Raw genomic sequence first — 144,179 nt, 5'->3', positions numbered from 1 at the left:
TAATTTAGAATAGAAATCAGTTACCATCTTCGGGACATGGTTTGTACACAATCAAGGTTGGTAGAAGCCTCTAAAAGCTCAGGCTCTATTTTTAAGATCTTGAAAATTTATATTTCAAGCAATTTTTTTCAGAGGTTCTTTAGGAGTTTTTCTTTTCAGATTCCTCGAGGAAAAACTTCAGAAATTCTGATACTGTTTTGATTCATATTACGGACACTTAAGGCCTCAGTGAAGCATAACTCATCATAAAGCATATAAAATGGATCATTCTGTATGATTCCTATGTGTTATCGAAACTTTAAAATACTTAACTTTCGAGCGATGACTGAATATTTTGATTCCGTCACATGAATAATTTTAAATGAATAGAAGTATGTGGACATTTCATGATTCTTATTCCGGACGCTCCCTTAGTTTTGCTTCATTTTCCGTACATTTTTATTCGAATTCCGGACAGCTAATGAAAATCATAATCAGAAAAGTCAAATCATCAAGCGAAATCGTCGAATCACCTAAGAAACGTCTTAGGCAGTTGGGCATTATAAATTTTCATATGTATCTATGGAAAGCATTTTCCATTTATTAAAACAAGCCTCAATAATAAGACCATTCGAGCATCATGTTTCCCTTACAAAGCAGAGTGTTCGAAATTTGAAGCTGTCCGTAATATGAATCAAAACTGTAGTGTATTTTACAAAGATCTCTTCAGGTATACTGTCAATGCTGGTAGCGAGTCACTTTTTAGTGACTTGGTCACTTTTTTTTAAGCCAGTCACTTTAAAGTCTCTTTCTTGAAGCCATTCCAACTGAAGTCACTTTTTTCGTTAAAAAGTCACTTTTTTTAACTATTTTGAGCTAAATTATCGAGAGAAAATTACGAAGAGGCCTTGTTTCAATTTACTTTAAGTTTAAATTTAACTTAATGTCTGTATGAAAACTCATGTTCATGTTTTTTTTGTGAAAAAAGTTTATCTCTCATAGAGTTCCACCTAATTTGTAATAGTATCTAAGTTATTATTAGTATGTTGTAAGTTCATGCATAGATATCTACGTAAAATATTTACTAAAACGAGCCTCGAAAGTAAGAACATTTGCGCGGCAAAAATTGAAACATTTCCTGTGAAATGTTTCCCATACAAAGTTATTATTATTATTATCTTTATTATCGAGACTTACAGCCTGTGGCTGGTTCGTCTCCATCCATACAAAGTTGAGTGTCCGGAATTTGAAGCTGTCCGTAATATTAATCAAAACGGTAGTGGATTAATACGTTATACAGAAATGCTTTATAGAATTTATCGTTTTCGTTGAATCGCCCATTAAATCATGCATGGTTTCTTTAAAGAAATGTGGGGAGTCGGATATTGGTTGATGGCCAAAAATTACATTTTCCTTTATCTTGACCTAGTTACACTAATAGAAAGTATCCTTCTGTGAATATTATATTTGATCCAACTTCTCTATACGCTATAATTAGGGTAAAAGCACCGGTTTTGGCCAGCCTAAGAGAAAATGTCAATAAAAACTGAATGGGAAGCCGTATTTATACAACAAATATGTCAAATGCAAGCTTTCAATCCATATTATATGTGTAAAATATCAAAACTGAGCCAAAACCATTTTTTCGCTTTGAAAATTCCGTTGGTCAATATAAGCCAACGGAACCAGTTTCGGCCAGAGATTTAACTTCGGTTCCTAAATTGGCCAATTGCATTGATTTCTCATGAGAGTGGCCAAATTAGGAGTGCACTGGCCAAATTAGGTGTATGGGAGTTAAAATTATAAGGAAAATTAATTGTTTTTCTTATGTTTTGAATCAATTTGGACAAGTAAATGAAAGTAGCTCTATCATATGAATGTGATCTACTGGACACAAAAGATTTCATGCTGATTGGCTATGTAAAACGGTGTATAAACCACTATGGCTACAACTGGCGTATGGCCAAAAACGGTGCTTCTACCCTATTATCGGCTTGAAGTAATGAATTAAATTTTAGCGGTTTTCAATATATCATTTTTTGGGAGTTTAAAAAAAATGCCACATGTATACCAAATTCCTTTTAAAATTTAAATTACAAAATAAAATACTTTGGTGATATAAAAGACACAAGCAGTGATCTTCTTCAAAGCATCTTTCTAAAACTTGGAAACGGTTGGAAATTTACCAAAAAAGGATTATTTTCGTAAATGCTAACTTTGTCTGTTTGAAATTGTTGGCAATATCTTGAAATTTTGGAAGAACAATAAAAAATTCCAAATTTGGTAGTCAACTAGACCTAGAAGTCACTATTTAGTCACTTATTTTTCAAATCTAGTCATTAAAAGAATTGTTTTCGTCACTACTTTTTGCTACCAGTCCTGGGTATACTTCTGGAATCTACTTCAGAAATTTCTCCATTGATTCCAATACGAAGTCTCCCAAAAACCTTCCAGCATTGTTTCAAAGGATGGTTAGAGGAATTGCCTCGTAATTTGCTTTTCGAAATACATGAGCATTATGAAACTTTTCTGGACCATTATGATTTCTCCAGTTGTAACTAGAGGAGATCTTCCTGAACTTCCTACAGGAGTTATTGAAAAAAAAAATCATTCTACTGTTCATTTGCATTTGAGGATTTTTCGATGAATTCGTACGAGAATTTCTATGCCAGTTTCTCCAGCTTGCCACTCAGGATTTTGGTGGATTTCCTTAAGGGTTCACCCACATTTACCCTAGAAAGTGCTTCAAAAATACGCCAGGGATTATCTGAGGAAATATATTTAATACTCCTGAAGAGTATATTTAATACTCCAGGAATTCCTCTTTTAATTTACTTGGAATTCTTCATGAAGCTCCTCTCTAAAAACTTCCTTATGCGAAATTACTCCTGCAGTTCTTCCTTACGATTTCTCGTGTATTTTTCGAGTAAAATCTTCATGGCTTCGTCTAAGTCCTTCAAGACTTCCTCAAGAGTCCAATAGTTCTTTCAGAGCACTTTGTGAATGTTCATCATGGTTTACTTTCAAACTTTATCAAGTTTCATCAGACAATTATTTGGGAGTTTGGGAACGTTTGAAATATTTCCCGAAATTTTGAAAAAAATAATAAAATATTTCTTTTTTCTGGAGATATTAGTGGAAAAATGTCTTAGGAAATTATTTGAAGACACATTTGGAAACTCTTGAGAAAATGATAACTAAATCATTGTAAACATCCCTGAAGTACTCATGATTTTCTTGAAAAATTTCTGGAAGGTTTTTTGAAGGAATTCATGTTGGAATGAATCTCTGAGGTTACTTTTATGGTTACCCTAAGGAGAATTCTACGTTGAATTTCTTAAGGTATAATATTTTTCAGGAAGTTCGTGAAAATCACAAAACGAACTCCTAATAAAATCATTGGAGTACATTTTGTAATTAGTTGAAGCAAACTTTGGGCAAATTTATTAATTTAAGGCTTTACTTCCATCAATAATTTCAAAATCAAACAAAACACAAAATTTAGGAAGTGTCAACCTTTCGATAGAACTCCCAATTAAAGTTGTATATGAATCATTACCTGACATTTTTTTTTCATTAAACGACTACAACAACATTATCAACATATCTTCATAAGTTCCATCATATTAGTCACAATTTTCTAAAAACTATTTGGTCATCGTTTATTTCAACAGTTGTTTTCATATGAGCACTCGCATTTAGACGGTGTTCACATTATTTTTTAAGGGGCCCCTTAATCGAACACCGCACCGGGCCCCAAAAACCCTAGCTACGCCACTGGTCCCCGGCTCGTATACTCCTCTTCACGTTCCACAGAATCGAGGGTTTCCGTTCGTTCCAGGCAAGGTCGCCTTGCCTCACAAGTTGATCGACAGCAGGAAGTGTCGTGCCTGTGAGCTCCTCCAAACGATCCGAAACGCGCCAGGTGCTGGAACAGCCATTTCAACGAGTTCCTGACGACCTTGGGTTTCGTGCGATCGAAGCACGATTATTGCTTGTACGTTCGGGCTTGCGGAGATGCCACTGTGTACCTGGTGGTATACGTTGATGACCTTCTGATCGCCGCTGTGGATGAGGCCGACATCGAACGTGTAAAGGCCACCCTAATGCAGAAACTTGAGATGACGGACATGAAGGAGCTGCACCATTTCCTTGGAACCAAGATCCACAGGGATTTGGATCGTGGCCTGATGAGACTATCCCAGACAAGCCAAATCGAGAAGATAATTGCTCGTTTTGCAATGCAAAACTGCAATCCTGTCAAGACGCCCGCCGAACCAAGACTGCAGTTGAAGCGAGAAACCGGAAAATGTGAGAACCCCTACCGCGAGCTCATCGGTAGTCTCATGTACGTCATGATGGGTTCTCGACCAGTCCTGTGTTTCATTGTTGGATACTTGGCGAGGTTCCAGGATGCTGCTGGTGAAGAACATTGGAAGCATACCAAACGCGTCCTACGATACTAGCAAGCAACGAAGAAGTTAGGATTAGTTTAAAGAAGCAAGCCGAAGGAACCAACTATAGCTGCTTACGTGGACTCCGACTTCGCAAGCGTCGAATGCGACCGGAAATGAGTTTCCGGATTTCTACTGAAGGAGCACGGAAACACTGTTACCTGGTCATCAAAGAAGCAGTCGACTGTGGCGATGTCGTCTATCGAAGCCGAGTACGTTGCCATGAGTTCCTGCGTGAACGAAACGATTTGGCTAACCGGATTAATGGCCGATCTTCAACATGATGCCCTACTGTTTCCGGTACCACTCTATGAAGACAACCAAGGAGCGATTTCAATGGCAGAACGAGAGGAAACGAGGAGAGTCAAACACATTGATGTGAAGTTTCATTTCATACGAAATGCAGTTGCCGATGGGAAGATCAAGCTGATTTACATTCCGAACCAGAAGCAACAAGCAGACATTCTCACGAAGTCCTTGCCCTCTCCAACGTTTATAGCTTCCAGAAGTAAATTAGTGTTAGAAGGAAACCACTGAGAGGGGGTGTTGAAATCAAAGCAACTCAGCAATATTTGAATTTCACGTTGTATACAGTTAGTTTCCCTGTTGCTATGTAAAACAACTGCATAGCAACCATTGTAATATAAATATCTCCCTGTCACCAGAACCAGATTCAGTTACCAATAAACCACCAGTTTGTTAGTACTACCACGTGTTTCTCTTTAGATATTGATATTGATATTGATATTGATATTGATATTGATATTGATATTGATATTGATATTGATATTGATATTGATATTGATATTGATATTGATATTGATATTGATATTGATATTGATATTGATATTGATATTGATATTGATATTGATATTGATATTGATATTGATATTCGTTGAGCTATGAGTATGATAAGGCAACAGAAATGCAACTATGACGAGAATTGCATTTGAATAATCAATTAGTTCTACCTCAATTTTAATGCACCATTGTGCACAATTTTCAACTGACCTTGCTCTTCTGTTTCTTTTTTCGGGGACACCATAATTTGAGCGAACCCATAAATATTCATTGCAGCAAAACGTAGCAAACGTAGACGGATTCAAATCAAAAATATTTTCCGGATTTTACTATTTGCATCCATTGAAATAAGTGATTCGTTTTGAATTTGATGTCGAATAGTTATGAAATTGTTCCCAAGGATATATTGACTCATTCTGTTTCTACCAATCCTTGCTGCAGAAACTTACTAAACATACATCGATCGCTATCCGTCCGCATTGGTCACATCTTCATCTGTATCATTGCATATAGTGTGTATGCAACCTGAAATGGAAGACAATTTTCCGAACGGATTACTTCTTCCGTTCCAACTGCACAAACCACGTCCTAAGTTTCGTCCATTGGACTGGCTGGCTACACGCTTGTTATTTCAATTAGAAGCAGAAGCAAAGTTTGATCAGGCGAACTTGTTTTAGTTAGCCTTTCGGATGACTTTGTCCAACTTTTCCCCAGAACCGTATCCTTTGACAATGAAGTTTTGGAGATTTCAGTTATGGATTTTGTTTGCAACTTGTCGGGTTGATTCCGGGAGGAATTGATTTTATGTTTGTGCGAAATTGGATTCCTCAATTTTGGGAATTAAATCCGTCACTCTGTGAACCAATAGTCTGTTGTCAAAGAGATATTGATACTCCGAGAAAGAACAGACGTGATAACAATAGTTTCGAGACAGATTCAAATAAAACTGCAGCAAAAGCATAGTTCATAAAGAATTTCAAAGACTTCAATAAGCACTTACCTACTGTCAAATAAAACTACGTGCATGTATTTCACAGTTGTAAAGCGTTACCATGGAAACCGAAGGCACCTGCGACGAGCAACGAAAACCGGATGTAATTCGAAATTGAAAGATGCTTGGCACAAGCATCAAGGCACACTTGGATGCAGATGGGTCCTCCGTTGCAGCGAGAAAGCTTTTCTGGCGTTGAGATAGAAACGAATGGTGACATAATTTTCTCCAGTCTATCTGATGAATGGCTTTTGACGTTTGCCACTGCTGTTCACGATTTATGGATGAAAGGATGCTTTTTGTGCAGAATATGTATTTATGTTTTGTAAATGCTAAATTGGAAAATTGTTGATAAATATTTTCATGGTTAGTACACCAAGAAGTTCTCAATAAATTTGAATGATTCTTCAGTTCTGTGAATCAATTTTAATTCGAATCTGTTCCATTGCACATTTCTGAGTTAAAATGTATGCACTTACATGCAACAAACTACATTTTGTGCTGCATTACGCAAACATTTGTTTTGCCAGTTGTCTTTGCGGTCCAACCGGAGAAGAGTGCCAAATGGACAAAGTCAACTTACTCACATCCATGTGCGACCAACTGCACAAAGAAGTTCTAGGTATAGTTGGGAAGAGGCAGCGAAGAGCTTTCTTTGTGTGGACAGTTCAGTAAGGAAAGTTATGGTCGGAGGCAAAGTGTGAAATTATGATCATCGTAAAGCTGAAACATTGAGAAGAAAATGGAGCATATAAGATAGAGAAGTTACTGGGGAGTTGAGCCTGTTGAAAGTTTCCCGGTTTATTGGACAGACGACAGTAGTTTGAGAAATAAACAACTTAAAAGTTGTTTTCCAATGCTCATCTGGTTGAACAAAGTGAAGTTGGAAGCTGAAGGGATTAAAGGTTCTGAATTTCAAACAACATAAAATTAATAAATAAATAACTCCTTTTGGGGTGGAATTGAGAACTGCTTAGTAAGTAAATGCCCAATCCCGATAGAATACTCCATTATATTTCTAGCCATACTTATTCCATCTTCATATAAGTAAACTTCCAGAAAATCCCACGACAAACAGCCTAGTTGCACGAACCCACCTTGTCTAGTGGTATTGTTTGCAAACCATTAATTTTCCGCCACAGAGAGGATACCGGAAGCGGTACAATATTGCCGTGGAAAATTGTTCTTCCGATGGGACCGAAACGAAATTATGAACAATATTTGAGCTCAGCAGAGAAGGATATTTGAGCATCGCAGACAGGATATGCTGTTTGATCAAAATGTTCAAAACGTTCCCGAAATTTATATAACATACCAGTTGTCCCGGCAAACGTTGCATTGCCAAGCAGCAGGCTCACAAAATATCAAATCACGACTAGTTTGCTTTTTACGATTAATTTTAACCGATGTTTTAACTCACAAACACGTTGTGTCTCTTATTGAATCCAACAGTTAAGGAACGACGTCAATTCCTTAACCCGTTTTCAAGCTATTTCGTGACTTCCCAAGTAACAATTAGTAACAATTTCGATTCTAACTGGCATTATTTATTTTTATGATAGTTTTATCGTGGATTTGTATATTCTTCTAGGTTTTATAATGATTTTTACCCAGTAGAAATGATCTTGAACCGTTTTTGGTTTTAAATACTTCTTCAAGAACACTTCGGATGCATCACATAAAACTTCATTTTCAATAAAAACAAGTAACCTTGGCAACAGTTTTATGAAACTCTTGTACTTATCTGTAAGAACTCGCTCAAGCGAGAGTAAGAACTCTTGGCCGAGAACATCATAAATTTCTCCCCCATCAATCAACGCACTAATATGTACATTATTGATTGTAGTATTATGAATCCTATCGTTTACGAAGGGCCTTGCGTGGATTTTCGATCTGTTCTTCACGGAAGTCGTTGTTGAACTCACGGCGTACAACTTACTAATAACGCAAACAACCAGTTTCAATGGTCTAATAAAGAGAAGCTTAAAGCATATAATATAGGTCATATAAATGCTACAGTAGAGTGATGCAAATTTTGAAATTTTTGCTCCCCTATGCTTAAACGATTTATATTATGATAAATAGCATCCTCCCAAAGTTTGAAATGATTCGGAAGAAATTTGACTGTGCACAAGCCATTTGAAGTTAATATGGATATTACTATGGAAAACGCCAACTTTTTGTGTTCACGCCTCTATTTCTTCGACATACTATTTTATGGAAAAGTGAACAACCTCTGCTCATGTGAAATCTTTTCAGCTACAACTTTGCTGAAGACCACATTTTGATAGGACTTAAGGATAAATTGCTATTCCTAATCATAAACTAGGTTTGCATTTTGCGGTTAGAGGACTGAACACAAAAGGTTGGTCTTTTCCATAGTAATTGCCATAGAAACTTCAAATGGCCTGTGCACAACCAAATTTCTTCCAAATCACTTAAAATTTTGGGGAAATGATTTTCATCATAATTGACACCGTTTAAGCATAGGGGAGCAAAAACTTCAAAATTTGCATCAGTCTAATGCTACAGTCTGTGAAAAGTGCAGTTTGTCAGATACTAATGAACATCGTATCAAACAATGCCCCAAAGCCAAAATGATCTGGGATTGGTGTACGAATATAATTAGGCAAAAACATGAAAATTAACGTAAATGATATAGAGGATATTCTCCAATTTAGAATTCATCCATCCTCAAAGCAGTTGAAAGCTGCATTGTGGTTGACTGCTAAAGCAATTTCCTTCAATTTGAGGGCACGTGAACCATCATTGTTAATTTTTAAAAAGGAAATAATCGAAATGATTTTGAAACCGAATTTGGAAATTATTTAAATATTTGTCATTTGTTAAAATATGTGTTTTGTCATTTATTAAAATATGTAACACGAACTAATTTTGTAATAAAAAAAAAGTGGTCTTCCTACTCTTGGCCATGATATAGGAGCGGAACTGGACCACTGGACACCTCCTTGCAAGGTGGACTTCTGAATGTGGTTAAATGTCCGATTGCTTTTCCTGCTCAACATCTGGACCTTATTAAGAAGATATCCACAGCTGGAAATACTTACCTTTAGTCGTTTTGTAGCTTTAAATTTCATGCCATAGCAAAATCTAGCATGCATATTTTTCCCCAAAACAAAAAGTGGAAATAAACAAACGTCAAAATGTGCTTCTCTTGAATAAAACGAACGAATCTTATAACGTTCTTCAGAAAGATCAGTTTGTCTTCATCAAGATCGCCTTAAGCCTAAGAACTCTAAAGTGATATTTGTTACGCTTGTTCGAGTTCAGCAAAATTTATCATGGTTCTATAATGGTGTTGAGTAAAACTACCACCATGATTGTAATTATCGATGCTTTGGCAAGGGAGCCATGATGGGAGAATCCATGTATGCTGGATTGTTCAACATTTTCGGGCACCAAATTGATGAAATTGTTTTTCTGAAAATGCAATATTGTTGAGGCGCATTGTGCGTTTCGGGTGTTTCATGAATGAAATTCACGATGCAATAAGCGTGGCGACCGAAAACACAGGTAGGTATCGGAAATAAAACGAAAAGTTATCATTACAGATGTTTTAATTTGCATTTTGTTTTATTATTGATTGATAATTTTATGAAGAAGTATTTATAAATTCGTTAGCCAAACCAACATGATAAACATATTGTGAGTTTAACTTGTCTTGAGAACTACTTGTGGAAGGTTTATGGAAGTGTTGAGGATTGTCATAAGTGATGATTACAAGTTTTAGGAGATACTTGACAGTTGCTCTCCAACACCGTCTCTAGTATGGGCCACTTTAGTCTTATGAGAGGTTTATCATTAGGTTAGTGTAGGTTTGTAGAATTACTGGTTTTATTTCTAGTTTTATAGAATTGGTGCATAAAATTAACTTTGCTACTTGGGTATACAAACACCATTCCATTACAATTCATCATAATGCAGCCATTCCATGAAAAACCGATCTAGTGGGTCACCGAATTCCGTGAAAATGTGCTATTTAGTTCCATATCTGAAATAAAGTTACACGTGTTTTTGGATTTTTTGAATAGGGTGACTATTTCCGAAATAGGGTGACCTGAAAAATCGCGACTTTGTGAAATTGTTATTTAAAAAAAAAATAACTTTCGAACCGCTTGACCGATTTTCACTTTTCTTTTACGAAATGAAATGAAACGGAAATATTTTGACATTTCAAGAAAAATATAAAATTTCCAAATTAATAACTGACGGTGCTCATGCAGTCCTTGTCCCGTTCGCCATTTCTAGGTTTAGCGAAGCGATTCGCGAGGAATCTTAAAAACTCCAACCTCGCGACAGGTCGGTGTACTCTTGCGGAAAGGATTCTTGTTGTGCTAGGCGAACTTGTAATCGATGAGTCTCGTCGCGTGCTTGCGATGATCACAATTCACACTCCTTGCATTGAAGCAGAACCGTCTCAGGAAAGTTAAAAGTTCTACAAACTCTGTCATGCAATTCTACAGGCTCCAGAGATACACCAGTCCAACGTGGAATCCTTATTCCGCCCAAGCCGATCATATTTCTGCGATTTCTGCGATCATTCTGTCCCAGCTACATCCCCGCTTCTAGAGCTCTTGAACGAACAACTTTGCTTAGACGATGACTGGGCCGATCATTCCCAAGGGATCGTATACACGGGGGATATCGAACAGAACTGTCCGCTTGATTACTGCATCTGATTCATTCCACTTCAGAGTGCGGAAGCGATAGACATCTGATTGTGGTTCCTACTGTGGGCCTAGTGTCTTCACAGTAGAATCGTTTGAATCCAGTATGAGAATGGTCCGATCGTCATGTAGATGCTCCGGAACGTGCCGCATAATTTCTTCAAATCCATCATTTCTTCGTCGAACTGTTTGCCTTCATCAATCTCGTCCACGCCGGACAGCATATCGTCGACGTAGAAGTCTTCTTTTAGCACGGCGGCTGCCATGGGATGGGACTCCTCTCCTTCTTCCGCCAATTGTTTCAGGCGCTGTATGTGAAAATTGTTAACTCAAACGTTTGAATTTCTTCGTCGCTGCTACCTCTCCTTACGATCCTCTGGAGCTTTCGATCATGTTAGGAAACTGCAATCATGCGATACATCTTCGCAATATCTTCAACGACAGCATAGCGATGGAGACGGAATCGATGAATAATATTGATCAACTCGTCTTGTGGGTCCCATCAACGCATCGTTCAAAGAAACTCCTGTTGAGGTTTTGCAGGAGCTAAAGTTTGGTTGTTGTGCTCTCCGGTTTCAAGACAGCGTAATGAGACATATAGTATGAAACTCCCACACAGTCCTCGATTGCTTCTACCATGTGTCCCCTGTCCAGATATTCTTGGATTAACTTTGGTGCTGCAGTTTGGGGTCCGCTGACAATATTCGCTTCAAACTATTCAACCGTCTGATCGAAGCAGACCTTGATTCACCCAATTTTTCGATGAGGAAATCCTTATTCGGCAGAGAAACCAAGTAGAACTTCAACTTCCTCTCATCACGATCTTTGTTGTAAGCTACAAACTTCTCAACGATTGTCACTTGCTGGAACAAGCGTTCACGCTTCAACAAAGCATGCAAATCACTAGCCATCACTGCACTGGTCAAATCAAATTCAATCGCTGAGCACGAATTACTATCACCGGCACACTTTCACTGAGACCGATTTACTCGATGTTCCACGATCGCGTTCAAAACAGACATATTTAGAACTGTACAACTCAACGACAGCAGCGAGGGGAGATCAACCACAAAAAAAAAAACAACCAACAGACCCTAGCAGAACTTCGAGACCAACAGAAAGCGGGCACAACTTATGCACCTTGCCATAGGAAAAAACGGAATCGTTTCGGATACCGTAGAAATCAGGATCAATCTCACCCCGTACGAATCACCTATATTCCGACAATAAATTAATACTACGCGGTAATTGAAAACAATTTTATTGCGGACTGAACCGACGAGGCGTAGGGTAACGGTCGTATTTTGGACCTAGTAAGGAAGTGATTTTAGTTTTTTTGTCCCAATTAATTAACTGCACAGCGTAACCAAGTCAAAGAACATGCCAACATGTAGAGAAAAACTTCCTCTTCGAGATAAAAATGCCCATAGGTCATGTAGGATCCAAAAAACGTCGAAAATAATTGAATTGTGAAGCATTGATTTTCATTATTTTGACACACCAATACATTTCGGACCCTCAAAGTATATATTTTGGACACCCAGCATTTTTTATCGATTGGCGAAAAAGTCCACGATACTGGTTGTATGATTGCTTGCCCATAGTCTAATCAATCGATTGACAATGGAAAATCAAAGAAATTCTACGCTTTTAGTTCAGAAATTTGAAAAAAGTTTTTGTTTACATTTGAAAAATTTCTGTCGGCTTCAATTTCTGTGTATAACGTGTTGTAATGGTAGCATGGGTGAACTGATTAAACTAAATTAATTTCAGAAAAAATGAACACATTTCCTATGTACAAACGGTTGATGCAAATGCGGAATGGGCATGCGAATTGAGTTGGACTTTCGATTTAAACTGGAAAATTTGCAGGAAAATGGCCCAGGGGGTCCAAAATATATTGGTTACCCTATATCTTCAAAGTTTGCTACCTATCCGAAAGAGGTACAGTTTAACCCTCTAATACCCAAATTTTTATTTTCGATCTAAATATCATTTTTAGTTATCTAAAATCGTTCTAAACACGTTTTGGGCAATGATTTATTTTTATTCGCAAATCTATGGATTTCGGTTTTTGATTTTTATAATTTTTATTTTTGAACATCCCTACCGTTTTCCATTTTTTCTTGAAGCCTCTTCTAGTTACTGATTTTTGGCAATAATAAAAATTCAAACTTTTACGCTTATTTTAAAAATATTAAATTTTTAATATTTTTCTGAAAATATTTTTATTTTCCGTGTATTTACCGGAAAAACAGGTTTATAATTATTTGACTACCACCAAGCTCTTTTTTTGTGATAGGTTGATCGTAGAAAAATATAAAAGGTACGATTTTTATATCACACGTTAAATGGACCCCGGGTATTTGTAGGTTATATAAGAATACAATTTTTCAAACAATTTTCAAAAATACAAAAAAGTTTCAAAAGTCATAAAAAACCTTTCTTATATGCGTGTTATGAGTCATGGTTCTAGCCAAAAATAAAATCATTTTGATTTCCGAACTACGAAAAAATACACAAAATTCCAAAGTGTACCCCGTCTAAAGGCGGGGTTGGGTATTAGAGGGTTAACCGTGTGATAAACGGGAATCGTTAGAGTTTCAAGCTATGAAACAATTTTAGATCTTCTAGCCATGTCTCTCACGTTAAAACCTCGCTTGACCATCAAACCAATAATCAATAACAAACATCCATGGTCAAACTCACGCTAGATACAACAAGGTAGGCTATTCCATCAAAACATGTGTCGTCATTCCTACCGTCAAGCATGAGGCCTTGAGGATAGTAAAGGAAAGCAGGCCTTGCTTTCTTTTGCACTCGTTCGAGTTTGCGATAGGAATGACGTCTCTGCCAAATGTCATTTTTCGGAGTATAATACCTTGCTTCTTTTTACCGTGGTCAAACTTATTTGCGGTATACTGAATAGAACCTGAACTGAACTTGAACAAAACCTGAACTGAACCTGAACTCGAATTGTAATTGATAAATGTATCCAGCACAGGGATTGAATCCTGAGAAAATCGAGAGAATCTCTCACGTATCGCTCTCTGTTACTATCATAACATGCTGCACATTATGAGAGACTGTTTATCGTATACTGCTACAACTTTGATCAGATTGGGGGGATAGTAGTGCATGATAAAACCTCTCTAAACATGCTCCAAGCCTGGGGAACACTATTGCTTTTGGAAGTTCGTGGATTGTTTATCGTGCCATTAAAGAAAAACACATTACCCCCAACAGTAAACAAGCGAGAAAATAGTAGGGGTCTATTTTATAAGTCGAGTCGATCAAAATGACTCGACTGGAGTCACTGTCGACCGAAAAATTTGCTCGACTCAGCTCTGTCACTCGAGTTTTTCGACAGTTGTCACTCTATGTGACTGGATTACTATGGGAGTCGACGGATGACATCTGAAATATGCATGCTTGCTTTGATCGACAATGAATACAGACGAGTCACATGAATCTGCTCGATTTACAAAATAGGCCCCGTAGTTTACGGATCAAGCTGCAGAATGATGATTTTTACAGCACAAGTCGTAAATTTATCCTACGAGGCTTGCCGAGTAGGATAATTACGACGAGTGCTGTAAAAATCGAGTTCTGCAACGAGTTACGTACAACAATTTTTGCAATTCTGGAATAGACCGCTTGAGGGTATCAGGAAATATATCAGAAGTCATTAACTTCAGTGCAGGAAATTATGCCGATTCATGACAGATTGACGTGATGAAAAACAGCCTATTACGATGAGAATTTGCAAAAATGGATTTCATCATCGCTCTCTCTTTGAGGCTCTCGCTCGCTGCTTCCATTTATCAGACTTGTTACACCTCGCAATACAATGACGATCGTGGACCGCAACAGATGGGATGTTTTTCTTTGCTTGCTTCGATCGTGCTTCATACTCAAATGAGAGCGAATTCTGCAATGCCTGATCCAGCAGTATCAGCGTGAATCTCAAATATTTGAAAATTTTAAAAAATTTTACTGAAACAGTTGTTTTAAAATGCAACTGTACATTCAAATAATTGTATTTAAAAAGCGGAACGAACAAAAACTTCTTCACGTTTAGTATTAAATAACATTAAATATTTAGACATGGTGTTGCGACAAATATGCAAGAAAAATACTTGCTACGAATAAAAATAATGCTAACTAGAGCAAAAAAAAAAAACATATCAAAACAACTTCAAAAACGTCGATTTGATGTTCCGATTAGATGAACCCCATATTGGGACGTGTTTTTGCTTCACGCTTGATTACCGATATTGACACGAAGCGTGTAAGTGTTTTCCAAACGATTAACCTGTCTCCGCCGGAACGGTAAATTGTTTTGCCATAAAAATGTGTTTATTTAGGACCAATGAATATCCTCAGATTGAAAGGTGTGAAATAAAAACTTCTACACTATAACAATTGTATGCTGAAGTGCCAAGACTGAACTTATCACGCTCGATATATGAGCGATACTTCTAGATTATTTACACTTCTTGTATAAAACTTGAATGTATTGATATGTAGTGAATACGCATAATGTTACAATGGAAAATGCATGCTAAATGTAATCACACATTCCACTAGCGTCTTTAAGACATCATAATTCTTCATCACTTCTCAAATGATCCACGATGTCATATTGTACTCATTTAATAAAAGTTACGTAGAGATAAAAGTTCAAAGTTCTACCCGACCAGAACCACATAACAAGATTATAACATATTCCTATCAGCAGCAGTTAAAAATAACAGAATTTGATAAAATTTTGTTATTAGGATGGCTTTGTTCTCAACTTGTTATATTTTTGGTTACACATTTATAACAACATTTGTTATATTTTTGGGATCGCATTTGTAGATGTGTTGCAAATGACATCTGATGTCATGAAAAATAACATAATTTGCAATAATTTTGTTATTTTGTAACACCCTCGCAACACATTCTGTAATAATTTTGTTATAATTATAATAGGATTTGTTATACTTTAGTTTTGTTTTATGCAAATTTTGTTAGAATTTTTGTTATTTTAACTACTAACGGTACATGTTTTATAACAACTGGTGATATAAAAAAATCATATCAGGGGAACACATTCTGCTATAATCTTGTTTCTTCCATCTGGTCGGGTATGTATACTTTGCTTCATTCAAAGGAAAAACAACACACTTGAAAAGATTGTTTTCGCAGAAAGCTTCAAAGAATCCGAACTACTAGCATAGTTCTGTTGTAAACCAGCACGAAGAAATCGATGCTTAATGTTTCATAGGAAAACTGTGCGAAACCACACTTCAAGAAAAAGAAACTCCTACACAGCCTGCTGCTGCTTCATGATGCAATTTCCTGGCGACAGCCAGACGCCCCCTACTTATATTTGCTCTCCAGCTCCTCCAATGGAAAGTGTGTGCCAAGCGATTCTGGGAAAGGATAATATAGTTATCTGTTGATCGAAGCACCCTTCAAAGAAAACGTGCCTCGTTGTCCCATCGAATGACTGTGGCGCCATCACACGTAGCATCATCCAAGCAGGCCTCGCAGTCCGTTCCGTTCGGTATTAGTTGTTGTTATGGCTTCTTATCTTGTTATGAAGTCGTGCTTGCTTCGATTACCATGTTAACCCTCTGATGCCTATCCTCCGCCTGGTTTTCATTTTGCAAGATGTATGTCGTTACATTTCCGCCAGGAAAGGCGTCTTTAAATTTCTAGCTGGATACTGTTTTGATCAGCATAAAGTTTTTTTAATCACCATCAGAATTCATTCCTTTAAATTTTTGGGATTTTCCTGAGGTGAACAATGTCTTGACCTCAATACGTTTTTAATAATAGTAGGGGAACTTACGTATTATCGGCCGATTTGTTCTCTTCGTCATGGGGGGTTTTTATCGATCAAAACTTCTGAAATTCGGCAGTAAGATGCACTTATATGGTGAAAGTATTGGTACATAATTTGAGCCCAATATGTTTTAGAAAACCACCCAAGACGAAGAGAACAAAGCTGCCGAAAATACAACAAGTCACCCTAGTTCCCAAAAATCAATAACCCCAATCAACCGTGACACTCTGTTCAATATCAGCCGAGCAAAATGATTATTTCGATAAGCTCATAAATATTCAACACACAACTCAATCGCTGGACATTAGAGTGATGCAAATTTTGAAATGTTTGCTCCCCTATGCTTAAACGATTTTAATTATGGTAAATAGCATCCTCCCAAAGTTTAAAGTGATCCGGAAGAAATTTGACTGTGCACACGCCATTTGAAGTTTATATGGAGATTACTATGGAAAACGCCAATCTTTTGTGTTCAGCCCTCTAACACGTCATCATAATATTTTAGGTAAAAGTGAACACACTCATCTTATGTGAAAACTTCCCAGCTACAACTTTGTCAAAGACCACTTTTTGATTGGACCTCACGATAAATTGTTATTCTTCATCATAAAGTTGGTTTGCATGTAGCATGCTTCACCAACTGTTCGGCAGGCAACAGCGGTGCTCCTGGCAGGAAGCATAGATCAAAGTAATCCAGGCTACTATGTTCTACAGCAAAAAAGCAGTGTTGCTCTGAAAGTAATTGAATGATCATCTCAGCACGATTTGGACTTTGTTATCAATAATAACAAATAATCCTTACGTCCCATCGAAATATGGTCTTCGGCAAAGTTGTAGCTGGGAAGTTTTCACATAATATGAGTGTGTTCACTTTTACCTAAAATATTATGATGACGTGTTAGAGGGCTGAACACAAAAGATTGGCGTTTTCCATAGTAATCTCCATATAAACTTCAAATAGCGTGTGCACAACCAAATTTCTTCCGAATCACTTCAAATTTTGGGAGGATCATTTTAATCATAATTGACATCGTTTAAGCATAGGGGAACAAAAACTTCAAAATTTGCATCAGTCTACTGGACATCCTTGGTGGTCATTTCAGCAAAGCCCCCGAAGGCAGAAACAATGGAATTTTCTCAAGTTCTTGTTCATATTTATACTTGTGCCCTCGAGCTGACAACCATGGCTCATCGCAGTAGGCCAAAGAAAAAATACAAACTTCCTCTATAACTAGCTCTGACCAAAGTTTGTCTCTCACATTTCACTCGCTGGCCGCTCCACAGTGACGCGTCTTTGTACAACGATTGGACAAAACCACAAATTTTGTTCCAAATCGGTTCTATCATCGATCGTATATCATAGCTGTACAAGTCAATGATTGCTACTCAATGAATAATCGAAGCTGATATAAATTGCACTTCGATGCAAATGCATTAGGGATGAGACCTTCCGCTTATTCTCGTCAGTCAAATAAAAAGTGTTGAGAAGTGATTTTGAGAACATTAGTTTTACCCACCCAATCGCCACTGTGCGGCACACTGGTGGCTGCCAGGGGTGTCGAAGAAAGTGATAAGGAGCAGTTTCTGAACGAGGGCAAAATATGGATAAACAATTTCTGTTGGGGAAACTAGTGCTGCGAAAGTTTCTGAACTGGTTTCCCCATGATGGGCTCGGAGAAGCACATCGCCATGGGTATTATTAAACTTCTGCAATGTTTTGAGCCTTCTTTGCTCTGCGGACATCGACACTCAATCTTGTGCATTTTGGCCACATACAATGGGAAGGGATTTCCTTTTTTTAATATTGAGGATGTGAGCCGACTGTGGTTACAAAGAAAAAGGATACTGACGCCGAATAACTTGGGATGAAAAGATGGAAGTTTGATATAAGTTTTTTTTTTGGCTCATGTTGTTGAAAATACTTTTTGATCTAGTTTGTTTCAGTTGGATCATGGATGTGTGCCTTTTGAAGGCATTTATTCAGCAATACTGTAAAAAGTACGACTGATACAGAAATAAAAACAGAATGGATATCAAAAATGACAAAATAAGGAACTTGGAAAACCAAATCAGTGTATGAAGGTAAGAAATGATGTTTGAAAAATATGTAATTCCTAAGACATCGTGAAATATGGTTCTCAGGTTCTAGTTATTGGAAGTAACATATGTTCAAAAAAAAATTATAAGGTGTTCCCATTTTGATTTCTGTAGTTTCCAGAGGCCTTCAAAGGATTCCAAGCTCTTCCAAGTGATTTACAAAGAGTTTCCAACAAGTTATCATGAACACTCAAAGGGTTTTAAAAACTACAGTTAACTCTCCCTTACTCGATATTCCGTATCTCGATATCAAGTTAGAGAACCATAGTAAAATTGATTTTCATGGCTAACTCGATGGTCCCTTGGAACGCAGTTGCACTGCTTTTGTGGTCTGTAACTCGATACCTCCCTAACTCGATGGTCCCTTCAATGACTGTATCAATATTAGATGTACTTTAAGGATGTCAGAAATTTCTAAATAGTATCCCAGTGATTTCAGAGGGTCACGGTAATACACAATGCTCATAAGTGTCAAGGAAATTACTGCTCTGTTGTTCGCTTAGGATTTTCAAGATACCCAAAATGGTCTAGGGGGTTTATATAGCTTTGAACGAGCTTTCCGAAGATTTCTAATGCGTTCTCAGGCGTACTTAAGAGATATTCTTAGATTTGCAAAAGTTTCCAATTGATTCTCAATGCTTTTACTGAGTTCTCATATCTATTAAGAAAAACTTGAATTATTAGCTCATCAAGAGGAAGTAAATCGTCTAACTCAATTGTCAATTTTCAATGAGGATTAGTTGACCAAACTTATGTTTTATTCAGAAGTATTCGAGGAATACTCAATAAGTTACCATGTGTTCGTAAGAAGTTTTCAATGATACCAGTGTGCTTCACAGAAGTTTTGAGGGCGTAACAGACGTAACTTTATGCTTACCAGAGGTTTACTAGCGGTTCTTAATGATTCCAGAGGTTTCCACGAGTTTATCAAGAATTACCAGAGTATCCAGAAATTTGGAAGGAATCCAAGGATTCTCGAAGCAAGCACAATTTAATCCAAAGCTTTCCAAATGATTCTCAATGACAAGCAAAGCTTTTAAATGAGAACTCATGAAGTTCCTAAGAGATTTACAGATTCCAAAAATTTAGTTAGAGGTTATTGGAAAGTATGTTTAAGCTGTTCTCGAAGGTGATCCCTATGTTCTTTTAGATGGGGTAGAAGCGCCGGTTTTGACCATACGCCAGTCATGGCTATAGTGGATTATTCTCCGTTTTACATAGCCTATCAGCTTGTAACCTTTTGTGTTCGGTAGATCACATTCACAAGATAAAGTTGCATTAATTTACTCGTCCGAATTGATTCAAAACATATGAAAAATAATTCATTTTCCTTATAAGTTGAACTCCCATACACCTAATATGGCCAGGGTGCTCCTAATTTGGCCACTCTCATCTATATAAATAAAAATGGAATGGTGTTTGTATGTCACGAAATGGCTTACGAACGGGTCAACGGATTTGAATTATTCTTTCTCAGTTTTGTTCGTCAGGGGTTCCGACGTGTTCGTGTGTATATAAATCTCAGGATATTCACCGGGAAAGTTGAAAAAACGAGCGCGAACGAAACTGTCATTTTATATGGGATCAACAGCGTTTTTCAACAGCCTACTTGATGGCAAGACAAAGTTTGCCGGGACCACTAGTAAGAAATAAAAGTGATTGGCCAATTTAGGAACCGAAGCTAAATCTCTAGCTGAAACTGGTTCTGGTGGCCTATATTATTCAACATGATTTTCAAAGCAAAAAGTTGGTGTCAGCATAGTTCCGATATTTTTCATAGATAATATGGATTGAAAGCTTGCGTTTGACGTGTTTGTAGTATGAATAAGACTTCTTTTAAAGTTTTTAATTACATTTTCTTTTAAGATGGCCTATACTCTAATAGTTCTTAGGATATCAAAGTGGTTATCAAGATTTTCTTTGGGAGTTCAAGGATTTATCAGCGGATGCCAACGTATTTCATGGAATTGCTGATGGACCTGGATTACTTCGAATATTATTTAAGCATAATAAAAGCTTCTTAAATGGAAGTTCATAGATCAGAATAATTTGCATTATCTAGAAGCCCACAATATTCGCTGAGATATATAACAAGAAAGTACAGTCGAGTCGAGTCTAGTACACGACACTGAAGACGGCCTTACAGTTGAGGTCGAAATACGCGTATCTGTCAAAGGATACAAACTCTAGTGGAATTAAATGGTATAGTACTAAATTCGTTTTTTTTTATCTACTTTTAAGAAAGAACAGCCTTTGATTAAAAGAAGGAAAAAACACAGACATTCATCAGCTATTCAAAAAATAGTAAACAACTATTCGAAAAAGTAGTAAATGATCAAATGTTATTACGGCCTGACGACCCTTTCAGCCGAACGACGCTTTCGACCTAACGACATTCAGCCTAACTGCATTTGGCTTAACGACCTGCACCCCTAAGAAATCCTTTGTATGCTTCACGCTATATCTAAACCAACAGATTATGCCAATTAAATGTATCTCGGATTTTTTCCCGCTAGAGTTCAGTAATTAGGATATATCTTCATAATCGGAAGGTTTTAAAACATTCCATCTGAGAAATTTTGATTTTTTTTCCACTTTTTAGCTATTTTTCCATAAAGCCTATGAAAATTACGTTTTCCTAAACATTTCAGCCCATACAAAATGTATGGGAAAAATTTCACCTATAGAATATTTTGAAACCTTCCTGTGGTGGGTTCCGTCTGCACTTCTTGACATCTCGACCGAATTACTTCACTTCTCAGAACAGCGCCTACTCGGTTGATTCTAATCTACCACATCTCCCTTTGTTCAAAATCAAAATGCTTCTGATCATAATAATTCAAAATGGCTCAGAACAATTCCCGAATATCATTCCTTGTTGAGCTACCGTGCGAGACAGTCGATATTTCTCGTGTGCCCGGGTTCACACCCGTTTTTCCCGAATATTTGGTTGTTCGAGGCTTAGTGCCAAGTGTGTGTATTGAAGTTAAGAGCCTAAGTTCGGCTTGGATGCGGAACACTTTCGGCGAAGCCATTGTGTTGCCGTTAAATCGAGTTTTGCGCAAAACTGTTGAACGTTTTCGCCAACGCGTGGATTTTTCCGATCACGTGCATCGTCGAGAGCAGCCCGCACCCCGTCCCGTGTGCTACCTGTGTGCAGTGCAGTGTGATCATCGGCTATAGTGTGTGTATAGCGTAAGAGCTGAGAGAGTGAGAGACCAACCACACATCCACAAGTACCAGCGAGCGGCCTGTTCTTTTCGGATCACGTGTACCGAGCCCGTACCTCGGACCGTCGGTTAATGAAGATCGAGAGAGCTCTCCTCGGTGGATTATTGATTTCGCTAAGAAAGTTTGTCCGGATTCCGTTCCTGTTGATCGCGTGCGACGAGATATTCCGGTGGATAGGGACGCCATGGATAGACCATTTTCGATGGTTGAATTCTCATTTGCTCTCCTTTCATGTAACAATTCCGCTCCAGGAATGGATCGAATCAAGTTCAATTTGCTTAAGGGTCTACCTGACGTCGCAAAGAGGTGCCTATTGAACTTGTTTAATCACTTTCTGGAGTTTAACATTGTTCCGGATGACTGGAGGCAGGTGAGAGTAATAGCCATCCAAAAACCCGGGAAACCCGCATCGAACTATAATTCGTACCGTCCAATTGCGATGATGTCGTGTATTCGCAAGTTGTTGGAGAAGATGATTCTCTTTCGACTAGATAAATGGGTTGAATCAAATGGCATGCTGTAAGATACGCAGTTTGGTTTTCGCAGAGCTAAAGGAACGAACGACTGTCTTGCGCTGCTTTCTTCAGAAATTCAATTTGCGTTTGCCCAAAAGGAACAGATGGGTTCAGTGTTTTTGGATATTAAGGGTGCTTTTGACTCAGTTTGTGTTGATGTTCTTTCAGACAAACTCCACGCAAGTGGCCTTTCATCAATTTTGAACAATTTTTTGTACAATTTGTTGTCCGAGAAGCATATGAGTTTTACTCATGGCAACTTGTCAGTTTCACGAATTAGCTACATGGGTCTACCACAGGGCTCATGTCTGAGTCCCCTTCTTTATAAATTTTATGTGAGACATTGATGACTGTCTCATGGAAAATTGCTCGTTAAGACAGCTTGCAGACGACTGTGTTGTTTCTATCACAGGACCAACAGCAGCCGAACTACAAGGACCCTTACAAGATACACTAGGCAATTTGTCTACTTGGGCCTTAAAGCTGGGTATCGAATTCTCTGCGGAGAAAACGGTTGTCTTTTCGAAGAAACACAAACCTGCCAAGTTTCCGCTTACACTCATAGGTAAAACAATCACTCATAGCATGTCTTCTAAATATCTCGGGGTCTGGTTCGACGCCAAATGCACCTGGGGGAAACACATTGCGTATCTGACACAGAAATGCCAAAAACGAATCAACTTCATGCGAACTATAACCGGAACATGGTGGGGAGCCCATCCGGAAGATCTGATCAAGCTGTACCAAACGACCATCTTGTCGGTCTTGGAGTACGGTAACTTTTGTTTTCAATCCACGGCGAAAACACATATGCTAAAGATACAGCGGATTCAGTACCATTGTCTTCGCATCGCGCTAGGTTGCATGAACTCGACTCGCACAATGAGTTTAGAGGTACTTGCAGGAGTACAGCCCCTGACAGATCGTTTCGCGGAGTTAACACTCAGGTTCCTCATCCGTTGTGAGGTTCTCAATCCATTGCTTATTGAAAACCACGAAAAGCTGCTTGAACATAACCCTCAAACTCGTTTCATGAGTGTGTACTACTGGTACATGACGCTGGAGGTTAGACCATCTTCGGTTGACACCAATCGTGATAACTTCCTAGACTTCGACTGTTCCTCTGTAGTATTTGATTTGTCCATGAAGCAAGATATCCATGGTATACCAGATCACTTTCGTTCAAAGTTTATTATATTATTAGCTCTCTGGAGTCTGTTCGGTCAATGAAGCCGGTGAAGCACTCAGCGTACTTCCTGAATAAAATACGCCAAGCATTGAGTGCTTTGTCAAATCGCTCTTACACTATTACCCTAGCTTGGGTCCCTTCCCATTGCTCCATTCCGGGCAATGAGAAAGCGGACTCTCTGGCTAAGGTAGGCGCTAAAGAAGGCGATGTTTACGAGCGTCAAATCGCCTTCGATGAATTTTTTGCATTGGCCCGTCGGGAGACCTTGATCAGCTGGCAACAGAAATGGAGAGACGAAGAAATGGGTAGATGGCTGCATCCCATATTTCCACAGGTGTCGAAAAAAAACATGGTTTAAGGGGTTGGGCATGAGCCGTGATTTCATTCGTGTCATGTGTCGGCTTATGTCCAATCACTATTCGTTAAGCGCGCATACCCACCGTATTCGGCTCTCAGAAAGCAATCTCTGTATTTGCGGCGTGGCTTACCAGGATATCGAACATGTTGTGTGGGGATGCAGTGAACATCGTGGCATCAGATCTGAATTGACTGAAACTCTCCGGATCCGAGGAAAACAGCAGAAACCTGTCAGGGAAGTGTTGGCGGGCCTTGATTTAGAATATATGAATTTTATCTATCTGTTTTTGAAGCGTATCAATGTCCGAGTTTGATTGTCGTTCGTTCCCTGTCTTTCTTTTTCCCCTTCAAATTGTCCTCTTCTCGTCGTGTCTCCCATAAATCGTTTTTGTTTAGATTCGTTACAGATCTGGACATCCTGTCCCTTCAAGCTTCATCAGAAAAGTAGTCTAAGTAGCTTAAGATATCCCGAAAAATCCTTTCCTTTCCTGATGTACAAATGTATTCCCTAACCTTCCCAAACTAACCTCCCCAAACTAACATAGTTTTTAAAATAAATACAAATTTCAAAATGTATATAATGTAAACAAAAAGAAAAGATTTCGGCTCTGTTATGCCATACGGCGCCCGAGCCTACCAAATAAACGAGATAAGTAAAAAAAAAATCCCGAATATTCCGTACAAATTTCTACTGCAATCGCTCATCAAATCTCAATTACTATCGGTATTATTCCTACCAAAATGATGTAAATCTTTGACTTGTACAGTTTGCTGAAAATGGTACGATGATGCTCCATTATATACCATTTCATCCTTTGTCATCTGGAAATTTGACCCTTGACCATGATCAAAAATTAATGTCGTTAATTAGCCTTTAGACCCAGAAAATCAATAATTAAATGTGCCTTCTCTGGTTCAATGCGTGATTAGCACGTTGTCCATTCAGGTCTTCCTTCATTTAATCGTGAGAATCATCTTTCATTTTGCCTTCACCTAGCCAACACGTTATTAGCGTGTTGCTAGTTAAGGATTTTGATTCTGACTTGCTTTCTCCGAATCAACGCCTCTTCACGTTGTCCGTTAAGGACTTTAACTAATAATGCCTTCTACGAGCCAACGCGTTTTTCGTTAAGGACTTTGATATCATATGCCTTTTCCGAACCAACACGTTGCCAGCGTGTTGCTCGTTAAGGTATTTGACTCCTGATTGCCTTCTCCAGACCAACGCACTTCCACGTTGTCCGTTAAGGCCTTTAAATTATTCTTACCTTCTTCGAGCCAACGCGTTGGCGCACGTTGCTCGTCAGGACTTTTATAATACGTACCTTCTCCGAATCAACGCAACTCAACGTTGTCCGTTAAGGTCTTTGACTTATTATTGCCTTCTTCGAGCTAACGCGTTGACGCGCGTTGCTCGTCAGGACTTTGACAATAAGTGCTTTCTTCGGACCAACGCATCTCTACGTTGTCCGACTTTTACTTGTTCAGGGATTTCTCTCATCTCTTCAGAGAACTCAAAAGTACTCTCTGCTTTTGTTATCCATCTTCACTTCATGTGACTCAGCCGGATATGCTAGAACTTCAGCTATACTAGATTTCATAAATGGCTTCTCAACTTCTCAGAAATGCTTCAAGATTTTCTTCAGCAACTTATCTCAGTAATTTGACAATAGGGGGCCATGGTAGATCAGACATATCCTGGTACAACCGGGAAGTCTAGAACAGTTAAAGAGTTAACAAGAGTATCTAGAGAGACAAAGTACATACTCCAAATATACTTAACTTTGTGTATGAAAACCCTTCGCAAGGATTGAGATATCGTCGCTGTTCAACAACGATGCGCGCTTGAATACGTCGATCACGATCCTTGGCTACTCGGTGAAAAGTTCTTCGGAAATAGTGCTTTTCATTGTGGCTGAATTATCGTTCACCCTTTCATTCGTTGGATAAATGATGTTTGACAGATTGCAGAACTCTTTTTAAGGCATTCTAGATTTTGCTTTACTATATTATATGCCATAAAATTTTGGGCAACTGCGAGGGACATTGAGGTCTTTATTTTGTCTTTGTTTGAATCTTAGGAAATCTTCATAATCTTACCTAAATCCTTTGGAAACCTCTATTGAGAACTTTTTTTTTCATTTCTTGGACTTCTGGGAACTTCATTAAATTCTCTGAGAATCTCGTTGTTTTCTCAGAGGGTTGAAAAAATGCGTCGACATTAAAAATATCGAACTATTCAAAGCTTATTTTTAGTAATGACAAGGATATATAGCTATGTATTATAAAATTATATTAAACCATATCCTGGTTAATGCCGACACTTGAAGTGACGAATCAATCGTTTGTTTGAAAAATACGAAAACTGGCTTTGATCATAAATGGTTTTTAAAAAAAATCATACAAAAAAAACTTTCGTATTTTCTTCGCTAGTTTTGAAAAAGTTTCAATAACAAAGCTTAACATTCACAGTTTTTATTTTCTTTTGTTCTTAAAAAAAAGTTTCAATAATTTGTTCATTTTTCACGTCAACTTTTGGAATTTTTATAATGGTGTAAATATTGTAAACTTAGGAGGAAGTGAATACCTCTTAAAATAGTTGTCTCATCAAGAAATGCAGGCAATTAAAGGTTAAATTGCTTATACTATATTTTCACATCTGGCTTACCTAAGTTACCTCAAGGATGTCAAAAATCTTTGTTTGTGGATGACACAGGCCTCTCCGCCAAAGGATGAAGCCTGCGTGTCATCTGTAGTAGATTGCAAACAAGTTTGGATATTTTTTCTTCATACTTGCAAAAAATGGAAGATTTCTTCTAATGCTTCCAAAACTCAACTAATAATCAGGGTTGGGAAAAATTCTGAAATTCACTCTATAGTAGCCAAACAAGGCAAATCACAGTCAGTGAAACTCACGCTTATCGCTGCTGTAGGCAAAAAGCCTTGAAAATAGCAAAACACCTGTTGCTTAGGGCAACCCAAAATTACTGTAGAAAAATGTTCTATTTCCCGCTGCATTTCCCGCATTTAGAGCCTTCAATGACACTAACGATTAAGGAAATTCATGCACCCAACATAGGCTACTTGGTAAGATTTACGTTTTTGATTTACTGTACTGGGAAGAGCCACGTGACTTTCTCGAAATTCTAGCATACTACTACAGTGATACCTCTATGAGTCGATGTTCCATGACTCGATATCGACTCATAGAACCATACTAAAAACATAAATCATAAATTTGGTGAGCTCGTTTTATGCTTTAATTTAAAATGTACAATATATTATGGAACATATTCTTATCATGACTACGGTGGGAATGTTACTTAAATGAATTGATTTAACAAAATATGAACTGTTCGTCACTGTCAGTATCGACACAAGCTTTTGTATGTAAGCTTAAAAAAACACTTTAACCAATGTTGCTGAACAACGATCGGAAACGCGAGGCACGATGAATTTTCGTAGGCATCAAAACAGAATCTGCGAATAAACACAAACAACCGTTCGGGCGCTTCGTTCGTTCGTGTTTCATTTTCGGATCGCTGTTTCTCCCGACGCTATCATCGGGTGATTTTCCATCGCTTGGTAATGTGAACGGTACGATCCACGCCGCCTGCTCTTCGCGAAGAACAGAAAAATATTCATTTCGATCATCTTCATGTGGGCTTGCAACAATCACGCTAAACTTGCTCCGCTCAAAAATGAGTGCCGAGCGCACAAAATTGGCCTCTTTTCGTGCAGCACAGATTCTGTGCAAAGGGGCTGTACACAGTTTTGTGCAAACGGTGGTAAACAAAACTGAATGAGTGAATTGCGCACAGAGGAGGAACGCTTGGAATGCGGAATTCGTTTCCATTTTTGTTTTGCTTCTGAAAACATTAAAAAAAAAACATTCCAATTTTAAAGATTTTCAGAGATTTTTTCATTTTCAATAGCCGAAGCGGAAGCAAATGGGGAAAAAACTTTCGCATTTGCGACCACCTTCCGGCTTTTCGCTTGAAAACATCTCAGAAAACTCCCCATCTTACCAACGGCCAACTGTTTGCTGCCACGCGGGATATCATTGACAGTTCCCTTTCCATCGGTCTCGGACAGCCGAAGGCGAAAACGTCGTCAACTCACAGAATTAGTGCGACCTACTCAGAATTTTCACTCCGTCAGCCAGTTCTGCATTGGTTGCCTCATTCACATGCGCTGCGTGGAGCTGGCTTAGCGTGGAGTGTTTGCTTGACTTTACGAGAAGAAGCAACCTTGCAATGAATCACGAGAATGAACAGCACGTGGATAAATGAATCCTACGAGGGGAGAGGCTTCGCGAACCACTTATCGGTGTGTTCATTTTGCTTCTTCGACGTTGCATCCGTTCGCTTTTTGCGATGCTCTTCGTGACGCAAAAATGAAAAAGGAATTTTGGCGAATGTTGGATCGCGAAGATGCGTCGATCATTGTTCACGAAGAAGATCCATCGCAACCCTGACTTTAACCTTAAACCTTTCCTTAACCTAAACCTTGAACCACTAACATTCCTTCCTTCCCCGGTGACCGTTAGGACATGGCCGGCGTCGATATTGTCTTTTTAATGTTTAATGTTCTCTAAAGTGTACTTTGAAGATGCAATACTACTCCCACGCTACTTCTCATGATTCCTTGTGCAACTTCGATTATTCTGGTCAATAACGTAGTTGCAACTACTGATTGTACGGTCTTTCATGCTTATGCTGCTTTAGGGGATTTTTTTTTTTATTATCGTACAAATTGGGCCGAAGGGTCTCAGATTTTCATGAAACTTTTTCCACAGGCAGGGCTCATGGATATATAAATAAAAAAAATTGAGAAAAATTCAGGGTCGCCTATTTTTCCGGAAAACTCAGGTGGAATTTTTTTGTTTTCCCTTGACACTACTTATTTTGAAAAATCATAACTCAAGAACGAAGCATCGTAGAAACAAAGTTTTTATATGAAAATTTAAGCAAATTTTCTCAAAAATCCAAAAAAAATATGAACTGGAAAAAGTTTTCCACAAAATTTTCCACCGTTGGGGAAGTACGTAAAGATAAGCCAGAAAAACTATACCCGAACTCGTGGAAAATTTTCAAAAAAATATTTTCGAGAAGGTAATTTTATAAGCTTTAATCACTAAAATTTTTAGAATGCTCTTTTTTTTTCGTTTTTGAGTTATGGCCAATTTTGTGAAAAATGTCCAGATGTGCCATATAAGACTTTTCTTTGAAAAATCATAACTCAAGAACGAAACATTGTAGAAACAAAGTTTTTATATGAAAATTTAAGCAAGTTTTCACAAAAATCCAAAAAAAAATATGAACTGGAAAAAGTTTTCCATAAAGTTTTCCACCGTTGGGAAAATTCGTAAAGAAAAGCCGGAAAAACATGCCCGAACTCGTGGAAAATTTTCAAAAAAATATTTTTGAGAAGGTAATTTTATAAGCTTTAATCACTGAAATTTTTGGAATGCACTTTTTTTTCGTTTTTGAGTTATGGCCAATTTTGTGAAAAATGTCCAGATGTGCCATATACCATAATTTCCCAAACTGTGGGTCGCGACCCCCTTGGGGGTCGTGAGGTGATCTTTGGTGGGTCGTGAGAAATTATCAAATTTCATATGTCCTCCAGCTTTTTGATTGTCTCTTCGATTTTCAACAATAGATTTTTACAAGTTCTTTACTACTCTCTCATTTATTAAATTTAACAAATTGATTTATCTATTGATTAGGCACTAGGTATGTTGCCACTAACAGCCACTCTACCGTACAACGGAATTAAAAGCTGAAACATCGATTAAAAGACGATTTCCAGGAAATTTGAGAAAAGTTGATCGTCATCATTTGAATCGCTAGCTGTATATTATTTTGCTGAATTTCATTGAGACGAATCTTTTAGAACTTCACTCGATGACAGGACTGAATTTCTGCCATGCTTATGCTTTAATAAGCATACAATTTACTGAATTTCTCAGTTCGTCAAAATGTAGAAAAATATTCCCGAAACTAGCGATTATTAAAATAGTTTTCAGGGTAAAGAGCTGCTTTTTTGCCAGGTAAAAAAGGTGAATATGTAAACTTTTACCGTGATAAATTATTTGTCCAGTAATACTAGCTGCTTTTATGCTCCTTTATTATTTTTTTTTCTTTTTTTAAATAAATGACCGGTCATCTTATTGAGGCATCATGATATATTGTTTGACTTTCAAATTTGAAAACGTCACCCCGTTCAGAAAACTTTGAATAGAGAAAAAAAAAACAATTATTTCAGTGAGAACATCCAGAATTTAACATATTAACTGTAGCTTTGTTTTTATGTTTTTTTAATAATCACTTAATTTGTAAAATACTGTCGAACAGCACGGTGACAGCACCAATCTTTACCAATTACCAATCTTTTGTTCAACATTTTGAGTGGCTCTGGCATGCTCCTTTTACCAACATTTTTTTTGCAAACCACCATCATGGATTGGAAGTTGGCTCTAGGGCAGTGATTCCCAAAGTGGGCGAATTCGCCCCCCTGGGGGCGATTTTCGGGTCCAGGGGGGCGAAAATTTGTAAAACTGAATTTGGGGGGCGAAAACGCATAGAAAGGGGGCGAAAGTACTAGTAATGAGATTGAAAAATCATGCAAATTATAGGAGACTTCACTATCTTTTCCCTATTTGTTTGTACTGTTAAATATACTCATGTTTGAATTCTATTACAAAAAACTTTATGAATGTCAAAAGCAAAAGGTTTGTATTTTTGAAACTTGAATGAGACTCTGAAATTTTATCAAAAGATAACGTAAATTTGAATAGTTTTTAGTCACAGATATCATTGGAAGTATTTTTAAAGTGAAACATTTGTTGGAGCTGTTAGATTATTTGGAACTTATTTCAATTTGGTAATATTTGGTAACTTTTTTGTATGAATACTTAAAATAAGGCAGCTTAAGTTTTTATTGGTGGAATCCGGCTTTTCACCAAAACAATGAACATTATTCATTTTGGAATTGTGGTTACACGTGGTCTAATCAATTTTGATGATACCAACTTTTTTAAAACTTGTGTCAAATTTGACTGACAAAAATCGGGTGCTAGAGATATAATCACTAAGTGTCAAAAACAGAAAACTCCAAAATTAGGCAGATAGAAATTTTGTTTTCCTTTTATGTTACACACCAACCAACTCCTATTTATGACATTAATCATGAAAATGAAAAGATCAATTCATTATGTGTTTGACTGGCATAAGTTATTTAAAGTTTTTAAATCACCAAGCCCGATAAAACAACGATTAAAAATGGTGCAAAAACGCTATTTGTTCATGACTTTCTTCCCAAGAATTTAAAATGAAATCTCGTTGAATTAGTTTTTCCTTTAATTTTTAGTTCCTTATTTCTTTTTAACACGTTGCGGAAATCTGTAATGTGATTGATATGCGGATACGATTCGTTACGGGACAATTTTATTTAGTGATTTTCCTAATCTAAGATCAATGGACAATACGTTGATAAATAACATCAAATTCATTTTGACAAAAATGCATCGGACTCATTTGCGTTTCACGGCCAAATTACTACACTAGTAAACCTAATAAATTGACCAATTTCAAAAATTCAACTCAGGATGGTATTTTATACAAATATTCATTTAGGGGGGCGATTTTGAAATTTGTTGGCCTCAAGGGGGCGAAAGTCAAAAAAGTTTGGGAAACACTGCTCTAGGGTAACATACCTGCTTTTTGATCGAAATGACGAGAGTTCATTCCCTGGTGTTACCATTTTCTAGTTTTCTTTTTAATTTTGTTCAACAGATAATTCGATGTTTTCTTCCAAAATGATCAACTACTGCGATTACGGTCCAATTTTACACAAAATCTGAGAAAAAAATGACCCAAGTAACCACTTGCCTGCTAGTTCGTCTTTTTGAGCTTATATGGCTTTTAAATTTTCTAATGTAGGTACTGTAATCTCTATAATAGCACTATTTTAGCATGCAGAGCAAATTGAAGCACTAGTTAGTTACTTGGGTGATAATCTACAAAATTCATTATTGATGTCCTCCTTCCTTGGCCGAGTGGTTAGCGTCCGCGGCTACAAAGCAAAGCTATGCTGAAGGTTTCTGGGTCCGAATCCCGGTCAGTCCAGGATCTTTTCGTAATAGAAATTTCCTTTACTCCGCTGGGAATAGAGGATCATTGTACCTGTCACATGATATACGAATCATAAAAACACTAAGCTGAGAAGCAGGATCTGTCCTAGTGAGAACATAGCCAAGAAGAAGAAGAAGAAGATTTACTCTTAGTGGGTCACGAGGAAGACGCTTAACGTCAAGGTGGGTCGCGCACTCGAAAAGTTTGGGAACCTATGCCATATACGACTTTTCTTTGAAAAATCATAACTCAAGAACGTAACATTGTAGAAACAAAGTTTTTATATGAAAATTTAAGCAAATTTTCTCAGAAATCAAAAAAAAAAATATGAGCTGGAAAAAGTTTTCCACAAAATTTTCCACCGTTAGGGAAATTCATAATGAAAAGCTGGAAAATCTATGCCCAAACTCGCGGAAAATGTTTATTAAAATATGTTTGAGAATGAAACTTTATAAACTTCAATTCTAGTAACTTTTAGGATGTACTTTTTTTGATCCTGAGTTATGGTCAATTTTGTAAAAAATGCAAGGATTTGCCATACATGCCTTTTCGTTTAAAAATCATGACTCAAGACTCATCATGACTTGTCGAACCGGTGTTCACGCAAATTTTCATCTTTTCCGTAATCCACCGAACTCCATTCGAATGAAGCTTGCTGATGAGGCCTTGGCTGATCGATCGTAGATTTGTCCTTACTGATTTGTGGCCGTCCAGTCCGAAGGGGTTACAGAATAAAGAATTGTATTCGTAATTTTAAACTTTGTCCATTTCAACAGCTTCGGGAAAACTTTTTTCACTTTCCAAAAATTAATAACGAGGAATATACAGTGATAGACAACACTTGCACTTTTTCACTGCACTTTGTTAGTTTTTGGTAAACTTATGATTCTCAAGCCATTTCAACGCTTTAAACTTGAATTGGTAAATACCTATTTGTCATATTGTCTACCCATTTATTTAACTGTCAAGTTCGTAGTTACCTAACAGGAAAAAATTGTCTACATTCTGATTGAAGAAAACTTTGTTTCTATGTAGTTTCGTTCTTAAGAAATTTTGTTTATGAACTTATAAATTTGTAAATATATGGTTCAAACAGCTCATCCTAGCAATATCTGATCATGTTTTAGGAACGAAAAATGAGCGTATTGGAAAATATTGTAGGATTGGATCTTATTGATCGCTCTTTTCAAATATACTTTGTTTGAAAGCTGGAATAGCTAATCGGGTTTTCATTATTTGTTTTCATAAACAGTGAAAAATGTCCTGGGAAAGTGATTCCATTTTAAACATTTCATATTTTTGAGATAATTTGAATCCGGTTCGACAAGTCATAATGAGTCTTGAGTCATGATTTTTAAACGAAAAGGCATGTCTGGCAAATCTTTGCATTTTTTACAAAATTGACCATAGATCAGGAACTAAAGAAGTGTAGAACTAGCCCTCGTGCGTTAAAATACACTCAAATAAAGATTTAAAAAAAAAAAAAAAAGGAACTAAAGAAAAGTACATCCTAAAAGTTACCAGAATTGAAGTTTATAAAGTTTCTTTCTTAAAAATATTTTATTAAAAAATTTCCGCGAGTTCGGGCATAGATTTTCCAGCTTTTCTTTATGAATTTTCCCAACGGTGAAAATTTTTGTGGAAAACTTTTTCCAGTTCATATTTTTTTTTGATTTCTGAGAAAATTTGCTTAAATTTTCATAAAAAACATTGTTTCTACAATGTTACGTTCTTGAGTTATGATTTTTCAAAGAAAAGTCGTATATGGCACATCTGCACATTTTTCACAAAATTGGCCATAACTCAAAAACGAAAAAAAGTGCATTCCAAAAATTTCAGTGATTAAAGCTTATAAAATTACCTTCTCGAAAATATTTTTTTGAAAATTTTCCACGAGTTCGGGCATAGTTTTTCCGGCTTTTCTTTACAAATTTTCCCAACGGTGGAAAATTTTGTCGAAAACTTTTTCCAGTTCATATTTTTTTTTGGATTTTTGAGAAAATTTGCTTAAATTTTCATATAAAAACTTTGTTTCTACGATGTTTCGTTCTTGAGTTATGATTTTTCAAAGTAAGTAGTGACAAGGGAAAACAAAAAATTTCCACCAGAGTTTTCCGGAAAAATAGGCGACCCTGAATTTTTCTCAATTTTTTTATTCATATATCCATGAGCCCTGCCTGTGGAAAAAGTTTCATGAAAATCTGAGACCCTTCGGCCCAAACCCGTACGGTAATAAAAAAAATCCCCTTTAGCAACCCCCAATTTTTATTATATGTTCAATACCAAATCGACAACTCATCTACTTCTTCTATTGTTTTTATTTTCAAAACAAAATAGCACGTAAACAAATCCTGATGAAGTTTTTTCCAAAACAAGTAGCACCATAATTTAAAGCCCACCGGAACCATTTCTCTCTTTAAGATTGAATAACTTCAAATAATTTCTAATACCTTGTTCATAATGTGTAGTTTTTAAATTATTTTTCATTTGATGAAATATTTTCAACAAAATAATGTCGACAAGAACAGAACGAATGGAATCCTTTGCTCATCTTTATAAGGATCAAATATTACCTAAGTCAGACTGAATACTGGTCAAAAGCTTTTCAAATAATCCCAAGTGACTATGTAACCGTTCGTTAAATATAAGGTACAGTGGGGTAAGTGGATCAGTGGGGTACAGGGTGTGCGCAAATTATCCGAACAGCAAAATATTGGAAAGATGACCTCGCACTGAAAACAATAAAAAATCAATGTCCATGTACCTTTTATAATATATGTATATGTTAACACAAAATACAACTTAAAAAAATTTCGAAATAATTGCTTGTTACTGAGATAGGCAAATTTAAATTTTTCGGAGACCTTTTTCCTGAGGGCCGCTAGTCATTCTGGAGATGTGTTATCCCTAAAACCTAAAAGAAATGAATCCAAATGTCCTTTTATTATTTGAAGTAATCTACAGGTAAGTGGCTTCGAGTTAGACTGAAAATAGAAAATTGTACGGTTCAAATCCAGTGAGTTGTATGGACATTTCTCTTCCGTCATAAAACTCGGAAAACAGCTCCCTTTAAGACACCTCAATACATTTGGGTTGGTTGTACAATTATTTGAAATTGGAAATGTGTCGAACTTACTTCTTAAGAAAATAATAAGCCAATGTTTAAAACCATGCAAGAATATTGAATTTATTATGCTTGATTGTATAGAGCCATGTCTTCAAAGTTTGTACGGATAATTTGCGGACACCCTGTAAGTGGATCATTCGTCAATATTAAGCATAAATACTTGAATATGTTGAATGTTTTCGCACCATTGCTTCGTTTTAGGTTATATTCTTACGCCCACACTGATACTATTGCAAAACTGGTACTGCAAGTACACTAACACAAGCAAACATGTTTGCTGCAAAAAATAATTAATTTGAAAATTGTTTTCCATCAATCAAAAATCCATTAGTTTTTTCGACACGTAATAATTTTAAAATTTACACGAAACTTTTCGTGGTTCATCTAAGCTAAGTTGTAGAAGAGCAAAATATACAAATTTTCCACTTGAAAGCATATAATCGTATTAAAATGTAACATTACTAGCACTAATAACAAGAATGAGAGTAATAGCATTCGTACTACATATACATAATTACACCACATTTGTTTTGAGAACAGATGTTTGTTATTGGTGATTCACTTACCCCACCATGGTGGGGCAAGTTGATCATTTGGCGCAAATTTTCAATCCCTTCATAGTCAATACACAACAATCAGAAAAATCGAAATAAATGACGATTTGAAGAATATTAGTCCCTCATTTGTTATCCACAGAAAAAAGATTAAATTACATTTTTCACGTTAGCTGTACATAACAATGAAGTTGACTATTGAATTTCCTGTATCAACTTACCCCACGGTATCTTAACTAGAGATTATAAGCAAGCTCGGTGGCTTAAGCGCCACTCTCAATGAGAGACCACCAGTCGTGTTCAGATTTGCCCGACGAAAATGAGCTAATAAAATGGAACGAAACGTAATGTAAGTTAGCGAGTAGTTTTATTTATTTAAAGCATAAATAAACGTACCGTTATGGAAAAAGTGACTAACCTTTGTTCAAAACATTGTTTATTATAGAATCGTTTCACCATTCATTCGGGTTGGACAAAGAAAACCGTACGGAATGGAAAAACCGCAAACATGGCCATGTATATAAAGCTGCTCACGTACCTGCGCAGGCTTTTGCATTGATTCGATGCAGGTTCGTTGACGGATACGAAATGTGGCGACGATCGACGTCGGCGAAAGATGAAAGAAACACACAAAACGTTAAACTCAACTTATACCAGAAACTCACTCATTAACTTTTACCTTTAATTTCAAAATTACTTCACACCGAATTTCAACCTAAACTTTAACTTCGATTTAACTAAACGTATCAGAACACTCGACTCGCGCACTTGTGGTATGGTTACAATTAAACTACACACAAAAGATTCTGAAAAGCTACCATGCGCTTTCCAGAGGTTGGTTTTAATGCTATTCCAATAGATTTCAAGCAAGCTTTCAAGTGTTACATGGGATCCCATTAAAGGTTTTTAAAGGTATTCGAGGATACTTTAAGGTGAAGATGAATCGAAGCCGGTTCTCGAGAATTGTGCTTTTCAAAATTTGAAGTTTGGCTTCGTTTTATCTTCACCTTAAAGAAACAAAAGTGATTCCATGTACGCATGGATTCGCATTCCAGGTTACGAAGGAATTTGAAAAAGTTTCAAAATACAGTTAGATATTTCAAGAGCTTTCGAAGTTGTAAAGTATTTCAAATGCTTATCATATTCTTGTACTGGGTTAAGCTAAGTATGCTGTTTCGCTCAAGAAATTCCTTGATTGAAAGGGACAAGAAATTTCCTACAGAGAGCCCCCTTTGAAGTGACATTTCTTCTCAACCGCGTACTGCGATCAGAAAAATGTTATTTTCTTGACCATTTCTTGGGAGAAATTTTCCACGCATCGAGATAGGCAATTCCTTTTCTTGTCAGTAGCAAACCGGCCTTTAGGGGAAAAATATTTCAAGGATTTCTATCCATAAGAGAATTCTAAGAGATTTTTTTAAACATTGTATAAGCTTCAAAAGCTGTTGAAAACTACATAGAAACTTCTTAAAACATATTAATAATCCATGGAACTAGTTGTGAACATCTGAAGAAAATTGAAGATGTTTATTGGGGCTGTACATTTGTCAAACTAAATCTAACTCGTGTTTACCTGGGTGTTGCGGACAGACTCGATATGCTTGTCAAGCGGGAGCCTGATTGTCGGAGCCAAACATTTGAAATCGAGGTTATGTTTGTTTCGGATGAATTACTAAGGAGAGTCAAGGAGTATTGCATTCAATCAAAATCAAAAACCAAAATAGATTTTTTTGTGTTGTCATTTCTTACAAGTACCAAAAGTAAAAATTATTTTTACTCAATTTTATTGATTTATAATTCATGTTTATTATGTTCGACATCATACACTTCGGCTGACGAATTTGGATTTGCGTGGTTTCATCGAATCATAATGCTCCAAAGATTCATGTTCAGTGGTATCATTACTCCGAACAAAAAAAGATGAGCAACTCTGATCCAATGTCTTCGTTTTTGTCTAGTTATTATCATAATAATCCATCGGGAACGATAGAAACTCAAACAATCCTTCCTGTTGTTCCTTCGGTAACCTTTAATCGAGCATCGTGTTGTAATCGATAAGTTAGTTAAGGGAAAAATAGAATAGTTAGACAATAATCAACCTCCCGAAGACTTTCGTATGAACATATCCATATTTCATATGGGGCCGATCGAGTCCAAATGTAAACAAACTTTGAGAAAGTCATGGGTGTTCGAACACATTCAAGCTCTCCAGAGAGAGATCGGAGAGCAAAATTTCGGGAGCAGAGATCTTTGAATGGCGTTTGAGGGACTAATACGACAAACACAATTCGTCACAAGAAACATATTTCAAGATTTGCTTGAAAATAAAATGAGGTTCAGTTCGCAGTACCCAGGTGTTTACTATTTTTGTAAATAACGTGCAAAAACGTAAGAAAATGCTGTAGCTCATTATAAGACAGAAAAAAAGCTATTTTAATGATTTACGAGTTTTGAAAAAAAGTTGAATACTGTTTGTGTTCTACTCTGGGAATTTGTTCAATTGGGTTCTATTTTAAGGAATTTATTTTACAAATTCTTCGTGTTAAGTAAGTCTGTGTATCACTTAACTGTGTTACTTCTTCTGGTAGTATTGTTGTTGAATTATAAAGAACAGAGTTTTTTTTATATATTTTTCTATTTGACGAAATATTTACACTATTTCACTGTTGAAAGAATCAAAATTATTGGAATAGTTCACTCATCAAATATTACCCAGTTCAGTTTTTTTTTATTATTGGTGCCCGCCACTATCCCACACACCAAAAAGCTCACGTGTAGCTTCCTGGTTGTGGATGCAACTATCTCAGCTCACTCTGTGCAGCACGTCAGTTTGACTGAATACAGACCAAATAATTTTCAATAAGGTTCCAAGTGACTAAACTACACAGCATATTGTAGTGATTTCCTTTGGCATTCATATTCTTCCCACTAAAAAGTAAGCCACCTGCTTCAGAACTAACAATAATTCACCGTAACTCGTTTGCTTTAACACACCAAACGCACTCAATTTTCCATAGCCTGCTAAGCATAACGATAAACACCCAATCGGTCGGGGTACTCATCGCCGCCGCACACCGCAATCAAAGGAACGTAATGGAAAGCGAAACCATGAATCATGAACCTTCTCCTCAGCGTGCTGCGATGAAAATCGTTTTCGCCATGGGTAACAGCAAGCACGGCACACTGCGACGGAATAGTCCTGCAGTATCGGTTGGGGTTTCGTTCGGTTCGGTTCGCAGTAGGAAAAGTTGGAAAAGCTAGTTGTTTTCCACTCCTGGGCAAGGAGTATACAAGTGAACGCGCGGGAAATTGTTGCTGTTAAGGTGATACTGAATAAATAAGAATTCCATTAATTCGCACGACGATAGTTGCAGTTTCACGGCGTCTGATGAGGATTTGAATAATACAAATTTGGAATGTGGATGATAACAGCAGGATTAGTGATATAATAATAGTGTATGCAGCTTTGTAATCCAATTAAGTGAAATTTTCCGAGGCAATTGCCGGCAAGAAGCAAATTAGTGTTGCTATAATACAGAAGTGGAGTACGTGCATCCATAACAAGGCAAAAAGCCGTTTTTGTGTAACGTGGAAATAACGCAGCTGGAAAATAGTGCTTCAATGAGTATAATTCAATAGTGTTCTTCCCGAGTAAGCAGTGTTACGGTTCGACCTAGAGGATTATCCATGGCCAACTTGAGGATTACCACGACCCGGATGCATTTTGGATTAAATTTCATCATACTGATTATCGGTGAGTGTCTCGACGACTGAAATTCATGTGCAATGCGAATGCAGGTGCGTGTATTGACCTGACCTCGGTGAAGAACATGCCGACAATCGGGAAAAGTCTCCCTCCGCCTCTCTAATTGGATTTGAATGGCTCGTTCGTAACGAAGAACAACAAAAACCGGACGGACGGAAAACCGACAAAAAAAAAGTGTGACAAAAATAAAATCAGGCAGGAAACTCCGCAACCCGATCCGTCTCAAGGTCGCATAATTTCCATTTGAAGCGTGTTTTGTGTCGAGCCTGAAGAATTTCTCAGTGCAATGCGATGATCGACCTCTCTTCGGTATGGGGGAAAATGTGACAATCTTCTTTTTGTGTCTTTGGCGGCTGTCGCTGAAAATGCAAGATTTATGGGCGCCTTCTTGGATGTGCACTTGCTGTGTGGCACGCGAGACCGGATGGGATGAGCACCTTTCGCACAAAGCATTGGGAGACAGATGGAAGAAGACGGCAAAGCAGGGATTAATTCCACATAAAACTTAACGCCGGAGGTCATTCTGTGTTTCGAGTGGAAAAAAGATGATTGATCGTAATTTGATGTGAAAAAGTACGCGTCGTTCGTTTCGTGTCGTTGATGTGTCTGAAAAAAAGAAAATTCAAACAGCTATGATAGTGGAAAATATAGAATTAGTACTGTTAATAAATCTTCGAGCTGTTTAGTAGAATACCTATAAGTAGATGAAAAAACCGAATTTAGTACTATACCATTTAATTCCACTAGAGTTTGTATCCTTTGACAGATACGCGTATTTCGACCTCAACTGTAAGGCCGTCTTCAGTGTCGTGTACTAGACTCGACTCGGAAGTCGATACGCGTATCTGTCAAAGGATACAAACTCTAGTGGAATTAAATGGTATAGTACTAAATTCGTTTTTTTTTAGTACTGTTAATTTACTAGTTGAGCAATGAATCCGTTTATCATCAGTTTCAACCATAAATCTTGAATAATACAATCTTTTTATGGAATTTAAATAGGATAGGTGTACCAGTTATGGCCATAGTGGCTCCCTATTTCACCATACGTGTTCACTTGATTTTTTTCACATTTTGAAAAGTTTTGTGTGTTTTAGCAGTAAGATAAAGGATGTATCTAGATGTAAAAACATTCAAAAATATAAAAAAAATGTAAAAGTTATCGAAATTTCACATATGGTCAAATAGGGAACCACTATGGCCATAACTGGTACACTTTCCCTAAGTAAACTTGATTTAACTGTAATAACGAAAAAAATAACTGTATGGCATGGGTTGTAAGGATTTTAAAAATACTTTATCCTAGTTCTTCATAGAATCTCCCAATCCATTTCCGCTCCGAAAATGATAAAAGAAGTTCAAATTGCTGTCATTCTGGTCATTTATGACCGATTGGCTTTATTGTAGCTCGAATGGAATCATATAGATATTTAGGTTTTGGATAGTCAAGAATTTTACTGAAAAGTCCACCGGTGTGGAGTCATTATAGTAGATCACTGGCTGACGAATTACATTGAAACCTCCATGAGCCGATATTGAAGGGACCATCGACTCATGGAAATTTCGAGCCATGGAACAGCAATCCTTTGGAAAGCTGCTTCTAGGGACCATCATAGTAACCATGAAATTTTGTTTTTAGTATGGTTCCATGAGTCGATATCGAGTCATGGAACATCGACTCATGGAGGTATCACTGTATAACTATTGACAGAAACCTAAATTTTGGGACCAGTGCAAATAGGACTCTAAATCCTCAAAAAAAAAACGCCAGAGTTTCTTCAAGAATTCCTCTCGATATATTTCCTAGGACGCTTTTAGAGATTTCTCCGGAGATTATATCAAAAAGGCCTGCAAGATGCTTTCCATGGTGTCTCCTGGGACTAGCAGTAGGGCCAGAGGTTTCTCCAGGCAGAACTTTTGTTCGCCACCAGATGTTCTAGACCGGTTCCGTAAGAGCTCCAGAAATAACTTCAGCGATTCGTTCAGGAGTTTGGTCAGAAGTTCCTCAAGGGATTCCTCCTAGGACTATTCTAGAATTTTGGCAGAGATATTTATTCTGGGATTCTTCTGGCGATTTCTCCAGGAGTTTCTTCCGGAATGCCTTATATGGTGGTCAGAAAATGTCTACATGACACCCAACCGGAACCGATTCCGGAAAACTCCGACCAAATTTGGCCATATATAATTGAAGGTCTCTCTTAAATCGCAATGAAACCCCATGAAATTTGAACCGTCGCACAGTGAGAAAATCGGGCTCCAAAACGCGACTAAATGCAATATCTCAGCTGGGTAACGGTTCCAGGAAATGATTTTGACCATTCTAGATCGGAAAAAGGCTGCTGAATCGATTGGTGGCGGTCCTATTGACCGGAGACTTCGCCCTGGCCACCTAGAGCCCTGGAATCATCCTGAGTTCCTTACAGTAAGTAGAATTAATGGAACTGAAATAAACTGTCATGATTACGTTTTGCTGCGAAACCACACACGAAAATATTCTTACATGGGGAATTGAGTGAAATGAATGATTGACCATTATGGCCATTTTATGGTTCCGGAGCAAACCCGGAACATCCGTAAAATTGGCAATATTAAAAAAAAATATATTCTGATAGTTCCTTTGTCTCTTGTTTGTTAGAAATAAGTACTCTTTCTACAGAAATTCCTTAAGAAGTTCCTTCAGGAATTACTCCAAGAGTACCTTCAGGAACCTTTCCAGGAGTATCTCCAGGAATTCATCACGGATTTCCTTCAGTTATACCTTCAGGAGTTCCTCCAAGAATTCCTGAAAGAGTTTCTTCTTAGATTAGTCCAGGAGTTCGTCCAGGTATTCATCCAGGAATTCCTCCAAATATACTTCCAGAAGTTCCTTCAGGAATTCCTCAAGGTGATCTTCCAGGAAATCCTCCAGGGTTTCATCAATTCCTCCAGGAATTCATCCATGATTTCCTTCAATATTTTTTCCAGGAGTTCCTTCAAGATTTACTCCAGGAAATCTTTCAGGAAATCTTCGATGATTAACTTCATGACATCCTACACGTATTCCATCAGGGAGTTCCTTCAGGAATTCCTCCAAGACTTCCTGTAGGAAACCCTTCGGGAATTCCTCCAGGAATTCTTCAGGATTTTTTCCAGCAGTTCTTTCAGGAATTCCGTCTGGAGGTTGTTCGGAAATTCCTCCAGGAGTTTCTCCAGATATTCCTCCAAATTTTACTCCAAATATTCCTGCAGGAGTTTCTTCGGGAATACCTTTAGGGTTATTTTCAGGAATTCCTCCCGTAGTAGCTTCAGGAATTTCTACTGGAGTTTCTTCAGGTATTTCTCAGGAATTTCTGCAGGGGTTCTTTCAGGAATTTTTCCAGGAGTTCCTTTAGGAATTGTTCTAGAAGTTCCTTCAGGAATTCCTACAAGAGTTTCACTAGGAAACCCTTATAGAATTCCTCCAGGAGTTTCTTCAGGATAATCCTTCAGGAGCTCCTTTAGGATAATCCTTCAGGAATTTCTTTAAGAGTGCATTCAGAAATTCCTCCACGAGATTTCTACAGGGTTTCAGGAGTTCCTTCAGGAACTTTACCAAGAGTTCTTTAAGGAATTCTTCCAGGTGTTCCTCCGGTAATACGTCCAAGAGTTCCTTAAGGAATTCCTCCAGGAGTTCAAATAAAAAATATATATATATATATATCCTTCAGGAATTATTCCAAGAGTTCTTTCAGGAATTCATCTAGTCCCTCAAGAAATTCCCTCAGAAGTTCCTTCAGGTTTTTTTTTTTTCTAGAGTTCCTTCTGGAGTTTCCTCCAGGAGTATCTTCATGATTTTGTCCAGGAATTCCTGCAGTAATACCTCCAGAAATTCTTTGAAGAATTTCTCTAGGAGTTCCTTCAGTAATTCCTTCTGGAGTTCGTTCAGGAATTCCTCCAGGAGGCGCTTCGGAAATTCCTCCAGGAGCTCCTCCAAGTATTCTTTTGAATCTTATTCCAAATATTCCTCCAGGAGTTCCTTCGGGAATTCCTTCAGAGTTATTTTCCTCCAGGATTTTCTTCGGGAATTACTCCAAAAGTCCCTTAGGAAATTCTTCCAAGAGCTTCTCCAGCGATTCCTCCAAGCGTTTCACGAGAGATTCTTAAAGGAGTTCCGCTAGAGATCCCTCTTCCAGGAATTCTTCCTTGAATCCCTTAAAGGATTTCTTCAAGTTCCTCCAGAGATTTTACTTTATGGATTTCTCCAGTTGTTTTTCTAGGAGTTCCTTCAGGGATTCTCCTGAAGTTTCTTCAGGAATTATTCCAGGAGTTCTTTCAAAGATTTCTCTTAGCATTCTTCCTGAACTATCAGATTTTTTATTTTCCAATATGGAATATATACGGTTGTTCCGGGTTAGTTTAGGAATCATAAAATGATTATAATGGTCAAACATTCATATAACATAATTCGACATTTAAGAATACTTAATTAAAACTAACATGGAACATACAAACTATCAGAACATTTTTTTTTTTCAATTTTACGGATGTTCCGGGTTAATTACGGAACCATAAGATGGTCAAAGTGATCAAATATTCATATCACTAAATCCAATATGTTAAAATACTTAATTTTAATCAACAAGGAACATATGAATAATCTTTTTTTTTTCAATATGGAAAATTTTACAGATGTTCCGGGATAGTTCCGGAACAATAAAATGGCCGTAATGGTCAAACATTCAGATTACTAAATACGAATTGTAAGAGTACTTCTTTCTAACAAACAAGCGACAAAGGAACTATCAGAGATTTTTTTTCAGTATTTCCATTTTTTCGGATGTTCCGGGTTAGTTCCGAAACCATAAAATGGCCGTAATGGGAAACATTCAAATTATTAAATACGAATTGTAAGAGTACTTATTTCTAACAAACCAGAGACAAAGGAACTATCAGAATATTTTTTTTTAATATTGCCAATTTTACGGATGTTCCGGGTTTGCTCCGGAACCATAAAATGGCCATAACGGTCAATCATTCATTTCACTAAATCCCCCATGTAAGAATATTTTCGTGTGCGGCTTCGCAGCAAAACGTAATCATGACAGTTTATTTCAGTTCCATTAATTCTACTTGCTGTAAGGAACTCAGGATGATTCCAGGGCTCTAGGTGGCCAGGGCGAAGTCTCCGGTCAATGGGACCACCACCAATCGATTCAGCAGCCTTTTTTTCGATCTAGAATGGCCAAAATCATTTCCTGGAACCGTTACCCAGCTGAGATATTGCATTTAGTCGCGTTTTGGAGCCCGATTTTCTCACTGTGCGTCGTACCATACATGCATATGAACTGCTGGAAATGATACGTGCCAGCTCCTTCTGAAACATGTTCCAGATGCTCTCGTGCCCACAATAGACATACTCACAAAAAATGTCCATAATTTTTTTCTAGGGTTCCATTTCTTTTAAATAAAGCTAAGAGAAGGAAAAACGGATTTTTGAGAGATTTTCATTTCAATTCTAAAATTAAAAAATGACTCCAGAAATATTTTGGGGTTATGTTTGGGAAATACTATGCCAAACGAATGTCTAGGTCGAAAAATAACAGATGCTGTTTTCGGTCTTATTTTTTAGTGACTGTTCACTTTAAAAATGGAATGCAATATAATGGATTACTTATTTTGACCAACTTATGGAGTCAAAAAGATGCAAGCTGTGAAATAAGTGACAACCTTAGCAAAATTAAATGAGAACAGGTCGTTTGTCCGAGTACATGCAGGACGAAAAGTTATAAAATACGAAAGGGCCGTCAGATTGGTCAGACGGCTAGAAGAGGAACAGGCTAAAAATTCAAATGTCTTTTTACATAGAGCAGAATGTCATTAATGAGTGAAAAAGTGGTTAGGCCGAAAAGCTCATTAGGCTAAGAGAGTAATTGGGTTTACTAAAAGTGGAATCGAAGAACTATTTTTAATTCAAAAACTTTATTTCTAGTGGTTATTGACTTTGCTTGACTTTCGTGAAGGACCCTCGATAACGGGCCAAATGTTTACTTTGCGAATGGTCTTAGATAAATTTCGAGAGTATGACTGGAATAATGAATGTGAACGAAGTGTTGATCGTATAGAGAAATGGTACCATGATAACACGTTTTTTTTTACTTTTCGGATGATTTCAGCCTTATTGAAATCGTTGGCAAGGCAGCCTCCGTGTCTCTGAAGAGACGAGGATAGGGACTGTCCATAAACCACACCCAAACCACACAAAAGAAATTGCTGGCCGTGTACAAGGTCGTGGGATTAAGTTACAATAAAGAGCGATTGAACGTAAACAAAACAGCTATCGTTAAAACCTTCAATTCCCAAATCATTTGTGTGCTAAATTTATGAATTTTGCTTATAATCTATCCCAATTATTATACCTATTGTTAAAATATTTGGCACCTATGCTATCTGAATATGAACACTATTGAAAAACATGTGGAGCAATGCTACATGAACTATGAATTAAGGTGAAACTTGTTCTTAACTATTTTATGCTAGCTTACAGTAAAATATTGCATTCTAGTTGGAATTTTGAATCAAACTAAACTAATATTCTTTATTTAAACTTATCATACGGTGAGAACATGCAACTAATGAGTCCTTACATACTCAACAAACCAGATAGCCGTAGCGGTAAACGCGCAGCTATTCAGCAAGACCAAGCTGAGGGTCGTGGGTTTGAATCCCACCGGTCGAGAATCTTTTCGGGTTGGAAATTTTCTCGATTCTCAGGGCATAGAGTATCTTCGTACCTGCCACACGATATACGCATGCAAAAATGGTCATTGGCATAGTAAGCTCTCAGTTAATAACTGTGGAAGTGCTCATAAGAACACTAAGCTGAGAAGCAGGCTCTGTCCCAGTGGGGACGTAACGCCAGAAAGAAGATACTCAACAAACATGTTAAATTAGTAGGTGTGCAGAAGAAACAAGCGGGTTAACAGAACTTCATCCACCTATCCACCTGTGGTAAGAAAATTGCGCTAGTGTAACATATTAAAGTCTTAGAATACATTATCAACTAGGTAGTGATACACAGAAAAATTCGTAGTGTCTCGATCTTAAACATTAAATAGTTGGCGATAACGAAACACCAAATGGGATTCCATATATTAGCATAAATTCAAGCACTATAACTACAGTCGACTCTCCACATCTCGAAGCTCTACATCTCGATATCTTTCCCTATGTCGATGATTCCTTCGGTCCCTTCAATCTGCATACGATTTATCTCTACATATCTCGATATCCTCCTTATCTCGATATCTCCATATCTCGATGCGTTCCTGTTGATTTTTTGTTCCCAATTTTAACTCCATATGTCGATATGAACATTATCAACGGTTACTAGACTAGATTTAAGTGATTTAGAAAAAATAGGAAACTCGAAATGAAGTTTGTTTTTTTTTTTATCATTTTCCTAGTAACGGAGTGGTTTTCAATCTAGTGTTCGTTAAATCAATTTTCTTTGTCTCGATCTCTCCCTATCTCGATGGTCCCTTCGATATCGACATGTGGAGAGGCGACAGTAACTTGAATCGTAAATTCACAGGAAATTTATAATCGTTTTCTTACCCTCAATGGAATAAAGCTAACAAAATCTACCAGTCCAGTTTATCTCCCAACAAGCATAACTGTCCCATATGGATTTTCTAACCACCTTTTTTCATCGCAATATTTATGTTCGAGTGGATATAAAATTTAAAACACTTGTTTTGTAAGTGTTGTGGAAAAACGTGAAGTACCATATTGAAAGATGAAGGCATAATAGCCTCTATATCAAATTCCAACCAAAATAACAATTGCAAAACGTGAATTACTTCGAGCTTTTGATTTTCTGTTGATCGATAGGGGAAAGCCACCAATTTTTGACCGACAAGAAATCTGTGCCAATTTTCGGATTTCCATACAAAGTAGGCCAAGATCGTATGAATGGGTAGAAAATTACTTCTAGATAAAAAATTGGTTCTCTTCCTCTAGAAGCATATTGTGCGATGATGCTAAATGAATATTCCAAGCAGTAACGTACTAGACAATTATGAAATTGTTTGTTGTTTTCTCAATGCCTACTGTTTTAATATGGGAAATTTATCATCAATTATTTTGCGAAGATATAAATGAAGTTGTGTTTTGAGCCATGTTAATCAAACATTCATGAATATTATTGGTACAAATTTGAGAAAATATGTTGTAAAAATTGAACAGGGTCAAAATTGAATGATTCATCTTTATAAATAACAACGGAATGGTTCTTGTATGTCACGTAATGGCTTGAGAACGGATTGACGGATTTTTACAAATCGTACACTGTAACATTCGTCTATGACTCCAACTTGGTTGTGCGTACAAAAAACTTAGGCAATTCTCCGGAATAGTCAGAAAAACGAAAAGAAAAGCAATATGTAATTTTGTATGGTAGATAATATGGAATTTTTCAACAGCCTACTTGATGGCAAGCTAAAGTTGGCCGGGTCCACTAGTTTATATTAAAAACTTTTATCAAAACAATGACCAATGCAGGCCCACAAAAATATTGATGATTGTAAGACTGATAACTTTGTTGAATATACAAAACATGGTAATAAATCTTCGAGCTGTTTAGTGGAATGGGTCGATATTGAAGGGACCATCGACAGAGCAGCTTCCTACCACTTGGCATTGTATAGTACACTTTTTTTTTTGATAAATTGATCAAAACCAAAATGACCGCCAAAGACATTTTATAAGGAGAATGTCGGTCCCCCAAGGACCATCGGAATATCTTCAAAACTAGATCACCTTGATTAATATCGACACGGATTCTTAAACTAGGAGAGTTTTCTGAGATCTTGTGAAAAAATGGTGCAAAAAAATCAATAAACAAAAAAGTTATCGCGATTTGAATATTTTTCTAGCGATAAGAAATTGAAGCTGCCGATAGAGGGGTTAATACCCTGATATGGTTTGAACTGAACAATATATATTTTTCCGATTCCGTTGCAAACCAGTCAACTTTTCATGGATAAGTAGTGCATCTTAATAGCCTGCTTTTCCTACCAAAAAAACAATGCTTAAAAGAGCTACTTTTCAGTACTGTTTGGGAGGCGTCAGCCAAATATCCCAGTCTATTCTGCCATAGCATCTGATTTTATATGTGATGTGCGAACCAGATACAAGACGGGTGATATTGTCGGCGCGATAAAAAGTTAGAATAAATTTCTCGCCGATGTTAGATTTTTCTCAGTATCTATGCGAGATACCTAACTTTGGAAGGGGTGTATTCGATTCGCATCCAGTTGCGCTCTAATACGCCATACTTCCGAAACAGGGTAACAGAAAAATCAATTTTAGGCAAACTGCATTTCCAGACCGATCTGACAATACTTGTTTGGTAACGGATCGTCCAGCATTTGTAGAGGTGGCGGCAGAACCCGCTACTGTACGCACCTATTCTTTCCTGCAATTGGGAATATGGGTCTGTATGATGTGAACGAGAAAATTTGTGATATTCGTAGATACTACTGTGTCGCAACCTACGCGTGCTGGAAATATCATCATTTTGCAGCTTGTTGCATAAATAACTATTTTTATCCCCTTCAAAATCTTCATATGTTTAAGCGACGTGGCCACGCGTGGTGATATGGAAGAAGAAACAAATATTTATGTGTTTCAGTCTTATCCTTATCTTCCAATCAATCTGTTAAAGATTACTACAGGTTTTTCTTCAGTGTTTTTGCTGTAAAGTATACTTATGACTTGTTTTAGGAACTATTTTGATGATTCCTCGACCTGTTGTACTGAACAATCCCCAAAGACAGTTCTATGAAATTTATTGTTTATAGAATTTCCTTCAGGTTTTATTTTTAAATCATCCAACAATACCTACCAAAAATAATCCAAATTTAATTTCGCGTGACCTTAAATAATTCATCAGGATTCTTAAAAAAATTCTACTGGTAATTTATATGAAATTAAGCCATGGATTTTAAAAACATTTTTTGTCAAACGTATCTAAAGATTCATTCAAAGTTTCTTTAAAACAACGAGATTTGTTTTATTCAAATTCGCTTATGAATTTTCAGTCATTTTTGCAGAAATTATAACTGGATTTTTTCAGAAACAACATTACCAACAAATCCAGGGAACTTTTTCCAGTGCTTTCATGTTGTAACTCTTAAGAATATTTTAAGCTGCCACCAGTTAATTCTCTATAAATTTATAAAAACAAAATGCTGTGGACGTAAAACCACTATAATATAGCAAGTAATAATCTATCTGACGCGCGTTTCTATATGGACGTCAATTCATTAAGAGATTTGAAAAATATCACAGAGGTTCCTAAAATTTCTACTCTGAATTTTTCAAGGTTTGTTGCCTACAAGAATCGTTCTAGGAATTTATTATAAACTTATTTCAAATATGCTCCATGAGATTTATCTGAGGATTTTTTTCTGGTATTCATCTTAAAAATTTGCCAGAATTCTTCAGATGATTGGAAATTCTTTTGAATTCGTCATTCATTTTTCCAAACAATTTCTCGCGAAACTCGTTTGTGATTCTATCAGTTTTTTCAGCATTCTTCTTGCATTCACTCTTGAAAAAAAAATATGCTAAGACTTCAGCTGCAAAGAGTTTCAAACAAAATTCAAAAATTAAAGGAATTTCGACAGTTACAGAATTTCTAGAGTTGCGCTTGAAAATAATCTGTGCAAATAATTTCGCTGAGAATCCATCATAAAATAACATCAATAATAATGCATCAAAACCCACAACAAAGAAATTTTCAGTAATATGCGCAATAGTAGAATTTCTGGAATAAGTCCAGTTATTTCCCTCTGAATTGTTCCATGATGTTTTAACAAGTCTTCAAAGAGCTTACCCAAGAATAACCGTAGGCATACTACTAAATACTGTACAGCACACAGACATTTATCCAAGAATATCATTAAGGGTCCTTTTAAACAGAAACATATAGAAACTTCTGAAGCAATCGTTTCATATATATTTTTTTGGATTCCACAAGACGTAGCAACAAAAACTATTTCCTGGCCGAAATCCTGATTTTTTTACCTTTTAATCACGTTTTTGTAAAAATGTTGACGGTAAGTGTGAGTTCAGTAATTAAAGACATATTTTGGAAACCTTGTTTTCAGGGGGCCCCCAAATTCACCTCCGCTCCGGGCCCCCAAAACTCTAGCTACGCCACTGTCCAAATCTCTATGATTACAAGTCCAATCTCTCTCTAGCGCATTCATGAAGTAATGATTCACACTTACTTTGTGGGTATTTTTCCATTTTTTTTAAATTTTGTATACTGCATCACTCTGTTTTTTCTCACATGCATCTTTCTGCTGAGTTTCAGACAATATTTAATAGCAAAACAAAAACAGTAACGTCAAGGTTGATGAATGTTTTTAGAGAAATTTCAAAATATTTCCGAATAATCCGAGATGAAATTTTGATATACGTTTTGTAAGATTTTTTCTCAAATCGTTCATGGAATAAACAAATAGATAGCCAATTATGATGTTGTAAAAATGTGTCATTCCACCAGTAAATTTTAAATGACAGGAATTTCACGCAGATGTAAGGAAATTCACTATCCCGTGAAAAAATGATTATCTTAATTTATTATATCGAGTTGGCCGATTTTGTGATGGTCTCAATATTAAAAAAGGTAATGGTTTGTAAACAACTTATTGACTGATGTTTTTTTGAACATAAGCTCTAAGCATTGGTTAATACGGCTAGTTAATCTCAATAAGATACTAAAATGGTAGATATATTCATTCGATTCAAAACTAAGAAATTTGAAATTAGTTTTAAGGTATAATCTCAACAACCTCCTGTAGCTGGGCCTTTACGGGTTTAACGGAGTTTCATTGAAAGTTTATTAAGGTTATTAAGGCTAATAAGTTCTAAAATGCGTTTAACGATATAATGGTAACAACAGCTTGTGGTAAGTGAAAAACCTAAAAATGTTACTTGTGCTGAGAATCTTTGTAAATTGGATACTATATTATTCATAGGTTCATTGAACAAATGTGCAGAGTTATGAGTATTTGTAGAAAAAAGAAATATTATGTGGTAGATAATGTCTCAACGTTATTTTATGGCGGTTTCAAACCTCATTTGAATCGATCGTACGGTAGTAGGAAAAAGTAGGAGACAGCGAGGATATGCCTGACTCTTAGGGCTTGACTATAGAGTCTACTAAAACGAAATACATGATCAAAGGTAGAGATTTGGATAGGATTAATAGTGGACGGATTCCATGTCAAATCGGTCAGTCACAGAACTCAACCATTTTCGATTTGGATTAAATTTTGCCAATATTTTTGGTATGGTAGAATAAGTGTTTTCCATAGAAAAATTGATCATTTTGCCTATCAATTATTGCATGCAACTTATTTGAAAAGTTCTAACTCCGAAACTGTTGATTTTAGAGAAAAATGTTATATGAAGAAGTTGTAGCGAACCGTTTGGAGTATAAGAAAAAAATATTTTATATATTTCCATAGAAAAATCAAAAATAAAATTTAAATTTTAAATTGCACAAAAACCCCATTTTTAATATTTTTTAAATTTTCACCATAGAGTCTGATTAGTAAAAAGATGTTTCGGACAAAGTTTTATGATGGAGAAATTTTTATTAAAAAGTTTTTCTAAGAACAACTTTTGGCCGATTTTCAAAATTTTGATATTTTGTCAAACGTATTAATTCTGATGATACAGTAAGCATCTTGAAATGATTCTAAGCCATAATGTTTATATGAATAATTTCTCTAGAAGTAGCCATTTTCGAATTATATCGAGTTGAATGCCAAAAATATTGATTAATTTATTAAAATAGGCCATTTTCATAAGTATGATGATTAAGATGAAGCGGTAAGCGACCGAATCTGTGTGTTGAGAATGAGGGGCAAGTTCTTCAACTACAGCCTGATCAGCATATATGCGCCAACGAACGATAAGCCCGATGACATGAAGGATGAGTTCTATGAGAGCCTGGATAAGGCCTACGGAGGGTGCCCAAAACAAGTCGTCAAGATAGTCATCGGCGACGCAAATGCGCAGATCAGGAAAGAAGATTTCTTCCGACACGTCATTGGAACAAAAAGCCTTCATTCCGTTACCAATGATAATGGCCTGCGACTAGTAACCTTCGCTGCTACTAGAGGAATGGCAATCAGTAGTACCTACTTCGCACGATAGAATATCCGCAAACACACCTGGCGACACTCAAGTGGCGATGCCTGCTCCCAAATAGACCACGTGCTGGTTGATGGGCGACGTTTCTCAGTTGTCATGGATGTCAGAACCTTCCGAGGCCCTAATATCGACTCGGATCATTATCTTGTTGTAGCTAAAATTCGGGCGCGGTTCTCCAGCGTCCCGAGTTCCACAACAAACAGAACGCTGCGCTTCAATATACAACGCTGTCGACTGATAGGGTAGCTGCGCAATACCGTCAGCAACTAGACGAGCAGTTGGGAAGAATCAACGTTGCTGGAGACGTCGACAGCCTGTGGGACCCTATCCACGAAGCTGTGACAACAACGGCGCGGGAAGTGATCGACACTGGTCAACGACGAAGACGAAACGGCTGGTTCGATGAAGAGTGCCAGAGGGTGACAGACATGAAGAATGCCGCCAGAAGCCGTATGCTTGTGGCCGGTACCCGACAGAACAGAGAGCGGTACAGGGCAGCGAGAGCCGAAGAAAAGCAAACCTACCGCATAAAGAAAGGCGGCACGAAGAAAGTGTGGTAGCTGACGCTCAAGAAAGCATGAACCGGAATGATATGCGGAGATTCTATGCAACCAGTTCCCGCCATGTGCAATGATCGAGAAGGGAATTTGCTGACCGATAAAACGGCGGTGGCTGCCAGGTGGAAGGAGCACTTTCAGCAATTGTTGAACGATGAAAATGGAAATGTAGCGAGGACCAGGATGAACATAGATGATGACGATCAAGCTGTGGACCCACCAACCATAGGAGAGGTTAAAAAGGCTATTAGCGAGCTGAAGAACTGTAAGGCTGCTGGGAAGAACGAGATCCCGGTCGAGCTTCTCAAGCACGGAAGCGAGCAGCTTTACCAGTCGATCCACCGACTACTTCTGAAGGTATGGGAGGACGAAGAATTGCCCGCCGGCTGGTTGGATGGCCTCATCCGCCCTATCTACAAGAAAGGGCACAGACTGGAGTATGCCAATTACAGAGGAATTACCCTGCTGAATTCGGCGTACCAAATTCTGTCGTGCATCCTGTTTAACAGACTGAGACCGCTAGAGGAGTCCTTCGTCGGCGAATACCAAGCTGGTTTTCGTGAGGGCCGTTCGACAACGGACCAGATGTTTAGCTTGCGAATGATCCTTGACAAATTCCGGGAGTATAACTTGCAGACTCACCATCTGTTTATTGATTTCAAGGCGGCGTACGACTCAGTGAAAAGAAATAAACTTTGCCAGATAATGTCTGAAAATGGTTTTCCGGCGAAACTAATTAGGCTGATACGTGCTACGCTGGATGGTTCGAAATCAAGTGTTCGGATCGCAGACGAGGTGTCAACCTCGTTCGTGACGTTAGACGGATTGAAGCAGGGAGACGCACTTTCAAATTCACTGTTCAACATTGCACTCGAGGGTGCTATTAGGAGATCTGGTGTGCAGAGAAATGGCACTATTATCACAAGGTCGCACATGCTCCTTGGTTTTGCGGACGATATAGATCAAATTGGAATCGATCGCAGGTCAGTGGAAGAGGCCTTCGTGCCTCTGAAGAGGGAGACAGCGAGGATAGGCCTGACCATTAATTCTACCAAAACGACGTATATGGTTACAGGTAGAGATAGAGTCAGGCATGGTGGTGTAAGTGCTGAGGTAGTGTTTGATGGGGATGTGTTTGAAGTTGTTGAAGAATTTGTTTACCTTGGAACACTTGTGACATGTGACAACGACGTTTCCCGTGTAGTGAAAAGACGTCCCAAGTAACATTTTTAGTTTTTTCATTTACTACAAGCTGTTGTTACCACCATATCGTTAAAACTCTTTTTAGAACTTATTAGTCTTAATACCCTTAATAAAACTCTGATAAAACTTCGTTAAGCTCGAAAAGGCCCACACTACAGGATTTCAAAACTTCTTAGTTTTGTATCGTATGAATACATCTATCCTTGTAGTATACTTCAAAACATTCATAAGAGCTATTGTATAGCCTTATTGAGCTCATCTAGCGGTATTGAATCTTTTACGATATCCTAATACACGAAATAAAACCAATGTTAAGAACTTATGATTGAGCAAACATCAACCAAAAAGTTGTTTATAAACCATAAACTTTTTTAATATTGAAACCATCATGATGTCTGCCGACTCATTATAATCAATTAAAAAAATCTTTTTTTGCATGGCAGAAAACTTCCTTACGATCGCGTGAAATTCCTGCCAATAAAAATTTACTGGTGAAATGACATAAAATTTTTCGATTTACAGTAACGCGCCACAATTACGAAATCAAAATTCACTAACTCCATTCCATTTTCAGAATGATTTCATGCTCATCTCAATCATATATCGAAATTTCCCCCGCATATTGTAATTATCAACCCGAAACAGCGACAATAAAAATGGATCCCATCCAGTTAAATCTTGCTGGTCTTATCTGGGATAGATTAAGATCAATTGGTGGTTATTTTGAGCAATGTAATCATTCATAAGCGCTTTTGATCTTAAGGATCCATGCGCAAAATCCTTCACTGGCTAAAATATTCTTAAATTATACTATTTGTTCTGCACAAAGATAAATAGGTTTTTTAAGAGCCTTGGCTTGAACCTAATGTACTCAGGAAAGCTAGTGCTGTCAAAAAGGTAAACAAATCAGAAGATTCGATTTTGTGATGCAATTAAATTTACAAAATTCGTGCCGTTATGTATCTTACTACGTGTTTATTGGAATGCATTGTTATGATAAAGCTAGTCGTGGGTGATCAATTGTACTTATGCAGAAAACGGTAAGTAATAAGTGCCTAAAAATGAAAGTTTTTTCGTGTAGCTCAGCTGTTGTGTGCAGCATAGTTGTCCCAGTGGAACGGGAAGTTAAGGCAAGCATGAGAAAATATGCTATATACGGTAGTCAGATAATTCTACGAGAGGAATATTTGCCATTTCTATGTTTGCGTTCTGATTAACTCATAATTATCATAACACTACATGATTATCATTATCAACATAATGATATTGATAACACGCTGACTGCATTCCAATAACATGCATCAGACAGTTAAGATTTAAGAAGGCTTTAACATGGCTTAGTGCAGTCTTAGAAGTTTTATCTATGCCTTTACAAGACAAGCAAGATGGGGTTTTAAGTATAGGTTTTAATAGACACTACGCAGCTCCTTCAAAATACAATTAATTATCAACAAATGTGGCCAGCGAACAAGTTTTAACGGGAGCTCTTATAGATATCTACAAGGTATTTTAAAGTGGGTTTTACTGAAAAGAACGTTTAGCACTTTGCAATGCTTTATTAAATCTGTTAGGAATGAATACATCTCTAATAAAACCTTCATAAATAACATCTAAGATCAAAAAGCACTGAAATTGTTACTTGGGGTGTTACGGCTGCAAATAGGGCCTTTTACGGACTACGAAACCAGCTTAGGTCCCGCAGCTTGCAAACGGAAACAAAATTCGCCCTGTATAAAACATTGATTCTTCCGGTGGCTCTCTACGGGCTCTAAGCGTGGACGTTGGAAGAGTCAGACCGGAAAGCTCTCGATGTTTTCGAGCGTAAAATGCTGCGGACAATACTCGGTGGGAAACTCAAAAATGGTGTGTGGCGCAGACGCATGAATCACGAGTTGTATCAAGTGTACAAAGATGCGAATATTATCAATCGTGTAAAATACGGCAGACTTCAGTGGGCTGGTCACTTAGTGCGAATGTCGGAAGAAAGAATTGCGAAAATAATATTCAGCAGAGAACCAGGTAGAGGTCGGCGGCTTCGGGGAAGACCACGAATACGCTGGCTGTACGCAGTGGAAGAGGACCTGGCGACCCTAAACGTTCGGGGCAACTGGAGAAGTTTCGCCCAAGACCGACGAAGATGGAGCTCTACAATACGCCCGGCAATGGCGTGACGCTACGCTGTAGCCATCAAGGTATCAAGGTAGGTATTTTTAAAAAGACTGCTCGATCTTTATCATAAAAGCAGTCAATTTCGGCCTAACGGCATTCGGCCTAACGACCTGAACTCAGTTTTAACAATTATTTTTATATAATTTCTTTCCATTTTTCATTTACTTTTGCGAACCCATAAGGTTAGTTGCTGGAGTAGGCTTATAGGGTGGCAGATCCTATTGGCGGCAGTGGGGTTTTATAAAAGCTACTGAGCCCATATTTGCTTTACATTGTTTCAGACAGTTCGGTCAAAAAAAACCCCACATGCCAAATTAAATCATGGAAGTGCCCAAGTAGCACCCTATATGGCAAAAATCTCCCTATGGACCAATGCACGAGTTCACTATTTGACGTTTGAGCGGTGCCGTGTTATTTATGTAGCCATGGTAACGAGTGAATTCGGCACCGCTCAAACGTCAAATTAGTGAACTCGCGCATTGGTCCATTGACGATAAACATGCCTCTCAAATAGGCCTGCTTGGATTGAATGGTATATCCCAACTCCGTTACACAGCACAAAAAGGTTAAGAAAGGTTCATCAGCATTATCTTGATTCTTATTCTTTGCTTCATGTTGCTTGAGTCTAAGCAGTTAACTTCTGACCCCACTGCTGTGTCCTCTACAGTTACTCTCTTACTGACTGCACTAAGGAAATGCCTCAATCCAACAATCCGTTTTTCCTTCCACTTCGGCCGCAAACCGCACACAACTCTTAGCCTATCGCTAGGTCCAATCTGCGTCACATTTTAGCGATTCAACGTAGTGGAAATTTCTTCTTGTCGTTTCCATCTTCACTGAGCAGAAGAAAAATGCCCTCCTAAAGTATGTCGACGTCTCTTAAATCGCTGGCAATTAAAATCCACTGACCGGAAAAGTGAAAAACGGCAAAGCTCTACGACTACCCTTTCGTTGCAACACCGCAGCTGCACTAGAATGGTTGGTTTCCCCTTTGCGGTATGGATGAAGTGCAGTGCTCTCTGTGGTAGGGATATAAGCTCGTTTTTAATAACTCGAGCACTTTTCCACTCCGCTCTCTGGCGCAGTAAGGATTGTAATAAACCGTGCGCGTTGGTAAACTGGAGCTTAAAATCGCGTCGAGTGCAGTATTCAGGGAATTCAAGTGACTGCGGTTGGTCCTTGCGAATGATGAAGGAGTGATGAAAAGCAAACATGGCACTGACGATTTATAAAACGTTTATTCTTGAAATGGGAAATTCGTGCAATCTTGCCTCTGGGTTAAATTAAATTCGTTTTATCACTGGCACTATGTCTGTTTGTGTTGAGTTAGCTCCATCTGATAATGTGAATATTTGTACCGTAAGCCGAGGGCAGATGGATCACTGGGGCGAGTTTGACCAGTTCAGAAATGCATTATGATACTTTTCAAAGAAGCTGAGCTTATCAATTGTATCACAGTCATGTTCAGCCAGCATGGCTCAAAAATTGGTTACCGTAAAACGGGTAACACAGTGGACATCGAATATAAACATAAAATTCTTTTTTTGTCCTAATATTATCTCTACACACTTAAAATAAATCGCAGTATCCTGCGAAGTAAATCACCGAATTTGTACTGTAAACAATAAAAGTACAGATTTTCCTGTGAAATCTATATTTTACCGACAAAATCCGTGAAATAAGCTATTTTATCGGAGAAAATCGGTGAAACAAACCATTTTACTGTAACCCTGTGAAATACTAACTAACAGTTCGGTGAAAGCATTAATTTCACCGAACTTCTGTGAAATCGTGAGACTGCCGTTCTGGCAGGCATGAGCTACATTTTATTTCAGTTTTTTCACCCCACCAACACGCAGTGAAAGCTGGCTTAGTAGTAGCAAGCTTGCTTCCTGATCGGTAGGTCAGGAGTTCGATTCCCGGTCGAACCATTTTCTTGTTTTTCTTTATGATTTTGTTCATTGATTTAACAGATTGTTCACCAAAATTTTACCGTAATCCGAATTTATTTTTATTCATTTTTTTTAAGTGTGTGTGGAATATAGAATCCACTGCGTTGGGAAGTGATAATAGGATTGATCACAGCAAGCGGTTTAATACGTTCAAATGTGATGCACACTGTCATGTTGGCGATATTGGTTTCCCTTAGTAACACGCTCCTGTCACTTGCATACTATATGCATGCATGCTCTGCCTCACTTGAGAACTGACACTTGTCTTGGTAAGTTGTGTGAGCATCGCGTGGAGGGTGATTCCTTTCCCAGTGATTATCGAAAATCCACAGTGTGTACCAAAACAAACAACTTTGCTGAACATTTTGATAATCTACCATTCTGTCAAAAGTGCTTGACGCGATCGGACGGGTCCTCGCTATCGTCCCAAACAGTTATTGCTTCTGACTACCTATCGTTATAACTTTGCTTTGTTTGGTGCTCCGCCACCTGGAAATTTTAATTTGTGCAGTAGTGAGAGTGTTTGATAGTGTTATATAGAGAAGATCATTGGTGCTTCTATTGGTGTGAAACAAAGGGATTCAATCCTTATATCAAACGTGAGATGAGCCACAAAAAGCCTCTGGATGACCCAGCTGGAACTAAATTACCAGGTTGGATGTGATCTTAAAATGAATCTTAGAAATTTATTGATGATACACCTGTCGAGGTTGTTTTTCATCCAACTCTAAACGTGTCTTGTGGTGTTGTCTACGACCATGAAACGATTAATTTCGCAGGAGAGCTCCTCCTTGAAGAATGTCGGTTCGATCGAAAGCGGGGACTGAGTTTTAATAGCACGTTTATTTCAATCTGCTGAACGTTTTAAACGTCGTACTATCTGAACGGTTTATGAACGGCTTTAAAGCTAGAATAATAGTGGTTTTAGAATTCATGGAGATATGATGTGACTAAGTTTGATACTCACAATTCAGTTTGCTCTTAATGTTCTGGGATCATACCCGACTGGTACTTTTAAAACCTACTGCTAAACGAAAACCCAGTAAATAAAGGAACCAACTTTGTACTAGTTTGAATAATTACCACTGTAGACAACCGTACTAACTGTGCATGACATTCGAACAAACTTCTTTAGTAAGTAACACTGAGAAAGCTGACTTCAAATTCAATCCTGATGAAACACGGTGAACCGCCGTATCTCATTTGTGGAGATTTCAACTCCGCTCACGAGGCTGGGGTAGTTCTAGGTCTACATCGAGAAGACGTTCCCTGCTCAATTGGATCGTCGACAACAATATGCTAGTTTTTAACGATGGATCCCCTACATTCGTCAGTGGCTCACACGGAACATTCACTGCTATTAATGCTACGATCGCATCGAACTGCCTTGCTCCCAGACAGAAAAGCTATTATATGGTGGAATAATGAAGTTATTGATGCTGTTAAGAAAAGAAGGAAAGCTTTGAGAAAACTGAAAAAACTTCCCGTTGAGAATCCGGAAAGGTCTCGTGCATCTAGAGAATTTCAATTGGTAAGAGCTTTGGCGAGGAAAACAATTAATGAATCCAATGCAGACGTTTTTGTGAAAGCTTTACACCAAACACAAACATAAAACTAATGTAGGAAAACTACGGAAGATTGTGTGGTACAATCAAAAGTAGCGATGTCAGTTTGATTATTGATGGTGAACATATAGCAGATCCTAACAATGTCGCGAATATCCTCGCTGACAAATTTGAAGAAAATAGTGCTGATTGATCTGAAATCGATTCTATATCAAGTAATGATGATTATGACGATAATTACTCAGAAGAGACCCACTCACTCCGGTCAACTAACCCAGATTCTCCATTAGATGAGGATTTTTCTATATCGGAGCTTATGGATGCTTTAAAAGCTGCTAAGGGACAACCCGTTGGAGACGACTTGGATTGGTTATCCCATGATCAACAACCTATCAATGAATGCTAAGTTTGCACTTTGTGAGATACCCTATTATGTGAGGTAATATGCTATAAAATGTATCCCTTGGTTTGATGTCAATTGACGTACATTCAGCCGAGCAGGTATGCACTGTTGACATGCACATGCAACGTTTTCTGCACCCCATTCAACATGCGTTTCGTTCTGGTAAAGGTACTGGAACCTATTTTGTACAATTTAGAGAAATAATTGATAATGCCATCCGAAATGATCAGCATTGTGATGTTGCCATTATGGACATCAAAAAGGCGTATGATCAGGCATGGTGTCCACACATAATGAGGAACATCAGAGGCTTAAATGTCGGAACAAAATTGAAAGCTTGAATACAGAGTTTCTTGAATGAACGAGAGTTTCAGGTAACAATTAGAGATCACCAGAGCTCAGTTCGGATGCAAACCAATGGTGTCCCGCTAGGCTCTGTGTTGGCCGTAACTCTCTTCTTGATTGCTATTTATGGTGTTTTTAACAAAGTTCCAAAAAACGTGTTTTGTTTAATGTATGCCGATGACATTGTATTGATCTCCGTTGGTAAATCTCACCGATCGGCAAGACGTAGAAAAGCTGTTGCTATTGAAAATGTGAGCAGAAGGCTTCACAAAGTGCGCTTTTCTCTATTTGCAGAAAAATCTAAAATGAATAATATTTGTCATCGGCGTCATCGATGGAAAGGTCAACGGAAACCAGTCAATATTAACGGAATCAATATTCCGGATGTGAAAGTAGCAAAGATTCTTGGAGTTACGATAGATAGCAGCTGGAAATTTCAAAAACATTTCCGTGAAACCCTCCATAACATGAAAAATCGTGTAAATCTTCTTAGACCAATTAGCATCAGGGCTAATCGTACAATACCACTTAAGATGGGCGAAAAGATCGGAGCCGTTCAAAAGATCCGGATCATTCAAAAGAACGAGTGATCCGTAACTTTCTTTTGACGAGAGTCGGTTCATTTGATCAGCATGCATCAGATAAAAAGTGATTCGGAAAAAGAACGAACCGATTTTTTACCCTATTCTCCTTCGTTCGTTTCTCGGCTTTATTGTAACTCTTGCCACGTGCCTTGCTTTGCGCGTCACGCTACACAAAGCAAGGCAAGTTTTCTGCCGCACCGTGCTCTCTGCGCTCTCAGCTTAGACAGACAAATTCGCCTCGCCCTCTTGCACACATAAAGATGTAAGGTAAAGAGAAGAAGATAATGGAAAGCACATTTTTTGCTTCTTCCTTTTGGTTCGGGCAAGGTGCGTTCAATTCTCAACTCTGGCTACAGAGTACATTGCACACATCTTGGGTTTGGGTAGGGGAAATCGGCCAAGTGTATCGGGAGTTTCTGGGGAATAATGTACGAAGAATGAGAGAAAGAAAGATACGAAAGGAATGTCGCATGTCGCGCAACAGGGAGTGAATCGCTCTTTTTTTCCGTTCGCTCTTCTTTTGCGAGCCGCTGAGTCACTGAACCGTTCCAAAGATCCGGAACATTAAAATCCGTTTTGCCCATCTCTAAATACCACTATTACAATCTGAAGCCAAAGAAGTATTTACGGCGATGACTGGCTCGAATACACCGGATATTGAGAAACTGCTATGGGTTGGCTGCCGTTCGTGGATCGAACCTGTTCCAACTATTGACTGGTCTGTACGAAATATAACTGACAAATCTGAAACACCAACCTCTAACCAAATGAAAACTTTATCATAATCGAACAAAAATACAAAGATCATCTTAAACTGTACTCGGACGGATCGAAAGTGGAGGGATTAGTAGGAATAGGAGTAGTAGGCCCCAACACAACAGGAAGTAATCAACTTCCACATGCATGCAGTGCACACTGGGCCAGGAGCAGAATTTAGCCAGACAAAACCACTAGCGCTTTAGGAGTGCATTTTTTCGGGTTAGTGTCAAAGGATACTTATCTTGAGTTAATGTGTTATTCAATTTGATGATAAAAGTTAGTTGGAAATGCTGCCGCATAGGTGGCGCAGTGATGCAATCTTTTTTTTTTGCGTCCTAGAGCTTTCGCTTCTTCAGCAATGTTTTAGAACGTGTTCGACATGTTTTCGAGTTAGTTTTCGAAAACACCAGAGTTCTAGGACTTCAAATAACAAAGTTATGGTAAAGAATGTGTAATTTACTTAAATTTTACTTTTTTTCTACTTTTTACGTCAAAATCGTAAAAAAAAAACATTTTAAAAACCATGTTTCGCTTAATTTTGATAACAAGCATGTACTGTATGAAAAAATCTTACTTCTATATAAATTTTTGAACTAATGAACAAATTATTGTTAAAATATCATAATTTTTAACATAACATTACTCAAAAAGTTGCAATTTTTTGCTAAAATTTACCAATGTTCTAAAATACGCTATCTTTCATATACCGAATGTCAAAGTTTGCGTTTCTCTTTCATATAAATAGAATGGAAAGGAGATATATAGCGTATTTCGGAACAATGATAATTTTTTGCAGAACTTGTCATCTTTTTGAGTAATTGTATGTTAAAAATTATGATATTTTTACAATAATTTGTTCAAAAATTCAAATATTTATATAAAAATAAGATATTTTTTTCATACAGTATATGCATGTTATCAAAATTAAGCGATTTCCAACTATGGCAGAATTTCCAACTATTTTTTATCATCAAATTGAAGAAAAAACAAATTCAAGATAAGTCTCCTTTGACACCAACCCGAAAAAATGCACTCCTAAAGCGCTAGAGGGTTTGTCCGGCTAAACTTTGCTCCTGGCCCAGTGTGCAGTGTATTCTCTGCAGAAGCTGCAGCGTTATCAATAGCCATTGATCATACACGTCATTCACCAACAGTATTTTTTCCGATTCCACCAGTTGTTTGTCTGCAATTGTAGAAGGAAGCCGGAATCATCCATTCACACAGTTAGTAGAGCAGAAAATGCGTAACAAGCCGATTATCCTTTGTTGGATGCCTAGTCACGTGGGGATTTCAGGCAACGAAGCAGCTGATCGCGCCGCCAATTTGGGAAGGAATAGTGAATTTCTGACTTCTAACATTCCTACTATTGATGTTATTGACGAAGCTCGGAAACAAATTTGGAGAAGTCATCAACTTAAATGGGATTCTGAATAGCATCGCGTATTGAAAACTATTGAAACAACAGTATATAAATGGAATGACCAGCCAAGAAAAGAAGAGCAAAAGATACACGCTTAACTAAGTAAAGTTTACTAAAAACAAAAATGTTATCGATTGCGATACTTGTGAAGCGGTTTTGGATGTAAAACATATAGTAATTGATTGTCCTAACTTTAAAGTGGCACGGAACAAATTCAAAATCAGTGAAAGATTCGATATAGCTTTGAGTAATGATAGAAGAGAAAAAAAATAAGTTAATATCATTTCTCAAGGATATCCAATTGTATAATAGACTATAATAAATTAATTGTAATTGTACAATAACAGAGGTGAATGAACCACAGGTTTTAAAGCCTCTCTAATAAAATGAATTTGATAATCTACAAACGATCCATCGGTTAACGGTTAAGGGATCTTTCAAATATTATGTAAGGCAGTAGGAAGAGGAAGAGGGTTTTCCATAATGTAAAGGTTTATAAAAAAAATCTGTGCAGAAGCCTTTACGTTATAAAAATACAGAAAAAATTTCAAGAAGTATAAGTATGAAGACATCAGAAGATGATAATAAATCTTCGTAATTTGATTATAGTACAGGATATACATCCTGTGGAATTTAATTGTGCTGAGCTACAATCGGTTTATATTTATTTGTATAACATATTTTAGTAAGGATTCAATTATACCCAAGATTCCGTATACTCCGATTGCTTGTCTATTCATATTGTTTTTAGTATAGAAATGTATTTACAGAAAAGGAGTAAAAACAAGAGAAAAATGCTTTAAAGGAATCAGCAACCTCACTGTGTGTTTTTCATTTTAACACAAGATACATAGTTTTCACAGCTCACCAGGAATTCTCAAAACCACTCACTGTCGGTTAACCCACCGAAATGTAACGATTCCAAAACCAACCGCCTACAGTATACACATACAAGGCAGGCATGTTTTCACATTCTGTGGCGTACACCTCGTACATCAGGCCATTCCGGAGAAATGGAAACACCTCTAACACTGCACAGTATGTAGGAATGTGGGAATTCATGGAACAAATCGGGGCAAGCAGGGAACAACATATGCCACACAACAAAAGCCCGTAAAATGGTACCGAAACTGCCGGGAAAAGCCCAAAGCAAAACCACAAATGGAAACGAATTCCTTTTACCTTTGAGGTTTGGTATCTGCTTCTTCTAAAAAAAAAGGTTGTCGAAAACACAGAAGTGATTTGCTCTATCGATATCAAAGACGAGTGAAAATACATAGTAGTAAAATATCGGTTGGAGTGCATCAATTCTCAGTACCGTAAATCAGGGGTAAATTGAAATTCCGTATCGAGATTTAACTTGTTTCTAGAAATAAACTAGTTTGCAATCTCAACATGATTAAAATTTAATACCTTTCGATTGCCATTGTTGCGCAAATTCAAAGAGATTACTCTGCCCAGCAAACCAGACATCGTATATCAAGGTACAATCAAAATCATATATCTAGATAAATTTTATCGGAATCCTCAATTGATATGTATATGAACTGTCAAAGATTACAAAAAAATAAAATTTCCGACATTTGACATCATTGTACAACTATGTTTCTCAGACTCATATCAAATCTTATATGGGATTGAACAGAATCGAATGATATCGGATAAAATCGAATGAAGTCGTGTTGCTGCCAACACTGCTGTGCTAGGCCATAGCATCAGATTGACATTGTCATTCAAAAGAACTAATGAGAAGAGAGATGTCAAATTCAACTATTTGAGTGAATTGAAGCTAATGAGATTGTAATGCCGTTCAAATTGAATACTATAACACTGTTCAACAAAAAAAGTCGATCTGAATGCAGAGAGACCGGACACCCTGGGCTTGAAAGTATGAAAATAAACAATTATAATGGCGTTTTCAGAATCTTCGTGTCTGCCCCAGGTCCTTTTTAAAATAAACTTGAAGATAATCAATAACCCGACAGAGCGTTTTATATTCAGGACAGCAGAATTCATGTGCCATATTATTCATTTAAAAATTTAAAGAATTGACCACAAGGGAAAGGGGGTGAAAAATACCAATAATACAACCACGTGGTTTATGAAGAGCTCTTGCAGGCTATTATGTTTCATGTTTACAATGGCGAATTTTAGATCAAGGGGCTATCCATAAACCACATGGCTTTTTTAATTTGTATATGGACAAAAGGCCACGACGGGGGAGAGAGATCTTGATTTCCAAAAATAAGTCACCGTGGTTTATGAATGTTCCCTGACAGATCAACGGACTTTGAACTAATTTTTAATTAATCCAACGATTGTGTGATAACTATACCTTCTTATGAATATCCTATATTGAATGCTGGAGGAGGAGGAAACTTCTATCCTGATAACCCTAGGATGACTTACCGCTAATGAGCGGTTCCACGCGAAATCGTCCATAAAATGCTGAAATCTGACATGTACCATTCCGATTTGGATGAAACTGCACAGATGTATTAAGTATATGAGACGAAAATTATCTCATATAATTGGGGATCGTTTAGAATCGAGAGTAACTTCTGATAAGGGCGTATGTATTTTTGGCACCACCATTTAAAAAAAATTGTACCTCGGAAACCATTTGTTATAGAGAAAAAGTGTCTGAGGAGGGATGGTAGACAATCAAATAGGCTTTGTCAAAAAAAATATACGCTGAAAAAAAATACCTTTATTTTCATGAAAAAATCGAAATTAAACCTTAAAACGCAAATTGCAAAAAATAGGTATCTTCGATTTTTTTCAAATTTTTTCTGTAAAATTTCAATGTAAATCCAGATGTTTTAAGCACAGTTTCAACATGGTGCAATCTAAAATAAAAAAGTTTTTCTAAGAGCAACTTTTGGTGCATTTCTGAAAATTCAATTTCTGGCCGTAGAAAAGACGTTTTGATGCTGCAATATGATTCTTCACCCAAAAACAATTCAAAATGCTTTTAACAATGATCTTCCTAAAACTAGCCGTTTTCAAGATATTTAGGATTCAATTATATTAATATCATAAAACTTAAGAAAATACGCCCGTTTCATAAGTTACTCCAGATGCTCCACCAACAATGTTACGATTATCTCTTTTCACATTAATATCTCATGTTTTAAGGGCAGTTTCAACATGGTGCAATTTAAAATAAAAACAGTTTTTCTAAGGGCAACTTTTGGTGTATTTCTGAAAATTCAATTTCTGGTTATAGAAAAGGCGTTTTGATGGTGCTAAATGATTTTTTATCCAAAAACAATTCAAAATTCTAATATCAATGATCTTCCTATAAATTACCGCTTCAAGATATTTGGGATAGAATTATATTAATATCATAAAACTTAAGAAAATACGCCCGTTTCTTACATTGTTCCAGATGCTCCATCAACAATGTTACGTTAATCGTTAATGGAGCATCTGGAGGAACTTATGAAATGGGCGTATTTTCTTAAGTTTTATGATATTAATATAATTGAATCCTAAATATCTTGATAACGGCTAGTTTTAGCATTTTGAATTGTTTTTGGGTGAAGAATCATATTACAGCATCAAAACGTCTTTTCTACGGCCAGAAATTGATTTTTCAGAAATGCACCAAAAGTTGCTCTTAGAAAAACTTTTTTATTTTAGATTGCACCATGTTGAAACTGTGCTTAAAACATCTAGATTTACATTGAAATTTTACAGAAAAAATTTGAAAAAAATCGAAGATACCGTCGGACGGGGCTACTTTTGATTCCGGGGGCTACTTTGGACCCTCACCTTTTGTATATATTTGCACCGTAAATATTAATCTGAGCAATTTTGTGTCTTCAGCACTTTTATTAACCAATGTATGCTCTACCACTAGGCATGACTTGTTTTTGGAACAACATCAACAATAACAGGATAAACAAGAAAACATTTCAAAAAAGTCCGAATAAATATTCACAAGGTATAAAACATTGGCTATACAAACATTGTATGAATTTTGTGGAAAGTTATTGGGAGCATCACAAAACTATCAAATCGTCATGTTTCATAAAAATCTTGTGATTTGTTTTGCTTAAAATTGTTCTTTTATTAAAATAATTGACTTTTATTTTATTAAAATGTTTTGGTTTGTATATTTTACAACATTGAAAAATTTTAAAAAAATATATGGAAACGTGAATATACATAGAATACACATATTTCAATACGTACCAATGACAAGATCATAACATTATCTCAAAAAAAAAAAAAATTTACGTCGTATTTCGAATGAATTTGCAGTACAAAACAATTGCATTCTTCAATGGCTAAAATAAACTACTTTTAAGCCAGCTCTGAACTTCTTACAAACTAAAAGCATATTAAAAAAGCAAACTTATACTTCTTTATGATCTTTACTTCATAGATTAATTGCGTTTATAATGAAAATTACTTTTAAAGTACAGATATTAATGTGATCCCTCTGTATATCGTTCATATAACAGTAAGAATAAAAAAAGACAGTTTATGTACATAACTCATCAATTATCGCAGTACCTGGTAGTTGACTGATAGTTCCATTTAAGACGTAGTTGAAAGCTTAAGTCTCATATAACAAACGGAAAATAGTGAATAGCAGGTTTCGCTGAATTTTTTTTATATATGTGTAATTGTTTCGAGCTTTGCTTTACAATTATTTTAAATTATGTTTATCATTGAAAAAACGTTCAATAACATCTCAATGGACGAAAATCTTTGAAATCAGTTTGAAATTTATAAAGAAAAACCATTTCATTATCAAATTGGGAAAATGTCCAGAGTAGCCCCTTTTTTGTCTTGAAGGCCACGTTTTTTTTTCGTTATTCAAGCATTGCTGTTATTCCTTGATGGATTTGCCTCATATTTTGCACATTTGTTGCTTACATATACAACTTAAATATATGCAAGAATCATCAAAATCTATCCATAATTCTAAGAGTTACAAATCCTCAAAGTTGAAGAATGTGAAAATAATGTCAAAAGAAGCCCCGTTTGACGGTACCTATTTTTTGCAATTTGTGTTTTAAGGTTTAATTTAGATTTTTTCATGAAAATAAAAGTATTTTTTTTTTCAGTGTATATTTTTTTTACAAAGCCTATTTGATTGTCTACCATCCCTCCTCAGACACTTTTTCTCTATAACAAACGGTTTCCGAGGTACATTTTTTTTAAATGGTGATGCTAAAAATACTTACGCCCTTATCAGAAGTTACTCTTGATTTTAAATGGTCTCTCCACCAATGGAAAAAACTTATTCTATAATATCGAAACTATGTGCAAAATTCCATTTGAATCCAAGGTAGTCGAGTTTCATCGTTCACCGATTTGGCGTGGAACCGCTCTAATAGACTAGACGCCTACAATATCAACAAGTTCATCATATCATCCACAACCGTCCACGTTGGCGGGTCATGCTAATAATCCCGACCTGGGATCCAAATTTGCCTTCAAACCTTTTTTAATTGTTAGGATCCAGATTGAAGGAGAAAAAAACTGTTAAAACAGGCACAAGAACCGCAAACAGGTCGATGGTCAATGATTTCCGCTCAACGTTCGATGAACACAACGGAACAACATATTTAAGGAATCTTCGCCTGCTGCCTGATCTTTTCCAGATCGAACACGATCCATCTGAAGGGCGTCTTTTTATAGACGGAAGTGTATCGTTTTTAAAAGCCTTGTTACTGCACAATGGAAATGTTTACTCCAGTATTCCAGTGGCTTACACTTACACTTACATAAAGAGGAATAAAACGTACTGCAAGACAATTTGTATTTCATTAATTACTCTGATTTCAAATGGAAAATAATTTATTGCAGATTTCAAGCTGATCAATATTTTCATGGGGCTGAAAGAGTATTCCAAAGTTTCAATGTTTTGTTTGCCAGTGGGACAGGAGCAATGATGGGGATAATGAACCAGCATGGCCATCACGTTCTTCTTTTGATAAGTACCCAGACAATAAACCAGTGCTATAAATAACTAGACATTAATGGTACAGCATTACAATAATAGTTTTTTTGCTCATAAAACCGTTTATTGTTGAATAACGTGCTTATTTCAAAAGAGATTGCATACATTTAGGCGTATTATGCAGATTTACAAAATTTAGTTTTGCAATAAAATGATGTAAGTTGTAAGAATTTCGACATCATTTTCAGATTTAGGAGACCCAAATTAAGTAGATAAGGAAATGTTTTAATCTAAAATATGGTATATAACATAGTGGTCAATTACGTCCCTGTGTGTCATTTTCAATATTTAAAGCATAAGCATAAGCATTGATGACTGTAAAATTCGTAGTTGCTACTCCGTGATTGACCGGAATAATCAAAATTGCACAGGGAACCAACAGAGGTAGTTTGGGAGTAGCATTCCATCTTCAATGTACAATTTCGAGGACTCCAAACCTATTAATGTCAATAACAGCGCCGGCCACGTCCCTACGGTCATTGCTACTAGAGACCGAGATCACCTCTGCATCTCCATGGTTTTCACGGGAAGGAGTTTTGTTTTGGGAAGGTTTAAAAGCTAAATTATCAGGATTCACCTTGGTTAGTGATACGATTCATATAGCCTCAATTTGAAAAAGTAATCTATCAGTATGTCGACAATTTTATTGTCGAACTACTCATATGTTGTTTTTAGTAGTTTCGACAAATATATAAAAGAATACGTACGTGTAGCTAAAAATTTATTTATTTATTTGTCCACATCTTCGGCTCATGCCGCACAGATTGATTCTTATACATATGTTCTAAGTTGAAACACCGCACATTCAGATTACATTCCATATTTGACAAAAAAAAAACAACAACGTTCTAATGAAAATTACATGTAACAAGTAGGTTAACTGGAAATTACAAAAAAAAAAAAACATTTAAAAAAATCTGTATCGTATGTAGAGATTCACTATTCAACGGTCTCCATGGCGTATGAACGAAGCTCCTAAATTCTCGGCAGCGTACACCAACAGGCCAATTTGATCTTTTTAAAGCGGCGTTGAAAAACCTTGCATCGATGGTGACTTTGAAGGAAACGTAGTTCATTGTTGATGTATCCTTCCAAGCAGGAACTAAGCATTTTATGGATCGTACGTTACTGGCTCCTATGGACTCGCAAACCATTTCCTCGATCTCTTGTTCTGTTACATCAAACGCAATATTTGAAATGAACAACTCAACATATTCATCCGTTTTTCCATCAGCATGATCGGTATTATAAATTATTATAAATTTTGGTGGACGACAAAGGACAGGAGGGTTCAACACGTAGAGGCTCCTTGGAATGCTTTGTAGGGAAACTCGACTCGGAAGACGAATGTGTTGCATATTGAGTAATTAGTTTACTAATGCGTTCAACATCCGACTTTAAACAGTCAACTTCCTTCTGCGTTGCATAGGTATTATTAGGCGTCGCTGCGTCATGGAAACGTCCTTTCTCTATTAGATCTCTGCAACTGTCACACATCCAAAAGATGTTGGAGTGTAAGCAGGCACATCCTTCATCGTAGGAAAGGCCGACGCGTTTTGCGTGGAAAATACGACGATCATTGCATAGTCCTTCGCAAGCGACGACCACATCTTCAGCACAAATTTCAATACTACAGGCATTGCAATGGGTATACATTTTTAGTTTTTTGAACCCTATCAACACGTCTGCAGTTTCCCAGCTTCAGAACTAGATGGCGAGATGATCGTTTGACGCAAACGAATAACAAAGCGATGGCTGACGGCTCAATTCGTGGCAGGTATACAAAGACTGTAACAGTTTTTCCTTATAATCGGAGCGATATTTCGAACGTTTTGTATGACCTTTGACGTGGATTTTTAGTTCGTTTGTAAATGCGTTACTTATCACGGCGAGCAGTCTCAAAAACAATAACAAAAAATTTCAACGACTTCGAAAATTCACGACAAAACACTGCATCAAATAATGCGAGACGCGCAACACACAAGCGAACTCAAGTCAATATATAATGTAACTGAAATAAGAGCTTATGCCTACACTTACAATGACGAACTTTCCATAGTTTGTTTAACGATTTAACAATCGGGAACTAATCAAAACTGAAGCTAGAAAACCAGAGAAAAAAATATACTCGTTCTATTCAATGAAAAAATACTTGGTGAATTCTTTCTTGAAAGAAGCCACTTTAAGCTTATAAGGAGTGTATCGAAAAGTAGTCGCAAACATTTAAAACGGTATATCTCAGAGCATAGTTCATCTTTTTGAAAGCTTTTTTCACGCAAATCTTCATCGTGTCATCAAAAATTGAAGTAGCTAAAAAATATTGAATAATATGCAGTCTTAATATAAATACAACAAGGTTTATAAAGCATAGAAAATAAATTCTTTCACAAAATTACATTTTTGAAGTGTCTTCTGAAGATTCGATGATTTGTATTGAACAAAATGTGTATCAAACAAAATAGGATGAAAAGCTTATTTTATCGGAAAATATGTTTACTTCACACAGCACGCAAAAAAATTCAAAAAAACAAATTATTGCTCTAAAAAGCTCAATACTTGGAACAAGGTCGGTTTTAGAAAGTCACTTTTGTTTAATCAACTTTTGAAGCTCTGTCATATACAGCGGTAATTATATAGAGTAACATTTTTTGCTTACGTTACTTCATAAATATGCATAGAAACTTTTCCAATCAAAAAACATTTTTTTATTCATTACAATCATTCGATATTAGCATTAACGTGTAGAAAGAAAAAATAAAAAACAAGGTCCTTAAAAATCGACTATTTTCGATTTTTGTATTTGCTCTTAAATGCTTGTTAATAAATTTTTCAAAATATTGTTTACACTATGTCATGAGAGTTGCGGCACAGAATATATTAGCATGAACAAAAATATTTTTTTCTTAAAATTTAACACATTTATTAACATATCAATTTTTTCAGAGGTGTGCAAGATTTTCATCGACATCTGTTAGTAATTTGTAAAATTATCATGCAAAATGCCACCTTCTTGAAATAATATCACCGCATCATCATTTTTAAATACATTGTAAAGCATTTCTGATCAAAACATTGTTTGTAGGTTCAACCCATTTCTTTTTTAGACTGTTTTGAAAGTTTGCGACTACTTTTCGATACACTCCTTAGGCTTGCCAAAGCCATCTGAACTTGCTTCACAAAACTTCAATCACACTCCAAAATTCAGTAACAATCTTCAACATCTTCAAATCCACTATCCAAACAACGAACGTATTTCTAATCTTGATCCGTTTTCCTCCATAGAAACAATCTTCAACCGAAAATTTTCTCTCCTGGAAAATAGAGAAAAATGTCAGACGCAGAAAAAAATACATGTTTCATTTTCAATATTTAATATTTAAACTAATTTTATGAAATGTTTAATTTTATTTCATACAAAATCAATAACATAAACTGAAAGAGATCGATGAAGTACTAATTTTGTCGAAAACAATTTGAATTCCAAAGAATAACATGACAAAAAGTTGTGAAATAGTGTTCAATTTGCCCCCGGATTACGGTAACTAAAAAGTATTATGAAACATATACACTGTGTCCATTTAGCTTAAGACCACCTACATTTTAGAACAAATGAAACAAATTTTGTTGAACTTCAAAGTAGTTGTGAATGTTTTATTGAGTACTTCAGTTGCACAGTATTTTGTAATGATTAACTTACAACTAATGAATAAATCTAATTTTTTAGAGCAACTTTATTGATTTCTGCTGTCCATTTTACTTAGGACCATTTCATATATTGTTCGCTTTTACACAGTAAAAGCTATGTAAACAGTGAAATTAATATGTCAATAATCGGTCACCTTACCATTCCTGTTAATAACCTGGAACATTCGGTTCGGCATACTGTTAACCAAGTTTTCCAGTACAGTCTTCTCAATATTTCCCCATGCCTCCAAAATAGCTGATTTGAGCTCATCAACAGTGGCGTACTGCTTATCTTCAGCATAAATCCTGCGTACAAGGATTCCCCAGAAGTTTTCCACAGGATTTAGGTCTGGGGAGCGCGTTGGCCAGTCCAGCAGATCGATTTTGTGGTCCTTTATCCACTGTTTGGTTTCCTTGCTTGTGTGGATAGCAGCATTGTCCTGCTGAAAAGTGAACTTTTTGCGTCGAAATCTGCGCAGGAATGGTAGAAGACGCGTTTCTAGCACCTGGATGTAGTCCTTGCTGTTCATTTTGAACGACGTGAACGCAAGGTCCAGCTTTCCAGATGCACAGAATCCTGCCCAAACCATGCATGAACCGCCACCAAAATTTCTTGTGGTGAAATATTGTTCTTCTTTCCGCAAATCTCTCCAGTATCCATTAAATCCGTCGGGACCATCCAGATTGAACTTCTTTTCATCACCGAAGATCATCTGGAAGTAAACAAAAAAGAAAACATACTTTTTAATAAACATTCCTTAATCACGCTGAAAATTGCTTTAAAATAATACGCCCTTTTCACAACTTACCATGGTCCACTGTCGATTCATGTTGGCTTTTGCAAAGTTCAAGCGTCTCTCGATGTGGGATGGAGTATGGTTTGGAGCTTTTGCCTTTTTGGCTCTTTTTATGTACGGACTTTGGACCAAAACTTGACGAATAGTCTCCCGGCAAACGTTCAAATTCAGCTCCTGCTTAATCTGCTTCAGCGATTTTTGGGAGTTCGAAGCGGTTCTAACGATTTCACGTTTCTCTCTGATAAATCCTTCCTTACTGTCCCAAGGCGAGGCCTTCTATGTTTCGGCAGACACACTTAGACTCCAGCGGACACTTGACTAAAGGGCGGACACACTAGACGTAACCGTAACTTCTTTCTTTTAATAGGGTATAGTACAGCTAATTTAGATTTGACTCTGTATCGTCTCACAGCTAGTATTCGACTGATCTTTATTAATCATTCCTCGGACGAGCGAACCGCTCATGATATCGGTTTTACCGAACGATGTTCATTTGAATTCATTTGTTCATCTCGTCTAAAAACAACAGATATAACACTCTCGTCCGGAAAGCTTCGATTTGCGAGGTTTCTTCCGATTTTTCAGATAAGTTAGGACCACTTGATGTGACCGGCCAATCCGACGAGCAATTTCTCTGATTCCAACTTTATCCCGGTGAAATGCTTCTATTTTGCATATCTCCTTATCCGTCAGTGCTTTTCCCTTCGACATAATGAACTTTATCTTCTTAAAAATTTCAAAACTCACGTAAAACACTTGTGGTCTTAACTTAAATGGACACCGCAAAAGTATGCGAAGGACGAATAAACACTGATCCTTCATCATCATCCACCACTACTCGTACATTCGACTGCTTACACAAATACAAGCAAAGTGTCATAGGGTGGGTCATAAATATAAACTGTTTTCCTATTGGATCTGAAAAAAATCAGGTGGTCTTAAGCTAGCTGGACAAAGTGTATTCCATTTCATTTTTCTCAATACAAAATTCTAATTTACATTGTTGCATAAGCATAAAAAGGTGATGTTCAAAAAATAAAGCAGACGATAATGTAGCTGCAAATAAGCTCTACTGTTATCTCAAAAAAAAAAATGTATATTTTTGATATTTGTGAAAATGCTTAAATGTCCAAAAACAATTCAAAGGCACTTTTTGTGACCAAATGAAGTATTGTCATTGCGCTGTTCATATGTATATGAGAAATGAAGCAAAGATGATATAGCCATCACACTAGCATATCATTTGATAGAAATAAGTGAAAAGTTCGTGAGCCTGTTAGATTTTCAATTTATTATAGTAAACAAGAAACAAAACACTCTGCAAGGGATCCTCTATAAACCACGTGGTTATATTTTTGGTATTTTTCATCTATGGTCAACTCTTAAAATTTTTATTTTTATTTACGTGAACCGCAACCTTTGAACATACCCCCTCCCCCCAAAAATGAACACGCAATTTATGGACAGTTCCACACTATGGTAAAAGGGTTGTTCATAAACCACGATATTTCTGAAGAGTTAGCTGGTGGATTGTAGTATCACTAAAATCCCTTATTTCAACCATTTATATCAAATATTCTATCATTTGCAATACTTTTAAAATGGGGAGGGTATGAAAAGGGGGGGGGTGGAGTCCATGCAAATCTAAGTACAACTCTTTATAATGAATTTCAAGTTTAAAACATATTATGACACATGAATTCTGCTGTCCTGAATATAAAACACTGTGTCGGGTTATTGATTAGATCACATTTTTCAATAAAAAAAATGCAAAATGTTCAAGTATATTTTAAAAATAACCTGGGGCAGACACGAAAGTTCTGAAAACGCCATTATTTTTGTTTATTTCCATACTTTTAAGCCCGGGGTGTCTGGTCCCTGTGCATTCAGATCGACTCTTTTGTCGAACTGTGAGTGATATAATTCGTTTAAATGCTAAATTTGCTCAGATCAAATGGTAAAAATGCCTACAATTTGAGAAAAGCCGTTCCACAAATCTGAAGGCTATTCTACTGGTCTTGCTCTTCTAGACATAGAAAAAGCATTCGACAGTGTTTGGCATGAAGGTTTGATCGTCAAATTAATAAACTTTAATTTTCCAACATACATTGTTAGAATAATTCAAAGTTATCTGTCAAATCGTACACTTCAGGTTAATTATCAGAACTCCAGATCTGAAAGACTTCCTGTAAGAGCTGGTGTTCCCCAAGGCAGCATTTTGGGACCAATATTATACAATATTTTCACATCTGACTTACCTGAGATACCTCAGGGATGTCAAAAATCCTTGTTTGCGGATGACACAGGCCTCTCTGCCAAAGGACGAAGTCTGCGTGTCATCTATAGTCTGTAGATTGCAAACAAGTTTGGATATTTTTTCTTCATACTTGCAAAAATGGAAGATTTCTCCTAATGCTTCCAAAACTCAACTAATAATATTCCCACATAAACCAAAAGCTTTTTATTTGAGACCTTCAAGTAGACATGTTGTCACGATGAGAGGGGTTCCAATAAATTGGTCAGATGAAGTTAAGTATCTAGGGCTCATGCTAGATAAGAATTTAACTTTCAAAAATCACATTGAGGGCATTCAAGCCAAATGTAACAAATATGTAAAATGTCTCTATCCCCTTATTAATAGAAAATCAAAACTTTGTCTTAAGAACAGGCTTTTGATATTCAAACAAATTTTCAGGCCAGCCATGTTGTATGCTGTACCAATATGGACTAGCTGTTGTAATACCAGAAAGAGAGCTCTTCAGAGAATTCAAAATAAAATTTTGAAAATGATTCTGAGGCTTCCTCCCTGGTATAGTACCAATGAGTTACATAGAATATCCAATGTTGAAACATTGGAACAAATGTCAAATAAAATCATTAATAATTTCAGGCAAAAATCGTTACAATCTTCTATTGCCACAATTAATGCGTTATTTGTTTAGGTAAAGTTAGGTTAAGTATATTAAAAACGTTTTTTTTTTTCTCTTATAAGCAGGTGAAATCAACTCATCTGTAAAAAATCTGAACTGCTACGGCAAATGAAATGTAATATGTTGTTATCAAAATGTTAATAAAATCTAAAATTTGTTTTACCAAATTAGGATGATGGTGTTGTTTAACAACACAGAACACCTAGATATAAGAAATGAATATAATGGTTGGAATGATACCAATAAAAATATTAATGCATTTTTTCGCTAGAGGCCCTTTTCAAAAATTGGTCTCATGGAAACCGCCCATAGTGCCCTGTTGAGATTTACAACTTTTCTGATTAAGAACCAGTCCAATATCAATGTTTTAATCAATTATGAGAAAGTTATACAAAAGAAATACACAAAAAAGGTTCACTTTCCAAATTTATTCTCTCACTTCTCGTTTGATTTGAAAGTATCCATCAAAAGTCCTTTATTCCAAACCTCATGCGGTGCTCCGCGCCAAAAAGCATTCCGTTTTCATTGATGAGCCCGTCCTACAGATAAGCGTACGCAGCCGGATATGCAGCAGGATAAGCCAACGGAGCCTGATATGCGGTCTGATAGCCAGCATAGGGAAGCGAATAGAAGGTGGTAGCAGCTGCTGGCCTGTCGAAGCGCTCGCTGTACGAATACGAAGCTGGAGCCGCCAGCAGGATTGGCTTTGGAGCGGCAAAAGCTGCAGCAATCAGAGCCAGGACAACAATGACCTATTCACCGGGAGAAATGGAAAGGAAAATTTTAATTTTTCACTACAACTACGGGATCTATCCATCTGTTTGCGCAGCACTCACGTATTTGAACATTTTCAAAGGGGAGGGTTTTGTTTTTTCTGTTCTTGCAAGAAAAGATTCACTTTTGAGCTTTACTCACTAACTGATGCCTATCCTAGCTCAGGCGGGAGGCTTTTATACTTGTCATCGCTAGATAGGAACCTATTGCAAACAAGTCCCACAGGTTCTCGGAAGCCTATCGGGATAAAAGTTGCACAAGGAATCGCTCCTCTGCACTCGTTTGCTGGAGAGCCTCAAAGCGAAATAACAAAACCCGACCGATTAAGGGTATGCGATATGAATTTGATTTATTTAGACACAACATAAAACTCTGCATGGAATTTGTATTTTTATTCATAGCAATAATGAAACGAAACAAAATACAAAAATATTTCTTTAGCTACGGATCACATACAGTTATGAATTACTTTGGCGTTCAACACCGGATAATTCGCTCAAAACATACACGTTGACGTGAAACAAATTTTTATCGAGTCATACTAGCTGTATTGTTATATTCACCAAAATGGCTTTGGTGAGTGAAATTGACGGATAGCGCCAACATTTTTTGTTGCTTAGGATTCATCGAATGTAGCGCGGTTGTTGCACCATGGCAGGATTAATCTCCCGAGCGCGTGCACGGAAACAAATAACAATTGTGATTGAAAACAAATTTGTAGGAGAAAATCAACTGCTGAGCATTTTCGTTCTACTATTATCACAAGTTACGTGGAAAATTATTCCAAAAAATATTATTAATAAAAATATAATGCACTTCTGCAACAATGGTAAATCAGTCTGATGTATCCTGCGCAGTTCATAATTATTTTCCACGCTCTCATATAATTGTTTTTAATCCATTTTGAAACCGTCGATCCGCCCCCAAACCGGATGACGTACAAATCACTCAGCTCGCCGCAATTGGTAGTTATGTATTGAATATTGCTCATCATTCATGTAACTTTCATGTACGTGACGTGTATATGCTATATGATACAATATTGTAATATATTAGTTGTGGTGCTAGAGAACTTACTGAAAATCCACTGAAATTATTACATGTAGTTATTTCTCTGATCGCTCTGAAACTTCCTTGGGACTTCCTATTGGATTATCTCGAAAACCCCTCTTGGGTTATTATCGAAATTCTTTCAGGATTCTTCCGTTAAATTTCCTTGGAATTCTGCCGAAAATGATTTTATGATTGCTTTCCAGTGGAATGGAATCTTTTTTAAAAATATGGGTTACTTCTGGGTTACACTGGTTCGGGGATTCTCACAAAATTCCTCGGCATTTTTTCTGATAATCCACCCGAAATTATTATTTTAACCCTTCTGATATTTTACCCGAAATTCTTAAGTAGTTCTTCTGCAAATCTCTTTGAAACTTCTTCGAATATCCCTCTGAGATTCTTCCAGAAACAGGTCTTAGGTTATTCCTATTCATCTCGAATACTCACAGAAAGACTCCTGAGAATAGAATAATCTATTCTTTCAATTCCGTGCAAATTTTTGGGATTCTTTCGGAAATTCCTCTGCGATTCTTATGTAAATCACAATGGAATTCTTCCCGAAATCCCTGTGTAATACTTCCGAAAATCCTGTTAAGAGACTTCAAGATGTCCCTCGGGGATTTTTTGGAAATCTTTTTATATGGAAATCCCTTCGAAATGTTTCAGGCAATTTCTCTAAAATTCATCCGAAAATTTCTTTGAAAAAAATCTGGTATTCTTCTGATAATTCATATGGAAGTATTCTTGATTTTTTTTTCGTGGTTTATCATTTCTTTTCCTTGGAAATTTTCTGACATACTAGGCGGAAACTTATGAAAATTACTCTTGATTTAAAATGGAAATCCCTCAAGAAAACTACCAAACCGCCCTCTGGGACTTTGACTATGAGATTCTTTGATTATTGTTTTTAATTCTGAGAATCTTCTAAATGTTACATTTAAATGGTTCCGAAAATCACTTTTGAAATTATTTCGTAAATCTTTCTAGAGTTCTTATGGACATCGAAATTATTCCGGAAAATATAAAAGAAAATTTTTGGATGTCTGTGAATCTTCTTTAAATCTTTCAGGGATTCTTGCGAAATTACTTTTTGAATTCTTTTGGATATCACTGTGAAAATTCAAAATCTTTTTAGAATTCTCATGGGATTGTTTTAGATATTTACGAAATCTCTCTGATAGTATTTTAGTGATTTGTTTGTGATTCTTCTGTAAATTGACCTGGGATTCTTCCGGAAATACTTCTATAATTCCAAAGCAATTTCCAGAAGAATGTTCGGAAGAAAATTTTTAAGAATCCTTGATATTTTTCCGAGGAATTTCAATGCAATATCTGGAAAAATACCAGAACGATTTACGGTTGCATTTCACGAACACTTCTGATAGAATTCGTGAATGCTTGAATGAAGAATTCTAGTCGTATTTCCAGATGAATCTCAGCAGGATTTACGGAAGAATCCTGGCACGAATTTTCGAAAAAATCCAGCAAAATTTCTGGAAGAATCTCCCAAACATAATTTTAAGCCTTCCAGCAGAATAACAGAAATAAATCTGGAGGTATTTCAGAAGAATTTCCGAAAGAATCCTAGAAAGAATAATCACAGAGTTTTTTTTTTAACAATTCAGTATGCTCCAGGATCTTAGAGGTGATTCGGAAAGAATTTCAGCAGTAATCATTCAAAAAAACCAGTGGGAAGGATTTAAAGGATCATCAGAAAGATTTCCGAAAGAATCCTAGAAAGATATCCAGAAGGATTCCAACAGTTTTTTGGAAGAGTCCCAGAAGTATTTAAAAGGTATTGACGTAAAAATCTCAGTGGAATAGAAAGAAAGAAGAATTTCATAAAGATTTTCGGCACCATCCTCGAAGGTATTCAAAAGGATTTGCGAAAGAATACCAGAGGCATTCTCATAAAAATCCCAGAAGTATTTCCGAAAAAAATCAGTTACTTTCGGAGCAATTCTCGAAGAATTTCTAGTATTTTGGAAAAATCCTCTAAAAATATCCAGAAGAATTGCATCAGGATTTTTGGTGGAATTTTCCATAGTATTTCCGAAAGAATTTTCAAGAATTTCTAAGAATGTAATTTCCATGATTTCAAAAGTAATCCTTAAGTAGATACACGCAAAATCGCATACAGATTTCTGCAAAAATCCCAAAAAGATGTCCAGAAGAATCACAAATGGATATCCAAAAGAAAGTAGTAATACCGGAATGGTAACGATTTTTTTTTATGAATCCCGAAGCGGTATCTGGAAGAATTCTGTGATTTCTAGAAGAACTTAGAGACAAATCAGAAATAATCTCAAGATTTCCAAAACAAGAGAGGATTTGAGAGTGATTTAAAGAAGAAACCCGGGAGAAACTCCCAAAGAATTCTAGAGAAATTTCTGGAGCACTATAATTTTTTGGATACTGTATTTCTTATGAAGCATTAAGTTCGCTTATAGGCACAGCTCGTAACATCAATAATTAATTTAATTTATAAATCTTTATCCAAGGGAATTTAAGCACATCTCACGGCACATCCAAATTGAATACCAATTCACAGACTTAATACCATTTTCATGAGTTTTCAAGAATCTAGATATGTTTGTTATTTTATTTTGAAATACTTGAATTATGCTGTATCAATATTTACAAGAAATTATAATAAATAAGTTTGTATGGAACAATTTTTATTTTTCCCCATAATTGAACGACAATTTTAATTATAATGAGCCTCCACCACATCATCTCTCTCAGGAGGATTTGAATCCCCTCTAAATATTTTTGAAAATATCAAAAGTCTATTGTCATCACATACTTGTTATTCGATATTTAAAATAAGATTTGTTAAGCCAAACATGTTGATCCTTCGACAAAAACCAACAACAAGCATTGCTTAAGTTATGAGATTGTTTCGTAATGCACAACCAGCACAAACGTTCTCCCCCTTTTGCTTATGTACTAATTATAACTTTAAATCATTTTAATTAAATTAAAATTAAACTTTTATAGACGGCAACATGTTGCAAAATAAGTGGAGCTGCTTTTAAGGCTAAGTAGCCCGTCATTCATTTTGGCAACAATGATGACTTTTCAGCTTGCATTTCAAAGTGATAAAACTCAATCTTGATAGTTTATATTGACTTCAAAAAGAATCACTGTACGCGCCAACATGTATGAAGTTTGATGATACTTTTTCAGCTGTGTCAGTGCAAAACCAACTGATTCTCTTTAATTCGTAATCGTGAGATGTATTAGCAACAGTCATCAACGATGCGTACAAATTTCAATGACGGCCTACTTCGCCATAAGGACATATCCCCTTGAGCACCAAAATGGCCTCTAATATGGCACCTCACTTCCCCCTTCACTTTCCGCTCCCTCCTCCCACACTTCTCACAGTGTTTTCGAGAGCGATCACAAAAAATGATTATTTGAAGTTACTAACCTTATTGGAGAGGGGTGGTTTCTTAGCTGAAAGCATTTCATAATGTGTTTTACGCAAATTACCAGTTTTTGAATGCAAACACGTAGTTATTGCTGTGATTTGTGTTGTAAAATACCACGCACTACCGAATCACTTCTTCTTCACGCACCGAGATCTTGTTTGCTAGCTTTTCGGTGCCCGTTCTTAAACTCACTTTTAATGGTATTTCTACTCACCGTAGTAATTCAAAAATTTGATGCGATACGTAAAACACTTTAATTTTTCTCGCGCCGTGCTCCTGGGAGCAATTAATAACTCAAATTAATCGATTTGTGCTCGAAAAACTACACCGGAACGTGAATTCACTGAGCCAACATTGTTTATGAATCGGATGCGCAGCTCTCACTGACTGGAAGTGATGTCAGTTTTTATGTTTGAAACTAAAATTGTTTGGATATTGATACACTTGCTACAACCACGTATTTTACAATTTCATAACACTCAAAAGGTGTACAATGTCACAAATGTTGCAAAACATTTTTATGCGTGAGAAAAACAATGTACGACGCAATTTAACAGCAAAAATATTATACAGTACAACTGACTAGAATTGAAATGCATACTGATGGCAACTTTCTCCGTCCGTGAGAAGCGAGAGTAGCGAGGAGAAAACTGCCAAAAAAAGTAAACAACACACGCATGATGTGAAAAATGTTTATAATTTTGATCAAAAAACATGTTTTCACTACCAAATGAAATAAATTGTGATTTTGAGCTTTTATGAAATTGCTGATGAATTCATATCGACAATAATACCTTTGTATGGAATGTGTGCAAGAAATACTGCCTACATAATTCTGTGGATGGAGGTATACATGGCACATGATGATTTATTTTTGGCCGACGCCATAACATTGTGCTCCGCCTTGTTGGGTGGCTCGAGAGGGTGCTTTAGCATAGCGGGTGGCTTGAGTGGGTGGCAACATTATGTTTACGTGCGCAATGAACTTTCACCTTAAAACAAACTTTTACATCGATCACCAAAACCAAAGAACTGTTGGGCAGAGGTGGACACGGCACAACGGAAGCGAAACACCGAAGAAAAGGAACCGGACAAGGAATGAAACATTTGTGTGAATGAAACGAGATAAACTTTAATACACTTCTGTTCGGGTTGAATATAAACGGATGAATGAAAAAATCAACTGTACTTTGCACTGTTGCTTTGCCTTCTCCTTCTCAATGATGCGTTTTTGGCGCGCTCGCTCGACGGTGCAGTGGGTAGCATTCAGGGTTGCCACCTTGGTTACCACTCACCGAATATTGCACGGAGAGGAAACAGCATTGCATATTCCATCAAGAACATCTATTGGGATCGAAGTAATCCATATTTAGGAAGACTAATTGTAGTAAGCCTTGAGCTATGGATCAATGCATGAGTTCACTATTTGACGTTTAAGCGGTGCCGTGTTATTTACGTGACCATGGCAACGAGTGAATTCGGCACCGCTCAAACGTCAAATTAGTAAACTCGTGCATTGGTCCATACAAGTAAAATAAAATATTCATTCCACTATCGTTACTCAACCTATCAAGATGTGTTTCAATTCCGATAACATCCAATAGCGGAAAAATAATAATAACCGATCATTCCAAATCGAGCCAACTGGTGCTCTTTCCGTACGCGCGCGTGCTTCCTGCATAGCTGTCAAAACAGACTTTTGTGCCTTCCTTCTTTCGCTCTTCTTCAACTCCACAACTCAGCACGATCCACCTCGGGATGGATCTGATTGTTGCAGATGAACACGTATTGTATAGCGCGGCATCATCTTTGGCACCAAGATTGCAACTCACCAGGAAACGATAGGTATAGTGGTTATCACGCTCAGAGATTGCTCTATTTCACTCCTTTCGAAACAACGGTGCCAGTAGCTGTCAAAGTTGACAGGTACTGGCACCATTGTTTTCGAGTTTTGTTGAAAAGCGAAAGAGAAAGAATTTCGCCTCATTGCGGAACACGTTTTTGTCTCAAGCATCAAAATACCGTTATTTACTCAATTAAGGGTTGCTGCATCCATCGCCGTTTTCAAAAATATGATAACACGTCTAGATTTTGAGATATTGGCTATTGGAAATGCAAAATTTGACTATATCAGCCAACTTACATGCAAGTTTGTCAGCTTGTATGGCAATTCATTTGCTTAATATGGCACAGAATTCAAACTTCATGTGTAAAACAATACTTATCAGCGAAATTCGTGATACTTTTGACGCTCATTTTTTTTTTTGTGATTTAGTAAAGCATTGTATTTTGCCATATAAGAGAAACTAGGGGTTTTGCATGGAGATTGCAAGCATGTTGAAAAAAACGATTTAATCTAAATTTAATCGTGCAATTTCAACCAAATTATGTCTTAAATGAAAGTTTGTGTGCTGCTTTTCATGCTTGCTGGATTTGATAATAAAAAGTTTGATAAATCATATTTTAAATTTCATGTAAACATCGATTAAACCAGTGTTTTATACAATTTTGACTTAAAATTGTAACGTGCTGGAACATTTCTGAGAACGGCATCAGATTCAGCAATTCCAAATCTACAAGAAACACATAATTTAGTCCTAGAGACACACAAAAATGTCATTTGATGAAAAAAATGTCAAAATGATGAGCACAAATACTACCGTAAAATAATGGTGTTTTTATCACCATAGCACTATGGACGCAATCTGGCGGGACAAAATTGATGACTCGGTAACGAAGCGTTTCCGGTATTTGGTGTCTTCGGAAAAGTTTTTTTTGTAACAACGAGGACCATCTACTGACATAAACGGATAGTTTGTAAATCGTCTGCATAGGTGGCGCCACAATCTAATTTTTTTATTATGACGTTCTAGAGACTTGACATGTTCGGCAAAGTTGTTCATTTTGATGAAACAAACAACTCTCTCGAAGACGTCAAAATTCCACAGCCTACTTTTTTCGATTTTTTGGTTAAATTAGAGAAAATTAGTGAAAAACGATTTTTTCACCGAATTCGAATTTTTTTCTAAGAATCATTTCATATAATATTTTTTGCTGATAAGTATATAACACAAACTCTGGTGGAGAAATTTTAATAAAACGACGCATAAAAATTAAAAAAATAATTAAAAAACTTGAAAAATAGAGCAATTTTCTAACCTTAATATCTCAAAAAGCGCAAAAAATCTCAAGCTCAAATTTTGCGGCAACATTAATCAATACTTGATGAAAGGAATGTCAAAATTTCAAAGAGGTATATTTTGGTGTTTTCGAGATTTTTTAATTTTATTGCGGTTTTCTTTTCACTACGCGATCAATGTTTTCGTGGCAAATATTTGAATGAATTTTAAAATTAGCGGAAAATATATTTTATCATTTCATGAAATGATTATATCTGCTCACAGTATAAACTGGCTTTGGATTCCATCTCGAATTCGTCTGTTACAATTTTCCGGAAGCTCGAAATTTAAGCAAATCCGGTGATTAAACACTTATTTAAGGTTAAACAATCTAACAATTCTCAAAATCGAAGGAATCTCGCAATTGATACCTTTGATCTGTATCCTCTCATTCGAAACATCCAAGGATCAACGATCTTCCTGCTTCAAAACAAATCTTCAAGCTCCGGACAAGAGATTGTGAGCTCTGAAATTTTAGTATTTAGAGATATCGACATGAATATGCTTTCAAATTTGATTTTCCGTATTAAAAGTAACACATTTACAAAATAATTTGCTCACCTTGAATCATGATGACAACAATTAACTGACACGTGATTAAGTTTTTTATGGCATACTATATCATTTGAATTATTGAAGCAAAACAAATATGTACCCAGTTTTTATCTACATTACTCGATATCAACCCCAGGAACTGTTCTTAAACTGAATTTTATGGCTACTTTGATGGCTTTTTAAACAGTTGTCTGAAAGTTTTTGTTCCATGGTTCATTATTTCTTAAAGACGATCGTTCCTTCAGATGGACTCATGGAAATGTAAATGTATTGGAGTAATATAATCATTGTAAAAAATTGAAATACAGTGGGATTCCGTTTTTGGCAACAAAGTCGAAATTTTCAGTTGCCAAAAACGGAACCGTGCCAAAATCGGAACCCTTGTTTTAAATTTTATTTTTCAACTACTGGTTTTGAAAACATCATTAGAATGTTATTACATCATCCTTATAGAACCATATGGCATAAAGACTTCTGAACGGTTCACTTCGAAGCAGTTTTCCGTAATATTGTACTATGGTATGGATCTATAGCGCCGAAATGTTAATTGTGGCAAACGTTCTACATCCATGCTTTTTACGCCTCAACGTCTTTAATGATTTTTAGAAGCTTTATGTTCACTATTTGTATGAGTGGGCCATGTAAAATTAATAATCGCAAAAGTGGCTTTTATACAAGAACTGAACATTTACCTAAAACTGTGTAAGAATACGAAAAAAATTAAATGTGTTACTGTTTTCATACAAAGACGTAAGTACAAATCAAAAGCCCTGGGTATTGAAAAACATCAAAAATCAGTTCAACTTTAGGCTTTAGCGTAAAATTTTACAAAATTCGGTAAGTTTAGAATACCTTCCTAATTAATGTTTCTGATAAAGTAAAGCATTTCATAATGAATGATTGACTGCAGTCAAAAGACCAAACATAAACAACTACATCTCATGATCCATAAATGCAACTCGTAATTTTGTAGAATACACATACAACTTTTATTATTTTTACTTGAAGTGAGTTTTTATTTAGCTAAATATATAAACATATAAAACAAATATTTACATATATCAATGTTATGAAACCTCAAGAACCTGATAGGAATCTTCAGGTGCTCGAAAGTAATCTACAGGAAAACGCCAAGGTTCCGAAGCATCTTGCTAAGAATATTGCTGCTATATTGCCGAAAATTCTCAAGTCTCCAAGGACAATTTTCAAATGTTTTTTATTCTTAGGTTACCACTAGCACTCCTCAAATTCCTCTGGAAACCTTTTCAAAATCTACAAGATTTCGCCAGAAATACTCAAAATACCACCACTAATTCACATTTTCCCGCTAAGAATTACCAGGATGCCCTAGAAATCTTAAGAGTTTATTAGAAATCTCCAAATTTCGGACTTAATCCCCAATAACCAACTATACATTCTCAGGATCCCACAAAAAACCCCAAGTGTCCGCTAGGAATCTGCAGACATTCTCAAGAATCCGTTAAAACTTCTGAGAAGTCCCTTAAGGACTAAGAATCTCCTAAGGATTCTCCAGGCTTCAGTTACTCATAGTTCCAGCTCGCAAGGAACATTTTTTTTATGTTGAGTCCTGTATCCTTGATTAAAAATCTTGTACAGAAATCGTCTCTTAAAAATCTAACGTTTAAAGAATTTCCTACAAAGAGGGAACGTAGCTCTAATTAGTTGTCGCAAAAATATTAATATACACACTAATACCACAAACAAAAAGTTAAAATACTCTCAATCGTTTTTATCGCACGCTTCAATTATTGAGAATAAATTGTAGTTTGGACCGGTATTGAATTGAATTGTGCTCTGTTCAAACAAGCTGTTCCAAAACTGGAGAGAAGTGATTTTTAGTGTACCACCTACTGGCAGACCCAAGTGGGCTGGACACTTAATAGGAATACCTAAGAGATTGATATCTAGTTGAGATTGTGGTGGAGATGAATGACCTTATGAAACGTTGCGAATGCATGACAAATGACCATCCTGAAGTAAATAAGCGCGTACGGGAGCCCTTAGTAGTTAAGGAGAATTGGGGGAATATCAACGAAAATGAAGATCTGGAATGTAATCGGTGTGTAGTTGACCTGCCATTCAGATAAATAAAGCAACAGACACGATAATATTTACAAAAGAAATACAAATTTTAATGGTATTCAAAAATGTTGCCAAAAACGGATCCATTTTGTTGCCAAAATCGGGGGGTGCCAAAAATGGAGCATGCCAAAAACGGAGCATGCCAAAAACGGAATCCCACTGTATTTCAAAAACACCAAAATATACCTCTCTGGAATTTTGACATCCGTTTCATTAAGTATTGTTCTATGTTGCCTGAAAATTTGAGCTTGCGATTTTTTGCGCTTTTGGAGATATTAAGGTTAAAAAATTGCTCTATTTTTCAAGTTTTTTCGTTATTTCATAATTTTTATGCGTCGTATTATTAAAATTTCTCCACCAGAGCTTGTGTTTGTTATAAATTTATCAGCAAAAAATATTTCGGTGAAAAAATCGTTTTTTTTTTACTAATTTTCTCTAATTTTACCAATAAATCGAAAACAGTAGGCTGTGGAATTTTGACGTCTTTGAGAGAGTTGTTTGTTTCATCAAAATGAATAACTTTGCCAAACATGTCAAGTCTCTAGAACGTCACAATAAAAAAGTTAGATTGTGGCGCCACCTATGCGGACGATTTACGAACTATACGTTTATGTCAGTTGTTGGTCCTTGTAATTACGAAAAACTTTGCCGAAGACACCAAATACCGGAAACGCTTCGTTACCGAGTTATTAATTCTGTCCCGCCAGATTGCGTCCCTGGCCCATAGTGGATAGGGTTTGTATAACAAAGCTAATAAAATATCGTTTTTAATGTAGGAAAAGCCATAAGCACTCAAAATTCCCCATAAATTTTGAAATATTCAAATGTTATGAGTAAGAGCACGGATCTGGAGAACCAAACATCCGTTTGAGCTGAATCGATTGGTCACCACCAGCTAGTGACCAATCGATTGAGTTTTCAGCTTGAACGGTTGTTCGGTTCTCCAGATCCGTGCTCTTGAAAATTTGAACTTTGGCTTTGATTTATCTTCACCTTAAGAAAAACGGTTTTCTTCAAAAGTGCTGAAGGTTGTTTTTTACTGTGTCTTATACTGCCCATAACTGCATATTTGTAACATTCGACAAAAGTAGGCATTGAGTAAATGAAATACCAAGTGTGCATTTTATGGCAGTATGGGGGGAAACTAAAATTTCTAAAAATTGCCAGGAACTCAAAAGTGCTTATTTGAGGCTGATATTTTGTACAACTCATATCGCATACTAGGTGAATTGTCAGAAAATAATTCCGATAGAAATTTCATTGCTAACACATTACGAGGCTCATTTATAATCTCAATGTGACTGTTATGCGATTATAATTACCAATGTGACAAAACAACTTGGTATTTTTTTCGAATTTTCTAGAACAATCTCACAAATTTCAGTAAGTTGATCGAAAGTATTTATCATTTGATGACTCTCCATGGTATTAACTCCATTTTGTCAAAAATGTCGAATGTGACTGTTTTGCAGTTATGGGCAGTATAGTTCGTAGCTATAAATAAAAGAATGTAGGCATAATCATGTTTATTATCAAATCGACCATCGAATCGGATCACCCCGATTGGCATAAAAATGTGGCTTATCGCATGTTTCAAGTAAATAAACATTTGACTAAAACTTGTATATTGCGTTTCAAACGACATTTTAACGGAATCATTCGAAATATCGCATACCCCTACGACCGATAGGCAGATGACGAGTGGGTGTCGAACGAGAGCAGGATAGAGCAATGATAGACACAGAAGTGCAGCGAACGATGCGAAAAAAAACTTGACTTTTTATATCCACTTCACTGGAGAGATTCGCACGATCCTTTCACAAAGTTTTGCGCGCGCTGAGCCGTTCTTTGTTGTTGTGCAGCAGTTCTTCGCTACTGATGCTATTTCAGGATAGAACTTTACGCGTTCTTTGCCCTGCAGTTAGTAGTTCAGTGCAGTGCAGTGCAGTGCCGGGAGTGGTTTTTCGACTAGCTCCAGATGGGACTGGTTCGTTCTGGAGATAAAACGGTTCTTTGCGAACCAGAGTCCTTCCCATGGACGAGTAAAATGTGACGTAGATGAGATAGCATATATAGTAGTGTAGAGAAATCTCGATTGTGCCTGCGGATTTCGAATGTAATATTTATTCAAATTAGTTTGATATGGAGGAAATTATTAACAGGTAACATACTACCAAATATTGTGGCTATTTCAAGCGGTCAGAAAGTTACATCGGCAGCATGGTAAAACATTATTATTTTTGTAAAATTAAATAAAATAATGTAGCAATAACAACAACAATGAAGGACATACCGCTTTTCGAAATTTAAAACTCCAAATTAATGTATATGCTTAAAATGGTTAGAAATCACTAGTTTAAAACGTTATACCTATTTCCATATATATTTTTGTCCCTTCTCGCTATCTCTATTTTCGCAAGTAAATTAGAGTGTTATCCATTGTTTGGACATTTTATGTTTGATACAAAATTCACACTCGCGACGAGCCAGCTCGGAACCCTGTGTATGCTTTTAAACACCTATCAAAAGGAACCCACATCACCTGTTTGCTCAAATTCGGTCCCTTTGCTAAACATGCATTAGTTTCCACATGCCGAAACAAATCACCCACCACATGTGGGAGGGAAGCATTTTCCTATTGTGAACCAAGTGCACATATTTACCCACCAACCATTTTGGGTAACCAAACGGTATTCACGTGCAATTGTGCATGACTAATGCGATTAAACTGGTCGTCAATGGGGGACCAAATGTTTGCTCGATTTGAGTACGATCGAGATTGAATATGGCATGTATCGTGATAAACAACTATTCACCGCAGGAATTCTGTCATCAGCTCGTTGTCGGTTAGTTTAATTGATACCCAGAATGGTAACCGTTCAACTCATGCTGCATTTCTCAGAAAATTTTATAGGGCATTTCCAGCTCAAAACACAAACAAATGGGTTTCTCAGAACGATTATTTTTCAATATAAATGAAACTTGAATCAATTTTCCTCGACTATGTATTAAAAAGGGTCCATAAAAAAAGGATTTTTTTTATTTTAAAAAATAGGTGTATTCACTTAACAGAGTAAACTGATACGTAATTCATGCTTAATTGCTTATCTATTTCAAGATATTGCGTAATTATTCTATGAAAATTTTAAATTGTTTAAAATTAATCTAAGAATGCTTTGATAATGTCAATATGACAGTCTTGGTTTCAGAATTTAGTAGATTTCCAATTGAACATTTTCAGTGTTATATTCTAGCAAGCCGGGGTATGTAAAATTGCTGATCACCAAATGATCTGCTTCAGAAGTATTAGATGCTAGACGCACTATAGTGTACACAGAAAACAATCCGTTCTCGTATCCGTGAACAGCAGGCGTGAACTCGTCAACAAGCAAAAATACACCGTGAACTAGATCATGTATGCGAGACCATTCATGGTAGTTCACGGTGTATTTTTGACAGTTCACGTTTTCTAGAACGCTTTTTTGAGCGTGTACAATTTCAAGAAAAATGTAAATGCAGGCCATTGTCTATGTGGTTTCCGTATTTAATAATCTTGAGCAGAGCTGGGAATGGTAATAGTAGTAGGCTTGAGTTTTTTGCGAAAATCACGTGGCTCTTCTAATACAGTAGTTCAAAATTGTGAATCTCATCAAGTAGCCTATGTTGGATACATAAATTTTCTAAATGAGTAGTGTCATTGAAGGCTGTAAATGCGGGAAATGCAGCTGGAAATAGAACATTTTTCTATAGTAGTTTTGGGTTGCCCTTAGCAACGGGTGTTTTAATATTTTCAAGGCATTTTGCCTACAGCAGCGATACGCGTAAGTTACACTGGATCTGCTGACTGTGATTTGCTACGCTGGCCAACTGTAGTGTGAATTTCAGAACTTTTCCCAGCTCTGCTTTGACTAAACTCGAGAATCTCGAGTTTAGTCAAAGTAGTTGAAGCTCTCAGGTTGAAGCGAGTAGCATTGTTGCATGTATTATAGAATTCTATTATGTTTTACCATGTTTCTCCCCATTAAACATTATCATCATATCATTAGTCGGCCAAATTAAATGAATGTGCATATTCTGAGCTGATATCTATGATAATTTTGTGAAGAATTCTTTTCAACGCAGTAAACATACACGCGTAAAACACTTCCTGAGCGATGGTCAACTTTGCACTGGCTCTCATTGAGTTACCTAGGTCGGATTCAAACTTGAATTCAGGTTAAATGGAACAAAGTTGATACACATCAGCCTTGAAGGAAAGCCGTGGAACAAAGTTATCTAATTGTTACCAATTTTAGAACAAAAGGAAAAAAAATATCTGAGTTCGAACGATAAATTTAGGAGTGACAAGCTGACATTTACAGTGAACACTAGATTTAAATTCTCTGATTTGACATCGCTTATAATCAAAAGAGGAATATTTCATTTGAAATGTTTCATTGCTAAAGTTACGCAGATTTATTTTTAAACAACTTTAAATTAACACCCCTAATATTATTCTTAATAAAAACGAAGCATTTGATTAAGATAAAGTATCTTCGATGAAGTTTAAGTAAATAACAAGGACTACTAGGAAAAATTATTTTAAAAAAATCATTGTGATTCCTACATGGCTGCAAAGCAAAACCATGCTGAAGGTGTATGAGTTCAATTCCCGGTCGATCCAGGATCTTTTCGCCATTGCAATTACCTTGACTTCCCTGAGCATAAAATACAATTGTGCCAGCCACACGATGTATGAAAATGGCAACTTTGGCAAATAAAGCTCTCAGTAAATAAGTGTGGAAATGCTATTAGAACTCTTAACTGAAGAGCAGGCTCTGGCACAATGGGATACGTCTCAAGAATTAGAAAAATATTCCTCAACCTTCCGATTATCTCGAAACCATATGCGTTACTTTTTGTTACATATGCTTTGGTAAGAAATATTAAATCTTGCCCAAAGCTGTTCGAAATAGCTTAGGGAAGACAGGTAAATGCATAAAAATATATATTTAAAGCTTTGATTATATGCACAAAGCTCGAAATAAATAACTTATCAGCTGCAAGCTTTCATTACCGATTGACCATTTTTATATATGTGTATCGTGTCAGCTTTATTTATTACTTATATAAGCTTAATCTTTTATTGAAGACACCGACACGGTTATGCTTCTAGTAGACCCCAGTTACCCTTTGAAGGAAGTACCACACTAGACAACGGACTAGCATGCAACGCTCACTGGCACAGTCGAAATACGTTTTTGACGAAAAGTTTTCCGAACTGATGCGGGAGTCGAACCCACTCTCCTTGGCTCGATGTGGCTAAATGCTTGGTAACACTAACCGCATGGCCACGAAGCACGTTTACCCCTGAAACTATCTGGGTCTCTGTTTAAGAATGTATAGATGAACATAGCATTGCAAAAGAGGTACTTATGGGTAATTCATGACTCTAACACCAATGTCCAATTGACTAATGTGGCAAATTCAGATCATATTTGTTAACGTCTTTCCGATTTTTTTTCCATTATTTGACAACGTTTATGATCTTTAAAACCTGAATGATTGCTTTAGCATTATTTAATATGATATTTACGAAAAATTTACTTTCATACTTCTCAAATTCTCACGTATTAAATAACCATATATAAGCTATATTTTGGCATAATTTATTTATTGGATTTCCTCCCCCAAGCTGAATGCTCCACTATGGGCGATCAGGTGGCCAATAATCGCAAAAATGACTTGTCCTGATAGGTTTTTCTTGTACATCATTCCATAGTAAACACTTCTATTAAGATATTCCTAGAATATCAGGGCAAAATCTTTCATAGTTTAATTAATACAGTATGTCAAATTAGAGTTTTTAAGAAAAATAAAGAATAAAGTGTACACATTGGATACAATATACTTCATAATCGTAATATTTTATACAGATCTTTTTACACTGTCCGAAAGCTTATTCAAAATGCTATCTTAGAAAAATAAAATGAAACAAAAATTCGTACTTAAGGTCAGACAAATGCGGGGAACACACTGGAAAAAATATATATGATTTTTTATCGAAACTTTACACATCCCATACTTTTTTGTTTCAAGTTGTCCTAGGCTAAAATTTATTTCCAAAGGTAGTTTGAAATGTATACTAAAGGATCGTGAAGAATTGCACTGCACAAATTTGCACTGTTTTAATATAGGGCTTTTTGAATTTTTCCAATATTTTTTACCATTTTCTGTAAAAAAAATAATTCAGAGAATAACTCAATATCGCCGCCAGTCTGTATGGAAACCGCCCATAGTGCGCTCTCAGTTATCGAACAGAAGTCAATCAGTACAGATGTTATTTTTTTCTCTTTCGCATACAACACTAGTAAACTAAATAATTTCAAGGGGTCTAAAAGCGTAATCCTCTGCGAGAGAGCTCCCCTGGCTCACCATGGACTTTTTCCTGGACATCCGAGGAATCCGGAACATCAAGCAAGCAATTGTGTATGACTTCATTGTGGATCAACTACATCTGACGCCAAGCGAAGTAGCAGCAATCCAGTTCGATCTGACAGAAGGCAAGGTCTTCGTGGAGCTCCACAATCAGGAAAAAGTCCTGGAGGTGGTCAGAAACTATGACGGAAAGCTGGACTTGACCAGTGACAACAAGGTGCACAAAATTCGTCTGGCGGTTGAGGATGGGGGAACGGACGTAAAGCTCCATCATCTACCACCGAGAATGCCATCTGAGTGTATTACGGAATTCATGGAACGTTATGGAGCGGTCATCAGCATCACGGAGCAGAAATGCAAATCTTCCAGATTTCCTGAGGTATCCAGCGGAGTAAGAATCGTCCGTCTACAGCTAAAAAAAAAGCCATTCCATCCTACATCAGCATTCGAGGATACAGCACATACGTCACTCACGTCAATCAAGAACCCACGTGTAAGCACTGCGGAAATATCATGCATCGGGGCAGAACCTGTACCGACAATCGGCTCATGTTGGCAGAAGAGCAGCGTAAAATTGTTTCGTATGCCGACATAGCATCTGGGGCATCTGTATCAAATCAACACAAGAGTCACGTAACATCTGCGGAAAAATTGGCGCTGGCCCATCGGCTGCGTCCGGCAATAGTCATACTCCTTTACCATCTACGTCCACACAACAACAAATAAAACTACCAGCATCATATTACGCCGACAACGACTCCGGAAAAAAGGGAAAAAGCTCGACCGAACATCGAAACGTATCTTCAGATCGCAGAGAAAAAGTTCCAACTGGCTGCAGTATACTAGTTGAATCCCATAACAAGACGGAACGAATCACCACTGGACAAAACGCAGACATCGGATCGAACATTATTGATAACGATCAACACATGTACAACCACCAGAGCATGCAGGGAGCGAAGACTCGATCATCTTCCAGAGAGGCAAGTTAAACACGACTTTCGCAAACAGTACAAAAATGATGTATTGGATCAATCACATTCGCTACTATCAACGTAAACGCTATTCAAAATCCTACTAAGCTTCACTCTCTCTCAGCGTTCATTCGAATGCTAGACCTTGACATCGTTTGCATGCAAGAATTTGCATGTGTGCATTATGAGTTACCTGGCTACGAAGTAATTCTCAATATCGATGAACGGAACCGTGACACGGCGATTTTGATACGCACTGGAATCAACATTTCAGACGTTCGAAAAAGCTTGGACTCCAGAATTTTGGCCGTTACCTTGCAAAATGCAGTAACTGTTGTTAATGTATACGCACCTTCTGGCTCTAACAACCGAGCTTCTCGAGAGACCTTCTTCAACACTGCTCTTCCTACGCACATGCTTCAGCATGCACCCTTCCTCATTATAGCCGGGGATTTCAATTCAGTAATAAATGCATGTGACTCAACGGGAAATTCGAATTTAAGCCCAAAATTAAAACGACTGGTCCAAACCAAAGATCTCACTGATTGTTGGAGACTTTTCAATGCTCAAATAGACTATACGTTCGTCCGGGGTCAATCCATGTCAAGGATTGATACCATATATGTCAACCGTCCGATAATGGACAAATTACGCTATTGCCGAATACAAGCGAACTGCTTTAGCGATCACAAAGCACTAGTTATGCGTTTAGTGTTACCTGTGGACTCTCAGCGGGTCCCTCGGCCTTCGTGGAAATTAAATAATGCCCTGTTGACACCTGAAATACTGCAAGAACTCTCCAGGAAGTGGGCTTACTGGAAGCGATCTCGGCCAAATTTCCGATCTGCGGTTGACTGGTGGGTGGATTTTGCAAAAAGCAAATAAGTATCGTTTTTCAAGTGGAAGAAAAATCAAAAATATCAAATATATAACGATACCATGGGGTTCTACTACTCGTATCTCCAAAGAGCCTACGTGAATCATCAAGAAAACGGCTGTATTGCTGAAATAAACCGAATAAAAGCGATAATGTTGAGAAAAGAAACATTATTCAGAGGAAGCTTCAGATCATGTCAACAGTAACACAGGGAATGAACGAACGTCTATTTACCAACTCGACGAGCAACGGAACGAAGAGCTTCATCTAGGATAACCAAAATTGAAATCAACGGAGATGAGATCATAAACCAGCAAGCGATCGAATCCCATGTCTATGATCATTATCGATCGTTATTTTCAGCAGAAAATGTCAACGCACAAGTTACTTTCCAACTTTCCAATAAGAATTCGTATAACGGTGAACAGTTCACGATTGTTTCACAACTGGAAAATGCCTCTGATGGGATCATTGACCAAATGGTTTCATCTTATCATGCTAGCTGTCCTATTCAACAAAGGTCATCTAACAGGGATGTGCCTTGGTGGAATGACAAGCTGGCAGGATTGAGGAAGAAATCCAGGCGGTTGTTCAATAGAGCAAAGATCACTTTAGATTGGGTTGAATACAAAAAAGCCCTAACAGAATACAACAGAGAACTAAGGCACGCCAAACGTAAGGACTGGAGACGGGTATGTGAAACCATCAACAACGCTCCTGCAGCTGCAAGGCTGCACAAAGTCCTTTCAAAAGACCATTCAAATGGTCTAGGTTGCTTTAGAAAAGAAGACAGCAGTTATACTGTTGACTCTTTTGAAACACTGGAAGTAATGATGAGAACTCATTTCCCTGAATCGATCCCATATTCGGATGAAGAACAGGTCTCAGATGAGGCAAGACATGTATGGTCGATAAATGCCTATCAGAAAGCTTGTGAAATCTTCACGCCTTCGAGGGTCGAATGGGCATAGAGTTCTTTTCAGCCTTTCAAATCTGCCGGGAAAGATGATATTTTCCCAGCCTTACTGCAACAAGGAAAAGAGACGCTTTGTCCGCTCTTAACCGAAATATTCAAAGCAAGTGTTGCTTTCATATATTCCAAAAGCGTGGCAAAAGGTTCGAGTTGTCTTCATTCCAAAAGCTGGAAGAAAGGATAAAACAACTCCCAAAGCCTTTAGACCTATAAGCCTTTCCTCTGTTCTTTTAAAGACAATGGAAAAAATAATTGATGACTTCATCAAGTCAACAAGTTTAATAGAAATGCCTCTTTGTAAATACCAATTTGCGTATCAATCAGGTAAATCTACCATTACGGCGCTGCAGTCGCTGGTAAATAAAATCGAGAAATCTCTTGAAGCCAAAGAAATAGCCGTGGTTGCTTTTCTCGATATTGAAGGAGCATGAGTTCAGCCATGGAAGCAAGGGGCTTGGATAAAAGTGTTATCGAATGGGTTATGACCATGCTCAAGGGTCGCACAATTTCTGCTGATCTAGGAGGTGCGCAAATATCTATAAGATCTACGAAGGGATGTCCTCAAGGAGGAGTGTTATCGCCCTTACTGTGGTCTCTTGTAGTAGACGAACTCCTTAGAAATTTAATAGATCAAGGTTTTGAGGTAATTGGATATGCCGACGATGTGGCCATCTTAGTTCGTGGAAAGTTTGATAACACGATTTCCGATCGGTTGCAAACTGCGTTAAACATTACTCTCAAATGGTGTAGGAAAGAGGGGTTAAACGTAAACCCTTCAAAAACTACTATCGTGCCTTTTACCAGAAGGAAAAAGGTAAAGCTTATACAGCCTTCTTTGAATGGAGTTTAAATTCAATTTTCGGAAGAAGTTAAACACCTTGGTGTTACTTTGGATAAGAAATTGAACTGGAACTCTCATCTGAGCAAGGTCATAAGTAAGGGTACTAATGCCCTATGGGTCTGCAATAAAGCCCTAGGAAAAACTTGGGGACTGCGACCTAATATGGTAAACTGGATTTATTCAGCAATAGTCCGACCAAAAATTAGTTATGCTTCACTGGTATGGTGGCCCAAGACAAATGAGGTAACCGCTCAGAAGAAGCTGGCTAAGTTGCAGAGACTTGCTTGTATATCAATGACAGGGGCAATGAAAAGTACACCATCGGTTGCCTTGGATGCCCTTCTTAATATACTGCCTTTGCATCAATTCATTAAACTGCAAGCTGCAAAAAATGCCTTGCAGTTTATTCGTTATAATAAAATACTAGATGGTGATTTGATTGGTCACATGAAAATCATCAAGGAATTCAATTTGAATTCAGATAACAAAACAATAGAAGATTGGATGACAACGAAGACCAACTATGATGTTCCCTTTAAAGTGGTTAAACCAAGCCGCTATACTTGGGATTCTGGTGGGCCAAGTTTACGTGCAGGTTCTATTGTGTTTTATACCGACGGGTCAAAGATGGGCGACAATACCGGAGCTGGAGTTTTCGGCCCTGGTATCAGCAAGGTAATCGCTATGGGGCGCAGTCCCACTGTGTTCCAAGCTGAAATACAAGCCATCATTGACTGTACCAATGTTTGTCTCAAAAGAAACTATAGGTTTGCAAAGATCTGTATTTTCTCAGACAGTCAAGCAGCTTTGAATGCTCTAAAGGCATTCACATGTAGATCAAAGTTAGTGTGGGAATGCATTCTTTCTTTGAAGCAATTGGCCAGTAGGAACGAAGTTACATTGTACTGGGTGCCCGGCCATTGTGGAATTGAGGGGAATGAAATCGCCGACAATCTAGCAAGACAGGGTGCAGCTTCGAGCTTTGTCGGCCCTGAACCGTTCTGTGGTATTCCTGAGTGCACTCTCAGGATGAAACTGAAAAATTGGGAAATGTCCATGGTAGAATCCAATTGGAACGCCACGGATACATCCAAGCAAGCGAAAAGATTCATAAAACCCAGTCTAGCTAAAGCCCGGCCTATACTGAATCTTAATAAAGGAAATCTTAGGGTAATAACTGGCCTGATGACCGGTCACTGCCCAAGTAGGTATCATCTTAAAAATATAGGAAAAATACAATCCTCTGAGTGTCGTTTTTGTCAAGCTGAAGACGAAACTGCTGAGCATTTACTCTGCAACTGCGGAGCATTGCTTAATCAAAGAACGTTAACATTTGGAAAAGGGTTATTAGAGCCCTTGGAAATTTGGCAAGGTAGCCCTAATAGGGTAATAGACTTTATAAAACGAGTTGTGCCCAGTTGGGTCAGTGTGACACATCAACCAATGTCTATCACATCTCAATTGGAAGCAGTGGTTAAAAGGCTCTACAGATGAGGGATGAAAAAAAAACTTTCCAACCTGTAAGGACGATCCCAAGAGAAATGGAATGTAACCACCAACTCATGGATGTGATCACGGAGGAAGAAGCATACAAGGCAATAAAATCGGCTGCAGCGAATAAATCACCAGGAAAGGTTCACCAGGGAATTCTTTCTGCGAGCATGGAGCATAATCAAAGCTGAATTCGTCGAGATTCTCAACGAGATGAAAAACGGTGCCATCAGAGAAGAACAGTTGGAAGGAATAATCGTTTTGGTTAAAAAGAAAGCAACCGACAACAGTTTAAACTCTTACAGACTCATTTCTTTGTTGAATGCAGATTACAAAATCCTTAGTCACATTCTCAAAGATCGTTTATCCAAGATAACGCTGAATCTCCTATTGGCACACCAAAAATGCAGCAATGGTAGTCGAAACATTTTCGAAGCCACCTGTTCAATTAGAGATGAGGTTGCAGAGACACGCCGTGCCGGTGAAAACAGATTGATAGAAGCTTGTGACTTAAGTAATGCTTTCGACAGAGTAAGTTACGATTTTCTTCTCAGTACCGTAAATTCGGGTGAAATTGATCACTTTTCACTGTTTTCCATGTCTTTTTTCTGTAATGTTATCAATGTTAAACAACTAAATGCAGGAAAACAAGTACAACGATTAGTCTCATTGGCTCATGTGCCGAAAATTTCATACAGATGTGATTTTAGTTCCGAAAATCATTTTTAAAATAAAAAGTCAGAGGATTCCTTTTCGGGGTGAAATTGATCACTTGACAAAACGATTATTCGTAGTTTCGGAAACAACACTTTATACTTAATTTAGGCTCCCTGAATTCAAATATGCTTGCTAAACTCTTAACAATGCAATATTTATGGAAATAATAAACGATTGAATTTCAAGAATACTGCATAAAACGCCTAAATGTAGGCAATTTCCAATGGAATCTCTTGATACCTAACCAAAATTCAATTATTTTGACAAAATAAGCAAATTGGTACGAATTTCGATGATTAATTCTGTTTTGGGGATATATTTCAAGCATTCTCGCAAACTTTCAGGTTGACACCATGTCCAAATCCTTGTTAAAAACTAGAAGTTTATAGATGGCTGTCAATATCGCACCGAATACGACATTATTTTCATGAAAATAAATATTCTTAAAAACAAAAAAACTTCACAACACACAGTTTGTTAAGACAGACAACGTTCATTTACTATAGGTCGCATTGATAATTGTGCTTGATTAGTAAGAAATAAAATAGTGAGACACGGTGATCAATTTCACCCTACTGATCAATTACACCCGAATTTACGGTACTCTGAGGAAAATGGGAATCAACGAAGATTTTATTACGTTCCTAGCGCTAACTATGAGTCTTTCGAAGTCACGATTACTCATCAATAGGAATCAGTCTGAGTCAATCAACATTACCAGATCAGTGAGACAAGGAGATCTTTTGAGCATGGTTCTCTTTGTACTGTACTTGCAACCTCTCATTGACTATTTGTCAACCATCAGCAACGGTAATGGAGAAACAGTAACGGCATATGCAGATGATGTTACAATCATACTGAAGAATCCAAGGAAAGTTCAGAGAATCATCAACGCATTTAGAGAGTACGGAATGGAATCTCGGGAAGCTCACAAGATTGATCAGAGCAACGATGAACGGTGTGCAAAACTGCGTGAAGATCTCTGGCGAACACTCCAGTTCGTTCGAGTCTCGGCGGGGACTACGACAGGGCGACGGACTTTCGTGCCTGTTGTTCAATATTGCGCTTGAAGGTGTCATGCGGAGAGCCGGACTTAACAGTCGAGGCACGATTTTTACGAGATCCGGACAATTTGTTTGCTTCGCGGACGACATGGATATTATTGGGAGAAAATTTGAAACGGTGGCAGATTTGTTCACCCGCCTGAAACGCGAAGCAACAAGAGTCGGGCTAATGGTGAATGCGTCGAAAACAAAGTACATGCTGGTTGGCGGAACTGAGCGCGACAGGGCCCGCCTAGGAAGCAGTGTTACGATAGACGGGGATACCTTCGAGGTGGTGGACGAGTTCGTCTACCTCGGATCCTTGTTGACGGCTGACAACAATGTTAGTCGGGAAATACGAAGGCGCATCATCAGCGGAAGTCGTGCCTACTATGGGCTCCAGAAGAAACTGCGGTCAAGAAATATTCACCCCCGCACCAAATGCACGATGTACAAAACGCTCATAAGACCGGTAGTCCTCTATGGGCATGAGGCGTGGACTATGCTCGAGGAGGACTTGCAAGCTCTTGGGGTTTTCGAACGCCGAGTGCTAAGGACGATCTTCGGCGGCGTGCAGGAGAACGGCGTGTGGCGGCGAAGGATGAACCACGAGCTCGCTCAACTCTACGGCGAACCCAGTATCGTGAAGGTAGCTAAAGCTGGAAGGATACGCTGGGCAGGGCATGTTGCAAGAATGCCGGACAACAACCCTGTAAAGATGGTGTTCGCCACGAATCCGGTCGGAACAAGAAGGCGTGGGGCGCAGCGAGCTAGGTGGATTGACCAGGTACACCAGGACCTGGAGAGCGTGGGTCACAGTCGAGGATGGAGAGAAGCGGCCATGAACCGAGGGAATTGGCGAAATATTGTTGGCGAGGCTTTATCAAGATAATTGATGTAAAGCCAAATAAGTAAGTAAGTAAGGAATGGAATCTGGTGCTAAATTGAACCTCAGAAAAACTGTTGCGCTACGGATAGGGGACAATTTCGATACACCTGAAGAATTGCAAGTCTGTGATCAGATTAAGGTCTTGGGAGTGATATATAAAGACTCACTTCAAGATAGCATTCAGCTTAACTGGGATAAACTGTGGAGAGTCATCAACGCCCTCTTGTGGATCAATCGAGCGAGGACAATAGACATTAAACAACGTGTCTGGCTTTTGAACACATTTATCTGTTCAAATTTGTGGTACCTGTCATCAATCTTTCCTCTTCCCCAATCCTTGGGAAAACGAATCAAACAACAAATAAGTACCTTCATTTGGTATGGCGTTCAACATCGAGTGCGGTATGAGCAGATAATCAAGCGAAAATCTCAAGGAGGACTATGTTTGCACTGTCCCTTGAAGAAAAGTAAAGCTTCATTATTGAATCGGTTTTTGAAAACAAAAGATATACTTCCGTACCAGCAAGATTACATACGTAATATCCATAGAAGAGATATTGTTCGAATGCCCACCGCTCAAAATCACCTGAAGGTGATAATGACATCATATTACAAAACGCCATTGAGAATTCTTGCAAACGCGACTGCCAGTGAAGTACATGCAAACTATCTGGAGGACCTGCCTGAAAACAGAGTAGAGCTCATCGTTGATCGAAACTGGACAAGGGTCTGGAAGAACATAACGCACAAAGACTTATCATCAGAGGAGAAATCGGTATACTTCTTGCTCTGCAATGGCAAAGTGGGACACAATGCTCTGCTGTTCAGGGAAAATCGTCGTCCAAATCCAAACTGTGAATCTTGTGGAGATGAAGAAACGATTGTTCATAAGTTTTCAGAATGCGCGGAAATATCCCAACTATGGCAGCTTATCCAACCGGAGTTAGCGATCTTGAGAGGTCGGAGAAACATTAGTTTTTCTATGCTTCAGTACCCTGAATTACCAGGAATTCGTAGAGAAAATCTTGGAAAAATTTTGAAATACTTCATTAGATTTGTCATTTTTGTAACAGAAAGTAATTCAGAAAACCTTAATGTGATAAATTTAAGAACCTATTTGAGAATGTATACTTAACTATAAGATAAAGTTTAATTTCAACTGACAATGAAACAATGAGGAAAAAAAATAGTGTGCTCGTACATTTCTCTTAATACGGCTCATGAGATCTTGGGCGATGCTTTGCAATTTCTCCCAGTTTTTCTTCAAAGCATCATCGGTTTCAAATATTTTTCCACTTTTCTTCAACTATCTCTTCATTATCGCCCTAAACTTTTCGATCTGACAAAGTTCTGGTGTATTTGGCGGGTTCGCCTCCTTCGGGGACACGTTAACACCCTTCGCTTCGTACCAATCCATTACAGGCTTGGCGTAATGGCACGAAGCGAGATCTGGCCAGAACAGCGTGGAACCACGGAGAGAGCGGAGAAAGGGCAGCAAGCGCTTCTGCAAGCATTCCTCTCGATAAATCTGCCCGTTTATGGTGCCGGTTGTAACGAACGGTCTGCTGTACCGTCCGCACTCGCAGATCGTCTGCCACAACAGGTACTTCTTTGTCCATTTTTCTCTTCCGGAACTTTTCCGGAACCTCCATGCGGGACGTACCGACGAAAAACTCGGGGCCGTAGATTTGTTTTGTGTCCGCCTTGATATATGTCTCGTCGTCCGTGACGAGACAGCCTGGCTTGACCAGCTACTCACGGTACAGCTTCCGCGCACGCAATTTGGCCACCGTGTTTTGCTTGTCAGTCCGTTTTGACGTAGTCTAGCTCGCTTCATGGTCTGCTTGGCGTACCGTTTTGACGAATTGACCTTTTTAGACACGTCTTGAGTGGAAAGGTTCGGGTTATTCTTAAAGTACTGCCTTATCTTCCGCGGCTTCTCTGGGTATTCCACTTCCAGCGCACCGCTCGATGCACAGTGGCGGGCCTTCATACAAAGGTCGGACAAAACCTCAAACACGTCCCAAACCACTTGATAATGGTAATCTATTAACTATTCTGGATGCCTGATATCACCTCTTTGGAAATAACTGTCAAATTGAAAATTCGGTTCTCTAGTGAAATTTATCCAAATTAAGTTTTTTCTTCCAATCGAATAAGTAGGCTATATTCACCAAAAATGTGATTGTAATGCAGCAATTTGTACATAAACCTTACCAACAGATACGTATTTTGATTCCTTTTACTAATATTTACTAAAGTTTCAAACGAGTGTAGATTTGAATTATAAAATAGATAAAATATAATGGAAAATTCAAATGGAATTTTTAATCTCAAATTTCAAGAAGTCGTCACTTAATGGCATGGTAAGTCCATAAAAAATATTAACAAGTGATATTGAGAACATGAATTTTTGAGGTTTTTTCCGGCCATGCACCACTGAGATGGTCTTCATCTCCTGGAACATCTTAACAACGCGGGACACGGTGGAATTGTGGATTCCAAGCCTTTTGTCAGATCCATCACCAGGATTATCGATCACCGCGCTCAAATTTTGCACACATAAACATAACTAGTATTACCCAAAATTTCATTGATTTTTGCCCACGCGATAAAAAGTTACACCAAAAACAAAGCCATAGGCAGGATCATCTCAAGAAAGAAAGAATATACTGAAGGTACCTTAAGAGTACCACCAGTTAGCAAAGATTAAGTACCTAAAGGGTACCACCAGTTAGCAAAGATTACAGAGTTTTGTATCAAGAAAGTCTAAATTCTTGCATCTTTGGTCTTTTCATGTCCGTGGTTCACAGTGGTAATCGTCATCCATTTTCCAGGCCTTGTTTTTGATCAGATTTTCTTCGTATTGTGGATCAAAGATTAACTTTTATTCCAAAATATTCTGTTTTAAGGCTGTTTGGGGCACGTCAGGAGTTAATCACAAATGTTAACTTCCTTTTCCCGATCAGCCTAGATAGCCGCGTAGTGTCGCTAGCGGTTGTTTCAATTGGCTAAGAATTAACACTACAGACTGCCTGTTCCGGTGGTAAAAGTCCACCTAACAGATGACCCCCTAATTCATGCGGCTTTAACCTTTCGTTGGTAGCGCGAATTTATACAACACCCTTGGTTGTGTAAATATTCCAGGAGTCTGACTACTTAGAAAGATGGCGTCTTCGGCAAAGTTGCTTGGTTACTTAAGTACTATCATTGTATGAGCTAGATGATTCAAAATTTTGCCACCAGGCGGCGCTAGTGCGCATAAAACATTTGTTTTTTCAGGAGCTTGATTACTCAGAAAGATGGTGTCTTCGACAGAGTTGTTCAGTAGTAGCAGTTCAGTGCCTGTCTGAAAAGTCAAGATCCTGCAGTATCCGCAACACAAAATTTGTATGACCATTAACGCCGCCTAGTGACAAAATATCCTATTTCTAGGCTCAAATAATGATAGCCCTTGAGCTTCTGAACTACTTTGTCGAAGACACTATCTTTCTATGTGGCCAGGCTCCGGAGATATCTACAAACAAAAGTTTCATGATCACTAGCGCCGCCTGGTGGCAAAATTTTGAATCAACTAGCTCGAACAATGATAGTCATTAAATTACTAAACAACTTTCCCGAAGACACCATGCTTCTAAATGTTCAGGATCCTGAAATATATGCAAAACAAAAGTAAAACTTCCATGCCTACTAGTGCCACCTAGCGGTCAAATTTCGAATTAAATGAAGTACCTTCAGATAGCGCTCCAGAACAACTTTACCAAAGATCCCAAGTTACTATATTATCTGGATTTTGAGATATACCGATTTCAAACTGTGGTTATTTAGTATACTTTCAGGGATTCCAGAAATTCCTCTACCGATTCTCCCAGAAATTCTTCCAACGATTTTTCAAAGGATGCTCAGAAGAATTTCTCAAGAATTTGATCAAGAAAATCCATTAGAACACCAAAGTAATTAGTAATTTTTTCAAGTATTTCTTTGATTTTTTTTTTCCAAAACTATTCTAGAACTTTTTCTAGATATTTTTTTACTAATCCTTCAACCAAATTCGCCAGTTGTTCCTCTTGGAGAACTTCCAAAGATTTCTGCAGATTGCTTTCGAGGAAATTAATAAAGATTTAGTCCAGAGTGTTTGAAAACAATAGCTCAAGGGTTCTTTTTTCCAAGAAAAGTTCATATAGATTCCTTCAAGAATTCATCCACGTTTTTTCTCAAAAATCTAAAAAATGCAATCTTCAAAAGTTTGTTTCAGTTCTCCCACCAATTTATACTACAACAATTTTTCCTCCGATAATTCCTTCCCAAATTTCTATAGAGATTCCGTCCTTTTTTTTCGATTAGTTTGGCAAATTAGCAAGAAAACCTTCCTCAACTTCCTGAGCCCAGAAGTTATTTCAGAGAACCTTGTTCATTAAGGGTGACTTTTAAACTAATACCTGTTTTACCAGCGGTCGCAGTCTGTTTAACAGGATGCGTGACAGAATTTTGTACGCCGAATTCAGCAGGGCAATTTCTCTGTAATTGGCACACTCCAGTCTGTGCCCTTTCTTGTAGATAGGGCGGATGAGGCCATCCAACCAGCCGGCGGGCAATTCTTCGTCCTCCCATACCTTCAGAAGTACTCGGTGGATCGACTGGTAAAGCTGCTCGCTTCCGTGCTTGAGAAGCTCGACCGGGATCTCGTCCTTCCCAGCAGCCTTACAGTTCTTCAGCTCGCTGATAGCCTTTTTAACCTCTCCTATGGTCGGTGGGTCCACAGCTTGATCGTCGTCATCTATGTTCATTCTGTTCCTCGCTACATTTCCATTTCCACCGTTCAATAATTGCTGAAAGTGCTCCTTCCACCTGGCAGCCACCGCCGTTTTATCGGTCAGCAAATTCCCTTCTCGATCATTGCACACTGCGGGCACTGGTACGGTATTGTGCCGCGCACCATTGACCGTTGCATAGAATCTCCGCATATCATTCCGGTTCATGCTTCCTTGAGCGTCAGCTACCACACTTTCTTCGTGCTGCCTTTTCTTTCAGCGGTGGATTCGCTTATCGTCGGCTCTCGCTGCCCTGTACCGCTCTCTGTTCTGTCGGGTACCGGCCACAAGCATACGGCTTCTGGCGACATTCTTCACGTCTGTCACTCTCTGGCACTCTTCATCGAACCAGTCGTTTCGTCTTCGTCGTTGACCAGTGCCGATCACTTCCCGCGCCGTTGTTGTCACAGCTTCGTGGATAGGGTCCCACAGGCTGTCGACGTCTCCAGCAACGTTGATTCTTCCCAACTGCTCGTCTAGTTGCTGACGGTATTGCGCAGCTACCCCATCAGTCGACAAGCGTTGTATATTGAAGCGCAGCGTTCTGTTTGTTGTGGAATTCGTGACGCTGGATAACCGCGCCCGAATTTTAGCTACAACGAGATAATGATCCGAGTCGATATTAGGGCCTCGGAAGGTCCTGACATCAATGACATCTGAGAAATGTCGCCCATGAACTAGCACGTGGTCTATTTGGGAGCAGGCATCGCCACTCGGGTGTCGCCAGGTGTGTTTGCGGATATTCTTTCGTGCGAAGTAGGTACTGCTGATTGCCATCCCTCTAGCAGCAGCGAAGGTTACTAGGCCGCAGGCCATTATCATTGGTAACGGGATTGGCAATGCAGGATATTTAAAGTAAAACATGACAGCCATGGATTGTGTGTGCTATTTTTCTCGCCCAATATAGTAATGTTGTCTGTTTAGCAGATAAATGAGCACTGTTGAAGAATTTCCGATCGAATAAAAGTCAAAACATAATTAATGTGATGTCTGATTCGATTTGCAAACGATCTAGAGTAAAGCTGTAGCTTACGAGATACTTTCACTATACAACAGTATCAGTGTAGCTCTAAGCTTCAAGAGCACATGGCCAAACACTGTGACCTGTTGAATGAAATGCTTGCTTTCCCCATAGTAATTCCCATTGAATTTTGAAGGGCTTGCACAGTCTCAGTTTTAATCCAAACAGCTGCATAATTTGCAGTTTGATCCCCATGCTTACTTGGATTGATTTCAGACTCAAAGGACGTTATTCCAAGCTACCTTTATGCCAATCGATCTTATGCCAAATGTCCTGCTACCGTTCTACTCATGCCACATTTTCCAGAAAATTTCATAATACAATCAGCCGCAAGTCAATTGTACGCTAGGGTAGGTGTACCAGTTATGGACATAGTGGTTCCCTATTTCGCCATACGGGAAAATTTGATTATCTTCAAATTTTTAATCATTCTGTGTGTTCAAATAGTTTGATATCAAATATATCTTGATGTTGAAACATTCAAAAATCCTTGCGCTGATGGTGGCTAAATAATCATCATCATCATCATCATCATCATGTTGAAACATTCAAAAATATTAAAAATGTGAAAGTTTTCGAGAAAACACATATGGCCAAATAGGGAACCACTATAGCCATAACTGTACACTTTCCCTATATGTACTTCTAAAAGCAAAAGATTAATCTAGCGAGTACCGGAAAATTCGCCAAGCTGACACGTGTTTATTTTTTATCCTTTTTGCGCCCTTTTTTACAGTATCCTCCATCTACGGAAACCACACGCTGGACAGTGGGAAAGCGAACAAAAGTAGTACCAGCAATGGCAGTCCTTCGAGTCCTTCGTCCAATGCTTCGGCGAACCAACCAGTGGCAGCTCTTTCACTCATCCCAGATGAGGAGATAGCGCACTTTGTGAACCAGTCCCGCATAACGACTTGCAAGTTCTCCCAGCCGGACGTTAGACTTCAGTGGCGCAATCCGAGGAACACCATCGTCAGCGACACCAAAGGTCGGGTTCACATCGAAGAGATCGGTGGAGCACTGCTGCTGGTGTTCGAGTCCATCGTCCGGGCCGACCAGGGCAGCTGGACCTGCGAAGCGGACGCCGGTGGAACCGTGCTGAAAAAATCCTTCAAAATGATAGTTAATGGTAGGTGGAGATGAGTTCATAATTCCGAGCGCAGAGTCATGAATTTCGCTTCAGACTGTAGCCCTTTTTCCGAACCTTGCTCCGGGGAAATTCATCGGCACTTAAGCTTCGCGGTGTGTTTGACATCGTTATTAATGAAATAAAAGCTCACCAATTCAGCATTTAAAATATATAGTATTCAAGCATCTTATCAGTGAATTTAGAATTGTTAAAACATTTTTGAAGCGTGTCACCCTTCGAAATACCTCAAAACTTCCAAACTACGACAACTTTCGTTTCCACCGTTGAAATTTTGGACATATTCACAATGAAGATGCTCAAAAACTATTCTTTCTAATGGATATTTTTAGACACACCGTGACTTCCTGCACAAAAAGCACTCATTACTCATTCATGTCTTCCAGAGCCAATCTCGTTCCGGGACACCAGCACTGTCCAAACGGCGACCGAAGATAAGGACGCCACCATCCGCTGCGAGGTGAGAGGCCATCCGGAGCCATCGGTGTCTTGGTACTTCAACGGGCAGCCATTGTTCCGTGAGTATTATTGTTGGCAAAAAAGAAGACAAAAAAAAACAGCCAAAGCAAAAAGCGGCAGAAAAGTCCTTCATCTCCTCCGCCTCCGGTTTTCAAAGGCGTTTGTGTTTTTCCATCTGACTTTGCAGTGAAGAAAATTATGTTAGAATCGTTTGTCTTTGGTTACCTTTTTGTGACTCATGCACCGGACTGGTTGTTTCAGGTGTAGAATTTTGATTCAGATCAAAGAGAGATGACAAAGTTTCTTTGTTTGGCGATTTTTGATCCATATTTGTCAGACGTTTCACCTTTATAATGGGTGAGTATATCGATGGCTGAACCATAGAAGAGCGGTTCCATTTGAATTCGAATGTCGGTTTACTTTTGTATTTTTTGATTTGGCTGAAATTTGGCATATGCTTTCTTTATACCCAAAAATGCCTATTTGCATCATCGGTTCGCCATTTTTACCCTAGCGTTACTTTTGAGAAGGGCCTAAGAAAAAACCTTAACAATTTTCAAAAAATAAAACTCAGAAACTATTTGTCTGATCGGTTTGGTGTCTTCCGCAAAGTTTTAGGTTATTGTTGGTACTATCTGGAAAAAGTATACACTGTAAAAAAGTGTTGTATTTTTTTTTCATTTCGAAATAAAGCTTAAACATCCATTTTCTCAAAAATGTTTTTTTTATATATTTTAAAGTAGACAAAAAATTGAGTCTTTTGCATAGTGGGTCAAGATGGAGAAATCATGGACAAAAAAGTTATGATTTCCTAAAAAAAAGGTTGATTTTTCAATATGGTGTATATAAACTTTTTGAATGGTTTTCGATCCGACTTTATGAAAGTACGCAAAATTTGCAACAAAAAAGGTCTATGAGAAAATTTTGCTCATTGCTACCGTTTCCGAGATACAGCGATTTTAAAATTAAATTTACTGAAAATTCACAACTTTTGGTTGTTTTCCGATGTTTTTCGAGTTGATAAAATAAAGAATATTTTTTTCTGAAGCATTTTATTTCATGTTCTTATACAATGATGGAGCGTCCTATTTCGATACAGATTTCTTACTTTTTCATAATGTTTACAATTTTTTAACTATCATTACAATTTGAAAATTGCATAACTTCTTGTTGGATATCATGTCCTCTTATCTGTGGATTGTCACCCATCTATCACCAACGTAGTCACTCGATGATCAACCATCGATTGGTCAGTACACATAGACCAGGTGACCCTACATGTGTGAGACGAAGTTCTCTGTTGTTCATCATCCACATCTACTCAATACATGACCGGCATGGAAGAGAGAGGGATGACACACTACACGCTTGGCTCTGATCAAATACCCCAACCGAAGCAGTGCAGATCGATCCTCCGTCGTCGTAAGGCGTGTGACCCACAGTGACCCATCGTGTCGAATCTACGTTTTCGTTAGTTTGTTGTGATCAATGTCAATTCTCGTTGTTATGTTGCTAGATTAAGTTAAAACCAATAAATTAAGTTACAAACTTTTAATCTTAAGAATAAATGCGCGAGTTGCTAGTGAATAAGAATAAAACTTTGTTTAAATCTACCGTGCAAGCAATTCTGCGTTGAAAGTGTGAATCCATAGAAATAGACCATCAAAGGAAAGTGAAGGCAGAGTCCGCTAGTTCCCTGAAGATTAAACACTTCTATTTTATCTACGGAAACTGAAATGAATGAATGGTATTTTTATGTTCCCTGAATAGTTATTGCTTTCGAATATTGTTCATTAAGCTGCTCCTTGATATGTTTATACTCTGTTGTAGTTGCATAAGAAAAGAAAATTTGTGTAAGTTGCTCCTCCTTTCGCTTTTGAGCCCAATCAAATAATTCTTTGACATTTTTGATGGGATGTTCACGTTCTTTAGCTAGACTAGCCCTTGAAGCCATGCGTTTTATAGTTCCCCCTAATGCATCGCAGGGCCCTTTGCCATGCGATGTTGCGAAAAAATGCCATTCAACATCTATATCATAGTTTTTCTTAAATTGGCTAAGACTAGAAAAGTTGTTCAGTAATTGTTTTGCTTCCGTTGCCGTGTATAAAGTTGTATCAAATGTGTTCTTGATTTTCTCGGCTGTCCATGATTTAGGCAATACAGTTAAGAGTTGGAATTGCTCTGCCCTTGTCGTCCCTTCACCTCTAAACTTTTCTTTGAGCTGCCCAATTATTTCATAGAATTCGCCGGTTCTATTTTCATCCAATTAAGCTTCCTTATTTAGCGCAAAGATGTTTTGTCTAATGCTGTTGACTATCTCGTGACATATTTAGTAGAACTATTTTTTGTCTTATCGATCGGCGCTACGAGTTTACTTGATATTGACTCATTGAAAATATCGATATTCAGTTTTTGGATGTATTCAGGGACGTGTCCAGGCCCGGATTTACGAATGTGGGGGCCCGGGACCATTGCACAATGGTCGGAAAAAAAGTGAAGTTTGGCCAAAACTATTTTTATCGCCTTAATCGATGAAATATGTAATCTGAATATGTTATTTGGCGTTTTTGTTGTTTCAGAAGGGATTATTCACAAATTACGTAACTTTGAAAAAAATATTTATTTTTATTTAAAATTGTTATCAAACCGGGCTGAAAGCACAAATTTTGTTTATATTTGATTGAGTTTGATCAAAATGTGTATGAATAGTGGTTAAATAAATTTTAAATAAACTTTGTATGAAAAATATCGTCAAAATATATGTAAAATATTGAATTATTCAAATAGCTCTAACTTGCAAATCAGCAAATTTCTGCAAAAATTTTAAAGGTTTTTTGTAAGATCTAAGGATGCTTTTTGATGTGCAATATTCGAAATGGCGGCGACATGACGCGACAAGAGTTGTTTTTCATATTCAAAATCACCAAAATAACTTAAATGTAATATTGAATAGTATTGAAACTTAAACCAAATATTTTTTTTCATCCTCATGCTCGATAAAAGCGTTGAACCATAAGCTTTCAGATAGTGGGTAACTTTGGGGAAATATTGCATTTCTAAATTATAAATTTTGTGCTTTATTTTATTGTTACATTTTTCAATTTTTTGACTTCAGCCTGTTTGCCGTCATAAAAATCATAGAAATTTAAATTTTAGTTCAATTTCAATTAAGGATCATAATAATATAACACATGAGGTATATTTTAAAATTAAAAAAATCATAAAAATCTCAAAAAAGTTTTTGGTAGTTTTGGCCGCCCCTTTATATGGAGCCCGACCATTGTGCATTGTCTGGTGGGGGCCCTTTTCCCAAGTGTTGATACCTAGGAATAGACTAAATATATTTTAACCCTCTAATACCCAAATTTTTATTTTCGATTTTAGTATTATTTTTCGTTATCTAAAATCGTTCTTAACACGTTTTGGGCACTTATTTATTTTTATTCGCAAGTTTTTAAATTTTGGTTTTTGATTTTTATAATTTTTATTTTTGAACATCCCTAGCTTTTTTCATTTTTCTTGAAGCCTTTTCTAGTTGTTAATTTTTGGCAACAATAAAAATTTAAATTGTTACGATATTTTTAAAAATATTAATTTTTTAATTTTTTTTTCGGAGCGTATTTTATTTTCCGTGTAACTAACGGAAAAACAGGTTTGAAATGATTTTAAAACCACCAGGCTCTTCGTTTGTGATAGGTTAATCGTGGAAAAATATAAAAGGTACGATTTTTAATATTACACGTTAAATGAAGCCCAGGCGTTTGTAGGTTATATAAGAATGCAATTTTTCAAACAATTTCTAAAAATACAAAAAAGTTTCAAAAGTCATAAAAAACTTTTCTTATATGCGTGTTATGAGTCAAGGTATAAGCCAAAAATAAAATCATTTTGATTTGCGAGCTACGAAAAAATACACAAAATTCCAAAGTGTACCCCGTCTAAAGGCGGGGTTGGGTATTAGAGGGTTAATGTTCTTTGTAAGGCTTACATTATCAGAAGTCGAACTATTTTATAACGTTCAAAAATGCTTGAGATCTCTTATGAATGTATACCAATTTTAAATTTGAAATAATCTTTAATATTTTAAGTATCCTTTTAGATTTCATATGTTTAGGTCAAAATCATTTTTTTTTTTGAGTTTATTCGTGAGCAATAAGAATCCATTTGGCTATTACCTTCTTGTAGGTAACTTTATTCTAATTTAGCTTATTCTATTCATGTTTTATTATTCAAATTGTTTAAAATACAGATTTACTTATCAGTTTTGAGTAGCAGAATTTGGTGTTGGGCTGGAAGCAGGTCTTTTTCTAGAGACTTGGTCTCTGTTTGATTTTTTAAAGTTCCTATATTTAATGGGAGGTCTCTAAAGTCTCCATTTTAACCAAAATGGTCTTTAAAGTCTTGATTGTTCTGATTGCAATAAATCATGATGAAAAATTCTACAGGATCCAGAGAAAAATTCAAAGAATATAACGCGGCAATTCAGCAAGTTCTTCAAGAATTTTGTCTCATATTCGCTGAGGAAAAACATCAAGAAATCTTGTCCATGAACTCCTACGTGGATCTCTCTAGAATTTTTTGTAGAGGTTTCACTACCAGTTCTCCCAGATTACATATTTTTTTTCCAAATACTATACTAGGGGCTCCTTCAGATATCTTTTCACTAACCCTTTGACTAAATTCTCTAGTTGTTACTCAATGAGATCTCCCAAAAAATGTTTGAAGGTGTTCTCAACGGAAACATTGTAGGATAAGCTTAGAAAATCGATGGATGAATCTTCGGATAAAATCTTGAATAATTAGATTTGGAAAATAAATAAAAGAATCTATAAAGAAATTCCTGATGGAATTTCTAAGGTATTTTTTTGGTTATCCTTGGAAAAATTCAGGTTAATTTCTTGAGACATCTTAAAAAAAAATTGAAGAATTCTACTTGCAATAATAACTTAATGAACTCCTGGTAAAGTCTTCGGAATTATCTCTGAATTTTTGAAAAAATACTTGAATTTTCATGAAACCCCTTGAGAAAGTTATGAAAGAAATACATACAATATTACAAGCAGCAACACTGTCGTATAAATATAATATAGAATGAATAAATTGCATTCAAACCTAGTCCTTAACTTCTTTGAGAGAGCATTCCTTATAGTAGCAGAATCCACGTTAGAATATCGAAAGAAATTTAAGCAAAAGAATGTCACTCTACGTGTTTATCCAAATCGTTTATGAATCTTTTCAAATCGTCTTCTTTTTCTCGCGAAGTCAACAGAATCTCATTATTGATGTTCTAATATGTTGTTTTCATTCATTTATTTAGTTAACATCTACACAGATAACACTGAATCAACAATTTCACGCCACAATACTCGGTTCGTGGCCGCATCTCTCCATCCTCGGTTCTGCCCCACGCTCGCCAAATCGATACGCACTTGATCCGCCCACCTAGCTCGCTGCGCTCCACGCCTTCTTGTACCAACCGGATCCGAAGCGAATACCATCTTTGCAGGGTTGCTGTCCGGCATTCTTGCAACATGCCCTGCCCATCGTATCCTTCCAGCTTTGGCCACCTTCTGGATACTGGGTTCGCCGTAGAGTTGGGCGAGCTCGTGGTTCATCCTTCGCCGCCACACACCGTTCTCCTGCACACCGCCGAAGATCGTCCTAAGCACCCGACGTTCGAAGACTCCAAGTGCTTGCAGGTCCTCCTCGAGCATCGTCCACGTTTCATGCCCGTAGAGGACTACCGGCCTTATGAGCGTTTTGTACATGGTACATTTGGTGCGGGCGTGAATCTTTTTTGACTGCAGCTTCTTCTGGAGGCCATAGTAGGCCCGACTTCCACTGATGATGCGCCTCCGTATTTCACGGCTAACGTTATTGTCAGCCGTCAGCAAGGATCCAAGGTAGACGAACTCGTCGACCACCTCGAACGTATCCCCGTCTATCGTAACACTGCTACCTAGGCGAGCCCTGTCGCGCTCGGCCCCACCAGCTAGCATGTACTTTGTCTTGGCCGCATTCACCACCAGTCCAACTTTTGCTGCCTCGCGTTTCAGGCGGGTGTACAGGTCTGCCACCTTTTCAAATGTTCGGCCGACAATGTCCATATCATCCGCGAAGCAAACAAATTGACTGGATCTCGTAAAAATCGTACCCCGGCTGTTAAGCCCGGCTCTCCGCACAACACCTTCTAGCGCACCTTCTGTTCGCCTGAAACCTTCACACAATTTTTCACACCTTCCATCGTCGCTCTTATCAGTCTCGTGAGCTTCCCGGGAAAGCTGTTCTCGTCCATGATTTTCCATAGCTCTACGCGGTCGATACTGTCGTATGCCGCCTTGAAATCGATGAAAAGGTGATGCGTTGGGACCTGGTATTCACGACATTTATGGAGGATTTGCCGTACAGTAAAGATCTGGTCCGTTGTCGATCGGCCGTCAACGAAGCCGGCTTGATAACTTCCCACGAACTCGTTTACTACAGGTGACAGACGACGGAAGATGATCTGGGATAATACTTTGTAGGCCGCATTTAGAATGGTGATCGCTCGAAAGTCTCACAATCTAACTTGTCGCCTTTCTTGTAGATAGGGCAGATTAGCCCTTCCTTCCACCCCTCCGGTAGCTGTTCTGTTTCCCAGATTGTGCCTATCAGCCGGTGCAGACAAATGGCCAGCCTTTCCGGACCCATCTTTATGAGTTCAGCTCCGATACCATCCTTACCAGCAGCTTTATTGTTCTTGAGCTGGTGAATGGCATCCTTAACCTCCCTCAAAGTGGGGGCTGGTTGGTTTCCATCTTCCGCAGTACTGATGAAGGCATTTCCTCCGTTGTCCCGTCCTTCATTGCCTATGCTCTCAGCGCCATTCAGGTGCTCGTCGAAGTGCTGCTACCACCTTTCAATCACCTCACGCTCGTGCTCCCATCCTTATCCCTGCACATCTCAGCTCGCGGCACGATGCCGTTGCGGGATGCGTTGAGCTTCTGATAGAACTTAAGCGTTTCTTGAGACCGGCACAGGTGTTCCATCTCCTCGCACTCCGTCTCCTCCAGGCGGCGTTTTTTCTCCCGAAAGAGGCGGGTCTGCTGTTGCCGTTTCCGTTTATAGCGTTCCACGTTCTGCCGGGTCCCTTGCTGCAGCATGACCGCCCGCGCTGCATTCTTCTCCTTCAAAACCTCCTGGCACTCCTCGTCGAACCAATCGTTCCGTCGACTCCGTCCTACGTACCCGACGTTGCTCTCAGCTGCATCGTTGATGGCTGATTATACTGTTCTCCAGCAGTCCTCAAGAGGGGCTTCGTCCAGCTCACCCTCTTCCGGTAATGCAGCCTCGAGTTGCTGCGCGTATGCCGCTGCGACATCCGGTTGCTTGAGCCGCTCTAGGTCATACCGGGGCGGCCGTCGGTACCGTACGTTGTTAACGACGGAGAGTTTTGGGCGCAGTTTGACCATCACCAGATAGTGGTCAGAGTCGATGTTAGCGCCACGATAGGTCCTGACGTCGATAATGTCGGAGAAGTGCCGACCATCAATCAGCACGTGGTCGATTTGCGATTCTGTCTGCTGTGGTGATCTCCAGGTGTATCGGTACGGAAGGCTGTGCTGGAAGTAGGTGCTACGAATATGTTGTTTTAGTAATTTCATATAAGTTTATTTGCATACATTTCACCCATTATTCCGGATTTATGGAACAACTTTTATCTTTCATATTGTGTAATTCCAAATATTCTTGATTGCTTGCATTGATTCTCATTATTCGTAAAAGTTCACCCATATATAATGTTTGTCGAGTTTTGTGGGGGCCCCATAAATGCGGTCCTCTTACTAGAAACATTCAAGTTGGAGTTAATTCATTCTATTGAAGTTGCTGACGTTACTTCCAATGACACCTGACTAGGAATATTCATATTGGAATCCGTTGACTGTATTGAAGTTGCTGATGCTGATGCTTCTGTTGTCTCCTCTTCCATGCAAACATCTTCCTCTTCACTACTTGATAAGTCATCACTGCTTGATACTGCTGTTCTTTTGGACATGTTTGCTGATGTCGTGATAATGCTGTTTCGAATGGAAATATTTCATTATCTTAAATCGATATAAATGCATTTCACGTATTGATTGCTTCATATTCGTTATTTTGTTTTTTTTTTTAACTTTTAACATTTTGTTCCATATTTTCTTGATAATTACATATCAATATATCACAATGTTGAATGTTGAAGTTGTGTTTCGTTAACAAAAAAAAAACATTTTTACAGGGCACATTTTTCATTTCGCCTCATACCATAAAAAATTACCAAATCAATATTGAGCATTTTGCACCTTATTAGACTACTGTGCAGAAAATATATGCACAGTGAACATTTGCACACCTCACACATCCACGTATAAGAGTTTGATAGCATGCTTTGATACTAACTTTTCCCGTCTTTGTTTAGATTTGGAGGAATGATTAGCATAACTTTTCAAATGATGAACTAAATTTACTCGGTCCAGAAATGCCACCGAAAGAAAGATACAATGGCTTGTGCAGAATGTATACCCGGTATACCTCTAAATGATGAGTTAAGTTCGATCCTCAACGTGAAATAGTTGGGAGAGCCGTTGGGCAGTGAGGAGGATGAAGTTGCTAAAAGTTCTTCCACTAGATGCCGAATCGCTAATCGATTGCGTCCTGCATCTGCGGAAACGGCTATCTGATTCCGAAGACGATTTAGATGATGCTATCATTGTGGATCATCAGATAATATCTTCACAAAGAAAATAATATGCCCATCCTTATTACAGCTGCTGGGTCACCAACACACTCGGGCGTGAAAACCACTATTGGCTGCCGTTCGTGATTTTAAGAACCCAGGTAAAGGGACAAGGGAAATGGAGTTTGTTTATGGGGTGTAGTAGGGAATACGGTAGGCACTTTTCTATACCAATGCTGGTTACTTTCTAATAAACATAACTGAATAGAAGTTTTCAAGCAATCTATTTCACTGCTTGGAATTATTTTGAAACGTCATAAATGGCTTTCGAGGCATACGCCTGCTGATGTTAGTGAGTGTGCAAATTGTCTCTAGCACATGAACAATTTCATTAGAATCTAAAAATTCGTGCAATGGTCAATATTTTTTCAAACATTTTAGTCAAAAATTATCTGCTCTTTCAGACAATGAACAAATTTCTAGGCTTATGAGCCTCAAAAAACATTCGAAAATGACCGAAAATTGAATATTATATCATAATTTTGTATTAAAATCGCTGTATCTTTAAAACGGTAAAAGTTAGCCTGATTTTCCCGTATACCTTTTTTGTTTTAAATTTTGCGTACTTTCATAAAATCGAGTTGAAAAACATTTAAAAAATTTTTATGACCATTTTCAAAAATTCACCTTCTTTTAAAAAATCATAACTTTTCAATCCATGATTTCTCCATCTTGACTCACTCTGCAAAAGACTTCGTTTTTTGTCTTCTTCAATGTATAAAAAAATAAAAAAAAAATCAAAAATACGATTACGGCATTTTTGGGCATAAAGAAAGCATGTGCAAAATTTCATCCAAATCAAAAAATATAAAAATGAAATTTTGGGAAACAAAGTCGTTATTTTCTGTGGAACCGCTCATATCTTAGAATAAAACCAAGGTTTAATGATAATTAACCTTCGAGCTGTTTAGTGGAATATAAGTAAATGAAAAGCCGAATTTAGTACAATACCATTAAATTCCACTAGAGTTTGTATCCTCTGACAGATACGGGTATTTCGACCTCAACTGTAAGGTCGTCTTCAGTGTCGTGTACTAGACTCGACTAGTACAAGACACTGAAGACGGCCTTACAGTTGAGATCAAAATACGCGTTTTTGTCAAAGAATACAAACTATAGTGGAATTAAATGGTATAGTACTTATTTCGGGTTTTCATTTACTTATTCCATAAATGTTAAAACCCATTTAAAATTTAAAGCTTCGGAAATAAAACTCAATTCGAACATATAAATCGATTATTACCGAGTATTTCAACGAACAGCCTTCCCCTTTCCCGTTCCATGCCGCATTTGAAAAGCAAGCAAGATGCTTTAAACTACAGCCTCGTAACATCTCTAATGAACCACACCTCTTCCATCGTTTTCTCATCCACAGCTCCGAACGCTAAGTACACAGCATTAGCCGATGGGTTGCTCGTCAAAAAGGTTACGAAGAACGATAGTGGCGAATACACGTGCAAGGCGTTTCAGGTTTCCTCTTCCGGTAGCAGCTTCGAGGAGAAAACGATCCGACTAAACATCAAACGTACGTATTTGAACCCCCCAGTCTTAATTGCCATTCAATTTACGTGGAAATATGATTCTCCCTGCATTCGCAGACAAACCCTACTTCCAGAAACCCCGAGGAGGCTACTCGTGGGGTAACGTCACCTATGGCTACGTGGGAGGTGCGGTTAATTTGACCTGTGATGCCGTGGCCGAACCGCCGGCCACTTTTACCTGGTCGTCCCACAATAAAAAGTTTTCCCATAAAAATCACCTCATCTTCAGCGGTCCGCACGTTTCCATGCTGCAGGTGAGTACTTATCGTTTTTTTTTTCTTCGTGTTCGTGCCTCGGGCCGCATGTGGTTTTATCACACGCTTATACATATAACAGAACACTTCTGAACCGACATAAATTGGCAGTAACCCTTTCAGACATGCACAAGTTCATCCCATGCTTGATCGACTGTGAACAATTTCTGCACTAAGTATAAATTGAAAATTTGTTCAACCTTCAATTTGTGTAGGGTGAAGTTTAATGTTGCTCTGTGAATTCTCTTCTTTTCGTTGTTCGATGTGTGAGTCTGGATTAGCGTGTTGAAGAGTGGGTAAAAATAGTGCACGAGATAAGCTAGAACTCATCAAGTGCTAATCGGTAATAAATTGCCTTTCTTTCGTGGTTGAAAAGTTGTTCAGTAGATCAACTTAAGTGGATACTAAATGCTATTCTTCATTTCAGAATAGATGAAAACCCGAATTTAGTACTATACTATTTAATTCCACTAGAGTTTGTATCCTTTGACAGATAGGTACGTGTATTTCGATGTCAACTGTAAGGCCGTCTTCAGTGTCGTGTACTAGACTCGACTAGTCTGTGTAGTACTAAATTCGGTTTTTCATTTACGTGTAGGTGCTTCATTTCGTTTGTCGCATCTTATTTTTTTATAAAGAAATATGTATACATAATATAGTTTTATGGTAAATGCGGGCAACCTTACGGAAGATCGGTCAACCAACCCGGTAAGAATTTTGGTCGTATGCTGACAGGGAAGAGAGGGGACTTTACTTCTGTAAACCTGGAGCGTCTGTACTTCATGTTAGGAGCGGCTCACAACAGCATCTGTTCCCCATGTCAGGGGCGTTCGAGTACCAGAGAAGGACTCTAAGCTAAACTGTGCACTAGACCTGTTCACATTTTCTACCCTTGCCACATCAAATTCTGAACTTATTTATCAACACAAGTTATCTGTCCAAAAATGAGCCGGTTTGGTAAAGTTGTTGAGGTGTATCAAATCGATTTTGTGGTTTTTTTGGACTTTTTCCCCGAAATGCGTTCCTGAAATTTAGAAAAATCATTGAAAATGGTTCGAAAATACCACTAGCCTTTTGCTAACACAATAGTCTATCACTTTGCCGAAGACACTAGGGTGTTTTGACCTCTTCTTCATTGTGTTTTTAACGTAATTAGTCAAAAAATCTCGAAAAAAGCAATATATTTTTCCAGTTTGCCATATGAATTTCGATAAAAATCTTATTTTATTTTGTATCCAATTCAACTATCTACTTGATCTGAGTGTTATGAACATATCGTTCATACATCATTTTCATGTGAGAATTGAATTTCACTTCGAAATAATTGAAAGTGTTTCACACTATACCCTAAAATCTCATAGGGTTGCCAACACAAATAGACTCTATGAAAACCACAGTTACCCATGATTTAGACGTCATGTCTTTGAACCCTACAGGCTTTCGTCATCGGCTTAATATAGAGTCGATGGTAATGTTTGGGCCTGAGGATCAGAAGATTCAAGGTTCAAGTACAAGAGATAATCTTTTTTTTCTTTTTTTACACCAACCAAGCTAAGATTTGTAACTATTTGACCCAATTTGGAACATTTTCATGCTCAAATTTCACTTACACGGGATGAAATCTTTTGTTCCTTAATACAGCACCATTCTAAAAAAGCACGTTACAGGAAGAACTGCCTTTTAATATATAAAAGCAACTACAAGTGATGACTCAAGTTAAATCAGCGTAGCAACATCCTTGAGAACTAGAACTCTAATGAGTGTTCCAGTCTTTGAAGAGTAAACCAACATCGTACTGATAACCTAAATAAAGCTAATAGTTATAATCTATCAAGCATCGCATCAATGATCGAATTGCACGGGCTTATTCAAATTCTATGACGCTGAAAAGGGGGCGTGAGTGACTCCATGGTATTACGGCTCATACAAACTATTGTATTAGCAAAAGGCTAGTGGTATTTTCGAATTTTCAATGATTTTTCTGAGTTTCAGGAACGCATTTCGGGGAAAAAGTCCAAAAAACCACAAAATTGATTTGATACACCTCTTATACTTTACCAATTTGGCTCATTTTTGGACAGATAACTTGTTTTGATAAATAAGTTCAGAATTTTGTGTAGCACAGAGAGTCGGATAACTTTTTCCAAAAAGTGAGCAGGTCTACTGTGCACTATGGCCCTCCAAACATTTAGAGGAAGCGGAAGTGCTCATAAAAACACCTGCCTGCTTAGAAGCAGGCTATGTCCCAATTGGGAAGTACCGCCAGAAAGAAGATGAAGAAGAAGATAGGAGCAAGTTTTTTGTTCCTTCTCGGGATCCAATTCATGGCTACTGCGATTGCAATGCAATTGCATAGCGCATCACAGGATTATTATTATTATTAGAATTGCACTCTGTACACATTCAAACACGTTGGAAATGATCTATCGCAAGTTTTCGCAAAATAATTTGTACCCTACTTAGAAGTTCCGAATAAACTTATTCTCATCGCGGGCATTTGCTGGTTTAAGGCGATTATAAAACGAAGCCAAACCTTGAATTTTCAAGTGCAGAAGACTGGAGAACCTGACAACAGTTCGCATTGAAAACCAATCAAATTGCTTGCTCGCTGGTGGTGAACAATGGGATAGATTTTCAACGCGAAGCACTGTTTGGTTCTCAAGTCTTGTGCTCTTGAAAATTTGAGGTGTGACTTTGTTCTATAATCACCTTAAATAAAACAATAAAATGGTTTTTGACCAAGTTTAACTTTAATTCACCTTGTATGAATTTATTGAAATTTTTTATTCAACTCAGGTGTACTTTATGCGAACAACTTCTCTGAAGATGCCATTGCGGCTTGTTCCCGATGAAGTCGGATATCCGCTTCTCAAAAACCTGCCCAGTGTCGGAAAACTTGCGCTGTAAGATCTCTACAACAAGATCTAAACCAATAAAGATTTCCCTCCAGCTTGGAAAGAAAGTCTAGTAGTGCCCATACCTAAAGCTAACATCCTCACCCGCGACCCAACAAAATTTCGACCGATTTCTTTGACCTGCTGTGCTGGAAAAGTGATGGACAGGATGGTAAATCGGAGGCTAAGATACCACTTAGAAGCCAACGGGGGTTCCGGGTCATTTGGCCGAATGCCATTTGGCCGAATGCCGTTTGGCCGAACGCCATTTGGCCGAATGCCGTTTGACCGAACGCCATTTGGCCGAAAGGGTCATTTGGCCGAACGCCATTCGGCCGAATGCCGTTTGACCGAAATTGAAAACAAAAGTGAACTACAGTTAGCATGGATTTATTATGAATTTCAAAGAACTTATTCAGCTTATTCATAAAAATAAGAAATATCATCATTGATATACATAAGCTTTTAAGTGTTGAAGAAACAGTCAGAGCTGAAAGAAGAACATCCTAAATGTAAGCAGTTGGTCAATGCTATGCTAGTGGTAATAGCCACCAGAAGATGTTTTGGCATCGCGTTTGTAGTTAACTTTTAACAGTAACTGAAACAGTTTAAAACTTATTCGTCCTTCTGCTGGATCGGCTTGCTTCGATCCCTCGAATCGTACTAAACTAATATATGTCATAGTTCTGACATCAACAAGTCTTGGCTTCTTCTTTTCACAACGGAGAAACAATGTACTTCTTTGACGTAAGTGTTCACCGAGTCGTTTATTGCTATATTCAAGAAACGGTGCAGTGTTCAGTTCCCAAGTTGTAATTTTAATCTTGGAGGAGAATGACATCTCATCTACACTCTTAAAAATAATGAAAATCACTCCGGACGTAATTCACATTATGACTGAAAGGCACATTATGTAAGTGATGATATGACGTAAAAATGAGTTCTGAAAGATGTATTGAAAGAAAAATGTAATTTTACATGATGAAGGACATGGAAATGATGCCGCTATAATTGACATTTCCCGAATCAGACACCATCGTATTTAAAATGAGACACAAATTCACGTCATTTGGCTCGCTTCTTTTATGTGCATCCAAAAGACGTAAAATTGCATGATTTTTTCGGAGTGTGTAAGTTAACCCTTGAGCTAAAAATATATGTTTTGAAAAGAACGTATTTTAAGCTTTAATTAAATAAATTATGAAAAATATTTCTTTCTTGACAGAACAGCATATGAACAAAAGAAGGATAAATCTCTTATGAAAATTAAAACAAGTGCAATGCATATAATAATTTATTTCACCAGTACAACAACAAAGAATTGCCGATGATTTAAAAAAGGAAAAATTCCCAATTTAAATATAATCAAATACAATCATTGCCGATAGTAATGGAACCAGTATAACTAGAAAGAATAGCCTATGTTTAAAAGAAGGAAAAAATTCTGATGAAATCATTAAAAACACTTGAAACCTTATTACACCATTGATAATCCAGTGGCGACAATAATCACCTCAGAGTTTTAACGTGTAGTGTGGAGTTCACAACTTCGTCCTGAATAAAAGGGTCGATGTTATAATTCTCTTGGATCTCTTATATAGTGACAAACATGACGTCCCGTCACATCATAAAAATCAACAAATTAATTAGCTTATCAGTTATTGGGTCACACTTGTGAATCCTACACATCAGCGTTGTAGCATTTTGATTTTTTTGTTCATGATTCGGCCAAACGGCATACGGCCAAATGACCCTTTCGGCTAAATGGCATTCGTCCAAATGGCGTTCGGCCAAACGGCTTTCGGCCAAATGGCCGGACACCCCAACGGGCTACTATACTTTCGCCAGCATGCTTTCCGGCAAGGCTACGGAACTTCTACCTACGGGTGAATACCCGGTCCAGGAGTTGGTGTCTACTACCTACGAGGGCTTCGTGATCGCCAAGGTAAACGGGGTCCTCTTCTGTAGCTGCTATGCGCCTCCGAGTTGGTCGACCGAGCGGTTCACACAGATGCTGGACTGTATGACGACCGTGCTGACAGGGCGAAGGCCAGTAGTAATAGCGGGTGACTTCAATGCCTGGGCCGTGGAATGGGGAAGCCGTATCACGAACCAGCGAGGTCAAATCCTGCTAGAAGCACTGGCCGTGCTAGATGTCGATCTGGCTAATGTTGGTACGAAAAGTACCTTCAGCCGAAACGGAGCGGAGTCGATTATCGACGTTACTTTTTGTTGTCCTGGCCTAACGAGTAGCTCGAACTGGAGGGTAGACAATGCCTACACTCACAGCGACAACCTGGCGGTTCGCTACAGTATCGACTACAACACCAGTAGGCAGCGCGTAGAGGAAGCGGCTAGGTCAAGGCCAAACCATCGTAGGTGGAAGACATCGTACTTCAATGACGAAGTACTTAGGGAGGCGCTCCGTCGTGAGCGTAACCTACTCGGCCTAAGCGGAGACGAATTGGTGGCGGTGCTTTCGCGTGCATGCGATGCGACCATGCCTAGGAAAGTCCACCCTAGAAATGGGAGACCACCGACGTACTGGTGGACTCAAGCAATTGCGAACCTGCGCCGTGCCTGCCTACGGGCCAGGAGGCGGATGCAGCAAGCACGTACCGAGCAGGAGCGTGAAGAACGACGGGCGGTGTTCACCGCTGCCAAAGTCGCGCTGAAGTCCGAGATAAGGGCAAGCAAAAAGGCCTGCTTTGAGGGACTCTGTCAGAGTGCCAACGCGAACCCTTGGGGTGATGCCTACAGGATCGTTATGGCGAAGACAAGAGGTGCAATGGCTCCTACAGAGCAATCTCCAGAGATGCTGGAGGGGATCATCGAGGGTCTCTTTCCGCGCCACAACCCTAGCCCATGGCCACCTTTCGTAGAACAGCCGGGGATTGAGGCTGGCGATGAGGATAGGGTAACCGATGAGGAACTTGTAGGGATTGCAAAATCCCTAAGCATGGGGAAGGCACCAGGTCCGGACGGAGTTCCGAACCTGGCCCTCAAAGTCGCAATCTTGGAGGCTCCCGGTATGTTCAGATCTGCTATGCAGATATGCCTGGACGAGGGAGTATTTCCAGATGTGTGCAAGAGGCAGAGTCTGGTACTATTGCCAAAGGCGGGGAAGCCATCCGGTGACCCGTCGGCTTATAGACCAATATGCTTGATTGACACGGTGGGGAAGGAGCTCGAGAAAATCATCCTCAACAGACTGTTGAGGTACACTGAGGGTGTAAATGGTCTCTCAAGCAACCAGTTCGGCTTCCGGAAAGGGAGGTCCACCGTACACGCTATTCTGACGGTTAAGAAAACCGTTGAGATAGCACTCCAGCGTAAGAGGAGGGGTATTCGCTACTGCGCAGTAGTGACTCTGGATGTAAGGAACGCATTTAATAGTGCCAGTTGGGCGGCTATTGCTGATGCGCTCCTGCGTCTGGGGATACCCGAGTACCTGTACAAGATTCTCGGAAGTTACTTCCAGAATCGGGTATTAGTCTATGACACAGAGATGGGTCGGAAGTGCTTTCACATAACCTCAGGAGTCCCGCAAGGTTCCATCCTGGGTCCGGTGTTATGGAATGTCATGTAAGGCGAGGTGTTGAGATTAAAATTCCCGGCGGGTGTGGTCATCGTTGGCTTTGCCGACGATATTACGCTGGAGGTCTACGGTGAATCGATCGAAGAAGTGGAATTGACTGCAGCCCACTCGATCGCAATTGTGGAGGAGTGGATGAGCTCCAGGAAACTGGAATTGGCTCACCACAAAACTGAGGCCCCCAGCAACACATATGTTATAATTGTGTATTATCAACTGATATATAACCAAATTTAGTCATATTTAAGTTGATAATACACAATTATAACATGTGTGTTGCTCGGGGCTGTTGTTGTCGACAATCGAAAGTCGGTGCAGCAAGCGGTGATCAGTGTAGGCGACTGCACGATCACTTCGAAGCGCTCTGTCAAACACTTGGGGGTGATGATCGACGATAAGCTTACCTTCGGTAGCCATGTCGATTATGCCTGCAATAGAGCCTCCACAGCTATTATGGCACTGTCCCGGATGATGTCCAATAGCTCTGCGGTGTACGCCAGTAAGCGTAAGCGTCTGGCCAGTGTTGCCTCGTCCATACTGAGGTATGATGGCCCGGCTTTGAGTACCGATAGCTACCGTAGCAAGCTAGAGAGTACTTATAGGCTAATGTGCCTGAGGGTTGCGAGCGCGTACCGTACCGTGTCACACGATGCACTTTGTGTCATCACCGGTATGATGCCTATTGGTATCCTTATCATGGAAGACATAGAGTGTTTCGAAAGGCGCGGCACAAGAGGCATACGCAGGACTGCCAGACTGGCCTCCATGGTCAAATGGCAGCGTGCGTGGGACAGTTCCACCAAGGGAGTGTGGACTCACAGGTTGATTCCGAGGTTAGATACCTGGGTCAATAGGTGCCATGGGGAACTAACATTCCACCTGACACAGTGGCCGCGGGGAGAACATCCTGGTAGCGCTGCTGTCGTGGCGCCGGCCTACTGGGTTGGATACGAGCCTCTGGTTGTTCGGGGCAGGTTCGGCCCTTTCGTCCGCAATCCCAGCTGGTGCTAGCTGATAGGGCCTGAGCCTTCAGTAGGTCAAATTGCCAAGCCCGCAGTATCAGTTCTTGATACCTGCGGTGCAGCTGGGCGCGGGCGTAGTGGTCGACCCTGCCCGCCTTCAACGGACAATGGGAGGTGAGGACCACCTGGGAAGCTGGAAAAGCGCCAGCATGCTACCTTGGTGGACCCCCCTAAGCGTGTCATCGATGTTCGTTGCTGCATGGCTACGCAGCTAACCTGGAGGATGCGATGTGCAATAGCCCCTCTCAGAATCAATGCCTTCTTGGTGGTCCCGGAGAGACGAAGGGTTTGGCGGCAATGGAAATAGTTTAGTGGGTCGGGGGTGTAGTCCTGTTTACTGCTTGCATGTAGTAAATGGTCCCCAACCCCACACTCCCGGACCTCGGTCCGGAGTCTGTTGAGCAGATTATCCCCCCAGGAAAATAAAGAAAAAAAAAAACGGTGGATCAAATCTACCTTCCGCCAATATTGGGAGGACTCCAGGAAAGACCTGCCATTTTTGATGGACCAAAGGATTCTATCTCGCTAATATCGCACAATATGGGAGGCGGGCCCTTCCACAAAGAATGCGAGTATTGCCATATTCCAGCCTCCGTCGACCATTTTCTTTGTGCCTGTCCCAGGTATGAACATCTCCGACAACTACACGGTCTTTCCGGCAACATTAGAGAGCTACTATGCGACGATGAAAGTACTAGTGCTGCCTTAGTTTGCTTTTTACGTGAAGCCAACCCGGGTAGAGGAGAATTGTAAATGAATTGCAAAATTTACCATTAAAATAGAATTTATGAATAGCAAAATTTGTTCTTTGTTTGCTTGAAATAAAAGATAAAATAACAAAGATAATACCTAAGTTTGTATGGTATAAAAACTAAATAATAACACATTTTGCCATTGTAAAAACAAAATAATAGCAAAAGTATAGGCAACCTTAAATAACAAAATATGTTATTATTTAGATATTGATAGCAAAATAATAACTAAATCAGCTATTCACGAATAGATCAAAATAATGGTAATTTCACTTCTTCGACTATAATATCTAAATTTAGCATAATCGAAAAATAAACTTTATGATTTCCTGCAAGAAACTTGTTTTTTTTTAAATCTTCATTGAATACCATACGAATAGTAAAATGAGCTATTATGGCAAAATTTGATATTAATTTGTTCTCATGAGTTTTTAAAACAAAGTTTTCAAATATCAAAATAATGACATATTTTACTGTGATGGCAAAGTTTGTTATTCTTCAGATATTTAATGTTTTTAGTATTTTTGCACGAATAACATATTTTACCCTGATAGTATATTTTGTTATTGAAAAGTTATTACATGATTTTCAAGTATAACATACCAATAACAAACTTTGTTATGATTGTATATTTTGCTATTGATGTGATATTCAATGTCATATATTAATAACATAATAATGGTTAAACTAGATATGATTGCAAAATTTGTTCTTATTTTACCATTATTTTGTTATTCACCTCTACCTGGGAACCTGTACAGCAGTATATGATCTCTCTCATATGATGACGACATCGATAACCAATAAACGCTGAGCAGGTTCGGAGTTTTTACCAGCTCGAAAGCGAAAATGGAATGAAACCGAATCCGACGAAGAAAGCATGTTTTACAACCTTAGAATAGCAAATGATGCTCCTCCCTTTCGTGTTCTTATCTTTCTGATCGACCAATCTGGGTTAATCATTAGTTTTATTTATTTAACTGAGCTGAGAATGTGAAAGAAACTCGAGACTTGCTCGCCGACCATGTTCACAGTCTGACGGCAAAAAGAAGAATGAGCGAAGAAGTTTGCATTAAATTTATGTTTATTTTCCATTCAGTTTTACAAAAAATTCTTTTACAAATTAGGAGTTTGACCGAGGGGTCCTTCAACTTTGTTACTATTAGTTTTGTTTGGACTGGTTGAAATTTGGTGGTTTTACCCTAGTTTTTCTTGGCCTTGTGGGCTCTGGTAGTTTTGAAAAGAGAATTTGATAACCTAACTAACTATTTACACTACAAAAAATTTGATAACCTAAGGGGGAACGAGGTCCCGGATGACCTGCTGGCCAGATTGGTGGCAACGAGCCCTGAATTTTTCAATCGAGTCACCAAAGCGCTCCTCTAAAGTTTTGATCTCGGCCAGACGGTGGACCTCGGTTGTCCTCGTTCTCGGAGGACTGTTGAGGATCATCCGGAGGAACTTATTTTGGGTCCTCTGGAGCCTCAGATGGTGGGTTTTAGCGCAACTCTCCCAGATTGGTACGCCATATTCAATTACTGGAAGAATGACCTGTTTGTAAACAGCAAGCTTGTTCCTCAAAGACAGAGTTGACTTCCGGTTGATGAGTGGATAAAGTGCTTTTAGCAAGATGTTGCTTTTGATGACCGTTTTGTCAACCTGCTGTCTGAAGAGAAGCTTGCTGTCTAACGTTAGCCCAAGGTAGTCGGCTGCATCAGACCATTCCACCGTTGATCCACCGAGGGTGATTTTACAATCCTCAGCCGGAACAAGTCTGGGGGATTTGGAATAGGGGAAGAGGATGACCTGGGTCTTCGCTGCGTTGATACAGATCTTCCAGCTGTTCAAATAATCTGACAAAACGTTCAGGCCTCTCTGGAGTCGAGATGTTAGTGCTCTCGTGAATCTGCCGCTGTAGACGACTGATGTGTCGTCAGCAAACAGTGACAGAGAGCCGCCTTCAGGGAGCTGAGGCATGTCCGAGGTGAACAGGTTGTATAGTAGGGGACCTAAAATACTGCCCTGTGGGACACCTGCGGGGATGTTGTGAGGGTCTGAGTTGACTCCATTGAGGGATACCCTGAACGTCCTGTTAAACAGATAATTTTTGATGATTTTCACCAAATAGGTGGGAAGATTGTATCGGTGCAGCTTGTACACCAGGCCGTCGTGCCAGACGTTGTCGAATGCTTTTTCAACATCGAGCAACGCCATGGCGGAGGATTTGGCAAGGGACTTGTTCCGCCTGAGGATGTTGGTAACTCGAGTCAGTTGGTGCACGGTTGAACGACCGCGTCGAAAGCCAAACTGTTCCTCGAGCAAGATGTTGTTTTGATCGGCTGCCGAAAGCAGCCGTCTGTTGATCGCTTTTTCAAAAAGCTTTGATAACCCTGAGAGAAGGCTGATGGGTCGATAGCTTTTGGGGGAGGAAGGATCCTTCCCAGGTTTCTTAATGGGGATGACTTTTGCTGACTTCCACGACGAGGGGAAGTAGCTAAGTCGAAGGCACTGATTGAAAATCAGTGCCAGATGTTGGAAGAACTGGAGACTCAATTGCTTGAGCTCCAAGTTCAGGATGTTGTCGAAACCTGGGGCCTTCATGTTTTTGGATGTTTTGAGATAGGCCAGCAACTCGTCAGCAGTGATCTCCAACTCCTCCGAGAAGTCGTTGGGAGATCGGTGTAGGTTAGCTGCGTGTTCGGAAACAGCAGCTTCGTGTGGGCTAGGAATGTCTAGCCCTAGATTGTGGGAGCTGACGAAATGCCGACCTATCTCAGCAGCCTTCTCCGCAGGGGTTATCAAGCGATCCTTAGAGTCGGTGTTGTCTAATGGGATCAACGGTGGAATAGGTCTGGGTTTGGATTTTAAAAGTTTGGTCATCTTCCAGAAAGGCCTAGCACAATCTGGGAGAGAGCAGATCTTGTTGGAAAAATCATCGTTCCTGAGGTCCACCATTCTGGCCTTGATTATTTTGGATATGCGATTGACTTCGCTTTTCAACGCAGGCAGACCAGAGCGTTGGTACTGCCTGCGTTTGGTGTTCCTTAAACGAATGAGATCTTTGGTAACACGATCGATAAAAAGGGTGTTGCTCACCTGACCAGATGCTGGTACATACTGTTCACGGGCCACGGAGATGGCCTCTTCGACGCTCTGCAGGTGCCGGTCGATGTCTTCAGCGGACGCCAGGGGAGCCTCGTACTGGATGTTAGCGTCGACACACCGCTGGAATTGGCCCCAGTCGACACGGTGGTAGTTGCGCCGGGTGACCCGATGCCGGTTGACCAAGGAACCAACTTCTGCCACCACCGGGTAGTGGTCCGAGCTCAGGTCCTGGTGAACGACCGGTTGGGAGATGTTGTCGGCCATGTTGGTCAGGAAGATATCAATGGTCGCATGGGCCCCGGACCGGCTCAGGCGGGTGGGTGAATCCGGGCTCAGGATGGTGTAGTGGCCTTCCTCCAGGTCCTGTTGTAGGATGAGGCCGTTCCTATTTCGCCGGAGGTTTCCCCAGATCTCGTGCCTTGCGTTCAGGTCGCCAGCCAGGATGAACTGCCCCTGCCGCCGTGTCAGTTTGACGATGTCTTGCTTTAGGCCTTTCACCGATTTAATCGAATTATTTGAATCGATGTTTTTGAATCGATTCGATTTTCAAGCTCATACGAAAATTTACCAAAAAACAAGCTCTCAAAATAAGACCAAATGAAATTTTATATGATTTCCAAATACCTTCAATCGCATGACGTTTGGAATTGATAATCATGTATTAAACACTTCAAGGTTAATTCAAAACTAAGTTTATGGTTCACCAACTCATTGAAAAATTCTTATTAATTTAATTGTTTTGAATCGAAAGAAAACATCCAATAAAGAAAATCGATTCACTCAATTTTGAGCGCTTCTAACATCGATTCAAAAAATCGATTAATCGGAACGAAAAAATCGATTTTCGGAACATCGATTCAAAATCGCCCATCGCTAGTGCGAAGCGGAACTCAAAAGAAACGTGGAAAACTGCTTGCACTTGAATGATTGCGTAGGAAAGGGGTCGACATTTTCCAAATTTTCAATAGTTCATTGTCGACAATCAATAGTTTTCTCCTGGGAGGGAGGCACCGATACTACACACGAAATATAGAACAACGTTTGTTTGAACTGCAAGATAACTCCAGCTTGCCAACAACAATCAAGGCAGGCTTGGGGAAAACCGCTAGTTTTCTTTTGTTGTGTACTTTCGATCTGTCCTGACAAACATGGAAAAAGGGCTACAGTTTTCTATGCACCAAATATTAATTTTCATTGGAAAAAGTAAAACGATGCGTTTTTCAATGCTTTATATTCAATCAGTTAAAGGTGCTCACTGTAGTAAATAGATGATTACAGCGGGGATCCGCTGGTTGGAACACGACTGCCTTCCATCTAGCGAATACGTCCCGTTAGTTGGAACGACTGACAGTAGGTGAAAATGCTGCAGACTAACGCAGCTGGAGAGCAAATCGTCACGATTCGCACATATACATGCACATTTATTCTATATATGGAGACTTCAATGCGACGATGCTCAGACGTCAAAGTCAGTTTGACGTCTAGTCTTGACATTCGATTGCTTTTTAGTTGGAATATTTTCCAACCAGCGAACATCCAACCATCGAGTCATTCCATGTAGCGGAGCTCCAACGAGCGAATCCCCACTGTATATGTATTGTAGTAAAATTTAACATTGAGTAGTAATTTATTTAAGTGTACCGTTATGAAAACATGGGCATCGCGCAAGCCTATCGAGCTTTCTCATTCGACGAATGTCTGATGAAAGCTCATAACTTTTCGATTGACCTGCTTGATCGCGCTGAAATGAAGTTCGTCAGATGATTGAAACAAAGCTTATGTATGGAAGTGCGAAAGAGATAGTAGTTTTAGGAAACGGACGATGTCGGTGACGAGGCTGGTGTTGAATGAGAGTGTGATAGTTCGGTAGTCTATTGACGATGTTGAGAATGAACGGTTCGTTTTATGGTGCGCGGTAAATTTGATTGTTCGGAGGATTTTAATTAATCGTCAATATTTTAGTTTAGTCATTTCAGAAAGTGTATAAAAAAGTGTGTGAATCTTAGTGTGCGAAGAATTATGGTTTGTATACTACCCGCTGTAATCATCTATTTACTACACTCACGTGACATTACTTGCATTATGTGCATGAATTGATATTCATTCAAGTTTTGTCACTTTTGATGAAATGCGAAAATGTGTTTTAATCCGTTACGCGCTTTTTCCATGTTAGTCCAATGTTTGAGATCTGGGCTCACAGTGACAGTTCGTGACAGCGGAATCCCGGCTCACTATGACGTACAGTATTGGTTGTATTGGTTTCTCCCTCCCAGGTTTTCTCCATTTGAGGAAATTGTTGTATACATTTTCGACCGATTGGTGGAAAAATATTGAAAAACTATCGATACATGACTGAGTTATTAGCGTTCAAAATCTTACATAATTTCGTGACGGTAGCAAAATTTTAGATTTTCAATTGACACCCAGTATATTGCCATAAGACGTAGTTAACGTTAGAAGAGGTTTGGCCAAGGTATCTAGAAGGGAGGTAGCTTAATCTGTCACATTCCTCATTCATCTAGAAGGGAGGTAGCTTAATCTGTCACATTCCTCATTCAGCCATTTTGAAATAAGAAGTGACAGCTGACGAGTTTGTTTTTGTTTTAAACTTAAACCATGCTGTCAGGAATAAGGTTCAAAAAATCATTAGTTTTGACGATGTTTGCTTACCAGGCACATAGGTTGACTAGTTGTTTTTTTTCAATTTCACTATTTTCTCTCTATTCCATTATTCATTCCTGGAGCAGGGCGTTATAAAGTGTAGAACATTTATTTTCCACTCAGACAAAGATACACGTTTCCGGTATTCCTTTGCCAACTTTTTTGACTTGTGGTAACACTGAACCGAACACTGAACAGTCCATGCTTCGTCTGCCAGTGTTCTGAATGAAAACATCTTGCACTTAAATATCTTCAACACTTGAATAAATGTATTTTTAATTGAAGACACTCTAACACCGACACACACGGTAATGGACGCAGGAGAAAATTTTCACTACACCGTGTTTGTTGTTTTCAACAATCCCTAGCAACCCTATAGAAACGGTAGAGTGAAAACCAGTATAAACAAACTCGCCAGCCAGCTAGCTCGCCAGCTGTCACTTCCACCTTCCCCGCTGCTAACCACACCTCGCACCCACTGACTGCTTAGATTGCTAAACCTGTCATTTTAAAAACCTTGGGTTTGGCTGTGTTACAGTGGTCAACCAAGAGAATTTCACTTCCAAATGTTATATGAATCGAATGAGATTTTTTAAAGGTAATGGACATTTATATAAATGAAAAATGTAATCTCTGGCCTATCCCTTTCGGGACGGACCATATATGAGTGATTATTTCAAAATTTACCTTATAAACTCATCATCTCGCAGAACAAAACTTTCTTTATTTTGGCTATTCTATTAATCTATGAACTTTTTAGGATCAAATTCAGACCAGCACAATTGTGCTGGTCCGTCCCCAAAGCGGTCGATGTTCGAAAAAAAATATTTTTTTTTAAATTTCTTTTTAAATTGTTCCACTCATACCTTTTTGAAAAATTTTGGACCCGTATGTTTTTATTTCGTCATTAGGGTGCTCTTTCGTGGAATAGGGTGACCCAAAAATTCAGAAATAATTTTTTTTTTTTATGTGCATTAAAAATTTAGTGCTGTATCATTTAATTCCACTAGAGTTTGTATCTTTTGACAGATACGCGTAATTTGACCTATAAGGACTATAAGGCCGTTATCAGAGTCATGTACTAGACTCGAAAAGTAAGTTTATTTTTTTAGAGACACTTGGACCCTTGCCCGACAGCTTGGACGTTGATTACCAAGACGCATTTTTAAGTGCAAATAATTACCATCAAATTTCTTCTTCTTTATGACGTTACAGAAGCCTGCTTCTCAACTACTCATGAGAACTTCCACAGTTATTAACTGACAGCTCTCTTTGTCAATCGACCAATTTTGCATATGTATATCGTGTGACAGGTGCGATCATACTCTACGCTCAGGGGAATCGAAAAAATTTCCTTTACGAAAAGATCCTCGACCGGCTGGACTCTAACCTACGACCCTCAGCATGGTCTTGCTGAGTTTACTATTATGGCTACCTAGCCCCAATATCAAATTTACGTTATTTTATTTTTTTGCTTGAAATTGAATTTACGTCATTATAATATTAGTTTTAAGTACTTGGTAGGAGTAAAAGAACTAAGACGGATAGCTAACATATAACAGGGAATTCAAAAACTCTTTTAAAAACGCATAGTCAAAATCAGGTCATTAACCATATTAAAGCATAAATTTGCTATTTGAAATAGTTACATATATTTCAGCTATTTGAAAAATTACATGAAACAATCAATTTTTTTTTTCGAATGTAAACTATTATTTGGTAATTATCAGATTTGAAAATAAATAAACCGACAATGCTTCTAATAAGACAATCCATACGACAGCTGCGATCAGCAGGCTTTTTTGTTTGCCATGAATTTTTAAAGTTGCACAATCGGTGTGACCGTTAGATTACAAAGGAAAATGTAAAGCTCTGAGGGACGATTCAAATATGACGTCCATTGTTTTTCGGGATTTCTAGACCCTCCCTCCCCCATCTTTCACGCTTTTTGAATATCTAATTTTTTTAACCTAATACCTAACCACACTTTCATTGACCCCCCCCCCCTCCTCTAAATGATGAACGTAATTTTTTAACGACCCCTGACCATACTCGTAAGTTTGTTTTCCTTTTCGTTTCGGTTACATGGGTACTTCTAGCTGTCAACCCTACCATGGAAAGTTTCCTGGTAAGCATTATGTACGATTATGACCTTCGAAGGGAGCATCAAACGAATCAACGGACTTGCATGCAACTGCCAAATGGCACAGTTCTTGACAAACAAAAACGAGCTGAAGCGGGAATTTAGCCCACACTTCTTTGATCGATGCAGCTAGTTACTTTGCAACACTATACACACGGCAATGCAGTCCAGATTTTGTTGTTTTTTATTTATCTTTACCGCCTGAGGCGGAATTCGATTAAGTGCAGATTTTAATTTTTAATTTATCAGTCTCAACAATAATCTAGTCTCCAGAACTTCATGTATTGCTTTATAGTTTAGTTGAGTATTTCATAGTACTGCAAAAGCTTAAAGTTTGCCAGTTTAAACCCAACAATATTTTTGCAAGTAATACCAGCATGGACTGCATACAACAATAGTACGCCATTTAAAAGACTCTGCAGTTCAGAAGCAAATAGTAAGTAAAGGTTTTAAGCTCCAGTTGTCCAACTTCATAAATATTATAGCAGATATTGAACCAGCATGCATTGTAGAACACCGAAATGGATCATCGATTCAACATGATATTGACAGATTATCAAAGCAAAGGGACATTCAAATATTACGTCCATTGTTTTTAAGTCTATCTAAATCCTTATTATGCTCACTATCACGCTTTTTCCCAACCCCCTAGTACATGCACTGTCACACTTTCGTACACCCCCACTCCCCTAAATGATAGACGTAATTTTTGAACGTTCCCCAAAAATTTTACTGCTTCTTAAACTTTGCTATAGGCGATTTAAGACAATAAATGCGATTCCCAATCTATTTCAAATATGGACTTATAAAAAAAAGGTTTTAAACCAAAGCTATGGTTTTCTGTTACATAGTTTTGTACGGTACATAATTTTTATGATTCGTATGTAATCACTCATTCATGTTCCAATACTATATTATGCACTATTGTGGACATTAGAACCAGATTCAACCACTTAACTTGATCAAAATACTGAAAATGAAAATTGGTAGTCCTCAACGAACATCGACCGGGTAAGGGCCGGCACCAGCACAATTGTGCTGGTCCCACTTTGTCTCTCCAGAAATTTTTGCTGCGTGAATCAATACACATTTGGTCTTCACCATTTCAAAGAATGACTCTTTCACTCTCGATTAGTATATGTGCATCCTAGAAAGAACGAATAGTTGAAAAGTTGTGACAGATAAAACTTTTTCAATTCTTACGATGTTTGTTTACATTTTGTTTACCCTGAGCTGGTGTTTTCTAATCACGAAGTAAACACAAGTTTTTGCGCTTAATTACAAGTATCAGTGATAATTCAATAATCGAAATCAAAAAAGTTTGGTAAAACAATGATTTATTGGCTTAAAGAATCATTCAATGTCATGGGTGCCGAACAGCACAATTGTGCTGGTTCGTCCCGAAAGGGCTATGTTCATGTATTCAAAAACAAAACAAAAAAAGCCTTATTCTTTCTAATGTGATGGCATACCGATTTGATTCATATTATGGACACATAAGCTCTCAGTGAAGTATAACACAGCGTAACAAAAATGACATTTTTGCTTGTCTCAAAGATTAAATTATGAGTCTCTAGTACTTTTGGGGTCGCTGAATCTGATGCCGTTTTCAGAAATGTCTCTGCACGTCACAATTTTTAGCTGCAGGTCACCAAAGTTGTAGAAAACACTGGTTTTTTTAATGTTTACATGGAATTTAATGTATTATTTATCAAACTTTTTTGTGGTCTAATCCAGCAAGCATGCAAAATAGAACTTATACTTCCATTTCAGATATCATTTGGATGAAATTGCACGATAAAATTTAGATTTAATCTTTTTTTTTAACATGTTTGCAGTCTCCATACAAAACTCTTCCTTTCTCGCAAATGGGAAAATGCAATACTTTCTAATTAACCAGAAAATAACTTTTAAGCAACGAAAGTACTATGAACTTTGCTGATAAGTATTGTTATGCACACGAGGTTGGAATTCTGTAGCAAATTAAACAAATAAATTGAGGCAGCGTCCATTTATTACGTAACGCTAAAAGTGTAAATTTTTGACACCCTCCCCCCTCCGCAACGCTGTTTGAATGAAAATTTTTAAATTTTTGTATGAGCCGTAACGCTTGAGCCTACTCCCCCCCTCCCCCTAGAGCGTTACGTAATTTGTGGATGCCGCCTGATATACAAGATGGCAAACTTGCATGCAAGATGGATGATATAGCCAACTTTTGCATTTTCTACAGCCAATATCTCAAAAACTAGACGTGCTATTGTGTATGCTTACACCGCGTAATCGAGCCCCTAAAACACTTGACTTTTGTATGGTGGGTAAAGATTTTGATTCGGCAACATGAATAATTTTAAATAAACATAAATGTGTGGACTATTCGTAATTCTTATTCCTTCCATACAGTTTCCACTTATTCTGGACAATTTGATTCGAATTGCGAACAGCTCATGAAAGTCAAAGATAGAAAATTCAAATCATAAATCGAAATCGTCAAACCACTAAAGAGATGCCTAAAGCAGTTGAAGGTTGTTGGCTTACATCCGTCATTCCTGGTATTTTTCTGTTGTTCGGTTTTTATAAAAGATGGTCACAGTAAACAGTAAAATTGGATTTTGTTATACACTTTCAGCAAAAATAGTACGTGAAATAAACGGGAGGTTTTTTTTTGTCAAAAGATCGAGAACAAACGATAAAAGGGCAATGGGTCGAAATTGAATATCTACTCCATGAGTCAATGATCCCTTGATGAAGGGTTGAATGTAGCTGTAATTTTATTTCCATTTCATTGAAAATGCTGATTTTATTGAAGTTACATACAATCTCTGACTTTCGTGTTTATCAGGCAATGCTTTATTTCTGTTCTGAGTTCAAGGTCAAGAAAATAGACAGGATTTTTTTGTTACAAACATAAGAATGACACTGACCTGTTATAATACAATAAGATAAATAGTCTTCGGTAAAAGAAACGAAAGTTTTGGACATCAACGTTGAGAAAAAATATTATACAGTCTTTTTGGAGATAAAATTGAACCATTGTTATAATTACCTTCAGAAGCGATATTTTAATGTAAGAAATTAGTAACAGACTTCCCACTATTATTCATTCCAAAATCCCACTGTTATAATAACACTACTTCATATTCAATAGCGCAGATTTCACCATACCAAAGCTTCTTGCTTTTTACCATTCTTTATTAAAATATGCTCCGTTTTCTTTATGATTCACAGATAGTGATTAAAAACAGCACCGCTTTCGGCAAGTACAAGTGTGAAGCCAAAAACGAGCTTGGCACGATATCCCGGGAGATTCAGCTGCGCGAAGGAACAAAGCCAGATCCGCCCAGCAGGGTGAGTTATTCAACCCCCTTCAGTGGTAATTATAATACTAGTCCACAACAATTTCATCCTTTTCCACAGTTCCAACTGCGAGGAGTGAATTCCGACACACTGGACATCGATGTCGGTGCCACAAAGTCGCATGACGTCGATCCGGACCATTCGACCATCATTGGCTATCGTTTCGAGATGATTCCGACGGAGGAATTCGCCAAGCATCGCAACTGGGATCGAGCTCATCGACGTGACTTTGACGTGGAGGACGGAGTCACGTACTTGCTAGTGCACCTCATTCCGGATACCCGGTACCTGATCCGGGTGGCAGCACGAAACGCCGCCGGTCTTAGCGATTGGACCGAAGTGAAAGAATTCACCACCCACCCGTTGCAGCCCCATGGGTTCAATTCCGGTGCTTCTGGACCGGATGCCAACGCTTTGCTCTTCCTGCGATTGCTTACCGCCCTAAGCTCCAGCCTCCTCTCGACCGTGGTGAAATTAAAATTTTAACCATGGACGCTGGCCAGCAGCTAGAACAGCCAATAAAAAAAGTAGAATTTCAATCAAAAGACTTTGAGAAAATCGCACGGAAGGGCGGAAATTGACGTCACGTACATTCACACACATACACATACCCACACACAACACACATTCAATCGCCCACAGCTATAGATACTGACTTACAGTGACGGACGAAACTTTAAGAGTACCTTACTCAAATTAATGATTATGGCTGGATTACTAAATTTCAAGTCAAATTTCCAGACTTTTACGAGCTAGAATTTTTCTAAACGATAATAGGCCCGTTACTCGGCCAACAAATTGAACTATGACACGGTTTGGATTCCACATTGGTTACTGTGAACGATAAAAGAGGAATGCTGTCCTTCATTGTTTAACGATTCATGCAAAAAAAGTTCATGGAAGGTGTTATGCTTTTGGTGCGCATTTTTAACACTCTTTGTGTTCCTGTTATTTTTTTTTTTGCTTCTGTTATATTCTAAAAATGTGAAAACTGACTCATTAAATGAATCTTAAAACGCAAAATCATAATAAGAATGCCATGAATTTAAAAAAAAAATCAAATTCATTCATATCAGATAAGTGGTCTTAACATTCTGTCCGTCACTGTACTACCTACAAAATACCGAGCAAAGACCGATTTTCCTCTCGCCACTGCCAGTGACTGACTGCAGCAATTTGGAATTTCACTGTTGGTGCAGTGGTGGTCAAAGCAGGCGCCCGCCATCATCCCACGTTGGCGGCTGCCATCAGATGGCGTCGAGCGAACACATGGTTAGCAATCAAACTAGACCGCAAATTGTGCTTTTTTTTTTTCGCCCCCATCTCTGTCTCTCTCTAGGTTGTCAAATTCAGCATGTTAGCTCGTGAACAAAAAAGAACGAACATATACGAAACAAAACCGGAAGAGAACGCTCCTTAGCCCTTAAAGTGCAATTAGGTAACACGAATTTTCCATACAGCAAGAAGAAAAGTAGACGTAGAGGTACATTGTAGGATTAGGTAATATGGCATGAATGAATGGTTATTTGATGAAGGGAATGGGAGATTGGGAAAATTGGCTTATCATAAGAATCGGAATCGTTTGTGTGATTGTAGCGCATTTGTTGGATGGGAAGTTGCCCTTTCTATGGTCAATGTTGTTCTTTGTTCGATAACTTACGCTTCCATTCAGTCATACGAAAAATGATTGTTGGCGTAGATGACAGAAGAATTGATTTGTGATGATTATATTGATGCATCTTCTGAAGGGCTGATTGAGTATTTTGTTTAGGTGTTCAGTTTGAAATGAAATATATATGATACAGTGGTAAAATGACTTCAAACAAAAGCATGTAAGTAAATATCAACCATCTGGGCAACCATATATTGCGTTATAACAGTTAAGAAACAAGATGCAAACACCAAGTTGCGTACACATTTTTGAGTAGTTTTGTGAAAGACCACTTGGAATTCAAGTAGAATCCCTTGATATGAAATTCGAGAGAAAGTTGAAGAAGTATCTTCTTAAAGCAGTTCCCGAAGATAGATTTGCAAATATTTCTGAAGCGATTCACAAAATATTTGTTGTTTTGAATGAATTACTTCAATTACTTTTTTAAATGTAATCAGGAGAACCCATTAAGGAATCTAAGAGCGATCCCTTGTGGATTTTTTTTTTCAATTGATCAAATTTTTACTTGAAATTTTGTTGATAATTTCTCTGGATCATTTTGCAATTTTCTGTTGAACTTTCAAGAATTTTTTTTGTAAAAATCTTATAAAATGTTAAAAACACTTGTACGGTGATTCCTGAGTGAATTTTTGAAGATATCTTCTTCATGAAAAATTCATGAGCAAATTTTGGAAGATATTGTTGCAAAATAAATATCTGTTCAGTAGTTTATTAACAACGTGGATCAAAGAGTACGGCATTTCTCAGCCAAAACCACCGTTGCAAGCAACCTTGTTGTTCTTGAGCAGAAGAGTGGCATCATTATCCTTTCTTGCCGTGGCACTAGATTGCTTTGCATCATCCGTGGTGCTGACGCAGTCATCTTCTTCGCTGTAATAGTGAAGTGTTTCTGTTTCTTCCATGGCGTTTAGGTGTTAGTTGTAGCACACATTCCACCTTTCAATCATCTGTTGCTATCGTTTCAATTTGAAACATTCTGCTCCACATTTTGTCACATGCTCGTACTAAATCCTTCTTTCTCCTTCAATACTTACCTACCTTGATACCTGGATGGCTACAGCGTAGCATCACGCCATTGCCGGGCGTATTGTAGAGCTCCATCTTCGTCGGTCTTGGACGAAACTTCTCCAGTTGCCCCGAACGTTTAGGGGCGCCAGGTCTTCTTCCACTGCGTGCAGCCAGCTTATTCGTGGTCTTCCCCGAAGCCGCCGACCTCTACCTGGTTCCCTGCTGAACATTATTTTCGCAATTCTTTCTTCCGACATTCGCACTAAGTGACCAGCCCACTGAAGTCTGCCGTATTTTACACGCTTGATAATATGCGTCTGCGCCACACACCATTTTCGAGTTTCCCACCGAGTATTGTCCGCAGCACTTTACGCTCGAAAACACCGAGAGCTTTCCGGTCTGACTCTTTCAACGTCCACGCTTCGTGCCCGTAGAGAGCCACCGGAAGAATCAATGTTTTATACAGGGCAAATTTTGTTTCGTTTGCTCTACTTTTGCCTTTCTTGGTTGGTGAAGAGTCTTCGATAGGCCACCTAACCAGGGTTGCGCTACCTACATCGTGCTAGAGGGGCTGCCTCCTCGGTGCTGACACGATACAGCATCGTCCGCTTGTTCTTTACATGATGACCACGTCCATCACAATCATCTACCTTTATCAGGGCTTTGGACCTGTAGCTCTGATTCTCAATAGTTTCAAGTTCTTTCGGACATGCTACTATGGTGAGCCGTCATGCGCTAGCTGTGTCCTTCAATACCACCCTACCGTAAAACCAATCATCGACTTCAATTTTGCTGGTATAATCAGTTTGGATAGATTCTGTTGTCTAGTGATGCTATAGTGATCTCTATGTTTTTGATACAAGAGACTGTATTGGCAGTAGAATACGAATGACCGTAACCAGAAATCATCGAAATCAATCAGTCACACCTCTTGTTATGATGTCGAGTCTGAAGTTCTTCACATCCACATGCCTGCCAGGGTTCGATGAAAATTGGCTTACCGTATTCACAGCAAACGCAATGTCGGGTCGAGTTGTCTGGGCCACGAACGACAAACATCCTACTGCTTCTTAGTACGGCACATCTCTCATCTCCATTTTCTCTCTTTCGGTCTTCGGGGCCATCGACTTTTCCAGTCTACCGCTCGGATCCGCCGGAGCTGCTACCGGATTCGCATTCGTCATTCCAAAACGACGAACGATCTTCTCAATATACGCCTGTTGGTCCAACGAAAGCTTGCCTTCACGTCGATCCCGCTGGATCCGAATGCCAAGGCAGTGTGTGGCCTCACCCAGGTCCTTCATTTTAAATCGCTGCATCAAAAAATCCTTTAGCCTCTTCTTCAATCGTCGGTCGTTTGTGAATATCAACAGGTCGTCTACGTATATCGTCACGAAAAGCAT

The 144,179-nt window shown here is 38.1% G+C and overlaps 1 protein-coding gene across 1 annotated transcript; it reads left to right on the top strand.

Moving 5' to 3' along the window:
• The first annotated feature begins 39,154 nt into the window (after positions 1-39,154).
• Positions 39,155-142,592, top strand: LOC110677245 (neural cell adhesion molecule 2-like). Its single transcript, XM_021848348.1, has 7 exons — positions 39,155-39,711; positions 109,151-109,543; positions 109,948-110,079; positions 120,151-120,300; positions 120,374-120,570; positions 139,968-140,087; positions 140,157-142,592. The coding sequence occupies exons 1-7, from the start codon at positions 39,645-39,647 to the stop codon at positions 140,580-140,582; spliced, it is 1,485 nt and encodes a 494-aa protein (XP_021704040.1). The 5' UTR covers positions 39,155-39,644; the 3' UTR covers positions 140,583-142,592.
• The last annotated feature ends 1,587 nt before the right edge of the window (positions 142,593-144,179 follow it).

The sequence above is a fragment of the Aedes aegypti genome, chromosome 2 (genome assembly GCF_002204515.2).
Source record: "Aedes aegypti strain LVP_AGWG chromosome 2, AaegL5.0 Primary Assembly, whole genome shotgun sequence".
Lineage (NCBI taxonomy): Eukaryota > Metazoa > Arthropoda > Insecta > Diptera > Culicidae > Aedes > Aedes aegypti.
This window is presented reverse-complemented; position numbering and strand designations above follow the sequence as displayed.

Bases quoted from the DNA above. Each gene is read 5' to 3' on its own strand.
- LOC110677245 (XM_021848348.1), top strand. From the start codon at position 39,645: ATGGCCAACTTGAGGATTACCACGACCCGGATGCATTTTGGATTAAAT. The intron at 39,712-109,150 runs GTGAGTGTCTCG...CCTTTTTTACAG, and splicing joins TTTCATCATACTGATTATCG to TATCCTCCATCTACGGAAAC. The intron at 120,301-120,373 runs GTACGTATTTGA...CTGCATTCGCAG, and splicing joins GATCCGACTAAACATCAAAC to ACAAACCCTACTTCCAGAAA.